Genomic DNA, 144,179 nt, shown 5'->3' with positions numbered 1-144,179 from the left:
TTTTAAAGTAAAAGAGGTGATCGCCTTTTCTTCAAAGTCCTCGAAAAAAATGTTGGCTAACACAGGAGAGAGAGGGCTTCCCATAGCTAATCCTTTGACCTGTTTGTATAGTTTACCTTCGAATTCAAAATAGCCAGAGTTTACACAGTGAGATAACAGAGAGAACATTTTATTTGAAATCTTGTTTTTTAAAATATGGAGAACGTCCTGTGTCGGAACGTTGGTAAAGAGTGCTACCACGTCAAAGCTCACCATGATATCAGAAGATTTTAGTTTTAGGTCCTTTATTTTAGAGACAAAATCTGTTGAGTTTTTAATATAAGAAGAAGATTTTCCCGCATAAGCTTTTAACGATGATGCCAAATATTTGGATAACCTGTATGTGGGTGAGTCAATGCTGTCTACTATAGGTCTCAGTGGATAGTTTTCTTTGTGTACCTTCGGGAGTCCATATAACCTTGGAATGAGGGGGTGTAAAGAGCGGATGGAGAGCCGTGTATTCCGTGGAATTTCTGTGGTCTTTTGTAGGAGATTATTTGTTCTATTGTGTATTTCTCTTGTTGGGTCTCTCTCAATTTCCAAATAACTATCTGAATTTAACAGTGCTAAGATTTTTTCTCGGTAGTCTATTTTATCCAGAACTACAGTTGCATTCCCCTTATCAGCCTTTAAGATGACAATGTCCTTGTTAATCCGTAGATTTTTAATTGCAAGTCTCTCACTACGGGATATATTATCAGAAGGAGGTTTTGCATCGTTGATTGCAAGATTTGCTTCGATCCGAAGTAAACTCGCGTCTGCGGTAGGAAGTAGCGAAGCTGCCTTCTCCATCTTAGTTAAAAGTAATTCTTTAGGGATGCATTTCGGTGCTAACACAAAATTTAGGCCTTTTTCGAGAATTTTCTCTTCATCGGGACTTAGCACGTATGACGATTTGTTAATTACAAAATTCTTAAGACTGCTATGACAATTATTTAAGGTAGAACTTTCTTGTTTTGACTTGAGAAAGTTCTTTACCAACGTTCCGACACAGGACGTTCTCCATATTTTAAAAAACAAGATTTCAAATAAAATGTTCTCTCTGTTATCTCACTGTGTAAACTCTGGCTATTTTGAATTCGAAGGTAAACTATACAAACAGGTCAAAGGATTAGCTATGGGAAGCCCTCTCTCTCCTGTGTTAGCCAACATTTTTTTCGAGGACTTTGAAGAAAAGGCGATCACCTCTTTTACTTTAAAACCAAAAATTTGGCTTAGATATGTGGACGATATATTCCTCATATGGGAGCATGGTACTGAGAATCTTAATAAGTTCCTCGACCACTTAAACAACCGCCATCAAGATATAAAATTGACTATGGAGATTGAAGAAAATAGTTCCATCTGCTTCCTAGATGTTAAACTCACCAAAACGCCTGAATCAATTAAAGTCTCTATTTTTAGAAAGCCAACACACACAGACAGATATTTGCATGCGTCCTCCCATCACCATCCAGCGCAAAAGTTGGGTATTATATCAACTCTAGCGAATCGTGCAAGATCTGTACGGTCAGATGAAGAAGAACTAAAAAAGGAACTACAGCATCTTAAATGGACCTTTAAAAACAATGGCTACTCTCTAAAAAGTATTAACAACCAATTATCCCGCCACCAACGTAACAACGTAGAGACACAGGACGACTGCAAAGGTCATATCGTCTTGCCATATATCAGCACACTATCCAAAAAGCTGAGCAGAATTCTAAAGAAGTTTAACATAAAAACGTGCTTCTCGACTCTGCCAAAAATAAGATCACGCTTCAACAATTATAAACAACCTCACAACCTTCTACAATTCCCAGGTGTATACAAGGTCACTTGTGAATGCGGAAAGCCTTACTATGGACAGACAGATAAATCTATCTTACTATGTCTCGAAGAGCATCAGAGAGACATAGCTTATAAGAGAACCAGAGCTACTGCTCCGTCGGGCCATGTCCTACTTTCAATAAACACGAACAACGAAGGCCACCAACATGAAATAGATTGGACATTGACTTCAAACCTACACATCAGCCATGATGAAATAGAGCGCCGCATTGTCGAGTCAAGGGAAATCACCTTAGACCCTTTTCATTTGAATAATAATCTTAGCTATAATTTGGCAGACTCTTTCAACTCTACTATTAGATACTGGAGATCGCCTGATTCCACACACGCACAGGTGTACAACAATAGAACTTTAACTCGGACTGTAGTTCAAGCTCATAACTGTAATTTACAGTCGAATATTATGGCTTTATAGTTGTATAGCTTTAGAGTGTGTCAATGTTAATTTAAGTGTCTTTTATTGTCTTTCTATGTTCTTATCGCCTGAAGAAGTCATTTTTGACGAAACATGTTGCGTTTTTTTCAAATAAATGTCATTGTGTTATAATTCTCGGGTTTAAGTCAGTTAATTTAAAAAAATTTATATATATATATATATATATATTATATATATATATATATATATATATATATATATATATATATATATATATATATATATATATATATAGAATAACAATTAAATTTATTCAAAACGCAACATGTTTCATTGGATTGTTCGACTTCTTCAGGCGTAGGAACATAGAAAGCAAGTAAACTCTATAAGAAACATCGTATCACTATAAAACGACTATTATAAAATCAGTTAGCTTTGAACTGTAGCTACAGTCCGTGTTGAAGTTCTATTGTTAAGTAGCTGCGTGCGTCTGATTTCTCGCGTGTGCCAATATCGGATAGCAGAGCTGAAAGAGTCCGGTAGATTATAGCTGAGGTTATTATTTATGTGATGAGAGTCCATTACAATTTCCTTAGACTCGACTATGCGTCACTCCACCTCGTCACGGCATATATGAAGGTTTCAGGTTATTGTCCAGTTTACCTCATGTTGACGGCCTTCATCATTTGTGTTTACTGAAAACAGTACATGGCTTGACAGGGCACTTGCTCTAGTTCTTTTGTAGGCAAATGTCTTTCTGGTGTTCTTCTAGACGTAGGAGGATGAATTTTTCAGTTTGGCCATAATATTGCTTCCCGCAGTCACACGTGATTTTGTTCACTCCTGGGAATTTTAGATGGTTGTGAGCTTGTTTGTATTTGCTTAAAATCGATCTCAGTTTAGGAAGAGTAGAGAAATTTTTTTCATGTTGAACTTTCTTAATATTCTTCTTAGTTTCGTGGAGAGCGAGCTGATATATGGCAAGGAGATATAACCTTTTGGATTGTCTTGTGTTTCTGAGTTGTTTTGATGGCGGTGGTATAGATGCTTATTAATAGTTTTCGACGAGTAGCCATTACTTGTGAAGGTTCTTTGTAGATGTTGTAGTTCATTTTTTAGATCTTCATCATCTGAGTATAGATCTAGCACGATGTGCTAGGGTTGAGATGATACCCACTTTCTGTGCAGGATAGTGATGTGAGGACGCATGCAGGTATCTATCTGTGTGTGTAGATTTTCTAAAGATTGATATTTTAATAGAATCAGGTGACTTAGTAAGTATTACGCCCAGGAAGGGAAGAGATCCATTTTCTTCAACCTCCATTGTTAATTTGATATCTTGGTGGAAGTTGTTTAAATGATTTAAAAAAGACTGAAGGTTATCGGTGCCATGGTCCTAGATATAAAATATGTCATCTACAAATCTTAGCCAAATTTTTGGTTTAAGAATAGCTGAGGAGATTGCCTTTTGTGCGAAATCTTAAAAAAAGATGTTAGCTAATATAGGAGACAGGGGGGCTTCCCCATTGCCAATCCTTTATTTTGTTTGTAGATTTTCTTCTCATATTGAAAGTAGCTGGAGTGAACGCAATGTGGTAGCATGGAAAACATCTTGTTTGAAATCTTGTTCTTTAAAATATCGAGAACCTCTTGAATTGGTACGTTTGTAAAGAGAGCCACCATGTCAAAGCCCACCATGATATCTGAAGGCTGAAGTTTGAAATTTTTGATTTTCGAGACGAAATCTGTTGAGTTTTTTATATATGAAGAAGAATTTCCTGTAAAACCTTTTAAAGATGAAGCCAGAATCTTAGATAAGCTGTAGGTAGGCGAGTCAATACTATCTACTATTGGTCTCAGTGGGTAGTTTTTCTTTATGTATCTTTGGGAGACCATATAACCTTGGGATGAGTGGATGTAAAGAGCGAGTGGCAAGGCGTATGTTCCGTGAAAGTTCTGTGGCATTTTGTAAGAGGTTATTTGTTTTTTTTATGTGTCTCCCTCGTTGGATCGCTCTCAATTTCCAAGTATTTATCTGACTATAATAATGCCAAGATTTTTTCATGATAATCTGTTTTATTTAGCACTACAGTTGCGTTGCCCTTGTCAGCTTGTATGATAACGATGTCTTTGTTGTTCTTAAGACTTTTTATTGCTAGCCTTTCGCCAAGGGAGATGTTATCAGATGGAGGTCTTGCATTATTAATCGCTAGTATTGCTTCCATGCGAAGTAAACTGGCATCTGCGGCAGGAAGTAGTGATGCAGCTTTCTCCATCTTAGTTAAACACATTTCCTTGGGAATAGTTTTAGGCGCAAGGACAAAATTGAGACCTTTTTTAAGAATTTGTTCTTCGTTGTGATTTAGAACATATGATGAATGGTTTACCACTAATTTTTTATTTCTTCCATGCAGATTATTAAGGGTTGGTTGTTCTTGTGTTCTCTTTAGCGAATTAAACTTTCTGATAAGCTTATGTTTGTTTAAGTTTTGAGATGTTAATGCCAGACGTGTACTTATTTCTTGAACGTGATTCCATGACACGCAGTCTAAGGAGGTCGCTAAATGGTTTTCTAAGGATGATTTTTGAGAAAAGAGAAGAGCTCAATTACGTTTGGTATCGTTAATCCTCTCTCCTAAAAGTTCTAGTTTTGCTTTTTAATAGATTCTGTGTGCTTTTTCACTGGTAATGACGTCTCTGAATTGAAAGAATTCATTCAGAGAAAGCTTATGAGAAGACGCTTAAGAGTATTGGACTCGCTATCAACAGACTAATCTTCCTGTAACGTTGTAAGTTCTCTTCTAAGAATTTAGGAAAAATTGATTTTTCCTAAATTCTTACAATTCAGAGATGATATATTTAGTGGGATTGAATGTGAGGGGTATAGTGTGTTCAGGAGTGACAGGGAGAATAAAATGGGGAGAAGAGCATTATTGATGACAGCCGATGAGCTGCAGCCAAAGAGAATAGAAGTTGAATTGTACGATAGAGAATAGAGAACATTTGAGGCCTTTTGGTGGGAGATTGAGGCTAGCAGAACAAAATATACAATTGGGTGCTGCTATAGACCAGGCAATGAAATAGATGGTGCAGATGGTATGCATAAGCAAATAGAAGAAATGAGTGGCAGGAGGGTAATTATTATGGGAGATTTCAACTATGGTAACATTGATTGGAAGAAGGAGAGGACATATGGGAGGAAGGAATTGGATTTTATGCAGTTATTAAGGGATAACTATCTGCGACAGCATGTAATGGAAAATACTAGGGGGTAAGAGAGAGTAATTGACCTAGTAATTGCATCTGAGGATTTGACTGCAACGAATATGACCACATTGCCACCAATTGGTGAGAATGATCATAGGGTCTTGTCTTGGGAGGTGGCTAAATGAGTGGAATTTTCAATTAAGACAGGGCACATATGAATTACCGGGCAGGTAAGTATGACAAGCTTAGAAGTTTGATCGGTTCAGTGCCATGGCATGTAAAACTGCAAGAGCTGGATGCTGATAATGCATGGGAGGTGGTTAAAAAGTGTTTGCAGGAGGCAATGGCTGATTGTATACCTAGAGCCCGAATAATAAATCAAGTAGGGATTAAATGGATGAATAACACCATTAAGCTTGAGCTGAAAAAAAGAAACGACTGTGGAGGGAATTTAAGGAGAAAGGTGACCAGCAAGCATATGAACGGTATAAAGCCAAGAGCAGATGGGATACAAGTGTGGTAAGAAAAGTAAAAGCTGATTATGAAAGAACATTAGCCATGCAGACTAAAGAGAATCCCAAACAGTTTTTTCGATGTGTTGCAAGCGAAAGAAAAAATGTATATGGCAGATTGATTTTAAAGAATACCGATGGTAGGTAGGTAACTGAATCAGCTAATATAGTAGAATTACTGAGTGAGCACTTTGCAAGAATATATCATCCAGATGGCGACATTGCAGAAATGGAAGAACAAATAGGGGAATTGTGGTGAATGAAGTGGAGGTGAATAGTCTATTACAAAACCTCAATGTCAATTCATCTGTGGGATTGGATGGTATACCAGCTCGTGTCGTACGAGAAGCAGCTAAAAATTGTCAGTGCCTTTGACCATTTTGTTTAATTTGAGTCTCGGGTCTGGGTTAGTCCTAAGGGGGTGGAAAGAGGGGAAAATATTTCTACTGCATAAAGGAGGTTCCAAGACTGCTGTTGAAAATTACTGGCCGATCAGCATATCAAGAATTGTTGCCAAGGTCTTGAAGAAAATAGTGAAAAGGAAAATACAAGATTGGATAGACAAAAATGGGATATTGAATGGGGGACAGCATAGTTTTGTGAAGGGTAGATCATGCCTCAGTAAATTGCTCACGTTCTATAACACAGTGACAGCTGGACTGGATAAGGGTAATATACTTATAGTGATTCTACTGGACTTTGCTAAAGCCTTTGATAGGATACAACATGAAATTCTATTCAGTAAACTGCAGCATATGAGAATGGATATAGGGTTGGTGAGATGGATAGGAGGGAAGTTGATGGAGAGATATGAGTGAGTGGTTTATTCAGGATTTGAGTCCAAATGATGGCCTGTGACAAGTGGTGTGCCACAGGGTTCTTTCCTATATTGTTCATTAACGATATAGGAAAGGATCTGAGAGGAACTGTGCATCTGTTTACGGATGATGCAAAGTTGAGTAGAGCAATAATGAATGCTCAGAATGTCAAAATTTTGCAGGATGATTTGGATAGTTTGGAGGACTGGGCTAATTAGAATGGATGTCAATTTAATGTAGAAAAATGTAAGGTTTTGCATTTTGGGGTGAAAAGATTAGCAGCACTATATCACGATAGTGGAACTGTACTCCTGGAGATTGAAGAGGCCAGGGATTTGGGAGTGTTGGCGATTAGGGAGTTGAAGTTTACAGGACAAATCGCAAAAGTGGCAAAATCAACTTCAAATCACTTGGTTGCTGAAAAACACTTTAACGAACAGAGACAAACAGGTTATTGTTCCTCTGTATCGAGCCTTGATAAGACCCCATTTAGACTATTGTACCTAGATATGGGTGCCAGAGTTTCTTCTTGATGGGAAGGAGATGGAGAGGAACCAGAGACGAGTGACCAAGATAATAGCAGGACTATGGAATGAACCTTATGAGAACAGGTTGAAGATTTATGGGCTGCAGAAATTGGTTGATAGGCGGAAAAGGGGTGATATGATTGAGACATTCAAATTACTGAAGGGTTTCTATAGGATTAATTCAGAGGACATTTTTGAGATCAGGACTGGTGGTGGGAGAACTAGGGGACACCTATGGAAGCTGGGCAAGAGTGTGGTTAGCAGGGGTGTTAGAGTTGGGTTCTTTACTTTTAAAGTGGTATATGAGTGGAATAAGCTGCCAGAGTCTGTTGTGGGTGCCATGGCTGTAAATTAGTTCAAGGTGAAGTATGATAGATACTGTGTGAATGTTGAATAGTCGACATGATGTTGGGCTCCCCTTGATGAGTCTAAGGACTCCTTGGAGTTGCCCGTAATAATAACAATAACACTATTTGGACATACATGTGAGACCATATACATGACAGAACAAGCAGTGAAAATAGCCAACAAAGTTTTGTAGACACATCCAAGATGTCACGAACGCAGACGAATGGGAGTCCTAAGGAATTCACTTCGCATCAAATTAACCAAGGCTACTCTTCAGATAGCTGAATAGGAAGAACCTTTATATATATGAGTTTTGTGTGTGTGTGTGTGTGTGTGTGTGTGTGTGTGTGTGTGTGTGTGTGTGTGTGTGTGTGTGTGTGTGTGTGTGTGTGTGTGTGTGTGTGTGTGTGTGTGTGTGTGTGTGTGTGTGTGTGTGTGTGTGTGTGTGTGTGTGTGTGTGTGTGTGTGTGTGTGTGTGTGTGTGTGTGTGTGCGCGTACGCGCGTGCATGCGTGCACGCGTGAGAGAGAGGGAACATCACTTAAGAAGACAATTTCTGGAATGCTAAATGAACTTTAAGAAATCAAAATGTGCAAGCTAACAATTAAATGGTTAATAACAGTAAAACAACGGGAATGTAACTAATGTAATTAGCATAATGTAGCTATTCACTGTTAATGACTATGAGAAGTAAATTCACAAAATGAATTATTTGCAACAAACAGGAATACCTTTAAGAAGGTTAAAACATATGTAAATATATGATGTATCTATTTATGATGCATTTATTTTTACTACTATGTATTTATTTGTTATTGGTTTATTGGTTTAATAAAATATACTCAGTGGAGATGGCATGTCAATTCCACAGCACTTAAGACGCTCTCTCTTCAGAGAGAGCATCTTAAGTTCGATTCTACTCGCCGACTAGAGGAACTTTTACTAACCCTTCTTCGACGCGGTTCCCGAATTATCGATCTCTGGCATGGGCAACCTGGCTTTTTACTCCAGAAAACTCGGGTTTTTTGTCCCATAAACTCAAGAAAACCGACTGTGCAACTCACACCATTTTCAGACAGTAAACATAGTATTGGGAATAGGGACCAGGCGATGGCGACATTTGTCAGTCGTCTCTCTTCACGGGCCCCATGCATAATTAGTGATCTTCTTGAGCCAGCTATCTATGATTGGCTACTGGTGGAGATTGAACTGCCCCTCAGGCTCCAAAAGTGATATGGGGCTAAAACGGCCTCTGCTACTACGTATATGGGAATGAAAGGCATTAGCTGATGTTGTTTTTTAATAATTCAAAGCGGGTGTTTTTCTTCTGCAAACTCTGATTTTTTGTTATTGTGTTGGTTCTAGGGTCAAGAAAATTAAACATAGAACTCACACTATTTCAGACACTATCTTTTAGGGTTAGCTACCAAGAGATTGCAGCATGTGTTTGCCAGTTATCGTCTGAATCGGTTGCCACTTATAATTATTGATAGTCTTGAGCCAGCGCTCTCAGAATGGCTTCTGGTAGAAATTGAACTGCCCATTCAGTTTCTCAAAGCTAGATAGGGTTAAAAGGCTTTGCCTACTTCTTAGAAGAGAATAAAAGGCTTTAACTGATTTGTTTATGAATAAATAAATCCCCAATGCTCCTTTTATATCCCAAAGTAAGTAGGCAAAGTTTCTTTAGCCATAATAAAGTTTTGAAGATCGGTGGGTAGCGACTATCTGTTCTTCAATCTTCATTAGTAGTAAACTCAAGCTATCAATAAGAGGCTTCTGAGAGATATAATACGACAGATACTGATCTCGTGGCCATAAATCATAATAGTCGTATTATTGTCTGTAATAGTGTGAGTTTTTTTTTTTTTGAGATGCAGGTGAAATACTTTAGAGAAAAAGAGCTATTTCTATGTGGCTAATTTTGGCACTGGCTGAAGTAAGTCTTAGAAAATATATCTTTGATTCTAATCGCCACCTAAAGAAGTTTCTTTATTTGTGGACTAGAATCAAATATATAATGTTATGTCTTCTTGTACTTATATATAATTTAAAATTGAATAAAAACATTTTCCATGCTGTTTTAATAATATATTTTAATCACTGGCAGTGAGTCCAAAAAGTAGGCTAGTTTTAAAGAAAAAGTAAATCATTGTGGAAAAATAAGCGCATCCCAAATATATTTCCAAATGTATACCTCTCAAAAATTTAGTTTGGCTGTAGATTACGCGACGCAAAGAGGGAAAAGTTCGCTGCTTTGGTGAATATATTTTTCAGCCTAAGATTATTGACATTAGTGAAAAATGGCTATTGGAGTCTGATGTAGTAATTGGAATCGAATGTAAAGAGTATAATATTTTTAGTGATATCAAATGATTTGTGTCCAGTTAGGGTAAAAGTAATGAAGGCAATAATAATGTCATGTGCAGCAGTGAGTTCGAGGCTATATGGTGTGAAGTCGAGGATAAAATAATAATAATAATAATAATATTATTATTATTATTATTATTATTATTATTATTATCCATAAAAATAAATAAATAAATAAATAAAAAAAAATAAAAATAAATTATTATTATTATTATTATTATCATAAAGAGAGACCTCCTGGGAGTCAGAGACTCATCGAGGGAGGCCACATAATACACCAGCTATCATACTTATTCTTGAATTCATTCACACCGCTTGCACTCACAACATCCAACGGCAATCCATTCCAATCATGCACAAACCATCTGAGAGAAAAATCTAGCCCTCACACTTTTCTTGGTGGCCTTCATTCTCAACTTCCAAGGATGTCCTCCCATCCTTTCCCCACCCTCCATAAATTGAAAAATTCCATCAATTGAAATCCTGTATGATCCTTTCAGAAGTTTGTAAGTCTCAATCATATTACCCCCTTTCTCCTGTTTGCTAGTGTCTGCAGTCTACAAATTCTCAATCTGTATTCAAAATCAGTATTCCACAATCCTGATATCATCTTTAACACTCTCCTATGTACTCTCTCCAATATATGAAAATCACAACAGAAACCAGGAGACTAGACCTGAGCACAATAGCCCAATTGAGATCTTATCAAGGCCTTGTAAAGAGGCAAAATAACATCCTTATCCTTATATATGTGAACGTTCATTTCAGCATTGTAATTATCTTTTGAGTTGTATTTGCAATCTTTGCTACATGGCTCCTAAACCTCAACTTCCTATCTATTAACACTCCTAGATCCCTAGCCTAATACCACCAATATAATACGACATTGGATATCTAATGATGCCGAAGTGAATGACTTTACATTTACTGACATTGAATTGACACCCATTTTCCCATGCCCACAATTCCAGCTTATTCAAATCATTCTGCAAAGAATGCATATTAGCAGCATTCCTGATTACCCTACCTATCTTTGCATCATCATCAGCAAATAACTGAACTGTATGTCACTTGTCAAATTCTTCCCAATATCGTTAATGTTCAGATTGAATAACAGTGGACCAAGCACTGATCCTTGTGGTACACTACTTGTTACCTTAAACCTTGCAGACTCAGATCCTACGGATATCATTTTTTGATATATATCATTCAGCCATCCTCTTATCCACGCTAATATTGTATAACTCAAACCCATTTTCTCCAATTTATGCAACAGTCTTCCATGCTGTATTCTGTCAAAAGCCTTACCAAAATCGAAAAGTATCATGATATATCCATTCTCATCATCTAGTTCAATGGTAACATTGTTATAGAATGTGAGCAAGTTGCTAAAACATGACCTTCCTTTAGTAAACCCATGTTGTTCATTGCAAAGTAGAGATTCACTGTCAACCCATTTCTTAATGCAGGCACTGACCAATTTTTCCAAAATCTTCAATACCATTCCTGAGATACTAATTGGTCGATAGTTGGATGTATCGGTCTTTGCACCACCCTTGTGCAATGGAATTACCATACATTCCTTCCATTCCTGCAGAATCTTTCCTGTTCTGAGACTCATAATAAATATCCTGGACAAAGGAATGGCAAGTTCAGTTGAATACTCTTTTAGCACAAGTGCTGATATTCCATCAGTCCCTATTGTTGAATTCTTATTCAGTTTGTGCAACAGCTCTAATACCTCGGCCTCACACACCTGCGTTTCTTTATCTAGTGAAGAGATAACAGTGAGATCAATGTTGCGTTCACCAGGTTGATAGCTTTTAACGAAATGGGCACTCATTAACTGAAAGACCTCTTCTGCATCTGTAAGCCTCATGCCATCTGGATTTAGAAGAGTTGTTCTTTCATTTCATTCTTTCTTTTACTTGCAGAATATCGATAGAATTCTTGTGGGTTGTCTTTAGCATGCAGAGCCAGTTTCTTTTCATAATCAGAACTTTGCTTTCCGTACAACAGTTGTGACAATTCTAGCCTGCTGCTGCTTATAATGTTCATAACGGATGTCATCCTTATGCATATGGCGGGATATTGCTAATCACCTTTTGGTTCAGTTGCAGGAGATGATGAAATTCCTTGCCAAATTCCTCTGATGTGTACTAAGTGAGTAATTATTAGGGTGAGTTAATTATCCAAATATTGATTGGTCAGAAGAAAATATCATGTAACAGCAAACGAGAATTTATTCAGTTGTTGCAAGAAAACCTTCTCAAGCAGCATGTATAAGAAGAAACTCAAGGCCAAAGAGTTATTCTTTCGTTATAGTGTTCAGAAGTGGTGTCAGTTACAAATGTGAATGGTTACCATTTGAAAACAGTGATCCTGCCATATTATTATTATTATTATTATTATTATTATTACTTGACACCTCCAGGGAGTCCAATTGCTCATTGAGGGAGGGCACCTACTCTACAAATCTCCCCCACTCAATCCACCAACGACAATGAACCGCAACTATACCACAAAGCTATCGACGCCCACCACCACGATTAGTATTTTCACAGACAATCACAAACGTCCAGCCCACGACTGGATTCGAACCCTCAGCCTTTTGGCTGGAGAGTGGATCCATTAGCCACTCTGCCAACCAGGCCGGCTGATAATGTCCTGAAAAGTAGCTAACTACAGGCATGCTCCAATTAGGAATGGTTACATGCTGTACTAGAAAACTGGAAATTATGACTCATTCAGCAGAATTCTATCTTTAGTCCAATGAGATCAATTACTGAATGGGATTGATATGAGCAATGCATAGGAAACTTTGAAAAGGTGCTTAAATGAGTCAATATCTGAATGTATGGCTAGAGTTCAAATAAAAAATAAGAAGGGATTGAAATAGTTGTGTAACTTTATTAAACAAGATATCTATAAGAAGATGATGTGGAAGGAAAATGTTGAGAAAAAGAGTGAGAAGAGTTATGAAATAAATAAAATCTACATAAGAAAAGTTGAGTATTGTACTGAAAGGTAAATCGTAGTATGAAAAGTAATTATCTGCAGGATAAAAGAAGCAACCCAAAATAATTTTATCGCTATGCTGCAAGTAAAAGGGGTTAAATGTGGAAGAATAACTTTATTGAATGCAAAGGGTGCTCTAGTGTCTGAAGCGGATCACTTTTTTGAAACAATCATTGCTCACTTCACTAAGATGTATCAACTAGTGTACTATCCTTAAGACATAGAGGTGCCTAAGAATGAGGTTCTGTAACTTTTGCATAACCTGGGTATCAGTTCGGAAAGAGCCAGGTGAGGATATCAGTCCGTGTGCTAAAGGAATGTTCAGCCAAAAATGACTTAGCACATGTTTGTATATCTTTGGTCTCAATTCAAGTTATACAATTATACCAACATGGAAAGAATGTTTGATAGTTCCATTGTGCAAAGACCAATGACTCTGACTACCGACCTGTCAGTATCTCTAGTGTAGTGATGAATATTTTAGGGAAGTTGGTAAGAACTCACATACAGAAATTATTATTATTACTATTATTATTACTATTATTATTACTATTATTATGTGACACTTCCAGAGAGTCTAAAGACTCATCGAGGGAGGATACCTACTCTGCAATTGCCTGCTCACCAACCACAATGAACCACAACTACACCAACGCCATCTACGGCCCACCACCACACAATCACCATCACTAGTATTTTCAGAATCACAGACATGCATACCCATGGCGGGATTCGAACCTGCAGCCTTTGGGCTGGAGAGTGGATACGCAAACCAGTTCGGCAAAAACGTATTCCCATGCCTGGCTTCCTTGGTGAGAGCCAGGTATCCTAACCACTAGACCAAATGGAAACATATGCAGCTGAGCAAATGGGACACAGACAAGCTATACTCTTCAAGTAACAGCATTGGTTAGTAAAGAGATTATGTTTTGAAATTATAATGGCTGTCAAGTCCATGTTAGTAAAGACAAAGTTATACACTTTTGCCTGATAACATTTGCAACACCATATTATATTGGTGAGATTGTGTTACAAGAAATTAATGAGGCTGGGGGTTCTTGGAGTTATTGTGGATAGGAAACTGAAGTTTAAAGTCACATTGAGAAAATTCGAAATATAACTTAAAGGATAATTGTGACGTCGACAATAACATTGACTTGTGTTGATTAGGAGATAATTTTGCCCTTGGACCAAATTTGGGCTATCTTTTGTGGTTAAACGGTGGAAATCTTTGCTTAGTGTTATCTACTCGCAGTTTCCGCTTCATTTTGCCATATTTGTTAAGCTTGTGGTAATTAACACAATTCGTAATTTAACCCCTCCACACTGTAATTTGAAAAACGATGAGACAAAGCGCCCTTTCATTAGAAAAGACCTGAGTTCAATTCTCTTCATGGAGCGAGAGAGAGAAAGAGAGAGAGGGAGAATCTTTATATTGGTTTTATTCAATTGAAGGCAAGCTAGTCTATCTCAGATGGAGATAGGAAGGCCTTTGCAACCAGGCAACAGGCAATTATTCAGAGAATAGACAAAAACACCTCACTGTTGAGTGGCAATTGGCGTCAGTAGCACATTTTTTTTGGCGATCTTCTACTATGAACATTTTTAGTGTAACAATTTCGATAATTGGTGAAATATCTTGCCAGTGGATCTTTAGTGGATGCTGGAAAATCACAGTGGTGTGTGTGTGTGTGTGTGTGTGTGTGTGTGTGTGTGTGTGTGTGTGTGTGTGTGTGTGTGTGTGTGTGTGTGTGTGTGTGTGTGTGTGGATGAAGGATTAACCACGCTACCGGCCAAGACATCTGTTGATGTCATGGATATCATGGATGCGAAGTGCACATTAAAATTGTAATACCATTGATATTACATTGAAATATGTGATGAATACGAAGAGTATGAGGATGCGTATTTGATCCATAATGACCAGTAAGGTGGTTAAGTAATGGAGGTGGTGGGGGTTGAGTGGAGTGAGTGCCCTTCTGCTACGAATCTTTCGACTCTTTGGGATGCCATGTATTGATTTTTTTTCTCTCAAATATTTACATATGTACAATGATCACCTATTCAGTATATTATTTTACAAGGTTCAGCACTTTGTGCTACATATAATGAGTTTTAAATAGTAACGATGATAACATAGTTTTTTTTTAAATAACAATCACAGTAATAATTTGCAATTATATTGTTCAGAGTTACATAAGTTATATAATATCACATGTTGTAGTTTACAATTTTTTTTTTTCAAAGTTTGAAAAGGTGTGATTATACAACCGTATTTACACAAATGCAATCAGAATATTATATTTCCTAATTCTCACAAACATACAGTGTAAACTCATTATTTAAAATTTTTATTACATTACATACATTTGTTACAGTTATTACATACATTACATACATTTGATTACATATGATACATTACTTACATTCGTTTACATATGATACTTATATTACATACATTTGTTTACATATAATACAAACATTACATACAGTCGTTTAAATGTGATACGTACATTACATGCATTTGGTTACATATGATACATACTTTTTTTTTTCCTTTTTTTATCTTGGATGAGATGTAATTTCTCAGCTTTCATCCTTGAAGCTTATATGTAACCTTATCTGAGGATGACACCAGTTAGTTATTATTTATTGGTTTGTTTACTGTGCTGGGAAGCTACGAAGTCTATGATTGAGAAATTCGTGCAATCTATAATTGAGAAATAAATAATAATAATAATAATAATAATAATAATAATAATAATTTTTTTTAATTTTTAATTTTTTTTATTTTTATTATATTTTTTTAAACATTGTATTATGTCTCAGTATAGATTACATACAATAATAATATTTACAATATTTACAATAAGGATTATACAAAATTTTTGAATTTACAATATACATAATAATAATAATAATAATAATAATAATAATAATAATAATAATAATAATAATAATAATAATAATAATAATAATTTATTTATTTTATTTATTTATTTTATTTATTTATTTATTATTATTATATTTTTTTTTGTCTCAGATGAATTGCATACATAGTTGCTGTAGTAATTATATATATATAATATTTATAACGCATTACAAGTGTGTATAACAGATACTTGCAAGTTAGTAATTTTCTTCCTCGAAGCTTAGCTGAGCTTATCTGAGGAAGATAATAGATGACAGAGGGTGGTGGTTTCATGGTTGTGTTCCTATACTGGTCACAAGCCAGGTGTTGATTTTACTGTTTGTTGGTACGTGCTTGGAAGACTTCGACTGCTATTACAGTTTAACTTTTTTTTTCTTTTTTTGTGCAAATAGGGTTGGATTTAGACATGGTGTGTTTGTTTCTTTGTGTTCTTGTAGTGATAGTTTTTGAGGGGGGGGGGGTCATAGGTGTGTGTGTGTGTGCATGTGTGGTGGGGGAGAGAGAAACAGGAATTGCTCTAATTTTCATTCTCGCTATAATATTTATATAGTGCCTGTTTCAGCTCTCTGTATGTTCCTAGGTTTCTGTCGAACGGCAGTTTGTTTATCATGTCAGGTACGTAGAATTTTCGGGTGGCTTTGCCGTGGTTATTGTTGTACTTATATGTTATGTAGTTTGTTGACTGTGGTCTTGTCATTTGATATGTTGTTCTGGTTACTCTATATGTTGGGCTGTAGTAGTGTTTTAACATGACTGTGTAGTGGCATAAGTGTTTCACCTTAAATATTTTGTGTTTTGTCCGTGCTTCCTGCATAAGAGTGGGTTGTTCCCAGAATATCAGTTTTATCATTTTATCTTGCAACCTTTGTAGCCTGTTAAGTCTGTAGTCTGCGCAGAATGCGTATGATGTGATTGCATATCTTAAAATGCTTTCACATAATGCTTTATAGATTAGTATTTTTATGTGGGTTGGGGCAATGTCTTTTAATCTGTATAGTTTGCTTGCTATTATCCTAAGCTTGGTATGTAGGTAGTTTGTATGGCTATTCCAACTTTGATCAGCATCGAAGTGAAGTCCAAGATAGCGTGTTGTTTTCACCTGTGTGATGGTTGTGATTTTAGGTTCTGCACTTTGTGTATAGGAGGATGAATGTTTGATAGTGAGATATTTAGTTTCTATGGGCAGGGTTTGGGGTTTTTTGAATATCATTAGCTTTGTTTTTCCAGGGTTTATATATATGCCGTTTTCGGTTAACCAGTTAGTGATTTGATTGATGTCGTGTTGCATATTTTTGTAAGCGATATTTGCATTGTTGTGAATGGATACTATGGCCATTTCGTCTGCATACTGGAAGATTTTACTTTTTAGGGGGAGTTGGCTTATGTCGTGTGTGTGTATATGTTAAATAGAATGGGAGATAGGACAGCTCCTTGCGGTACTCCACAGATTACACGTACCTCTTTGCTGTATGCTGATCCTATACGTGTGATGTGCTTTCTGTTTTTCATGTATGCTTTAAACCACTGGAGTAGACGACCTCCAATTCCGATATGGGTTAGTTTCGTTAACAAGGTTTTATGTATTAGTGTGTCAAATGCTTTTGTTAGGTCAATGAATACCACTAATGTTATTCTGTTTTTATCCAATGCAGCATTTATTAGATCTGTGAAATCTTCCAGGAGTGTTGCTGTTCCTTTATTTTTTTGAAAGCCATATTGTGATTTGGGTATGATTTGAAATTTTTCAACGTATGTGGAGAGTTTCTGATATACAATGCGCTCCATGATTTGGTTGATTTACAGGCAGCGTGGCGATAGGTCTGTAATTACTTATTATGTTTCTTTTTCCCTGTTTGTGTATGGGTGATTAATGCAGTCTTCAGTGTTTCAGGTATGTGTCCCGTTTCGAAGATTTTATTTAACAGTTTTTGTATAACTGGAAGTAGGTCGGTTGAGTGTTTCTTGATGTCTTTTGGTCTGATTCCGTCTATCCCCGGTCCTTTGTTAGGATTAATTTGTTGAATTTCCAGTGATAGTTCTTCTTTTGTTACTGTGGGGAACCACATCGACTGGGTTGCTCGTGGACCTAGTGGAGAATGTTCGTTTGTGAGGAAAAGTTGTTTCTTGTAGCTTTTGGACAGAGTTCACGAAGTGCTGATTAAAGTTGTTTGCCAACTGTTTGAGGGATTTGGGATCGCAGGTAAAGCTGTGTTTTATTGTTTCTGAGGCAGTGGTTCTGTGTATATTGTCCAGCATTTCATTAATCAGGTGCCAGGTTTCCTTTATGTCATTCTGAGCTGTTGTTAATTTGTTGCTATAATAGTTTCTTTTTGCCGTTCTAATCTGGGTTGTTAGGAGATTCCGTTTTCTTTTGTATTCAGCTTTTAAAGCGATATTGTTTGGCGACGTCTTAAGTTGTTTCCATAGGGCATCTTTTCTTTGTATGTCTGTTAGTATGTTGTCTGTTATCCATGGATTTTGTTTCGTTTGGGGGCTTATTTTTATTTTTGTTAATGCTTTGTTATATATTTTGTTAAATGCAAGTTTAAGATTATTATATACAGCTTCAGCAGAGTCTAAAGATGCTATCTGCATCCAGTCTGTTTTTCTGATTTCATCGTTCACTATTGCTTCGTTTTCAATGCTATGATACTGTTTTGTAGTCTCAGTGATTTTTATGGGTTCTGGTTCAGTGTGTAACTGCAATGCTGTGAAATAATGGTCTGCTAGTTTGCATGTTATGACGGCTGTTGTGTGGCTGTTTGGAGGGGCCCTTATATTTATATGATCAATGGGTTGAGGCTGTTGTGTTTCCGACTATCTCTTCTCGTGTATACGACTGTATGGATGGGGTTATGTTATATGCCGATAATATGTCTAGGTATTGTTCTGTGTTGTTATTTATGTTCCCAATGTTTATATTAATGTCTCCTATTATTATCAAGTATTTTGAGGTGCCTACTTTCGTGGCTGAAAGCCATCTGTTTAGTTCTTCTAGGAATTTTGGGGTGCTTAAGTTGGGTGGTCTGTATATTGCGTTTAATATCAGGGAGTTTTCTTGTTTGATGTTTTTAACTTCGATGCATATATTTTCTGCGTATTCTAATTTATAGTTTATTTCTGTTACTTCTAGTTTATGTTTGGTAAATATTATTATACTACCGCCTCGTTTTGTTTGTCTGCAGTGTTTGTGTTGTTGGAAGTGTGGCATTTGGTAGGAGGATGCCTCTTCGCTTGTCGTAGATACTTCAGTCAGTATTAAAATGTCTATTTCGTCTATATCTTCCTTCAGATAAGCTTGCAGGGTCAGCCAGTATTTTTGAATGTTTCTGATGTTGATGTGGAGAATAGAGAGTCCTTTTTTGGGGATTGTCAGTTGTTTCCATTCTGTTATTGATTTCAGAATGTGGCAATTATCATGTTCCGGGGTGATTACGTCTGCTGGATGGTCTGCATTCATGTGGTTGTTGTGCTGTTCCTTCTTTACGAGTTGTCAATATTCCTTTCAACGTGACAGCTTGTTGAGGTCATCTACGGATTTTATTTCGATTGGTTTTGCGTCTTGTGTCTTTCTCAGGAATATTTTGCTGTCTCTTATCCATATAAACTGGTAATTGTTTTCTGTTTTTACTTTCCTTGCTTGGTAGAATATTTTCTGATAATATGGCGTAAGGTATTCACACAAGTATATTGGGGTATTGTCGTGGTCTCCTTTCAGATCCTTTACTACTGGATTTTTAATCCTGCTAGCTTTTATAAGTGTAGTTTTTGTTAGGCTGTTGGCGAGTCGCACTACAACGGAAGAAGGACGGATATTATTTTCTCTTTTCCTTTTTTGTGGTAATCGATGCACTGACTGGATGTCTCTTGATTCAATGGGAGAGCCGATTTTTTGGCTTAGTTGTATTACAGTGTCTCTTAGATGTTCCGTAGCTATTTCTGGGAGACCATTTATGAAGAGGTCATTTTTGTGCTGCTGTTGGTTTGAGAGCTTGTACTGTTGCTTTAAAGAGTTTAGTTCTTGCCGTAGGTCCGTTGTCTCTTTAATTAAATTATGCTGTCTTTCAGTTAGCTCTTTGACGCAGTTTTTAATTTCTCTAACGATCTGTAACATACCTTCTACCGAGTTATTATTAAATTTAATAAACTTAATAAATTTAATAATTTGTGCGGTATGTTTTTGAAATAGTTCTCCAACAAAATCGATTAAACAGTCTTTTAGGTTTTGTAATCTATTTTCAAGTAATGCATTTAAAGTTGGCTCACCTGGGTTTCCATTGTTGTTTTCTTTGTTTTTAATTCCCTCTGTTGTTGATAGCTGTTTAATGCCTGCGGTTGTTTTCTGCATTGGCTGTTTTCCGTCTGCGGTCGAAGGCGACGTTCCTTTGTTGTCTCTGTAATGGGGACACTTCCACTCGTCACGATTCTTGTTTGATTTTCGCTGCCAAGTAGTCTCAGACAATTCTGAATATAAAAAATGCATGTTTCTTTGGCAGTTCCTACATGTTATGTGGTTTTCTTCCCCCGTTAGGTCTTCTTGGCATTTGTAGCACTTCATATTTCTTGTTTGACGATCTTGCTGTATTTTCTAATATGGCGTCTTCCTTTGTTCTCTTCTCGTATAGTTGACCAACGTATACTTCGAACTTTGAATACTTATATTTTACTTATTACTTAACAGATACTTACAGTTTTTACATCAATATGTTCGTCTTGAAGAACGGAGTTCACTGATGTACTTTAAATTTTAATTCACTATAATAATAATAATAATAATAATAATAATAATAATAATAATAATAATAATAATAATAATAATAATTATTATTATTATTATTATTATTATTATTATTATTATTATCATTTTACGATGATATCTAGTCGATTCCTAGGCCTTTGGATAAGGCCCGAATTTGGAGACATTTTCCAGTCGAAAAGTCTATTATGCTGTTTCATGTTTCTTGTTGATCTTTAACTGTGACCCCTGTTAACTGAATAGAGAAATAATAATATTGGATAGCGAAAGGTTTTTAGTATATCAACAGTACTGGAGGAGAAACAATGAATTGCGTGTTGTATTTAAATCTCTCTCTCTCTCTGTGCTGAGATCTTGAGATCCGTCCGTCCTACCCACAGTTACAATTAGGAGATCAACTTTCTTCAAGGATTACGGACAATTTTCAATTGTTTCACACACGCACATATGCAAGATACAAATGCAAGCCAAAAGATTATTAATTGCATGAAAAAGTTGATGAAATAATTTATCAGGAAAGATAATTTATCACGATGCATTTAAATATAAAATTATTGTCCTTATAAGGATAAGGACTGGCTTAAAGAGACGAAGCAAGAATGCTTTTCGTCTTCCCCGTTATCGGTAGAGGACAGTGTAGGGATAAGGTGTTATTGAGCTATTAAAGCTCTGGTCATGGCAGGAGGGTAAGAACAATAGCCGAGCCTCAGTTAAAACTTCATTGACTACAGTTTCGCCATCCATTACCCTCCAAGGGTATTAATTCGACCACTGACTTGATGCAATTGATCAGCCATATGAAATTATCCATTGACCATTGACGTTACTGACAGGATGGGCAAAGCACTAGTGCTTTTCATATTCCCCTTTATCTGTAATGAGAGTTATTTGGGAATGAGAGATTTGTGAGCAATTAAGCTCACCCTGTGAGGGCAGTAGTGTTAGCTATGATCGGTTGAGAGAAGAATAGCCTTCGGTCTTTTGTGTTTGTAGTAATCAGTCTCATTGTAATTGACAGCTTGCACGATTAGTGGTTTTGAATGTGAACTTGACTTCACGAAGAATTTTTCTGCAAGATCACGAAGAAGGGAGGAGATGTATGGAGTGCCGGTTTCTCGGTGAATTTGTGAATTTCTGATGAACCACGGTGCATCCAGGATCATCCTAAGGCATTTGTTTTGGATTCTCTGTAATTTTGAAATGTTTGATCTTGAAGTGTGACTCCATGCTGGTGAGGCGTAGGTGATGACTGGACGTATTACTATCCGGTAAAGAAGCAATTTATTATGTAGGTTCAATTTGCTCTTGCGGTTGATCAATGGGTAGAGCTGAGCTATGACTTTAGAAGATTTGGAGCAAATGAGATTGATGTGTTTGTTGAAAAGGAGTTTCTTGTCCATCAATACTCCAAGATATTTGGTCTCTGAATGCCATGGGATCTTTTGACCAGAGAGCAGGATGTCTTCTTTGTTGCAGATCTTTCTTCTTGAAAACATCATGGCTGAGCTTTTGAGGTGGTTTACTTGAATTCTCCAGTTGGTGAACCAGTTTGCTAGCTCATTGATACTTCCTTGGAGTCTAGTGATTGCTAGATGAGGACTGAGCGATCTAGCTAGAATAGCGGTGTCGTCGGCATAAAGAGCCGTAGTAGTTGTTTTTGGGTTGAGAGGAATATCTGCCATGTAAGTTGTGAAAAGTATTGGGGCCAGAAGAGAACCTTGAGATACTCCCGCCAGGATTTTGCGCTTTGAAGAAACAATTCCGTTGAGTTTTACTTGCATGTATCTTTCATTGATATATGAATATATGAGTTTCACTAGTTTAATTGGGATATTGTTTTCAATTAGTTTGAAGATAAGGCCTTGATGCCAGACCTTATCAAAGGCCTTGGCAACATCCAAAAATACAGCAGAAATATGAAGGTGCCAGTTAAAGCCATGAGTGATATGTTCTGTTAGTCGGTGAATTTGTTGCACCGTGTTGTGAGCTTTGCGAAACCCAAATTGCTCATTTGGGATTATTTTCTGTTGGTCCACTGCTGATAGTTGTCTTGATAGGATGACCTTTTCTATTACTTTGCCAAGACAGGAAAGAAGACTGATGGGCCTGTAGATATTTTCTGTTGGTCCACTGCTGATTGTAGTCTTGATAGGATGACCTTTTCTATTACTTTGCCAAGACAGGAAAGAAGACTGATGGGCCTGTAGCTTTGGGGAAGTTGTGGGTTATTACCAGGTTTTTTCAGAGGTATCATGTCCGCGATTTTCCAATCAGAGGGAAAGTATTGGAATCTTAAAATGGAATTGGTAATATTAACTAGATGAATTATTTCTTTCCGTGGGAGTAGCTTTATTATTCTATTGGTAATGCCGTCCGGGCCGGGGGCCTTTTTATTCTTCAGATGGGAAATGATATTTATTATTTCTGTTGGAGATGTGGGGGTGATGGTTTCTGACTCATCCTTAGGCTGACTTAGTGCATATCTAACTTTACGATGAACTTTGTAAATAATATTGATATTTAAGTTTGCATAAGATGGGCTGCATTGATTTTCCAGATTGTCAATTAGGGCTTCTACTTTTTCTTCATCTGTGTGTGCAACTCCAAGATTGGTCTTTAAAGGGGGAAGTGGTTGTCTTTTGGTACGAAGAGATTTTACAAACTTCCACATGGAGTTATCTTCTGGGTTGATTTCCTTCAGTTTGGTTTCCCATTTGGAGTTCCTGTGGACCTGGAGGGCTTCTCGAACCTGTCTGTTCAAAGTGTTTAAGGTTGCTTTGTCCTGCGAGGCTCTGGTGTTGTGATATCGCTTTCTGGCCTTGTTTTTGGCTCTAATCAGGTCCATTATCTCTTCTGGGCATATGAAATTATCAGGTTATAGATTTATTTATATATTTTAAACTACTAAGATAATAATTGGTGTCTTATATAGATATCGTTTTTTTAAAAAAATACCTAAAAATAATCACAATTTTTTGTAATTTAATAAATTATTATAATTATTTTTAAAAGATATGTAATACATTTTGATTTTTTAAACACTTTCCCTATGAACATGTTTCCATCTGTGTCACCTTTTAACAATATTTAGGTTCTGTCTTAGATGTATGCAAAAATTTTTTTTTTTTTCCTGTCTGAAACGATGTTAATCTTCACTAATTTTTTGACATGAAGATATTACAACTTCTTATGTATCTAAACATTTATGTTTTAACTTTATCCATCAATATATCTCCTAAACATATGCAGATCATGTGTAGGTTAAAAAAAAAAAAAAAAAAACCGTGGTTTCTGCACCATACTTAAAATTCACTAAAAGATTTGGCAGCCGTCCACTATAGATAATTGTTTTTATTTTCCCATATTTTATTTCTCCCTGTATCATTTTATTATATAATTACATATCCATTAATTCAATAAATTTATAATTTATTACGCACACACTAATTGCAGTTTTTATTCCTCATTTCATTCTACAGTCCAAATCATTATTTCCGTTGAGTTTTTCTACACACTAACTGAAATATATTTTATGTTCGAGCGAGTGTATGTATACTTTATTTAGTGTACTTCAAGCGAAAGAATAGACAGAAGAAATATTAGGTCTCCTTATAAGTGAGAAAAAGTTGCACAAACTTTAAGGTGAGTCGAGAACATGTCACAGTTGTTATATTTTTTAAGTCGTTCCGCCATATTTCTTTGAACCTTTCGTCGGAGTGTAATCTATCTTTGTGATTGCACATTCAGTGAGCCATGAGTACAAGGGTATTAAGCAGCGTTCTGCCAAACAGCAACCACTTAAAAAGCCCTGGAATGTGAGATTGGTTCTGTCTTGTGAAGGCAACATCGCCATTTGTCAGATGATACAGAACAGCGGCAAGATTTGTCAAGGAATGGAAACCGATGCAGTTATCTAAGACGGATGAAGAACAGAAAAAGGCCTTAGAAAAGTCGGATTGTCAATGTCTTCGTTTCCGTTGCTTGAGAAATTTTTTTTGTAGAGCGACTGGTAATGCAAATGGAAAAATAATGCCTCTAAAACAGAATTAATAAGATAAACTTGTGAACATAGATTTATGGAAGGATGTGATAATTTTCATTAAATGGTGTACAATATAATATGAAAATTGTATTTTAAATTTTCAAATAAAAGGTTATTTCTTCCCTTTTTTAAATATTCTTCTCTTAATACAATATGATTTTAAAGAAATTAGTAGATATATTATCAGCAGAAAAGGATTACACCTCGTTATTCTCTTACATCTGTCTATATTGTTACATAGTAATAACAACCAATCAGTTCTTGTCAAGTTTCTAAAATTGGTTCAGATTATGCAATCGAATTTTATTTCTATAAAAACTTAATATAAAAGCGAGCATGCATCATGCTTATCTAAACGATGTATATTATCAATTATTTTCATTTATATTATATGTAATATTTCAATGGCACAACCTCAGCCTGTCTTCTTGGATATTGCTTATAAGAAGTAGATACTTTGGCCATTTTCGCATTTCAATTTTTCATCCATTATTATAAGTGGCTAACGAGAAATAAATGGAATTCTATATGCATTTCTCACAAGTATGCTTGGATTACATTATCCAGAAATCATGATTTAGATACCATATGATACTTTTTTTTCAAATCATTTCAAGATTCCAATAAGCAGAGCGATTAAAATAATGTACCGATATTTCAACCTCATATTATAGTGATCTAACAGTGGTCTCTCTGTTAATAGGTATGTTTATATATAATATATCTACTAATTTATTTAAAAGCATATTATATTAAAATAAAAATATTTGAAAAAGGGAAATAATAACCTTTCGTTTGCAAATCTAAAATAAAACTTTCATATTACACTGGACACCATTTGGTGAAAATTACCATATCCTTTCATAAGTTTTACTATATAATACAAGTGGATGTGGATTTATTCAATCCAATACCCTTGGAGGGTACTGGATGGCAATGCTGTAGCTAATGAAGTTCTAACTGAGGCTCGGCTATTGCTGTTACCCTCCTGCCATGATCAGAGCTTTAATTGCTCAATAATACCTTATCCCTACACTGTCCTCTACAGATAACGGGGAAGATGAAAAGCATTCTTGCTTCTCCCCTTTAAGCCAGTCCTTATAAGGACAAGTGGATATAAGAACTATAAGGACAAGTGGATGTATATCTCCACAGATTAACGGAAAACAGATTCTGTTATCCTTTTGTCATTTGTTGCAAGTCATAACCGAGACAAATGTGAGGCAGCTTGCCTGAAATGTGGTGCCATTGACCACAAAGTGGACACCCGCCCATCCAGAACCCTTGCAGAGAGGATGGGCTGTGCTGTCACGTCAGCAACTACACCAAGCAATGGAAATGGCACAGCACAGGAAGCTTCTCCACCTCTAAAGGCAATTCCTGATGCTACAGAAAGCCATATACTGCCATAACTAAATCAAAACAAAATATCTCGCAAGGAAAAAAAACCGGCAGAAACAAGCAGCAAAGTCCAAACAGAAGAAGAAACCATCAATGTTGACACCATCATGGAAACTCCAGCAGAAGAACGAGAAACTACCAATGCTAATTTAAATATAGATAATAATATAGACAAGGAAGAAGAAAATGAAGTAGAGGAGATGGAGGCGAACTCCAACACTTCCAAACGGCCATTACTCCCACAGGAAGAGGAGTTGACAACAGCCAAAGCAGCAAAAGTATCTGAGACCGCCCACCCAGAAGTCCCTTACGCAAAAGGAGGAGACAATCTAAGCCATCTCCTTAAAGGTATCCCAGGGGTGGCGGAAAAATTCAAAGAAGCGATGGAAAAAGTAGGAGAACCTGAACTTCTCCTCACAGGGAAACATGGACCTGACATCGTCAGTGCAAAATGGGGGTGACCTCTTCGTGGATGACATCAGCAAAATCGCCCCTGAGCAAGTAGAGGTAGCCGTGGATATAGATGAGGAGGCAGCTTCGGCGTTCTTCATCTCTCTGCAAACTAGACATGGCCAAGGGAAGTGAGGTGGCCAGAAGAATAATAACAGCCCACAACAAAAGAAAGACACAGTAACCACCTTGTGTGTTTTCTGTACTCGGCTTCACTGGTTTTTTAGCTCCCACAGGTGTGGGAGGACCTGAGAACCCGAGCGGCGAAGGCTTACAGCGAGGCGGTGCAGCTCTTTGTGAGCTGCATCACTCGAGCCAGATCCTTCCCCCACCTCTAAGTTTACCTTTCCATTCCTCTTCCAGATATTTTTTGCTTTTCTCTGTACTTCACTTTTTGTTTTGTTACATGTTTCCTTTTTAGGATTTTTCCTTTTTTAAAGTGAAAAATCCGTTTTAGAAACGCCCCTGGGGGCAAACAGGTCAACAGAGGCCTCTTTTACCTACTTTACCACTATGCACTCTATCTTTATTTCCTCTCCTACCATCTGCTGACTCTCAGCCTATCTTACTCTACAGGTCAATGATGTAGATTTGTTGAACTCACAAATTATCATTGTAAGTTCATTCAAACCTAATGAGACGGATTTGCAAAACAATCACAGAGTAGTTACAAAAACAAAGATAGCATTCAAAACAAGACTTGTTTCAGTAGTCTACACAGTTACATTACATAATGGTCAGTATCTACGATGATCTTCGGTACCGATAACAGAGGTTCTTTTGCTGAATACATAATCACTGACTAGGATCCTCGTATTGTTATTATTGCTATTGTTTGACTATAAGTATAAATATTACTACAATTATTAGACGAAACCACAAGAAGTATGGACTACAACATTTCACCTACAGATGTTCAAAGGATGGTTTCGTCAAAGGATATGACACTTTTACCATCCCTTTTTTGTTAAGGCTTTTCATGGTATGAAAAGGAGGGGGGGGGGGATATACATGCGAATTTTAGAGCTTTTCTGACATCACATCTCGGAAATCACTGCGATGTATTACTTGATTGTAGGTAAGATTAAGAGGTGTGCGTGTATTCAAAGCTGGACTTGGTGTCTAATCGTTTTAGGTTTGGCTTCCTCTGATGCTGCGAATTCCATTGAGATCACGACCTTCTTCTACTACCACTAATAATAACACATGTACACTGTGTGTCATAAGCATTCTATAAAAGAAAAAGACCATAAAAATAACTTAAATCTCTTGCCTACTTAGACATGTTGTGTGTATGTGTGTGTTCGCGCGCTCGAGGGATAGAAAATTTCAATTCCAATATGTCTGTTTTCGATTCAGACTTCAAGAAGTATTCGTTTAAACAAACCGAGGAGATAAAAAAAAAACGTGTTTTTCAATTCACCTGATCAAATTCGCAATTTCTCGAAGGCAGCTTCAGTTGCCTTTTTTAAAAGGTTTGTATGTTTCGCCTTCTCCAAAAAGAAGCAGCAGATGTAGTAGACAATTTCGCATCCTTGACGAGAAGTGAACTTTCTTTGCCAAATCATTCAAAGTGTTTTGTTTGGCTTCGTATTGTTTTTTCATCAGCAGTCTCGCTGCATTCTGAGCAGTAAAACAACCTCCGAAATCAGAGGTCTTGGTGGAATAAAATAGTCAGAGCTTGTTTTACGACCTCTGGAGGGATGCCTAATGAAGATAGATTGTCATCATCCTGTCGATGCTGCCATGAAAGAGAGAGGGGGAGGGGAATTGGAGGAGAGAGAGAGAGAGAAAGAGAGAGAGAGAGAAAGAGAGAGAGAGAGAGAGAGAGAGAGAGAGAGAGAGAGAGAGAGAGAGAGAGAGAGATGTATCTTTTCTGTCTGAGTGAAAACAGGATGAAATCTGGGAAGCAAACAAAATTCAGCTTCTGCAGAAGGATCGATCACGTTAGCTCATAACATTCCTTGATCCGTAGAGATATTGCTGTCGTAGTTAACCTGTTATTAATGCAAAATATTATAATAAAATGAATAGTTTATTAAAAGTCAGAATATGCATTTTGTTTACATTAATCTGGTTCTTAAAAAGGAACATTTATGGCAAATATTTCCTGTTTATCAGCTTATTTATCATTTCAGTCGAATTTTTACATTCATATAAAAACAGAATAATAAATTTAGAAAACTTATACTTAAATTTTAAGTCTTAAAATTTCAAATAATAAAATTTAACTTAATTCTTTGAAATAAAAATATCAGCGATCCAATACTTGAAAGAATGAACGGATAAGTAAAAATCATTTAGATTTAAATGACGTAAGAATCTTTTGGCAGCAAATAACTATTTCCTAAATCAATTAAAACTTTGTAACTAATTCTAGTAACCCCTTAGTACACTTTCCCCGTTAGAAATGATAGTTGTATGCATTTATTCCCCACTTACGAGAATCAAGTCAGAACTGTTATAGAGACTTGTACTGTGCTCGGACAAAGTTCTTTTTGTGATTTATATTCATGATTTCAGGGACTACAGTCATCATGGAAAACAAATACCCCTGCAGGTGAAACTACGTTGATCTGCAATACAGATTCTGTAAATAAAAATGCAAAATATCGTGAGATCTAAAAACAGTAACAAACTGATTCCATTCTAATAAGCTCACTCTCACAGTTGAAAACGAAAATTATAATTTGTAAAGTGAAAAAAGACATTAGTAAAAGTAATTTGCTCAACTAAATAGATGAGAAATTAGTTTTACTAACGGTTGTATATATTGCTACATAATTAAAATTGTAAAAGTAACTTAAAAAATGCAAATGCATGGAGATCGATGACGTGAATACCATAAAATATTTAAGAATAAAATTTGACTGGAACATAAGCTAGAAACTACATTTAGGTAATGTACAGCTTTCTCTTTAAAAATGTTAATTCTGACAAAACGTTTACATTAATACAAGTACACCACCGATTTTTCGACACTCTTAATTCATTAAATGAAATAATTCGTTTCAATAATGCATTGTTCATCCACTCAGCCAGAACGAGACTTTTGCAATGTCTGGTAGGCCTATGGATGTATAGTGTGATAGGACTTCATGTTTTTCGAACCATTCTAACGTCATTTCGGCGGTCATCTGGCCATTTTTAGTTTTCCTGTAACCAGCGGCTTACATCTGTGTCTGCCTACTATGTTTGAGCACCCTAGGACAGTAACTCTCTCTCTCCTTAGATTGCCTGAATCCTGTGGACCTTTCATCTTCTGCTGTTAATGTCCTTCGAGGTGCGCATCCCCAATATAATGCAGTTTCATCAGCATTTAGCAACATTCATCCTTCACCACAGTCATATCACACCAATTAACAAGCATATGCTTAATTATTTAAGGCCAACTTGGGTGGCCTAGTGAACTAGTCGAGTGTTTGCAGGAATTTCAAGTGCTTTCCCGTAATTTTGTCAGGACTAAAAGAGGTGTAAGATCATCCGTTACTGGAAAGTCGGTGGTATACCATCAGCAGCCATTAGCAGGACAGAAAGAAAATTAAATACTTAAATAACGAAAGAGAGGGAAATAATTCATAATACAATACAAACCTATATAAGAAGAAAATGCATTATCATAATAGGATCGTGGATCCTATTATAATTTTTTCCCCTTCCGAGCACCTTAACGACTTTGGTCCTGAGCAACCATTTCGAATTTAGCAAAACGTGCAATAATCAGAAACGAAGCAACTACTGAATATGCTGTTGTTGAACAGCATGCTATCATTGGCTTTTTTCTTGACTGCAAATTTAGCAACTGGTTTGTCCAAAGTAAAGCTCACTACACAATGCTAGGATACAGTGTTACGCATGCACGTAGCAGGCTGGTGTTCCCGTCTGAATGAGAGTGATTATAATGTGATTCTATGTAGTGAATTTTAACTCTCCAGATACGTTTCATAGTTGAACGAGTGGAATATTCCTTTAATTTTGTATTAAAGGCTATGTTGAACATTTATTACTCTATTTTTTGTGTGTGCAATAAATCAGTAACTGTTGAGAATCGAATTCATGTTCGCTGCCAAACCTTGAATTTCGCGAAAAAAATTCTTGAAGTTTTGGCATAAACTCACCGAATATCAGTATGAAAGATATAACGTATTTGAAAAAATACATCTTTTCTTTGTTAGTACCATTTGTAGTTCCCCATTTGCAATCCTACTTACTATATGTAACGTATAGTAAGTAGTATTTGCAATCTTTGACATTTTTTACTGTCTGGTGTTGATTTTGGAGCTTAAAAACTTTTATTTTTGAGTATCAGTAATATTTAAAAAAATAGTGCATGCTTAATTACATTATTTTAATTAAATTATATTCTTAATGATAAACTATCTTAATTAAATTTGATTTTTAATTATAAATTATACCTTAATTAAGTTTTAATATTAATTAAGAATATTCGCAAATTTTTGTTTTATTAATTATTTTTGAACTATTTTGTCTCACACCTTTTAATAGAAACCATATCCAATCTATACAGTTAGTATTGGATTTTGATCATTGACCCAGACTTATCCAAAGCATTTGACAAAATCTGGCATTTTGGACTCCTGCACAAGCTTATCTCAGCCGGCATCTCACCTAAAATGGTTCATTTAATCCACTCATATCTTCAAAATAGATCAATGCAAGTAAAAATCAACGGTTCTACATCCTCCCAGCGCCACATCTTTGCTGGAGTGCCGCAGGGATCTCTGCTGGCTCCATTGCTGTTCTCTGTATACATGTCAGACATCCCACACAATCCGATGACTTCCATTTTGGCCCTATATGCAGACGATACGGCAATACTAACCAGATCTCTCAGACCTCTTTTCATTACCAGAAAGCTTCAAGAAAACATTCTAAAGCTGGAGGGTTGGTTCTCTAAATGGAGATTGGAAGTCAACCCCCAGAAAAGCTCAGCCGTTCTTTTCTCAAAAAGGCCAATGTCTCCTGTAGGAGATTTGTTACTATTCAATATTAAAATTCCCTGGCAGTCAGAAACAAATTACCTGGGTGTAATTCTCGACAAAAAGCTATCTTTCAATCAACACACCAAGTCTGCATGCACAAAGGCATCTAAAGCCATAGCACAGATCTATCCGCTAATTAATAGAAATAGCAAGCTCAGCAACAGAATCAAATTGCAGCTATATCAGTTGACGATTCGTCCTATAATCACCTATGCCTCTCCGGCCTGGAGCCACACCTCTAATGCTAACATCATCAAAATACAGCGAGTGCAGAACAAGTGCCTGAGAATGATTTTGAATGCCCCGTGGTATGTTAGAAACATTCAACTCCACAGAGACACAAATATTCCCTATATCTTCTCTTTTCTACGATCCTTAGCCACCAAGTTTTTCTTAAAGACGTCCACACATCCCAACGATTTGGTTCAACAAGCTACAGCATACGATCCAACCGACATATTCAAATACAGAAGACCAAAAGCTATATTGGCCTCCTTTAGTGATGCATAATCTCCATGCCCAATCAGGGCGAGCATTCTGCTCATAAATTTTACCTTCACTGCAACCACAACAGATAGCGGGGAATATGAAAAGCATCTTGCTTCACCCCTAAAGACATAAATGTCAATTGTCAATTGTCAATCATTGACCCGGTCAGTTGAATGGAAGGGTGTGGAATCAATCGGCCGTGAGATGCGGTGATTGATTCATTCAATCCAATTCCCTTGGAGGGTAATGGATGGCAATGCTGTAGCCAATGAAGTTCTAACTGAGGCTCGGCTATTGCTGTTACCCTCCTGCCATGATCAGTTCTAACTGAGGCTCGGCTATTGCTGTTACCCTCCTGCCATGATCAGTGCTTTAATTGCTCAATAACACCTTATCCCTACACTGTCCTCTACAGATACAGATAACGGGGAATATGAAAAGCATTCTTGCTTCGCCCCTTTAAGCCAGTCCTTATAAGGACTGAGAATCATTGACCCAGACACCATACTCTTGGAGGGTAATGGATGGCAATGCTGTAGATAATGAAGTTCTAACTGAGACCCGGCTATTGCTGTTACCCTCCGGCCATGATCAGAACTTTAATAGCTCAATAACACCTTATCCCTACACTTTCCTCTACAGATAATGGGGAAGATGAAAAGCATTCTTGTTTCGTCCCTTTAAATATTCCTTTCAAATAGGACGTCTTTTTTTATGTCGAGGTGGAGTCAATGGAAGCGATTGAATGAAGTATCCGAAACGATTCCCTGATGGGCGATGGAAAATGTCAAAGGTATGGAAATAATTCGCAATTTGTCATCTCAGTTTGTAAGGGCAGACACCTTGATAAAGAAGAGATTCACCTGGACTGATAGATTGCTAATGGACTAATCAATCCATTGCTAATGGATTAATTATAACTATCGCTAAAAGGATATTAAAAAAAAGTTACTTCATATTCGGTTAAAGTGAAAAATGTCCTAACGTATCAAAATTAGTTCTCTCTCTCTATGAGAACACACTAAACTAGAACTAAAGTTGCATTTTAAATTAAAGCAAGTAAGTAATGATTAAATTAATTATAAAAACAACTAACATACAGCCACTGCTCAAATTGCTAAATAAAGTACATTAAGTATTTTAAAAGAATTCTTTAATAACATCAGCAAAGCCTACTAAACGAAAGGCTATTATAAATCCATCATTCTTTTAAAGCCAAATATTTGAAACTTAATTAAAAAACATTCGAAATCGACCGGGGAAATTATGTGAATATTTTCTTCTTCATCGACGTTTCCTTGGAATGGCACTACTAAAAAGACACGAGCTCTACCCAAAAGCAGTATTCAGGACAAATGGCTTTTAAATAGTAATTCAGAGGCAATCCCAATGCCGACAGCTGTATTTTTCATAAACTATCTTCTCTAATCACCAAGCTTTTAAGTTTCAAATATTTGGCTTTGAAATAATGATGGCTTTATAATAAATAGCCTTTCAGTGAATAGCTTTAATCCTTAAAATGAAACTTTCTAGGCTCTTCCTTCAACTACAACTAAAATCATTAAAATTAAGGGAATAAAATGAATTAATAAAATTATAGCTAACTAAATTATTTTAAAAATAATGGAATATGTTTGCTAAGTGTGAGTAATTCCAGATCTATTTATTTTCTTTTAAACTAAGAAGACCGCGTTTAAACTATGTCACACGCAATATTATGAAGAAGATAGAGAAAATTTCGCTATAATTTTTATACCTGGAACGAATAATCAACAAGATAAAAAGAGATTACGATAACGAAAAGAAGAAAATAAAGAAGTTAATGTATAACTTTGAATTTATTAATTTGATTTAATTATTATTATTATTATTATTATTATTATTATTATTATTATTATTATTATTATTATTATTATTATACTCTCCATGCAAAAAATCTAGTCCTCACACCCTCTACTAACGACACCTTTATTCATCTTCCAGGGATGAACCCTTATTCTGGTTCCTCTAGATAAGTACTGAAATATTTCCCATGCATCTATCCTATAAAACCCATTAAACAACTTAAATGTTTTTATCATATCCCCTCTTTTTTTCCTATCAACCAACTTCTGCAATCCACACTCCTTCAATCTATCCTCATAGGACACATTCCACAGGACATTCACCATCTTGGTCACTCCCCCTCTGAATCCTCTCCACTGCTTCCTCATCCCCAAAAAACCCAGTGGACCTGGATTACTTGCCTTCCTATGCTCACATCTGGATTACTGTGCTCATGTAACGTAATCCAGATGGGGTATAGGAAGGCCTTATAAAGAGGAATTACAACTTCCTTATTTCTACTAGTTAATGTGTTCTTCGCTAACCAAGTAATCTTATGGGCTACCTTAGCAACCTTAGAAATATGTCCTCTTAACTTTAACCCTATGTCTTCCTCTCCCCCCCCCAATCTCTAGCTTCATCTATTTCCTGGAGTGCCATTAATGTGATACACGGCTTGTAATCTATTTATCCTAAAGTGCATAACTTTACATTTCTCGACATTAAACTGAGCCCATTAACTTTTGCCCATAGTGACAACCTACTTAAATCGTCCTGCAAGCTCTCCACATCACCTTGATTAACTATTACTCTACCTAATTTGGCATCATCAGCAAACAATTGAATATTTCCTTTCAAATTATTTCTTATATATCATTCATGTATAAATTAAACAGCAATAGTCACAGCACTGAACCTTGTGGCACACACCTAATCACCTGTCTCCGCCTCGATTCTGCTTCTCTGTTTACCACTTTTTGATATCTTCACAGTAGCTACCCGCTTATCCACTTAACCAGTATCATATCCGTCCCCATTAGTTCTAATTTGCGTAAGAATGTTCCATGTGGTATTCTGGGAAATCCAGCAAAATCATCATGTAGCCATTTTCTTTACCCAACTCGGCTGTTACTCTATTATAAAAAGTTAGTAAATTACTAAGGAATGACCGACCCTTCACAAAGCCATGTGGGCCCGCATAGAGTATCATATTTTTATCTACCCATTCTTAAATTCTCTTTTTTTACCAATTTTTCTCGTACTTTTACCACCACTCCCGAGATACTGATTGGTCTATAATTTGCTAATATCTAGACCAATTAAAAAAATAAATTATAGACCAATTTCCTTTCAAATTATTGCATTAGGGAGGTTCTAAGACTATAGTCTTAGAACCTCCCTAATGCAAAGGAATTATTTTTTGCACTCTTTCCACTCTTTTGGAACTCTACCAGAGCTGAGACTTAAATTAAACAGCATAGTCAAAGGCATCGCCAGTTCCCTTGCACATTCTCGTAAAACCCTAGCTGATATCCCATCTAATCCCACAGCTGAATTTACATTGGGATTCTGCAGTATCCTAAGAACCTCCAATTCATCCACCTCTGTTCCCACATTAATGTCTGTCACAGAGGTTAAAGCAGTAACCTCACCAGGAAGATATATGTTTGCAAAGTGGTCACTCAGTAACATCAACCATTTTATCTGCTTCTGTCTCCTCGTGACCATCATCACTCATTAAGATTAATCTTCCAAAGTTATTCTTCCTCTTACTTGCCACATAACGAAAGAACTCTTTGGGATTTCCTTTGGCCTGCTCGGCTAAATTCTTCTCATAATCTGATTTTGCCTTCCTTGCCATGGTAGTCATTTTTCTTGCCCGAGCCCTTGTACTATTCATGAGTTTACTGGTCATCTTTCTTTTTATACCCTCCACAGTATTTTCTCCTTCTGCAGTTCGTTCATCTAACTCCTACCTGATTATCCCTCCTTACCCTAGGTATACAATTCAATACTGCTTCCTCTAGATTATCCCATTTACTACTTACCCTGCAGTATTTTATTATACGAGCACTTCCATGGAGTCCGAAGACTCATCGCAGGAGACCCAGTCTATCCACACAATCCCTCATACCTCTCTTTGAACCCATTAACAGACAAAGCACTCACAACTGACTCTGGCAACACATTCCACTCATTTACCACTCTCCAAGCAAAAAATCTAGTCCTCACACCGTACTAACGACACCTTTATTCATCTTTCAGGGATGAACCCTTATGCTGGACAAGTGCTGAAATATTTCCCCTGCATTTATCTATAAAACCCTTTAAACAACTTAAATATTTCTGTCATATCCCCTTTCATATCCTCTATCATAACTCCTCTCTCTTGTTTCTGATACGTCTGGCATTAGTATATTGAAGCGGCAACATCTCTTCACCCCCCCCCCCATCTTTACTTTCTGAACTGGTTGTCCTATTCAATATTTTTCCTTGAGAGACTAGATTCCTCGCTTGGTCATTCTGACACTCACTCGCTTCGTGGGTGCCTTCAAACAAAGGCGGCTCGTGCATAGGCACTGCAGCATCCTCACTTTTTCTCGATACATAAATAAATTTTATTAATTTATTTATATTTGCTTGTAGTATTTAATTTTATCATCAACAATCCTATACAATTCTCTTATTTTATATAAAAAATAGTAAAATTCCATCTTGTAGCACTTAGGAGGGAGAAGAACGCTAGCAGCATTGTGTTTACCACAGTGTCATATTGCTACGCGCGCAAGCATATGCACGTCATAGTGAGATGCGAGCTATTAGCGTAATGCGGCACTGTCCGTCGCGCAGTTCCACTGTTGTTCGTATGCAGTTTGAGCCAGTAGTAGAGTGTTCGTAGTGCTTATCGTGTTTACTCCGTCTCTTTAAATATTTGGACATTACAATTAAATACGTAATATCTGTTATAGTTTTTATTTTAGAAAATTATTGGGGTTATTGACAATATTATCGATATTTTATCGATAATAAACAAAATATTATTGACAATTTTATTAATAAATATTTTATTTAATATTATTAAATAAATATTATTGACAATTTTATCGATAATAAACAATATTTTTTCATGTTTAATTTAATTATTTAATTTTTACCACAATTTTGATATTTTATCCAAACACGTATACACTGTACTTACAGTGTGTATGTATATTTCGAAAGTTGCAGTCCCCCCCCCCCTCCCCCAACGATTTCAAGCCACGAGCCGCCACTGGGTACCAACTAAGACAATCATTCCCTTCGACTTACGTTTTTGCATCCGGGGGTGGCTTGGCTTATGTTGTGAATGTTTGCACCCCAGAAACACGATTTTGTCACACTTTCGTTAAGTACTCCCCTGATTATTGACTTTCCATTACATAATTTTCTCCTTTATTTGTTTTTCTTGTTTGTTCGGTCGGTCTTTATTATTCTTTCGGATCACCTGCTTCTTTCTTTTTTTCAGCAGTTTTTCAATTTCTCGCTTTGTCCTATGAAGGATAACATTTAAGCTCGCTATTTCTTTATTGATATCTATTTTATTTTCTATTTCCACAGCCGCACGTGCGACATTATTGACATCGTTTTCCATCTCATCTTCGGTATGTGTTGCGTTCTCGTCACCTAACAGACACTCGCTTTTGAAACACTTCATGCATATTCCCTGTCCGGTTTCAATTTCCTTCCATATATTCTTTAATTTTCTGGACACATACATTTTAACATAGATTGCACAATTTCAAAACCCCCAAAACGTGGTCTTTGCGATCATTGTTCATTACCTTGATGCCATGGCGACAATATCATAATAAAAGTGTTATAAATATACTAATACTCTAAAAATCGATAATCTACACTTATACACTATAAATATTCTAATTTTCGGATGAAAAAAACACTACAAAACTGATAAAAATCGTTAATTTCACACGAGCGCTAAATTACACGACCACGCGCAATATAACCTCGAACCCAATTAATTAATTAGTTTAAATGTATATATTTTATTGTCAGTTTAATTAAAATTAATAAATTTTAAAGTATTTAAATTTAAATAAATTATTAGAAGATTATTTAATGCCTCTTTCATTCCACAAAAGGTATAGACACCACTTCTTTTTGCCGCTATCTTTCGTAGAAGTTGTACACAGCCGGTCTCCATCTTTCAGATCCTCTGGATCAGGGATCAATCGACCGTGAGATGCGGTGATTGATTCATTAATGCCCTTGGGGGTGATGGATAGCAACGCAAAGCTGTACCAATGAAGTTTAACTGAGGTTCGGCTGTTGCTCTTATCCCCTTGGGCGATGAGTTTTTGAGTTCGCTCTCTTAAGGTTTTTGCCTTAAGGGAGCACTTTGAGTCTCCGGGGAAGGTGTTCTCCGGCACGGCCCGCTGAGGGGCTTTGTCGGTGAATTATTTTCCTCGGAATATGAGCGGTTCTGCTCGGTACTCGAGTTTCACTGAGTAGAACCAACGCTGAGATTTGGACGGTCTTTCGCCCACGAATGAGTGGCCTAGAGATCGTCCGATATTTTTGAGATATCACCTTTACTTACACATTCGGTGATTGATTCATTAATGCCCTTGGAGGTAATGGATGGCAATGCAATGCTGTACCAATGAAATTTAACTGAGGTTCGGCTGTTGCTGTTACCCCTTGGGCGATGAGTTTTTGAGTTCGCTCTCTTAAGGTTTTTGCCTTAAGGGAGCACATTGAGTCTCCGGGGCAGGTGTTCTCCGGCACGGCCCGCTGAGGGGCTTTGTTGGTGAATTATTTTCTTCGGAATTTGAGCGGTTCTGCTCGGTAGTCGGGGAGCCCGTCACTGAGTGGAACCAACGCTGAGATTAGGACGGTCTTTCGCCCACTATGGAGTGGCCTAGAGATCGTCCGATTTTTTGAGATGTCACCTTTACTTACATAGTCGGTGATTGATTCATCCAATCCAATACCCTTGGAGGGTAATGGATGGCAATGGTGTAGCCAATGAAGTTTTAACTGAGGCTCGGCTATTGCTGTTACTCTCCTGTCATGATCAGAGCTTTAATAGCTCAATAACACCTTATCCCTACACTGTACTCTACAGATAACGGGGAATATGAAAAGCATCCTTGCTTCGCCCCTTCAAGCCAGTCCTTATAAGGACCTTTCAGAGGAGATGTTCCTAAAAAATTAACGATTGATAATTTTGACGAGTTGTAGGATTAGAGATTCCAGTTTCTACCGGAAGAGGTAAAAAAAAAAAATACTTGATTGCAACAAAAATTCACTAACTGTAGAATTCTGTTTAAAAAAAATGCCTTTAAGATGTTGTTGCTTATAGACTATGTTCGAACCTACAGTAGTATTTTTTCTATTGATCTGACGTATTGAATCTACTACGAAGTTACACAGGCATCTGAATTATTAAATTACTTATAATAAGAATAATTAAATAAAGTTATAATTAATAATTATTAACAATTTAGTATTTAATTTTCCTTTAAAATAAATATAATTAAAATGAATTGTGAAAATGTGAATATTTTGAAAAAGTAATAATTTTTAAGAAGCTGAAATAAACTGGAGGCGTGAAGTGATTGAAAAAGTTCTATGTTTGGTTTCTAAAGGGATAAAAATGAATAAAATTACAAAAAAATAATAATAATAAAATAAACATAGAGAGAAAATATCCTTAACCTACATAAAAAATCAATAAAAAGTGCGTTTCCAGCTGTAAATGGACGCGCATGAGTACTCAAAACTGTACTCTCCTCTATGCGCATGCGTACTCAAAATAGTTGACGTTATTTGAAAAAAAAATGGATTGATGAAACTATAAAAAATGTATTTCTATCATGTAGTTTGTCCCAGATTTATATAACAATTTTTGGAATTTCTATTACATTTTGAAAAAAAAAACATCGTTTTTGGCACACCGTATTTAATACTGAAGCAAAATTCTCTGAGCGCGTGTCTGATTTTTAAGTTATCATTGACTTGGATGCAGGGGAAAGTCACGCCTCAATTTCTGGGTGTCACAATTAAATAAATTATCTTTGCAGGTCTTCGAGGTTAGTTCTTGAACCGTAATTGCATTAGAGCGGTGTGTTAGTGACACGTCTGGACAAGATAATTGAAATTATTAGCAAAACATGGCTTGCAGAAAACTAATGGATCATAATAGATAGTCATCCTTTCGATCGGGACACACTTAAAGGGTGTTCCTATTAATATCGAACTGACATTGTCATCAATAACGAATGTCGTAGATGGGGTCGTTTACGCTAAACTTTATTAAAGCTCGTTGAATTCACTGAATTCGAATCATTGATCACTTCCGAGCAATTTCTCGAGAGGATTAATAGGGCCACATAAAACCTTTCGCTGCGAAGAAGACACAGACGCTGACACTTCCCGAGGGCTGCTCTGCAATGAGATTAAAGGACAAAGCTGTTTCGTGTATTAAAGAATGGACGAGGTCACTGCAGTTCTGTAGTTATTTTAAGTTTTTTTTTTTTCCTGTGGCGTGAAAGACAAATAGAAATCACAGAATTAAGACAGCTTATCAAGGATAGACGCGAACAATCGGTAATTAGCTAGTACCTACTGGGTGAATTCCGGCACATTTTTCTTTATTAAAAAAAAAAAAAAAAAAAAAAAAACTTGTACGAAGTTACTTAGCTGCACCACTGAGATCATAATACGAGGGCGGTCTGAAAAGTTCTCGGCCTCGACCATAGATGGCAACACTATCGGCAAGGTTTTTTTTTAAGTTGGTGCATCTGTCATAAGCATCAATATGAAACTGCAAGTCATTCTATCAAGTAGTTTGTTTTATAGAGCTGTCTGAAGCAAAAATGTTGTCTGTATCCCTTGAAATGGATAAAATTGAGGATCGTGCAGTTAAAAAATTCTTTGTAAAAGAAGGTTTAACGCCAAACGAAATTTATTCCAAGTTCGTAAAAGTTTACGGTACTCTTCTCCTTCGTTTTAGACATTTACGAAATAGGCTGTCTAGTTTACACGTGGTCGTATCAGCCTTGACGTTGATCCACGTGAGTAGTAGGGGTGTCGGTTTGAACAAGATCAAGATCAAGATAAGATAAGGAATCGTGACGTGATTGGTTGACGTCATTATGGGCGTGGCTTCATGGGATTGGAATGTTAGGAATTTCCCTGTGGGCATATGTGTCAATGGCTTCAGTTGTTGTGTGGTTCGCGTATGGAATTTTCTATAGAAAAAAAAAACACACCAACAGTATATCCAACAGCATGTGAAAACATGTCGTTGAGTCATCTGCACAAAAGGTTCATTTTTGAAGGAACGGTCAGGGTAGGGCATGGTAAGTGTAAACAGTACTATAAGAAAATACCATAGAGTCAAGTGACTTTGGACTTAAGGTAATCGTTCATCCACTACAGCTGCTGTTTTGTGATTTGTGTTTGGTAATTCAAAAATAATGGATGAGCCACAAATTCTTTGAAAGTTTCTTGGTGAAAAGTTCTAATTGTTTAGAATTTTGTAAACGAAAGTTACCATAAAGTATACGATCAGAGCTAATAATCAGTGAAATAATAATAAATAACTATTTATTTGTGGTGCCATATGAAGTAATCGAAGAAGAAGAATGAAGGAAAACGATTATGAAAAATCGACAGTGGGTGAAAAATACGAATTTTCAGTTATCATTGGGATAATTGATGTACAATTTTTTTTGAATAAGAGTTCAAATTTATTTCCTAAAGAAATTTGTATTTCTGATGGAATTAGTGTAAGATATGCAGTGACAAAATCACCTTGTAGTTGGAAAGAATTACCTGAAAGAGTTAAAAAACAGAATTCTTGGTTAATAAAATATAACCATCAGCTTGAAGTGGGAAATTGGTTCACTCGCTTTGGACAAACTAAGAGATTGGATGATAGAATCAACATGCAAATATCATATATTACTTGCCAAAGGAAGAGAAAAATCAAAAACATTAACGATGTTAATAGGGAGGCCTGTTCTTGATTTAAATGAAATTGGATGCCCGAAACGTGAAAACATAACATGTACTTTTAAATGCTTTTGGAAACATAACGAAAGATTCTGTGCTTTTAATAATTCTCTGAAGTATACGTATTGGATTCGAAATCAGCTTCTGATGCTTTGTTTATAAAGGCTCGACGTACAGGTACCCCTTCCAATACATCTCCTATCATATGCTGACTGGCTTTTAAGGCTTGACGACCGACAAATTGAGCTGCAGGTTTTAAAAGTGGACTTAGAAAGGAGAAGGCACTTCTGAAAATGCTACCTAATCCGTACCCACGCTGTATTGGGGGGCCCGTAAACATTTGAGCCCCACCTGCCTGCAATGTGTAATATCTGAGATAATCAGTCATCCTTCACTTGTCGGAACTGTAATTTAACTATTGTCTTGCCACCACGAAAGTGGAACAATTCGCCACTGTCAGAACGAATTTCAATACTAATTGACTGAAATGTTTGTTTTCGTAACGGATAATAATCAGGTTGAGAAAAAACGAAGGAACACTTAGTGCTGCACTGAACAACTCGTAACAATGGTGCACATGTATCACCAACTATCTGTTCTTGTATTAAATCAAAATAAACAAAATATGCGGCTACACCCCTCTTTATATCAACTGGATATTTCCCTGTGATTGTACCTTTCAGTTTAACACCAATCTGATTAAAACCCAGTAGAAGGCCCAAACCTGCGGCCTCCTTGGGAAACAAAAGGTTGTAATCTTTTGGGACTGTCAGAGAAATAGTGTTGTTTGGATTCTTTTTTCCAGTAATCACAGAACTCACATCAAACATTGCTTGAAGAAGTTCAGAGGGTGAATTGTAACTGCCTTGGGGAATCTTGTACACTTTGTAAAATCCTTCTTTAGACTTTTCGAAAACTTTATTTCCTGCGATGTTGTTGTTCTCGATATTGTTGACACCTCCCCCAATTGCACGTATCATATAAAACTCATCGTAACCGGAATCGATGTTATTAAATTCTCCCGGAAGATGAATTTCGGCAAGAGCAACTTCCCATTTACCTTTAAGTCTGGTCTCGTGTGGTAATTCCACTTGAAATTTCGTTTGCGTGTTTGTAGGAAACATTTTCATACTGGCATTACTGGGAAGGGTTAAGTAAAACATCTTCGCTACGAACCCAAGAATTATACGATGAGGGATAACCGAGCCACTTAACAAAATACTGAACCTTTCCTTTCTGTTTGCGCTGCTTAAGTACTTGTTCGATTAGATACACGTCTTCCGGAAGTTCATTGGGTATATTAGCCTTTTGTAGTTGAGGTTCATAGAAAGTTCCCTCCACTATCTCTCCGTCCCGACTGCGAACTCTATATACTACAGGGTTTCTATTAATAACCTGAGCAATAGTGAACAATTCTCGTGTCCAGTTACCCCAATACCCTTTTCTAAATTTGTGGGTATCATCACTTAAAACCACACTATCACCTACTTGAAATTCTGGTTTGGTGGTCTCCTCTTGGATTCCGCACAAATATTTCCAAACACGATCCTCGTTGTGAAGGTTAACTTGGGAAGGAGCCATACCGATAGTGCGGTGTGGTGTGAGGTTATAAGTATGTACAAGGGTCGGCAATACATTTGTATAACTTTTACTTTGAGTATACGTCATCCACTTGTAGATCTTTGTTTTCAATGTTCTGATAAATCTTTCTGCAATGGGTGCTTTCATTTCGCTCCTGGTCGTGTAGAAATGAATATTATGGTTCTTAAACAATGCACGAACGTTCTTGTTGCAAAACTCTTTTCCTTGATCAGTGTTTATGTAACATGGCACTTCCTCTTTAAAAATAGACTCGAAAGCATTAACAACATCGTCTGCTGATTTCTTCTTCAGTGTTCGAACCCACGCAAATCGGGAAAAACAATCAATGCATACAAGAAGGAAACACACACCCCCATTCTCTTTTGCAATGGATGACATATCTGCCAAATCACATTGAAAAGTGTGTAAAAGTGTCGGGACTTTGATTTGATTGCGTTTAAACTTTCTTCTAATGGGTTTATGTCTCACATAAGTAGGTTGTGTTGCTAACCAACTTTTCACGGTTTCATGTGACAAATTTGTATGTTTCTGTAAAGCTTTGATACTTCCAAAACTAACTACTGTATTAGGATTATAGTAATCTGCTAACTTTTCCATTACTATCAATGATTTTTTTTTTCTTTACAGGTGAAAATCAAGAAACATCGCAAAAGTGGCAGTTACTTGGTTTTATAGCAGTACTGCTAATATTAGTGACTGGAGAAATAGCCATAATCATTTGGGAAGTGGTATCAAAATCAGGCAATCAAACTTGCCTCATTAAAGAAATGTTACGCCAAGAAAAACACCATTTGCATTGGTGATATATGTAAATTCCTATTTCTGCATATTGCATTGTAAATAATATCTGTGAAATAAATACAGGGTGTTCGGGATAAATTTGACAGTTTCGTAAGGAAAAAGAAAATCTTCTTTGTATCTATTAAATTTAATGAATTGACAAAAAAACATTACAGGCAGAGTTAATTACAATACTATCAACAAGATTTACTCAAAATAACCACCATTAGCATCGATCACAGCTTCAATTCTGCTTCGGAACCTCGAACAAGCTGATGCTACAGTCTCCCTGGGAAGGGCCGCAAAAACTGTTTTAATTTTATCCATTAACTGGGCTTTTGTATTACTGGAAGTGCGATTGGTGTCTTTTTCAACTGCGCCCCATACAAAATAATCCATGGGGTTAAGGTCTGGGGAGTTTGGAGGCCAAACATTTGGACTGGTGAAGTCGTAGAAATTTTCAGACAACCATTTTTGACTTTTCCCAGAGGTGTGGCAAGGGGCCGAATCCTGCTGCCATACATACGGCCTACCATTGGCTACCCTTGTTATCCAGGGCTTGACTACAGTTAGCAACTCCACGAACAAAGCCCGAATTCCAATGCCAGGGTTCTTCAACACCTGTTCCTGCAGATTTGCGAGGAATTCTGCTGTACGAACGCAATCAGATCGTCTGCTAGGGATCTTTCTTCTTGCTACATCCTCGTAGTCACCATTGCAAGTCTCTAGTTCATGCCTGATTGTTTTTACTGTATTCAGGGAGCATTGGGCAGCAGTCGTAATATCCTTATTTTGATGGCGGGCACGAAACATCATGATACAAGTTATTCTCTTCCATGATTCAGGTGGGTTCCAGCTATCCATCCTTTCTGACATCTTGTATATGAATGAAGAAGGGTCCAAACTTTTAAATGAAGAGAAGTGTGTGTTAATACATGTAACTTACGGAAAAATATAATTAATTATAAATATGTCAAATTTATCCCGAACACCCTGTATGTTTAAGTAAGAACACTTTTGAAATAACTGTGAATACACACACGATTTGTTTATTTATTTATTTATTGAACTTTAAGATATTAATATAGACAAATCAAAATATTCGGATGAACTATGAATAAAATATGAACTTGATTAGAATATGAATATAGAAGAAGAAAATACAGATGAACTATGGGAAAAAAAGTGTGTGTGTGTGTGTGTGTGTGTTTGAGTGACACCAGTATATAATTAATTATTCAGAAAAGTTCGAAAGACTGTCGCCATCACGACTTACTCTAAGAATTCCCACCCTTTAACAGGAAAGAAATACCCCATGATGTATTGGAAATTAGTACATCCATCCTTAGACAACCAAACAAAACATAACGACAATGACGGATGTGTGTCACCCTGGGAAAATTCCAAGATATCTTATCTCAAAAACATCGCCCACAATTCTATAGCCAAACCAAAACAACACGTGATGTTTCTGACAGAAGGGGGGGCCCAGTGAAATTCCAAACATTCCAAAATCAATAACAACAAACATTCACGTCACGATTCCTTATCTTATCTTGATCTTGATCTGGTCAGAAGTGTCCACCAATCACGACACGATTCCTTATCTCTACCATCACCCATAATTCCATACGCGAACCAAAACACAAGAACTGAAGCCATTACCAATCACGACACGATTTCTTATCTCTACCATCACCCATAATTCCATACGCGAACCAAAACACAAGAACTGAAGCCAGTGACACATATGCCCACAGGGAAATTCCAAACATTCCAAACCCATGAAGCCACGCACACCGGAAGCATTTGGTTTAAAGTGTCCCACCAATCACAACACGAATCCTTATCTCAACCATCACCCATAATTCTATACGCGAACCAAAACAGAACTGAAGCCATTGACACATATGCCCACAGGGAAATTCCAACACATTCCAAACTCATGACGTCACTCACAATGACGTCAGGAAGCCACGCCCACCGGAAGCATTTGGTCAGAAGAGGCTCCCATACTACTCCAGTCTGTAGAGAGCTATGTAGAACGCCAAAGCTGCCTCCTCGTCTAAACCCAGGGCTACCTCTACTTGCGCAGGGGTGATTTTGCTAATGTCATCAACAAAGAAGTCACCCCATTTTGCACTGACGATGTCGGGTCCATATTTCCCTGTGAAGAGGAGTTCTGGTTCTTCTATTTTATCTATCGCTACTTTGAACTTTTCTGCTACCCCGGGCATACCTATAAGGAGATGTCTTAGAGTCTCCCCTGCTTTTGCATGAGGGATTCGGTTTCAGATACTTTTTCTGTTTTGAGAATTTTCAGCTCTTCTTCCTGCGGACTTAATGGCCGTTTGAAGGTGTTGGTGTTCGCCTCCATCTATACTTCAGCTCCTTCTATGTTATCTGAGTTGGCGATGTCTATATTTATTGGCAGTAGTAGCTCTGTTTTTGTCCGTGGGAGTTGCTATAATGGTTTCTGCATTGTCAGTCTCTTCTGTTGGGATCGTATTGCTGGTTTCTGCAATTCTGGTAGGTTCCCCTCCCTTACAGGACCTTTTTGTTGTTTTAGACATGGCGGTATGATCAGGAGTGGCCGCAAGAGGCGGAAACTCTTCCTGTGTTGTTACCTTTTTGTTGCTGATGTGATTGCACCACCCATCCTCTCTGCGAGGATACTGGATGGGCAGTTGTCGACTTTGAGGTCAATGACCCCACATTTCAGGCAAGCAGCCTCGCATTTTTCTTGGTTGTGGCCTATTTTTAGGCAATTTTTGCACCTTATTCTAGGGCAGTCTGCCCCAAGATGATTGAAGGCGCCACATCTAACGCATTGCTTTTTGACGCCTGGGTAGTTTACCATTACCCGGGCAGATCCTATGAGGACAAAGTTAGGAACTTCGGTCCTCATTTCAAGAGAGATGGTTACCTCCTCTGACTTCCACTCAGGATTGTCGACGTCATTGTGAACCTGGATTTCCAGCACAACTCCCCACTTAGAGAATACGCTGTACGCTGCGGATGATGTCGTTGTTCTCCGCATATTCTAGTTCTAGGTGAAATCTTGGGATCTTAAGGGTTCTCAGGATGCTCCCAACCATCAAGGGAGAAATGTTTGTTTTCCCACAGTCAAAGCCTTGGAGTTGGGTATCCCGGAGAGTTCATCAAAAAACAGTTTACCGAAAGACAATTCATCGAAGGCAATTCATCGAAAAAGCAATTCACCAAATAAACAATTCATCGAATATCAGTTTATCGAACAACAATTAATCGAAAAAGCAATTCATCGAAAGACAATTCCCCGAAAAAGCAATTCACCGATGAGCAGTTAATCGAAAAGACAATTCATCGCAACACAATTGATCGAAAGACAACAATTCATCGAAAAATCAAAATTCGTCGAAAATACTATGACCCAGAGAACAAACAACAGTCAATGGAGTGGAGACATAAAGGTTCTCCATGGCCAAAGAAGTTTCGAACCAAACAGTCAGCAGGGAAAGTTCTTACCATTGTCTTTTAGGATATGGATGGTGAAATCCTTACCTTACCTTACCTCAAGAAAGGTGAAACTGTTACAGCAGCTCTGAAGGAATTGAAGGAGGTACTGAAGGAAAATCGTTTCGAGAAACTAAGCAGAGGCGTGTTGCTTTTGCAGGACAATGCACCTGCTTATGAAATCCAACAGACAATATACGACTTGGGATTTCAAATACCATATTCACCAGGACTGGCCCCAGGGACAGCCCTAGAAATTTTGTCGCCACGTGCAGTAGCATATTTTTCCGCCCCTTCTCCTTAAAAAAACTCTTTTAATGACGTCTTAAAAGCCATGATATTAATCTAGGCCTCAACATCTCTGATCATAAATTCTAAATAGCAGCATTAGCTAATAAAAATTCATACATTAATGAAAAAGGATCATGAACTATATTTTTTACAGAGAGAGAGAGAAAGAGAGAGAGAGAGATTTCCTCTTAATGTGCAGTATAATAAAATGATTCGTAACGTGTTATTGTACTTCGGGATCTTTTAATTTTTAATGGAAGAGGGGGCACAAAAACTTTGCACTCAGGCGGCGCAAACCCACGGAACGGCCCTGAAAATCAGTCACTGAGTTGTGTAGATTCTAGTTAATTGTTAAGAAAAGTTAAATGGCTCTCCACATGTTTACTTGTGGCACCAAATAATGAATGAATGATTCCTTGAATATATATATATATATATATATATATATATATATATATATGTATTCAAGATACTAAGTAATTTTATATTAACTTTATATATATATATATATATATATATATATATATATATATATATATATATATATATATATATATATATATATATATATATATATATATATATATATATATATATATATATATATATATATATATATATATATATATATATATATATATATATGTATGTATTCAAGATACTAAGTAATTTTATATTAACTTGGTTTTAATCCAGAAACAGAAAAATCAACTTTAGAAACATCTCATCTCTGGAAAATGGAAGACTACAAAAAAACGTGGCGTGAATGTATAAAAAAAGTCCTCCATCCTAAACTTATTTTATACAAAACTGCAGAAACCGAGAAGAGAAAAATTCTACAGCTCATTTAATGAAACTGCTGAAAAGGACTTCAGCATCCTACGTTTATCAAGGATGTCAAGCGCCTTTATCAGGGCGTTTAACCTGAAGTTGAGTTAGCCTGTCTCATACGAGAATGGAAGGTTTTCCTCTCTGAAACTTGGTTTTTTCGTGCCGAAAAACAAGCGAACCGAATTGGAAAAACACGCAGGGATTTAAGGCTAGTTGCTTCTTCCTTAATTCAAAAGAACTCAACCCAATTCCAATTTCCTTTAGCACTGTGCTTTCTAACTGTGATCTGCCGACCACTGGCGTCCTTCAAAAGTCGAATAAGACTTCCAACAGCTAAATATAACACCAGATGAGTATGTTTCTAAAAGATTTACAGGTTTGTTTTTTAAGACTCTTTATTCGTCATTAATTATTTTATCATTTTCCTTTCCTAGAGAATATTTTAATATTTTATTTATTTTTAACAAACTGCACCGATCACCTCCTCAAAACCCAGAAATATACCCACACATATACTCATTAGTATTCTTAGTCTATTCCTTCCCTTATTAACTGCAATTACTTGCTTTCGAGGTTATTCGGGAGATAAATGCATGTGGCACTCCTGTCCTTGAGGATAACAGAAACAGGAGTAAATAAGTGAAACATGATTGAAATCTTCAGGAATGAATTTTTTCAAGTTTTCCAATATTTTTACTCTGAATTCCTGTATATTTTATTATTATATTGTGAAAAATATTTACATCAAAGAATCAATTTTTTATTATTATTATTAGTAGTAGTAATATTAATGATTAATACTATTTTTCCTCATCCTCCTCAATATAATGATTGTTGGTATAGCAATGCTGCTTTACTAAGGAATAATTACAGAACAATATGGATTCTTATTGTCTTTCTTGTCCGATTTGCCTATTTCCAGGCGGAAAAGCCTAGTAATCTCAGTATTAGACTTACTATCTTACGTTCAGTAAATTTATTTATTTATTACATTTATTAATGAAAACATTTTATTTGGATTCCGTATTTGAAACTTTTACAAAAATTATGTTGAACGTAAGTTAGTAGGTCTAATACTGAGATTACTAGGCTTTTCCGCCTGGAAATAATTTTGGTAGAACGAATTTCATAGCCTATTCCTCCACTTATTAACTGCAATTACATGTTTTCGAGGTTATTCGGGAGATAAATGCATGTGGTACTCTTGTCTTCCCTACAGATAAATCGCTAACTGTACAATGAAGCAGGATGTACACTTGCATTAAATGCTCAAAAATGCAAGAAAATAATTATTACGCTTCAATAACCGCTTCCATATGTTGTCTGTATCATGAGTAACATTCCGCATTGTTACTGAACATTTTCTAAACAATAGTTTGCAAGAAAAATGACTTTTCGATGAATTGTCTTTTCGACGAATTGCCATTCGTTAAATTGTCGTTCGGCGAATTGCTTTTTCGATGAATTTGCCTGTAACCTTGGAGTAGCTTTTCTCTGCTCTGCATGTTTTTGGTAACCACCTGGTATCTTCCTCCCCCGTAGGGGATAAATCTAAATCCAAAGATGTTTCCTGCACCGACGCAATCTATCTATCTATATAATTTCTATAATAATTGCTTTCGCCATCCCCCTTGCCGGTATTGTGGCGTCAACCTCAATTCCGAGGGTACGCACACACGGCAGAATGGAGAGCATGATCAGATGGGGAGGGGGGGCTAACTATTCCCACCACCAAGCCCCAGTCCGGGGTTTACTCTTATCTGCATCTGCACTGGTCTGTTAATATCGCGAATTCCTGGTGGAACTCGTGTTCGATGTTAACTTTGCAGCCAGATATATACTATACTACAATTTGCTCTTAGCCTGTTAAGTAGGTAAGAACAGATACTATACTACACTTTGATCTCAGCCAAAAGGCAGAGAAGCAAACTGTAAACACATGGATCCCCGAGCCAAGGGAATGATAGAATGGGAGTTCATATCTCTCATCATTGACCTCTTTAGAGAAACAAAGTTGTGCTGAGAGCCAGCTTGATAGTCAGAGAGGAGGAGGAAAGGTAGAGATGATAGTAGTAGTTAGTTAAAAGGGGCATCAGTCGATCTACTTGGCCTTACTTAATAGTAGGAAACCAAGCAGATCTCTGACATTTCCTCCCTCCATCCGTTCTTTTTCAGCTTTCCCTGGCCAGTCCCCTCTTCAGGTGGCTGTCCAAGGAAAGTGGGTGAAAAAATAAATGAAAGAGGACTCATACATACATATACACACAGACAGATTGGGAACTGAAGGAGAGGGGCAAAGAGCCGGGCCCGAGTGATGCAGCCCACAAGGAGCTGTACCGCCTCGATGTAGGCCTTCGCCGCCCGGGTTCTCAGGCCTTCCCCTTCCTATGTGAACTAAAAGAAAAGCGAACTTTAGAAAATCATTGCCCCTGTTTTTTTTTTTTTTTGGGCTATGTTGGAGCTAGTTGCTGCTTGAGTCCTCTTCTTTGGGGGGGGGGGGGGTGGGGGGGGGGGGGGGTGGGGGGGGGGGGGGGTGGGGGGGGGGGGGGGTGGGGGGGGGGGGGGGTGGGGGGGGGGGGGGGTGGGGGGGGGGGGGGGTGGGGGGGGGGGGGGGTGGGGGGGGGGGGGGGTGGGGGGGGGGGGGGGTGGGGGGGGGGGGGGGTGGGGGGGGGGGGGGGTGGGGGGGGGGGGGGGTGGGGGGGGGGGGGGGTGGGGGGGGGGGGGGGTGGGGGGGGGGGGGGGTGGGGGGGGGGGGGGGTGGGGGGGGGGGGGGGTGGGGGGGGGGGGGGGTGGGGGGGGGGGGGGGTGGGGGGGGGGGGGGGTGGGGGGGGGGGGGGGTGGGGGGGGGGGGGGGTGGGGGGGGGGGGGGGTGGGGGGGGGGGGGGGTGGGGGGGGGGGGGGGTGGGGGGGGGGGGGGGTGGGGGGGGGGGGGGGTGGGGGGGGGGGGGGGTGGGGGGGGGGGGGGGTGGGGGGGGGGGGGGGTGGGGGAAAATCTGAATGGGTTCGTAATAACATCACACAACGGTAACTGCAGGCCTAATGAGATGTTGAAATGCATGTTCTTGAAGCTAGGAAGTATCAGAAATAAAGGAGAGGAATCTCTTGTAGTGGTCAGCTCAAACTTGGCCAAAAATTATTGGCACCAGCAAGACCTGGTTGACAGAAAATGATATAGTAGCAAGGATAGAATGTAAGGGATACTGTATTTTCAGAGGGAATAAAGGTAATAGGACAAGAGGAGAAGCATTTGAAAATTTTCAACCAACAAAAATAGAAGTTGAAGAGAATTTTAGATCTGAGGTAAATGGTTCATTTGAGGCTATCAGGTGTGAGATGGAGGCTACTAGGATAAAATATATTGTTGGTTGTTGCTATAGACCTGGAAATTCAGAGGAAGATGTAGATGCCATGCATTGGGGACGAGACCTCAATAAAGGCCGAAACCGGTATGGGTAGTGACCATTACCTTAATGCATAGCATCATTCATCTCCGCAAGGAAATGTGCTTTGCATTAGAGGAAAATTCTAAGGAAAGTGATCAGAGCTTACTCCACAATGAGTTGCCTAGTGTTGCACTACGTGCAGCTGCAAACTTGACTTACTTGTCTGTTTGCTTACTTGGGAAAAAGGATTAAAATACTAGCTTATAAAATTGCTTGGTATCTTTAACATATATATATATAGTATTTTATAGGAGAGACATCTCCTATAAAAGATCACATGCATCTGCGCTATCCAGTCATGTTCTTTTCTCAAACAATCCTCATGATGATCTACAAAGTCACTCAGTTTGCTGGGATAAATCCGAAAACATTTGTCACTGCAGTGATGAGTTTGAAAGGAAAATCGTGGAATTCAGGGAAATCCTCCTTAATCCTGAAAATCTGAACAGCAATTTAAGTTACAACATCCCTGATAGCCATGCTGCAGTTGTTCAATACTGGTGTTCACGAGAACTTACAAGCACACACGCAACAGATAATGGCACGTTGGATAGAACAACTTAAAAAATGCAACGTTTTTTATGTCAATTATGTATTGCATTTTTGCCTATAATTCTCAGTTTTTTGTAACTTCAATTTTTATTGTGTTCTACCTTTAGCGGATACCTGATGAAGGCTGTAAAAGGCTGAAACTAGTTGTATCATATTCATTAAAACTTAATATTTTATCTCGGTTTAAAGTCGTTAAGTATCTATTTTTAAAATGTACCATAACAACCGAGTAGAAGCTCAGGAATACACACACACACACACACATATATATAATGACTCCTACATTAATTTAACCTTGGTATCTTCCTGGGTCTAGCTCCCACTGATGAGACCTCAGCAAAGGTGAAACCTGGTCTGAGTTACCGTTCCTATATTGTTTCTGCAATATGGGATACTGAGGCAAACTTGCCTATCATACCACTCTTTACCCTCATTGGAACAATGGTTAACAAATCCAGTACCATCAATATGATAATGGATTGCAAGAAACTGATGAGGTTAAGGATTTGGGATTAATGGCAGACAGAGATTTACAGTTCAGAGGATATATTGCAAAAGTTGGCAAAATAGCTCCAAGGATTACTTGGATATTAAAGTTGTAATAGGTTTCACGGTATAATAAGAACACAGATGATTAAGAAAATAACTATTTATTAACTTAAAAGCTAATATTTCGCTGGTATTATATCCAGCATCTTCAGAGCATACAACAAAGGTTGTTACAAAGGCAAGACAACCACAATCCGGTGTAACAGTGGGGCTAGTAAAAGTGATTGCAGCGTGCAACACAAGACTAAAGTCCTAATATGGTGCCATCTAGGTTATTAAAAAAAAAAAAAATTCAAAGTTTTGAAATAGTAGTCCAAATGATAGTCTTAAAAAGTCTGAAAAGTATAAATTAAAAAATAAAAGTAATAAATATTAATTTGGTCTTAGGATGACTGTCTCCCAAATCTTTGGTAGATTTATACAGCCATACTTGTTAAGGTTTGGAGTATGTTTTAAGGCTTCTGTTGATTCCAGGAATAACCTCTCTGACTTGTAGAAGCTTCTGTGCATTACTTTTGTTTCTTTCCAATTGATCCTGTGTGCAGGGGTATCCAAAGCATGGTCTGCCAGACCCGACTTACCATAGCGAAAGTGTTGGATATATTTTTTGTGTTCACTGAGGCGGATGTCCACATTTCTTCCTGTCTGTCCATAGTAGGCTTGATGGCAGGAACAGGGCACTTCATAGACACCTGGATGTGATAAAGGAGTGCATTTGTCCTTAGGTGAACGGATGAGAGTTGCTAATTTTATATAAGGTTTAAATACTGTGCGTAGTTGGTGTTTGTTAAGCACCCTAGATATCTTTTCAGATGTGCCTTTAACGTATGGGATGGTAATGGTTTTGTTGTATTCTTCTGTGGTAGATGGAGGGGATTTATGGGTAGCATTTAGTATGTTATCTATTTTACGGGGATTATAACCATTGATTAAGAAGGTTTGACGTAGGTGAGAAAGTTCAGCAGTGAGAGCAATGTCATTGGAACAGATTGCTCTAGCTCTATGGGTTAGTGTTTTTAAGATACCATATTGTTGAGAAGGGTGATGGTGTGATTGTTTGTGTAAGTATCTCCCTGTATGTGTGGGTTTTCTGTAAACCGAAAATGATAAGGAACCTTCTGGAAGACGTGTGATCAGTGTGTCCAAGAAGGGCAGGCAGTCATTGGCTTCTAGATCCATTGTAAAGTGGATTTTAGGGTGCTGGCTATTTAGATGCACTAAAAATGTATTCAATGTATCTGGGCCATGTGGCCAAATAGCAAACACATTGTCAACATAGCGTAGCCAGAGACCAGGTTTGAGACTGGCTGTGTTGATAGCTAATTTTTCCAGATGTTCTATGTAGAAGTTGGCTAGGGGGGGAGAAAGGGGTGAACCCATAGCTGTCCCATCTAATTGTTTGTATATTTTCCCTTTCCATTAAAATAACCTGCCTGTACTGTGAATTTAAATAGCTGGAATATATCTTTGGGAAATTGTGAATTTAGTAAGTTAAGTGTTTCAATCAGTGGTACATTAGTGAATAATGAGGTGATATCAAAACTCACCATTAGGTCTGAACTATTTAAGGTGTGGTTTTCTAAAATACTTTTTTAGGTGGGTAGAATTTTTAACAAAAGAGGGAGAATTGTTTGTGTAAGTGGTTAGTAATTTTGCTAAATGTTTAGCTAGTTTATATGTAGGACTGTTTATACTACCTACAATAGGACGAAAAGGTGTACCTTATTTGTGTATTTTAGGAGCACCATATATTCTGGGTGCTTTAACGTGCATGGGTTTGAGTTTTTCGACAATTTCTTTAGGCCAGGAAGTGATTTTGTTCAGTAACTTGCACACCTTATTCTTTTGTGAGTTGGTGGGATCTCGATCTATGATTTGATATGCAGACCGGTCTTGTAGCAGTGCATGCATTTTGCTTTCATATTCTGTTGTATCCATTACTATAGTGGCGTTTCCTTTGTCTGATTTGGTTATTGTAATGTGGTTATTATTGCGTAGTTCTTTTAGAGCTATTATTTCTTTATGTGGGATATTATTTTTGGGAGGCTTAGAATGGATAAGGCCACGTCTAACCTAATATTATTGGCTATGGCTGGAGGCAAGTGGTAAATCCCACGTTCAACGGAAGCCATTATTTTGGTTTTAGGCACATCTTTTGGAGTAACGGCAAAATCGTGTCCAAGACTTAATGCGCTCGCAGCCTCTTTGGATAAGGTTGTCGATGATAGGTTCACAACGACGCCATCTTGATGAAATTGCGGCCGCTGTGTAACATTGCAATCTGTTCCAATGACATTGCGCTCACTGCTGAACTTTCTCACCTACGTCGAACCTTCTTAATCAATGGTTATAATCCCCGTAAAATAGATAACATACTAAATGCTACCCATAAATCCCCTCCATCTACCACAGAAGAATACAACAAAACCATTACCATCCCATACATTAAAGGCACATCTGAAAAGATATCTCATCCGTTCACCTAAGGACAAATGCACTCCTTTATCACATCCAGGTGTCTATGAAGTGCCCTGTACTTGCCATCAAGCCTACTACGGACAGACAGGAAGAAATGTGGACATCCGCCTCAGTGAACACAAAAAATATATCCGACACTTTCGCTATGGTAAGTCGGGTCTGGCAGACCATGCTTTGGATACCCCTGCACACAGGATCAATTGGAAAGAAACAAAAGTAATGCACAGAAGCTTCTACAAGTCGGAGAGGTTATTTCTGGAATCAACAGAAGCCTTAAAACATACTCCAAACCTTAATAAGTATGGCTGTAAAAATCTACCAAAGATTTGGGAGATAGTCATCCTAAGACCAAATTAATATTTATTACTTTTATTTTTTAATTTATACTTTTCAAACTTTTTAAGACTATCATTTGGACTACTATTTCAAAACTTCGAATTTTTTTTTTTTTTTTTTTTTTTTTTTTTTTTTATAACCTAGATGGCGCCATATTAGGACTTTAGTCTTGTGTTGCAAGCTGCAATCACTTTTACTAGCCCCATTGTTACACCGGATTGTGGTTGTCTTACCTTTGTAACAAACTTTGTGTTGTGTGCTCTGAAGATGCTGGATATAATACCAGCGAAATATTAGCTTTTAAGTTAATAAATAGTTATTTTCTTAACCATCTGTGTTCTTATTATACCGTGAAACCTATTACAACATGTCTGACGAACACATAAGCCTATCCACGCGTATGGATATTAAAGAATACATTGAGAAGTAAATATGGAGAAGTTATCACTCTTTATAAAGCTATTATTCAGCAGAATCTTGAATAGTGTGCACAGAATTTGGTTCACCTGAGTTTTTTGGGATCAGGAGGTAGTGTCGGGGGAGGGATTTTACAGACAAGTGATAAAGCTGGTGACTTGTCTGTGGAATGCTTCCTGTGAAGGTGTGTGAGTCGGAGAATTTTGCTGACAGACAGAGGAGAGGGGTAATGATAGACACTTATAAGTTACTAAAGGGATTCTATAAGACTGATACAAAAGAAATTTCTCAATATATGACAAGTAGGGAAAGAAAAAAGGAGTCACCCCTGGAGTTGTGTAAAAGTGTGGTTAGTAAGATTGTGCAGACTAAATTTTTGCTTGGAGAGAGAGAGAGAGCAGTGAATTAGTTGACTAGATTGCCAGAGGTGGTTGTGAATGATGAACAGTGAATGAGTTTAAAGAGAGGTATGATAGGCAAGTTTGCCTCAGTATCCCATATTGCAAAAACAATATAGGAAGGGTAACCCAGTTTTCACCTTTACTGAGGTCTCATCAGTGGGAGCTAGACCCAGGAAGATACCAAGGTTAAATTAAAGTAGAAGTCATATTTTATATATATATATAGTTTTTTTTTTTTTTTTTTTTTGTATATATACAAATACAGGTGTGACTTGGTTTACACTGGGGTTAGGTTCTTGAGATTTCCAGTATGAAATGATGTGCCGTAAATTGAAGCAAAAATATAATGGGAACATATGCAAATACATTAGGTTTCGTTCCAAGATCTTCAGTAATCCACACAAAATACTTGAAAAATATTTTATTTTATGAAATTTATATATTGAAAATTTTATAATGTTTAAGAAGAAGAAAAAAAAATTACTGCTTTAAAAGCAATACAATATAAATGTCTTTTTGGCTTTGTTGATGGTGCTTAGTTGAAGGCATGAAATATATCTGACCAAGTTTCGCCTTTCTCCATTCACCGAATAATTTCCATTTTTTCTGTGATTGTCAATGATTTATATTTTTTTTTTGTCTCTTTCCAGAAGCACTTCATAACACACGTTTTGTGGAGAATGATGGTAGATATTTGAAAATATTAATTAAAAAGAAGAGTGTAAGATGGACCACAAACACAAACACCTAGAAAAACTGGGAGCAACTAGGAGGGTAAAAGAAGGCACTTGTTAAAGGGAGACTGGAGAGTCAGAGTAGCCATCAAGGGTGGAAGCAGACTAAAAAACAATGTACATTGTTTTTTTTAGTCTGATTATAGCTTAATTTCATGCATTTATAGTATTTAATATACTACCTGATATTTTGCTGGAATAGTAATATTAAGGTAGTACTGTAAAATGGCACCAAAATCTCATTGTTACAGAACATAATAGAAGCAAAGAGGAATGCTCGTGAAATTGTTAATAAGGTAGTTTGTCCCAATGAAGACAATCATGCCATTTCAAAAATATATGAGGATATCCATTAAAATAATATTATGCAGACAACTTTTTCATTGAATTAAATTGAAGCTATTAGTCTAGTTATCTCATAATTTTATTATAATGAATGCTAATTACCATGTAACTAAGAAAGTAATGAGGATATCAACAATGAATTAATTTTGGAACTATCTAGACTAAAGCAAATTATTAGATGAATGATGAGGGAACTAGAAAAAGTTTAAAAGTGACACATAATAGCCTAAAGAGGGGATACCCATAGAGGGTACCCCTCCTTAGACTTTAGGGTCTAACTTCTTCCACTTACTGTTCTGGGTTTTTTTTGTGTGTGTGCTTTTACAATTTTAAGGACCGTATCCCTGTCGATGTCTCTGTGATAGACAAAATATAGGGTCTATTAAACTTGTGTTTAAATATTTCTCTGTGCTACATTCATTCAGTCAAGATCTCTTCCTGGGTTGACTTTCACACCTGGATTACCAAGGCACATACACACCATGTCCATAGTTTTCTCAGTTTCTAAAAGACATGGTGAAACTCCAAACACTCAATAACTCCCAAATTCTCTCAATCTTAGAATACTGTTCTCACATTTGGAACACTCAAAACCTCTATAAGAATGTTCATGTGTATCTAGAAGAGGACAATCCATTTAATAATAATATCTCTCTCTCTCATGGACTCTGTTTCTCTATTTCTACATTATGCCTTTTTAGTATTTTCATGGGTACTCCAATGAACTGGCCACTACTGTACCTCTGCTTTCTTTCTTCTAATCCTAAAATAACATGAGCAGCTGCAGGTCAATGTCCATACACAGTTCTGGCTATAAACTTATCATTTTCCTCATTAATTTAGTCCCTTTCTCTTCCAGAAAGAGCTTAGCAAATTCTATCTTCTCCCTGCCACACATGCCAGTGTTGTGTTATAAGTTTTATGATCTCCTGTAAAAATAGAACTGATGAAAATTTTAAAATATTAAAAAATATTTTTATAGCATACTAATGTACATCATTCTGAATTATTAATAATGCATTCAACTCTTGCCATAGCAAACTTGTAGGGTCCACAGGAATAGTGGATAGTTTGTTACAGTGATTTTTTTTTTTTTTTTGCACAATATTATATCTACAGAGCTTTGGTTGGGATTATTTGGCAGTTTGCTATAGAGTTGACTATAATGTATATAAATTACAAAATGTTAATGATGAAATGATGGTCAATATGATAGCAATAATGAAAAATCTTACCAGTAAGATGACCACATCCGCCAGTAGGTATGATAAACTCCAAAGTGTCATTCATAAGAGGACATAACTTAAAGTAGATATAGAAGAAGTGTGTGATCTGAATCATAATACGACCCCAGTTGATAGAATTTGAGCAGCACAAATTATGTTCAGATACAAAGTCTTCATTAGTAAAGCATTTTGAAATAATGTCATCAATATCATCGGAACATCCTTCAACTATTCGAAAAATACAATAAAATAATAATAATAATTTATATATTACATATTGATTCATGTAATTTACATGCACACGCACACATAAATGCAAACTAAGCAATACTATGTATAGTAATGAACTGGAGATACAACTGAGCATGATCCCAATGACAGTGAACTCATGCAGAAATTGAGCTAGGTTAATTTGAATAATGGCCAATGCAATTCAGACTAAGACTAGAGTACTATGGTTCTTTCAGCTATTACAGTTTTCCTATTTTGTAGAATAAGAAATCTGAATTTCTGGGAAGAACCCCCTCACCCCCGGTCAACTTCATATGAGACAAGTTAACTCACTTTTAGATGAAAAGCCCTTATAAAAGTTCCTTTGGATCCCAGATGGGATATTCCAACCCAGGTCTTTCCTTCATACAGAAGTTCCTTCTGAAAATAGATGCTGTTATATCTTTATAGTATCTGTTGTCTGAAGTTAATATGCAAAAATTAGCTGCAATCAGCCTGCATTTTGAATTTATTTTTATAGTGCAGAAAGAAAACGACTATAATTGGTGCAATGACTACAGAATATGGTTTACAATGCAGAAATCAAAGCATTACAACTACTTTTGGAAAATAAAATGCTAAGCATGTTACTTCTATTAATTTTGAATAAGAACTAAATAAATTGAAGTTTATGGCATAATTTCTTTATAATGCAATTTTTACACATTATAATGAAATGCATAGAAAAAATTATAATTGACAAGGAGAGGGGAAAAAATATTGATAATCTTAAAATTTATTCAATACATGATCTTTATTTAATGCATATTTAAAAGATTAATGTGATTTGAATTGTACATACATAAAAATTGTATTATACAGAATTGCATTGTAAGCATCAGTTTATTTGATAAATGTATTGAATATTTTGATATTTAATCTATATATTTATAATTTAATTATTCAATTATGTAAATCGAAGAAACATCTGCAGCTACTATTCAAGGGAAATACTTGCCAGGCAGTACACAAAGCTGATATAAGAAGAAATCTCCATGCTAAGATGTGTTGGATCCTACTTCTTCTAAATCTTTACCTTGGATCTGACATTTAGTTATTACGATGTTCTTGGCCTAAAAAATAGTTGCTAGTTGATTTCTAATTCAAATATAAAGAAAATTTATATTTAAAGACTGCGCCACTTTATATCTGAATTAGTTCAAGAATTGAAGATAAACCAACTCACAACTATCTCTCCTTTTAGGTGTTAATATTATATATACTGGCAGAGTATATTTAACTTATTTATCACTCCCGCTTTGGTTCGAATATTTTATGAATGGTGCAGTAAGAGAGATTCAGGCAAAATACAACTTTTGATTAACAAAAACAAACATTTAATTTTAGAATCATAGATTTTACACTTAAATTCAAATCAGTAATTAAGATATCACACACATTTTAACTTCTGATAAATTCAATCATACAACTCAGACAATGATAAATCTGTTATCTCTATAATACAGTCTTCTCACAGTTCCTTAAGTTCGAAATACAATAAAAATTGCAGTAATACCTCTTCACAAACAAACATTTTTAAATTTACACTTTAGCTAACTTCTGCAATAGTTACTGTAAACACAAGGAAATTCTAAGATGAAACAAACTCACATGTCTGCATAGGAATATTAATGGTTGGAATAATCTTACCGATAATCTTCTATCTTCATCTACTTATACATTTACACCTTTTACAACTGTAAACACTTTAAACAGTAAACGGCACTCATTAAATAAATACTTCTAAGCAATAACTGAATTAATCATCCGTCACAATACACATAAACAAACGTTGTTGCATAAAGTACTACTGATCACTCATGAAATAATTCATGAATACACAATAATTCCTTAACTTTAGGTTTAATATGCACAGTTGTTCATTCCTCCGGCATTTGATTAATTCTTTAGGCACTATAATTCTAAGCACAGCTAACGGTAAACTTCAATTTTACAGCCTCTTCTATTCTAGTAACTCCGTGCTTTATTTCAAGATTCTGTGTATCCTTGACAGGTCGGCCCTGAAATTAAATCTCAACTCAAATATCGCTAGTCTATTTAGTAGTCACTCAGCTGTCTTCCGTAGTTATAATTGTTATTCTACAATTTATTAGCTAACCGCCTCTCGATTAGTAGACTTTATTAGCTGCTTGAGTGATTGCTGATTCGCTATTATCGCACTGTGATTCCCGAATGCTTCGATTCCAACCTAATGCCAATCCTCTCCTTTTTCTCTCTTAATAATCTATCTATTAATTCCTCAATAATTTCAGCGTTCATCGCTTATATATCTCCATTCTTCCCGCCTAAATTGTTCACGTGATTTCTTTCTAAAACTCTTTTCGATAAACCTCACGTGATGTTTCAAAACGTGCTCGCTCACTTACATACGTTTCCATGACAACAAAACAAAATATAATAAAATTGAGCTATTGCATAATGTTAAACTTTACAAACAGGAATAAATAGATAATATTTACATTTCAAATAATGTGCAGTTAAATTATCAAATACAAGTTCTTATAATATTAACATAGTAATAATTAAAATAGCTTAATATTTAATACAGTCTTTTCATTATTAATACATATATCTTGATTAAATAATTAAATATTAGACAAAATTAAGGTAGTTTTATGAATATTAAATTGTAAAATAAGTTGTTTACATTAAATAATATTTACAAGTCTAGCCTTTGTGATGGAAGATCATGTTGGATTCTGAAGCAAATAATAATTACTCTAATCTCTACATAATCAGAATCCAACAGATGGTTATTATACAAAATATCAATGTGTGCAATTCTATAGACAGCCTTGACTTATGGATGAGTTACTCCCAAAGCTGATGGTATCTGACAGAAGTTTACCATATAAGCTATAATGCAATGCTAAGTGCTAAAAAAGGGGAAATTTAAAATCAACTGTTTGGTCATGACAAATAAATAAAGAAAATCATAAATTTAAAATATAATTCTAAAACAATTTAAAACACTTATATCAGTGGATTTCAATGATTCAGATTACTTAAAATGTTCTTTAATGCAAACTCATCCTTTGATTTATCTTTTTCTATACACTTCAAAAACAGTCGATTTAGCCAGTTTAAAGTCAAGTGATAAGCTTGCTATGCCTTGATCACCTTCTTAATTCTTAACGATATTCAATTTCATCTCAAGATCAATCTTATTATAATTACAAGTGGTGCACTGCTCATATCACTTGATCTTTTACTTTCATTATTTAACCCTGTAAAACAGAATGGGGGGGGGGGAATATATATATACATATATCTACTCTATAATATAAAATGATAAGCCTTTTTTTTGTAACATTTTTGTGTCACATTTTTTGTAAAGTTATTTGAAAAGTTTTGAAACTCAGGGGCTACCCTGAGTGTCGAGTCTTCAAAATTCGAGTCATCAGAATTCAAGGAGAACCGGCCTACCAGAACTCGGGGGTTGGGCGCTGTAGGTGCCAAGGGGCAGAACCCCCCTTTTGAATTTTAAAAATTCGAGTCATCAGAATTCAAGGAGAACCGGACTACCAGTCCGGAACTAGGGGGGTTGGGCACCGTTGGCACCGGGGGGGGGGGGGGGAACTCCTTTCGAGTCTTCAAAATTCAATTCAGAATTCAAGGAGAACCGGAACTCGGGGGGGGGGGGGGTGCCATAGGTGTCAGGGAGGGATGGAGCCTTCCTAGTATATATATATATATATATATATATATATATATATATATATATATATATATATATATGAGAATACCACAACTCTCTGTTCAGTAGAGACCAACGTAACTCCAGACTGGCATAAGTCAGGGACTGCCTGTATTATAAAAGATACTGGGATTTTTGCTCAGCTCTGTGAACTACAAAAAAATAGCCTAGTTAGAGTTTGGCTGAAATTTGCTCTTTTCCAGAAAGTCATCACAATATCCTCATCTTATATTCAAAGTGCTTATCTTTGAAAATTGGTATTTTCTCTTACTGCTGCACATTTTGTGACTTCAACAAGAAACTTTCAAAAAGGCATTTGACTTGGTTGTTTTGACATGGTTAATTCAAGGGAGAATTCAAGTCAGTAGTATTAAATTATAGTCCAGTTTGTAACGGGTGTGGTAGCAAAAGTGTTAGACAGGCCAAATAAAAATGGAATACAAACTTAAACTGATGAGAATGGAAATGTTTCCAGAGAGCAGTTTATTAAGAGGCAGTCTGCTTCAGTTATCTAGTAGTAGCCAGGTGATAAATATATTAGACAGAAGAGATGCTTATACAGCAATGTTTCTGGATTTTGATAGCATATATAATAGCAAACTACTGCTCAAACTGAGGAGGATAGGAGAGGACAGTTGGCTGAAAGGAGTTAGTGAGTTATACTGGGTGAAATGTCTTGAAAGTGAAAGGTAATAACAGGGTACCACAGGATTCTGTCTGTTTTCAAGGTGCTTTCGCTTAATTAATGTATCAACAATATATAATTTGAGACAAGATATTCAACTGTCTACTGATGATGCTGAACTTGATTGTTAGGAAGTCCTGATGTTGTGTTGTTACAAGAGGATCTGAAAAGGTGCTGTTTTGGGTAGATGATTGCCAACTGAAATCAGGAACTTTTATAGAGAACACACAGAATGAGGCATGGTGTATTGGTGTATTGAAGGAACTTCACTCCAGAAGGTGGATGGGACAAGAGATCTGTATTTGTGGATAGTGAATTTAAGTTCAGGAGATATAATACAAAAGCTATAAATGTTACTTAGAAAACTGCTGCAACTTGAAAGACACTGATGAATAATGATAAGGAGGTGATAATTCCTGTGTATAATCCACTAATCAGACCTCATCTGAATTTCTATGCCTAAATCTGCTCACCTAGATATCTGGATAAGGGAAAATTAGATAATACAGAGGTGAGTGACTAAGAATATCTCAGGACTCTTGAATGTTGAGTATATGAACAGATTAACTTCTTTGTATTCTTTAGAATTTGGCAAGTAGGAGAAGTAGGGGGGGGGGGGAGATATGATTTGAGACATAAGTTAGTGAGAGGGAATCTATCATATTAATCTCCCACCCACAACATATGTGGGTGGGAGAATAAAATCATCCCTGGAAACTGTATAAGGTTCATGAGTCTTCTGACTTGATGGAGATACCAATATAATTATTATTATTCAGGCCTCCATGAAGTCAAAAGACTCATCGTGGGAGGTCCTTCCTAAGAACATAAAGTCTGTCAAGACTCATCGAGGGGAGGTCCCCCCCCCCTAAGAAACACAAAGTCTATCATACCACTCCTTAAACTCATTGACCATTCTCGCTCTCACCACTCCATCAGGCAATGCATTCCACGGTTCAACCACCCTCCACACAAAGAAACCACTCCTCACCCTCTTGCTCACAGTTTCGTTTCATAACTTCCAGGGATGGCCTCTTGTCATCACTCCTTCTCGCTGTTCAACCAAGCGAAAGAACTCCCCAGTGTCAACCCTGTAACCACCTCTCAACAGTTTAAAAGTCTCAATCATATCACCTCTCCTTCTTCTATCCACCAAACTCTGCAGTCCACATTCCCTCAGCCAATCCTCATAACCAAAATTGTACAGTCCTGAAACCATCTTTGTCGTCCATCTTTGTATCCTTTCCACAGTTAATTTATCCCCTTCAAATCCTGGGGACCAAATCTGAGAACAATAGTCTAAGTGTGGTCTGATCAGAGACTTATACAATGGAATGATAACCCTTTTATCTCTGCAGGTCAGTGTCCTTCTCATAATTGCAACAATCCTCTGTGTTACCTTCACCACCTTTGCAATAGGTTCCCTAAATTTCAGGTTTCTATCAATCATCAACCCCAGATCTCTTGTCTCCCCTACTTCCTCCAGTATAACTCCTCCCATAGAGGATGCAGCATCCCATCGATGTTTCCCAAACCTCAAGAACATTTTGCTGCATTAAACTGACACCCCCATTCATTTGCCCATCTATCTAGCTTATTCAAATCCTCTTGCAGGGCTACCACAGCTGCACTATTACTAATAATCCTTCCCAGCTTCGCATCATCCGCAAACAACTGAATATCCCCTTGCAATGTCATTGATATAAAGGTTAAACAATATAGGTCCTAGTACTGAGCTCTGTGGGACCCCACTTGTAACCCTCTGCCTCCGTGAAACTGCTCCACCATATACACAACTCTCTGATACCTATCAGACAGCCAATCTTGAAGTTGCAGCACATGGGTCTGACATCCAGACCCATGTGCTGCAACTTAAATATCAGCTTATCATGTGGCACCCTGTCAAATGCCTTCGCTAAGTCTAAGAAAATTTGCAGTATATGCCTTTCCCTCATCTAATGTTCTTATAACTTTATTATAAAAGGCTTGCATATTGCTAAAACAAAAGCACCCCTTCACAAATCCATGTTGACTCTCACAGATAACATTACCCTCATCTGCCCAATGCTGTATATGGTCTCTCACTACTTTCTCCAAGATCTTAACTATTGATGACACACAAACTGGCCTATAATTAGACACTTCCAGTCTGTTACCACCCTTATGCAATGGCACTATCTTACCTTCCTTCCATTCCCTGGGCACCTTTCCTGCAGCCAGACTTTCATTGAAAAGCCAAGCTAAAGGCACTGTCAGTTCCCTAGCACATCTCTCTCAAAACTCGTGGTGAAATACCATCCAGTCCCAAAGCTTTACTGACATCCAGAGTACTCAGTACCTGAAAAACACTCTCCTCCTGTACCTCTAAACCTCGAACTTGCCCTATCCCTCTAGCATTAAAACTGACTCCTCTAGGATGAAATACTCCAATAAAGTGTTCATTGAACAATTCCACTATGTCCTCTGCATCAGTCACTCTATTCCCATTTTTATCCCACAATATCATTCTTTCACAGTCATTTCTCCTCTTACTGGCCACATAGCTAAAAAATTCCCTAGGATTTTCTTTGGATCTTAGGGCCAATCTCCTCTCATATTCCAGTTTCACTTTCCTTACCACACTAGTCACTCTTCTGGCCTGTGTCTTATATTCTTCATGCATCTTCTCTTCACCCGTCTCCTTATATCTCTTTCATAGCCTCCTTTTCGCATGCAATTCCTGTTTAATATTGTTTGTCATCCACTTTACTCCAAATTGTGTCCTCTTCTTCACTCGTGGTATACAACTTACCATTGTTGCTAACAAATATTCTTTCACAATTTCCCACGCACTAATGACTGCAGGTTTCTGACCGATTGAGGGCCGTGCAACGATGTCGGACAGTGAGCCTTTTCCCGTGGACGCTTGATAGACTCTGGGTGGTACTATATGTAAGATGTCGGCACTTTCAGTTTCATTCTTTTGCTAAGAATCTCTTCGAAATAAATCAGCGCAACGCCTCCTTAGAACTGGCAAAACTGATGAGAGTATCCGGCTGCAGACCCAGAAGGACATAGACACAGCGCCAGATGCAGAGTAAAGCGTAATCAGATGACTACCGTAACCCTCCAGGTGGACATGACCTGATGAAAGTACTAGTCGTGTTTAACAAAGAAAGAGAGATCTGGAGGACCTAGTAAATCGGCATAGAAATGGTAAAGTACAGAAATTTATTATATATTCCCTAGTCATATTAGAGGAATGAGAACTTGTTTTGTGTTGATCGAATGTGGACAGTTATTTAGAGAACTTTAGGTGATTATCTTTATTAGTAGTGGCTGATTTCCATTAGACTAGTTGTCTGGAAAAAGATTGTAGATGGATGTGACAGAATTTAATGTGTGAAAATAATGTTGTAGATAGAATTTAATTAGAAGTTCATAGTGTGTATGTCATGTATATTGATGCTTAATTTAAGGAAAGAGGTTACTGCTCATATATTAGAGTGTTTACTTGTTTTCACCTAATTTGATTTTAGTATGACATTGCATTAATTAAGAGTGTGATATAATCAAATTGTATGTGTTTTAGAATCCCAATAAACATGTTTTGCTCCTTGTATATGAGTTTTGCCTGAATATGAAATCAAACTACCACCCATAAATCTGAACCTAAGCGGGAGGGAAAGAAAAGCATAATATGTTAAATTAGAGGTCATGACTGCAAAGCTGAAATTTATATAACCATAGCAGAGTGTTGGTTAATGAGCATGTGCATAAATCTTCTGGGAAGGTCTCTCTGAATAAGAGTTCCTTCTATCCTAGGTTATTGGCTGGTGCAGCTTTAAAAAATAAATTCATCAATATCTGAAAAGGGGACAGCCCCAGATAGAAATTTTAAAGGATTCTTTCTTATTTTAGGAATCATCTTTAACAGTTAGAGTAATAAATGTGACAATAAAAAAATAAAATCAGCCAGAGATATAGATTAGACTTCCTTGTTAGAATAAATACTTAGGAAGTAAGTTGGAAGTCAAAGTTAGTTGGATATTAGGAGATTTAGATTCTATTGTAGGGAGGAAACCTTACAAACAAAAAGAGTAGAATAAATTATAGAAAGAAACAACGACGTAACAATATGTTCATGTAAATAAAAAATATGACAATTTTAATAGAACAAAATTTGAAATAGGTTCCTCTTCATTTCCTGTCCATGAAAATCCACATTTCAAGTAATTCATGTCATACTTACAAAGATTTCTCATCTTCTTCTTTCTGGTTGGTTCTCTAGAGATGCCAGATGACACACCCTTATCAATTTCATTTGATCCAGATACAATATCAATGTTTCTTGTTGCTTACGGCTACTTGTATTTGCTATATTGCTCTCTTTTGTACGTTTTATAAATCCAGTCTTTAACCAATGATCCATACTTAAGAATTTGAAAGCTAAAAAAATTACCGTATTTACTCTAATATAACTTGCACTTTTTTCCCAAAATTAAAGCTACAAAATCGTGGTGCGAGATATATGCGGGGATTTTCAGAAATTAAAGTTTTCAGAAAAAAACTGAAAATGGTGTGCCTTACCAAGAGGCTCCTATTCGCTATCGCTACTTTTGGCATCGAGAACAGTTTCCTTGTGTGCATCGTCAAAGTCATCTACCCAAATAGCTTCATCTTCTTTCAAATTATTTCAAGCAAAAATTACCAGTGATTTACAAGACTTGAGATGTGTAATGAACAATCTTTCACGAATGACTAATGAGAAGTAAAAGCAGAGCATGAAACAGACAACAATAGTAGGCCAGTAGAGATAGAACAGCAATGAAAAAGTGAATATGATTGGTGCTGTATTAACAAAAGATCACGCGAACCAAAGACAAAGGCAAGCCGACAGTTGAGTTGAAATGCCAATTCTCTTCAAGCGAATTCCATAATATCTGAAAAAACATATTCACTATATATTTCTTAGCTTTAACACGTTCACAATGGGGTGGTGACAAGCAAAACCATATGTTGCAATGGCAACATAGTTTTGCTTGAGTCTATACAGCAGTTTCTGTTGGAGGGAGATGTGATCCATTAGTTAGTACCGTTTATATTCCCAGTTTTCTCTAATTCCACTATTTGTTGAGAAATATATTGCACAGACTGCAAATGTCTCTGTACCTTATTCAGTAATGCAATAAAACTACTGTACTTGTTTTTCAGCATCTTCAGTATAGTGACGCTGTTGGGGAAGGCGTGTTGTTTATTGCACAGAGCGAGTTACTATCGCCAGGACGTGAATGTCGTGGCAATAATAACTCGCAATTTGAGTAGGACAATTCATACATAACATATAATTTATGGAGAAATATATATGTTTAAAATAATCCTTTTTTTCTTAATAATGATTTTGGCTATGCATCATGCATTATTGATGCATAGCCGAAAATTGTCACGTACCCCTGAAGATCTTTCGCGAACCCCAGGAGTACGCATCCCACACACTGAGAAACACTGCTCTAGGAAATAAAAGAAAAGGAAGACAGCACCAAAATTTCAGCAGTAGAGAAATGAATGAAGAATAAAATTTTGTTCTGTGAGTTTGGAGTTGAACTAAGGAGAGGGAATGAAATATATTTAGCCACTCTCCAATCCTGCCGTGGTCATGGATATTTATGGATGTTTTTAGTTGGGAGATGAATTTAATTAGCTGGTGTGAGACCACTACTCCTGCTTACTGGAAGCCTGAAGTGGCTTGGAAAAGTCCAATGTCTGGCCTCTAGAGTAGGGTTTCTGAACTGCATAAAAATAAATAAAAATAAAAAATGCTTAACCTTTTATACTTGATAAATTATATTCTTGCTTAATCCATTATCCAAGTGTAAGCAAACAAAGTTTGCACATAAAGTGAATGAACAGGCGACTTGAACATAGAGACTGTTAACTTCTTAATTGCTTTAGCATCTCACAGAGGCGTAATGAGGCTATGGCCAATGTGGCCCTGGCCATAGGCACTAATTTTACATAAGTGCAAAAATTTAGATTTTTAAAATTTTTTTTTTAGAATGGTGCAATTTTCTTTCTTGGCCATAGTCACCAAAATTCCTCACGACGTCTCTGGTATCTCAAAATGCAAAGTGCATTCCTTTTGGATGTGTATAATGCTATGCATTATAGGAGGAGCCAGCTTCATTCTTTACTAAGATCTCATCAGTGGGAAGATACCAAAGTTGAAATAATGCAGACATTATATATTTCTCAATACAAGTGGTAAAAAGGTGGTGTTGTTTAGTCCATTGAAGAGCCTCTAGATATGACCGTGAGTCTGTTGAACTTTGAAGGGGTAGAGTTTTTTTATAGGGTTATTATCAATTTTTTGTAGAGCAGCGGCAATTTCTGGACAAGAATAAATATGGGTAGCTTGATTCCTGGACAGTTCTTGCATATTTCACAGCTTCTAGTACCATCTGGGTGAATTTTCATGCCTTTAAAATGTTCCATCCTTAGTCTGATGATGATGCTGGTTATTTCTCTATTTACATTATTTTCAATGATTTCATTCTTCTTCTTCTTGATAGTTTGTTTTACCGCTCTTATTTTTGTGACAGAGTTAGCATCAGTTAGTGATAGTGGGTGCAATTTTACCGCTCTTATTTTTGTGACAGAGTTAGCATCAGTTAGTGATAGTGGGTGCAATTTTTGAGGTAAGTATCTTGCTTCTTTGGCTACTCTGCCTGCTCTCTCTCATTGCCTTCAATATTTACATTGGCTGGTATCCATTACAGTGTACAGTTCTTATTTTTCAAATTTAAAGTAGTTGTTCATGAATTTCCTGTGTGGGTTTTGTTTTTCCATTTTTTAATGCTTCAAGTGAAGATGTTGAGTCATTGTAGATGGTTATTCATTCTGTAATATTTATTACTGGATTACAGAGATAGAACTTGCGAACTGCTTGTATGGCTGTTAATTCACAAGTGAAGTTTGAAGCTATTTTTCCAGCTGTGGTTTCAAAGGTGTATCATCACCTTATTATTAAAACAGTCTGGATCACAGATAGTTGTGGAAAGTTTTTTTTTTTTTCACTTCATTACAAAGCAAATTATACTTGACAAGAAATCATATTCTTGTCTAGTTATTTATCAAAGAGCAGGCAAACAAGATTTGTATCTGAACATCTTCATGGTATTTACACCACACCACACCAGGAGGAAATAAATAATTTATTGAATTACTGATGTGTTGCCATAATGCGTAGCAATATGCATGTCCAAAAGAATGAGTGATTTGCATTATAGTATACTAAGGCAATCGAACTCTCTCTAATCCAGAGTATTTTAATAGTAAGGTAATATACATTTTTTATTATTGTATATGGGAAATATATGATTTCTGCATTAATTCAACCTTGGTATTCCTGAGTCTGGCTACCACTAACAAGACCTTAATAAAGGTCGAAACTAGTTTGGACATAGCAACATACATGTCCAAAAGGACGTTTTTCATACTAAGACAACTGATGTGAGGTCAACAACCTCTATATACAAGTAGTGTATTTGTGAAGATACTTCACAAAATAAACAAGGATATAACTTCTGGTCAAGTATAATTTTCATTATTATTAATATGAGTTACTCCACGGAGTCCTTAGACTCATCGAGAGCGGTCCTAAGCATCATGCCAAGCACTATCCATCATTTGCACAGTATCTATCATACTTTTCTTTGAGCTCATTCACAGTCATGGTATCCAAAACAGACTCTGACAGTACCATTCTACTCATTCACTACTCTCCAAGCAAAAAATCTAGTTCTAACACCCTTGCTAATGCCATACTCCTGTTCAATTTCTAAGGATGGCCCCTAGTTCTCCCACCACCAAACCTGTTCTGAAGAATTTCTTCTGTATTAATCTTGTAAAAACCTTCAGTAATTTGTATGCCTCAATCATATCACCCCTTTTCCACCTGTCAATCAATTTCTGTAACCCACAAATCTTCAACCTGTTCTCATGAGGTTCATTCCATAGACCTGCTACCATCTTGGTCACTTGCCTCTGGATCCTCTATCATCATCACCAAGAAATCCATGTGACCAGATCTAGATCTAGTAGTCAAAATGGGGTCTTACCAAGGTTTGATAAAGAGGTATAAAACCCTGCTTGTCTGCTTGCAGAATATTCTTCAGTAACCAAGTAATCCAATGAGCTGCTTCAGCGACTTTTGTGATGTGCCCTCTAAACTTTAATTTCCTACATAGTTCTATCAATGTGGTATACAGCTGGCAATCTTTTCATCCCAAAATGCATAACCTTACACTTTGCCACATTAAACTATTCAGTGGTGAATGAGTGGAATAAGCTGCCAGAATCTGTTGTGGGTGCCATGACTGTGAATGAGTTCAAAGCAAAGTATGATAGAATCTAAGGACTCATTGGAGTTTCCCGTAATAATAATTAAAATAATAAGCTGACATCCATTTTCCTCTGCCCAAATTGCCAGTCTATAAAAATCAGTAATCATATCAAGGTTTTGTGATATGCTATATACCTCCATTTCATTTACCTCAGTTTCCATATAAGCCTTCGCCTCTCTCATTAATGGAATATCTCTACCTGGTGGATGATATAGTCTTGCAAAGCATTCACTTAGTAATTCTACTATTTTGCTTGATTCAGTTACCTACCTACCATCAGCATTCATTAATATCATTCTGCCATATACATTATTCCTTTTACTTGCAACATAACCAAAAGAACCCTTTGTGATTATCATTGGCTTGCAGTGCTAATTTCCTTTCATACTCTGCATAATGAACTCTTTCATAATTTACTTTGTAACCAAGTGAAAAAAAACTTTCTACTATGCTTAGCCCTCCAAAGGTGACTATATACTGTAAGTTTACAAAAAAACTTTGATTGGGAGGTACATAAAAAAAAATAATAAAGTAAAATAAAAACAACAGATTTAGAGGAGATTGTGCGAGTGTGTGTGGAGGGTGGGGGGGGATATAATGATGCAAATCCTGGTAAACAGTAATCATGGAAAAATTGCGACTAGCAGCATCTAAATGCTTGGGTGAAAGAGAGCTTATTGAACTTGTGAAAGACTACAAATGTAATATACTGAGTCAAGGATTTTTAGAAAGTTATGAAGAATACAGTGCATTTGAAGGCAGAATTTAATGGTTGGACAGATTTGTGATTTACATAGAGTTAACGTATATTAAGATGTAGAGTAACACCTTTAGTGAAAGAGAAACTTCATTTACATACAAACAGGCATAGGTGTTTGAGGATTAATCATAATATGCTTCATGGTATTTATGACATACCAAGAGAAACTAAACAAATAATTTATTGAATTAATAATGCTTTGCTGGATTTCTAGCTGGCATCTTCAGAGCACAAATTATAACTGTGGTAAAACATACAGTGTTAAATTAGAATATAGCAGAAACAATTCAAATTGTAACTGAACAGAAACTAATTTCCTATCTAGGCACTCTCTAAGAGACAAATAAAAATGCAGTTAATTCAATGAAGTCATGCTAAATGTGGCCTTAGAAAGATTTTCTACTAGATCTTTGACAAATTAATTTTTCAACCATACTTATTGAGGTTAGGAGAGTATTTCATAGCAGATGCTGATTCCAAAAATAGTCTCAGCTGTGTAGTGACTTCTATATATAGCATAGCTGTCTTCTCCCATTTAATCCTGTGACGGCATATTCAAAGCATAGTCTGCCAGTCCTGACTTGCCATACATATGATGAATATAGTTTATATGTTCTTCGTGGCAGACAATAGTAGATCTATTAGTCAAAAGCAACCTCAATTGCAGACATGAGGAACATTATACACTCTAATACACATAGGATGAAGCTGATCGTCAAGTTCAAGCTGATGGCCTAGAAAATATTCCTAATTAGCAGCTAGAATCAAACCTGTAAGTCTTTCTTCTGGCAGTGTAGCATTATGGAAGTGCCACCTACAAGGTAACACAGATAACTCATAAAATAATATAAATATTATAATGCTACCAACATAAAAAAAAAAAAAAGTTATGCTGACTTTGTATTTGCTATAGTGAGGTTCAACAGCATTTTTAACTTAAAAAGCTAACTTTGCTTTGACTTTTATTTTAACTTTGCCAAGATGCTAAATCAATGAAATTTCAAAACTATTTTATCATGCTATTTGCTAAAGCAAATGTGAATTTGAATTTAATTGTTTGCAAGAGAAAAATGGGTAAAACACACAATCATTTTATAATGCTACAACATTATAGAATAATTGTGTGTCACACTAATAGGTTGTAGAAAAATTTACAAGTTCTGAGTTACTATTTACCTGCTATACAGTGCACATTGGGTTCAATAACAGTAGTCATTTGCAACTCTTGTAAAGGATAACAGTAACCTTTTGGATACAATGCAAAAATATCAATCCACTCTGATCCTCGTACACTTTCTATTGAAGCGCTTCCAGTGTCTCCAGATGTTGCTTATAAAGAAAAACATTGTATAATGAATAAAAAAAATAACAATTATATTTTTATAACAGCTGACACATGTATGGAAAAATTATTATTATTATTATGTGGGACCTCCAGGGAGTCCAAAGACTCATCGAGGGAGGGCACTTACTCTACAACTCTCAGTCTTCACCAACTTCACCAATTCCAATGAACAGCAACTACACCAATGCCATCTACCGAACACCACCACTAGTGTTTTCACAGTCAATCACAAACATCCATGCTCACAGTGGGATTCAAACCTGCAGCCTTTTGGCTGGAGAGCAGATACACTAACCACTCAGCCAACAAGGCCAGCACTTTTAACTTAATTTATTATAATTTATTAAGCTCCAATATATTTCATCCTATGTTACAAGGACATCATTGAGAAGAAAAGAAAGAGAGGAGATCAGTTAACATTCAAAACATGAATCATAAGACAGAGTCACTCAGCATATGCTTTCCTCTCAGTCACACCCAAGTTACCAGGAAAATGCACTTTTAGAGTTGAAAGGGAACAATGGACAGTTTCGTAATCATAAGTTACAAAACTTATTCATAATTTTACAGAGTAAAGATAATATGCATCCTTGTCTTACCCCTTATTTTACATCAAACCATCTTCCTGTGTTACCTTCAATTCTAACTGCTGACTTATCCTTGTTATATTCCCATGATTTCTCAACCATTTGTTGTAAAGTAAAAATTTGATTTTGATAATCTTTATTTGGTACTGCACTTCAACACTCTCAGGCAGTACAATCCAACAATCACCACTCTTCAAACAAAAATCCTACTCTCCCCCAGCTCATGCTTTCATTTAAAGGAAAGATTCCTATTAACCAACTCTGCAAACTGCATTCATTCAATCTGTCCACATACTCAACATTCCAAAGACCAGCAACCACCTTAGTCAATCATCTCTGGTGTTTCCAAATATCTCTTCATCCTTTTACAAACCAGGTGACCAAAAGGACCTAAAATTTAAGGACACATTACTAAAATTGTGACTATACCATAGTTGATTATGGTAGTGATGCAGAGGTGTAGAAGTAAGATTGTTCTCATGTCATTGTATAAGGCTTTGATCAGGCCATGTATAAAATAGTTCATACATGGCCTGATCAAAGCCTTATACAATGACATGAGAACAATCTTACTTCTACACCTCTGCATCACTACCATAATCAACTATGGTATAGTCACAATTTTAGTAATGTGTCCCTAAATTTTAGGTCCTTATCACCATAAACCACAGATCCCTCATCTCCTCTGCTTCCTCTAGATCTCACCACTAATTCATGCCCAATTCATATTCTGCATATAAGCTTCCTGAATCTTAAAACCTTACACTTCGCAGCACTGAACTGTAAGCCCAACTCATTTTCCATTTGGCCAGTCTATTCAAGTCCTCTTGTGAAACAATGACATCTGCTCTACTCTTTATAGTTCTTTCCAACTTTGCATAATTTACAAACAACTGCATATCACCAATCACATCTTTCCCCAATATCATTAACATACAAGTTAAACTGCAATCGCCCACAAAACAGACCCTTTGGGCACATTGCTAGTAACTTTCCTTTACAGGGATATTATTCCCCACCCTCCCTTCCTACACAACTTGCTGATACCTTATCAGATAACTAATATCCAATCCAGTGCATTAATCTACTTTCCAACCTTGTCCTTTCCTTTACAATTTAATCACTAACCTGTCATGCAGTAATTCATGAAAGGCTTTGAAAAATATAAATATGCCACTGTGTACGAATCTCCCTTCTTCATATATTTGGCACCTTGTTGGCAAGTAGACTGAAATAACCATCTTTCTTTAGAAACCCATGCTATTCATTAAGAGAATGTTGCTGTTTTCTGCCCTGCATCTGCATGACTAACTTCTCTAACATTTTAACCAGAACTCCAGACTCACAGATTGGTGTATAATTCAAAGCCTTCCTTATGAAGGAGAACAATTTTGCCCTCTTTCACTGCTTTGGAACATGGCCCAGTCTAAGACTCATGTTAAAAAGGTACATCAATGCTGTTGTTAACTCCTTGGACCATTCCCTCAAAACATACAGTGATATATTATAAACTCCTGCAGCCTTATTCCAATCCAGTTCATTCACTGTTGGTGACTCCTCTCCCCTCCAGTACACTCAAAGTTCTGCATGATTTCACATGCACAAAGATGAAATGTTCATTTAATATCTCAAATATATCCTCCATAGTAGTCATCACTCTACTATTTTCACCAATCAGTATTATCTGTATATAACCATTCTTTCTTCTGCTGGCCACATATCAAAAAAACTCTCTTGGATTTCATTTGGCCTCAGCTAACTGCTACTTATACTATACTTTTGCTACCCTTATCAAGCAAGTCACCTTTCTTTCCTGCTTTTTTTTATTCCTCATGAAACTAATTATTGCGTCTCCCCTTGTACTGCCTCCATAATGCCTTTTCTTCCAGACTGCATGCCTAAACTCTTCAGTCATCCATTTTACACTTAGCTTTTTTAACCTCCTGATGTTTGAAATACATTCAGACATTGCCCCTTTGCCAGAGACAGTTCCTGAGCAGGGGCCATGCAGCATTATGAGGGGAGGGGGGTGAAAAGTTCTGATAAACGCCTAGAACAAAAATGACATTAAAGCAAATGATATAACCACAAGAAAGAACATATTTTAAAACCCTTTAACCCTCATGTTTCATCAAATTGTAATAATTTGTTCTTTTTCTTTTAGGATATATATGAAGACATGTCAGAGGTTTTGAAGAAATTCAAAGCGCAGAGGTAGGGGCCATCAAGTTTTTCGTGCTGCAAGAAAAGTCCAGAACTGAGATTCACCAAACTTTATGTGAGACTTTAGAGGACAGTGCCCCAGCATATCCAACAGTTGGCAGATGGGTGGCCAAATTTAAAACTGGGCATCCTGTGAGAACAGATGTCGCCAAATCAGGAAAATCTTCCACAGTGATCACACCTGAAAACATCAATGCAGTGCATGCCATAATTCTTAGTGATAGACAAATACCAGCCAAAAACATTGCAAAGATTCTCAGGATATCCAGGGAACGAGTTGGGGTCATCATTCACCAACATCTGAACATGCAGAAGCTCTCACTGAAGTGGGTCCCCAAATGTTTGAATACCGACAAAAAGAGAGAACATGTGCTGTCATCTCAAAGGATCTTGGATGATTTTGAGAAATCAGGTGCAACTTTTTTTTTTTAGCTCATATTGTGACTGTTGATGAAATATAGTTTCATCACTCTGACCCAGGGATCAAACAACAGTCAATGGAGTGGAGACAAAAAAAGGTTCTCCATGACCAAAGAAGTTCCAAACCCAAAAGTCATTAGGGAAGGTTCTTGACATTGTCTTTTGGGATATGGATGGTGTAATCCTTACCAAATGCCTCAAAAAAAAGGTGAAACTGTTATAGCAACAGTTTATTCAATAGCTCTGAAGGAATTGAAGGTGGTACTAAAGGAAAAACACCATGGGAAACTGAACAGAGACATGTTGTTTTTGCTGGACAATGCACCTGCTCACGAAACCCAACAGACAATACACAACTTGGGCTTGAATGCCTGCCTCACTCACCCTATTTGCAGACCTGGTCTCGTATGACTATTTCCTATTCCCAAATTAAAGAAACACTTGAAAGGAACAAAATTTATTACAGATGAAGAAGTCATATCTGCAGCTGAGGACTGGATTGTGCAACAAGGGAAAGACTTTTTTCTCAGAGGATTGCAAATGATGCAGCAACATTGTAACACGTATATAACATTTCATGGGGAATATATACAATAATGTGTAAGTCACATGGTTCTATCTCAATTCCTTCAGGGTGATTATCACAACTTTCAGCACATCCTCATAATCTCCTTCTCACCTAATTTCTCATTCCATGATACAGCTGCAGGCCATCTCATGACTTCAATTTGTCATAATCAACAGCTTTATAACTACAATATGTACATACTTTTCTTACAGAAGCCCAAATATGTCCCAAGTGATCATTTACTAACTGGAAGAAGATTTGACATCTCATTTATAATAAAATCTTCTGATGAAGTGATCAAGTCCAAGATCATTGATTCTTGTGTGCCCTCTTACATACTGCCTAAGGTAGCTGTCTGTCAAAAACTCCAGAAATTCATTCTTTTTACCCATGGGTGATCTCTTCATTTTAATATATTACCATAATTAAAGTCACCCATAATGATCACCCTTTTTTTATTTGCCAGACTAATGTGCCCACACATTTCCCTCTACATTACCAAGCCTATAGCAACACCTAACTAAATATTTTATACTCTCCACCTCTACCTCACACCATACTGCCTCAAAACCACTGCCACTGTTTCATCCTTGCATCTCCATCTTGAATGGGCATAACTTCTCACCATCAATAGCACTCCTCCTTTTCTGGCCCTATTAACAAATTGCCCATTTACAGTACTAGCTTACCATAAGTTGACCAACCTCTCATGGATGGATTTTCCATAAAAAAAGTTTTTAAGTATTTATGCTTATGTACTGGTTTATGCTCATAATCAGGTTTAATGCAATGAATACAGCACAGAAAAATAATTAAAAATGCTTAATAGATCCTATATTTCATCTCAGTCACAGAGACATCAGGGATACTCTTAAAATTGTAAAAGCACCCACAAAATAAGTGGAAAAAGACTGGAAGCCTAAAGTCCTATGAGGGGTTATCTTCTATGGGTGCTGTTGGGTGGGAGGCCTAAGAATTACATACAGTTCTGTGAAATCTTACAAATTTAACACAACCATATTTATATAGATTAGCTCATCTCAACTTCCTTTTACCCTCTTTTACCTTGTGGTGCCGAGGGTTTTGTTAATCATAGGACCTCAAACTGTTCACAGGATAAGGTGGTCAGCGCTACGCCCTGGTGTATCCTATATCCTGTAGTGTTGAGTTCAAGGCTGGTTTGCCTACTTTGCAGGATGAAAAACCCCAGGATAATGGGGAAAAAACCCTACTGTCCATGCCCAAGACTGGCTAACTTGGCTATAGCTGAGGAAGATCCTTCAGCTCCTCACGTGGGAATCGAACCCAGGACACTCCTTCCCGAGTCATATGGTTGTGAAGTGCACAGGCACTAGGCTAACCGCGTGAACATGTAGATTAGCTTGGTTTTTTAAATCTGCTGCTGATTCTAAAAAAAAAAAAATGTCTTTCAAACCTATACTTGTTGAGGTGAGGCATGGTAGTTCTCCCCCCCTCCCCCATTTCATTCCGTACAAGATACCTTAAGAAGCTAGAAATAGGAAATACTGTACATCTGGTACCATAGTTATGGCAGCTGATGTACAGTATTTCCTGTATTCTTAAAGGCAAATGTTAACAGATCTCCTGGTTTGAATATAATACAATATAATAAGTTGTAAGAACAAGAAACTTTGTAAACACTTGGAACACAGATGGTGGGGAGTAGATCTTTAGGAGATAATAAGAGCAGCTAGCTCAAGATGTGGTTTGAAATAGCATATTTCTTTAAAGTTCTGGCGATGTTTTGAAATTACTACAGAACATAATAGTGTTACTGTAATCTATATGTTGAGAGGGATGTGAGGAGATGGGATGAAAAAGTATTTGTTGATCTTTTTTTGGCAGCATAGCTATTGGAAAGGAAGGTCTGGTGAATAAAAGCAAGTTCAGCTGTAAGGGAAGCTTAGTTGAAACATAGGTTGGAGGCTCTGTTGACAAAGGTTTTAATAATAGCCTATATGTAGGGATGGGGGGGGAAATGATTGGAAAATGTGCCTATATATCTACCTGTGTGGGTGGACTTTCTATAAACTGAGAAAGACAGGATGCCATTGGTAAGATGTGATTAGTGTACCTAGAAAAGTCAAGCTATTGTTTTCTTTTTCTGAAGTGAAGTGAACTGGATTCTAAGGTGCTGGCTGTGATGGAGGAGGAAAGAGACTAATATGTCTAAGTCATTCAGCCAAAATAGAGAATATGTCATCAATATATCTTAGCCAGATAGAAGGTTTGAGAATGACATGTTTTTCAAAATGTTTCATATAGAAATTGGCTAGAGGAGGAAGAGAGGGGAGAGTCCATGGCTGTACCCTCTATCTGTTTATATATGGTATCCTTCCAAGTGAAGTAACCAGTATGGATGACAAAACTGAAAAGATCAATGATGTTAAGAGAATTTTTCGTTAAAGTGTCAGAAAGGGGGGATATTGGTAAATACATCAAAACTCATCATCGTTATTTTTTAAACTAAATTTTAGATTAAAGATTGGAAATGATTTGAATTTTTTATATAAGAGATGATGTGTGTTCAGTAAATCGAGTTAAAGATTTAACTAACTGTCTGATTAGATTAAAAGAGGAAGAGTTAGTAGCGTCCACTATGTTTCTGCAGAGAAGGTTATTGGATTCACGAATTATAGGCAATCCATATATCAGGGTAGGGGACTAAAAGGTACGTTTCAGTTTTTTTTTAATTACTTCATGAGACTAAGATATGACTGAACATACTATTTCTAATAAGCACAGAGTCCTGTGTAATAAGACAAAAATACCACAAAAGCAGATTCCTTATAGAATACGTTTATAAGAAAACATATGTTCCTACAGTGTCCAAACTTAAATAGATCTGATGACCTATGTTTAATGCCTTTATGAGGCGTATGAGTACTTTTTTAATCTGAAACATTTCTTATAATTTTAAAATTAGAAATTGGTTGACCATTTGTTACTTCGCTAAAGCTATCTATTCTGTTAATTGTACAGAGTGGTCCATAAGTCACAGAACATGTCATAGAAAGGGCCAATCTTTGTGAAGCAAAGCATAATTTTTTTTTTTATTAGTTATGTAAAACCACATCACGTAAATGCTTTCCATTTTGGCTTCCCAAAGACGTGTCCTTTCTACAGAATGTTTCATGCTTTATGGACCACCCTGTATATTACATTGTTCCTTTCTTTCTTTCTTTTTTTTTAAAAGACGTGTCCTTTCTACAGAATGTTTCATGCTTTATGGACCACCCTGTATATTACATTGTTCCTTTCTTTCTTTCTTTTTTTTAATTGTTGGTGTACTGAAGATGCCTTAAATACAGGGGTGAAAATTCTATGACTTAAATTATTTTATTTACATAAGTTATCCAATCTTTAATTTCTATTATTATTATTATTATTAAACATCTGACCTCCATGGAGTCAGAGACTCATTGTGGGATGAGACTCCTCATTATGCCTACTTACATTCTGCCAATTCTAAAACTAATGGATAAGCATCTTTTAGCTTATTTTACATGATTTCAAATATATGTTCATTACCTGACCCATCATCATACTTTCTCCAGAGCCACTTTTCTTCTACAGCTCCTACTTAAGGTTCATTCATCCATTTCACTCCTACTCTATTTATCCCCTCTATCCTCAGAAATAAGCCCAAACATTTTTCTTAACTATTTCACAAACTTTTAATTTCCTTCTCTCCCATGATATTTCCAAAAGGTATCATCTAAGACTGTCACATTCTCTTAGCTTATAATTCCATATACATCCCTTTCTGACTGGACCAATGAGAATACACAGGAACCAATGTGAGAATAGAGGCAGATGGTGTAGAGTACTTACAATATTAAAAAAAAAGAAAAAAAAACTTGATGCAAATATGGCTGAGAGATTAGATGGAATACCTTACCATATATCATGAGAAAGTGAAAGAATACTGGTAGTGTCACCAATTTAATGAGTTCAACACTGGAAGCATTTCAGGAAAGTGATTGATGGGCAAGATCGTTCTAGTAAAGGAGGATCCAAGACAGAAGCTGCAAATTACATACCTATCAGTATCTCAGAAATGGTAGTTAAGATTCTGGAATTCAAGAATGAGTAAATAGGAATATGATGCCATATATGATATTCCTATCTACTCTATAGCATATTCTTATGACTCATTCGCTTTCTAATAACAGAGTGGGTATTGAGTTAGATAAGGAAATGGCCATACTAAATATTTATGGGCTCTGCAAAGGCATAACAGGATACTGCACAGAAAAAAGATATGTATAATATAAGGTAACAAAAGATATGTTGGGTTTGAGGCTTTATTGAGTAAGGATAGATTGTTTATCACTCCTGTAAGATAGGTGATTTTTGTTTTATTGAATGTTTTATTATTATTTTATCAGAGACCATCCAGGGGGTCAGGGACTCATTGAGGAAGGCTACATGTAACCCATACCATCTCTCTCTCTCTCTCTCTCTCTCTCTCAGCTATTCTTTTCTTAAGTTCCCCACTGCTAGTCAAACAGATGCTGCATGACATCATATGGGTTGTGTCGGTCATATACAGGTTCTTTACTTCTATGCTTGCTGATACTGATACCAAACATGTGCCTTTATCAAGAGATAAATAACTTCTTATAACTTCACAAAAACATATTACACACAATTTTCTTCAATATTTTCTTGTGCCATCCATCTAAAAATCCTCCACACATCAAAGAAATTAATTTCTAAATTGCTCTGCTATAATGTTAATAAAGATATCTTTATTAACATTATAGTAACTTTATTAAGTTACACCAATTCTTGATTATTTTCATATTATTAATATTTCAGAATACAATATCTAATTTAATCCGGTGGCCTCCTCTTTAAGAGGGTTGCAGCTGATGAACAGTCCACTTCCATGCCTCTCTATCTCTTGCTTCTGTAAGACTCTTGCCCGTCCAATCTTTGATGTTGTCTTTCCATTGCAGTAGGGGTCTTCCTCTCCTTCCCTCCACTATCTCCTGCAATACTACTCTGGAAAGTTCTCCAGAAGAACCCCTCATCAAATGTCCTGCAAATGCTATTTTTCTTCTTTGGATACTGGCCATATAGTCTCTTTTCATTTTGAATCTTTTAAGAACATCTTCATTGCTCATTCTTTCAGTCCAGCTGATACAATCCATTTTTCTCAAGCACCACATTTCAAATGTTCAGTCGGTCACTCCTGGACAATCAATCCTTATTGATTGTCCAGGACTCGATTCCATATGTCCTCATGCTCCAGATAATTGTCTTGAGGATTCTTACTTTCAACTGTTTGTTCAAATTTCAGAATACAATATATATTTCAAAAATATTCCATAAATAATTAGAGTAATGTGTATTTAACTTGATAAATGTTCAAGAAATGTATTGTCTTTTCTATAGCTATTTCCATAGGCTATGCTTCACTACACTGACCATACAACACCACAATTCCTATTCTTTCCTGTAATCATGAACAAATACAGATGGCTGCTGGTTAACATTTACAATTTCACTTTTTATCTTTAACTTAAGGGGTGCTTAAGGGTCAAAGCTGTATAACTGAGAGGAGACATCCACATAGCCTTTAAAGGAATGCGGAGAACCGACCAAGGCTTCTGACCTAATGTCCAATCCTCACCTTCTCATGGTGCACCCTGTTGGGTATCTACTTTGATACTGAACGAACGAGGATGGGCTGGCAATTTGGGATTTAGATGACCAAATTGTATTCTTATTGGTTAAACCAAAATACAAAATGATGGTACAACATGACAAAATTTCATGCTGGCTGGGGCATTGCCTGGTTAAACAAGGCTCCCGTTGTTTTCGCCTGGGAACCAGGGCAAACAGCAAAAAGTCAGCTACTGGAACAAATCTGAAAACACACCCCAGCTCAACATCACCAGAGTTAAAGATCGGTACTATCAACATAAGAAGCCTGAATAGCAAAGAAATGGAGCTAGCTGAGGAATTAGATAAGCCGGATCGACATAATAGGGGGTGACTGAAACAAAAAAGACAAAAACTGGTGAGATCTTTTTGAGCAATAAATACAAAATGTTATATTCAGGTAATGACAATCAAGGAAAAGAAGGAGTAGCTATAGTATTCAACACAAAATACGAGACTCATCTTCTTGAATGGCAGGCAGTGTCAAGTAGAGTGATTTGGGCAAATATCAGAATGGGAAATTGGACAATGAAACTTATTTGTGCCTATGGTCCCACAGAAGGTTCTACTAAGATAGAAGTGGAGGAATTTTTTGAGGTTCTAGAGAAAGCTACTGACACAATGAAAAAGGAAAAGTTGTTTCTTGTTGGGGATCTAAATAGCAGAGTAGGAAGTGATTGTCAGACATACAAAAATGTTTTGGGAAAATTTGGAGAAAAGAGCAAAGCTAATAATAATGACAAATACTTGTTGGATTTCTGCTCAGGACAACATGAACTGGTTATTACTAACACCATGATCCAACATAAAAATGTGCACAAATTCACATGCAGAGAAGAGGCAAGAATACGAAAAGTCTCATTGACTATGTTATTGATGATAGTGATGTTTTTCCCCTGGTGCAGAACACCACAGTGTACAGATGATTTGAAACTGGAAGTGATCACTATTTAGTCTTGAGCAGGATAAAATTGAATTTCATAATGAAAAGAATAACATGTAAGAAAGTTTTAAAGCGAATAAAAGTTGAGCAGCTCTCAGATGTGAACTGTAGACTAAAATACACAAATATTATTGAAGGAAAAATGAAAGAGGTTGAGAACAGGAACCAAACCTTGGAGATTCAGTGGCAAGCCTTGAAGAAAACCCTGATTGATTCAGCTAGAGAGGCATGTGGTGAAGTTGTCTGCAGTGATAGAAAAATTAGAACTCCATGGTGGAAACGGGAAGTTAAAGAGGAAGTGAAGGAAAAGAAGAAAGCATATCAAAAGTTCCTGGCAAATAAGTCAGCTTGTGCTCTAAGAGAATACACAGACAAATGTAAGAAAGCTAAACAGTGTGTAAAACTAGCTAAACAAAAGTCATGGGAGGATATTGGCAAGAACATAGAAAAATAAATATCAAGAAGGTGGCAAAATATTCTGGAGGTTGTTGAAGAAGATTAGGAATGGAGGAAAGAGTGCTGTAAAAGGAGTTAGAGATGATAAAGGTGACATGAAAATGGGAGAAAAAGATATCCTTGAAGTATGGAGTAATTACTTTGAAAAACTGCTAAATGAAACAAGCAGTGATGACAGCACAGTGATAAAAAACACTGACCAGGCATGCAGTCAGGAATACATATCCATACTTGAAGTAGAAAAAGCCATCAAAGGCTTGAAATGTGGAAAGGCAGCAGGAGTAGATGATATTCGACCAGAAATGCAGAAGTATGGTGGTATAAAAGTCTTACAGTGGCTGCACTGCATAGTTCAAAATGCCTGGGCAGAGGGACGAATTCCACGTGATTGGAGTAGAGCTCTCATAGTACCCGTATATAAAAAGGGAAATAAAACTGAATGTGAGAATTACAGAAGTCTATCCCGACTGAGTGTTCCTGGTAAGATATATGCAAGTATACTTGAGAAACGTTTGAGAAGAATTGTGGAAGAAAGCTTGGTGAAGAAAAAGCTGGATTCAGGTCAAATAGAGGCTGTCAGGATCAGATCTTCATTTTACGATAAATAGTGGAGAAATCATGGGAATATAAGAAAGATCTGTATTTAAGTTTGTCGATTTGGAAAAGGCATATGACAAGGTGCCAAGAGAGAAGCTATTCAATACGCAACAGTTATGGTGTCAATGGAGCATTATATCAAGCAATACTTAGTCTTTATTTAAGTTGTAAATCAGCAGTTAGAATTGAAGGAAGTACAGGAAGATGGTTTAATGTTAAATCTGGTGTGAGACAAGGATGTACATTATCCCCTCTGTTATTCATTATCTATATGGATCACATTATGAAGAAAAGTGGTATTAAACATGATATCAGAATTGGAGATGTTAATGTCAGCTCTTTGCTTTATGCAGACGATGTTATACTTCTAAATAAATCCGCTACAAGTCTGCAAGATTCTCTGACTAAATTGAATAACTGTTGTAATAGATATGGTATGAAGGTAAGCAATAAAAAGACAAAGACAATGAAAATAGGCAGAATCATTGAAAATGTCAAGTGTGTTGTGAATGGAGAACCTGTGGAACAAGTAAAACATTTCAGCTACTTAGGCACGATTTTTAGTGAAGGTGGTAAATTAAATATGGAAACAGACAACAGAATCAACAAAGCTGGTATGGTAGGAAGTCAATTGAATAAATTCATATGGAATAAGAGAGAAATTAATCAGAACACTAAATTAGCTATATATATACAAGACAGTGTTCAAACCAGTTTTAACTTGAAAGTTTATTTTTTACTTGGTGAGAATATAATAAATTCAGTTTAATCCTTTATCCAAGGTGCAAACTTTGTTTGCTCACACTTGGATAAAGGATTAAACTAAATTTATTATATTGTAACCAAGTGAAAAATAAACTTTCAACATATTTCTCTAAATCCAGAGTAATTTATTAAAAAGGTGGCACATCCTTTGGCAACTCCTATAGGTAGAGATGACCTTGCTAATGCTTCTGGCTGGTATCTCCACTTGGGCCTGGCTCCCACTAAAGAGACCTCAATAAAGGTCGAAACTAGTCTGGGCAGTGGCCCTTCCCTTAATGCATAACATTAGACATATCTGCAAGGAGATGTGTTTTGCATTATGGGAGATACTGAGATAGGAGTGATAGTAGCTTGCTCCACCCTTTGCAAGGAGTCGCCCTGGTGTTGCACCACCTTACCCCAGTCCTGAAGATACTTTCAGGCACAAACTTTGTTTGCTCACACTTGGATAAAGGATTAAACAGTTTTAACTTATGGATCTGAGAGCTGGGTCCAAAGACTAGAGCCTACAGCTATGAGAGTCCTGAGAAAGATCAGAGGCGTGAACAAGTGACATCAATGGCAATATCATATTAAAAACAAGAATATTAGGAAAGAACTTGATATTGTCAGCATCCAGGAATGCATTAGCAGAGCTAATCTCAGGTGGTATGGTCATTTATACAGAATGGGCAAGGAAAGATTAGCAAAACAAGTGTTCTCTGCCAAGTTGGCAGGAAAAAGATCCAGAGGAAGACCAAGATATAGGTGGATTGATAGGGTACAGAGTGCCTTAGACCAGTGCTTCCCAAACTTCTGGATGTCAGGGCCCCCTTTGCAAAAATTAAAATATTTCACGGCTCCCCCTCGAAAAAAAATCGTAATAGAGAGATATATTATTATAATATTTATTCTATTTATATTCAATAGAAAACATACACAGCGAATATTGCAAAAATCAAATGCATATATTACATTTTTTTTGCCTCTTACCGTTTGGTTCTGAAGACGATGCGGGCTGTTCTGGTAAAATATGAAATACTCCTTTTTTTTGAGTCTGTTTCTGCTTCTGATTGTTCGCGGGAATTTTTTTTTATTTTTTATCAGCCACTTATTTATCTCAGGGTTAAATTTTTTAACATAGAATAGATCAAATAATATCACCACTTACCGATACTGGCACACCACAGACTGATAACATGAAATTAGTGAATATTACCTGAATAAGGGAATCCCTGGACCAGGAACATTTTTCTCTTTTGTGACTTTTCTCCCTTTAAGGTAATTAAGCCTAATGCGAAACAAACAGCAAAGGCAAGTTATTAAAACGTGCATATGATTGGTGCGGTATTAACAAAAGATCGCGCAACTGAAAGATAAAAGCATAGCTAACAATTGAAATTCTAACTCTCTTCAACTGAATTCCATATGTGAAACTGCCATAACATTCATTTTATATATATATATATATATATATTACTTAGTTTTAACACTTACGAATTTTAACACGTTCGGTTGAATTTTATTGCTGCCTTGGGAAATCGAACTCACACATCTAATTAATAACAATAGTTTTTAGTTAGATACTGTGTTTGCCCATGCAACATATGGTTTTGTTTCAGTCCATACAGCATAGTTTCTGTATGAGGGGACATGTGATTCATTAATTAGTGTGTTTTTATCCCAGTTGTCTCTAATTGCACTATTTGTTGAGAAATATATTACACAGACTCCTCATACCTTATTCACTGGCATAATAAAAGTACTTGTTTTTATTGCCTCTGCAGTATAGTGGCTGTTAGGGAGGGCTTATTGTTTACCACTGCAAGCGAGTTACTATCTCCCCACATGAACTTGTTTAAGCTTTTTTTCATGTGTGAAGTATATGCGAAACTTTTATCGGTAACAGAAAACTAGCTCGGATGACAGTGATAATATAAAACGAGTTTTGATATGTATATAAAGTCAATATCAACAGTCCCTGATTACAAACACATGATGAAAGGGACAGGAAGATTTGGAGCTTCCCTGGAGAGCATTCGAAGTAAATACAATTAACCACTGCTTTGAAATGAAACATATGAATAAGCAATATTTATTAACATTCATTAAGTGCCGAAATACGTAGAAGCAAAGTTTGTGAACCAACACCAATGTGTGAATTTTTCCATTAAAATATAAAAAATAACAAAAAAAGAAATAATAAATAATAAAAGTTAAATACGTTTCTTTTAAAATAAAAAAAAAAATCTACTTAGTTTTAAAACATTTTAAATTTGTTTTCATTATTTCACGCCCCCCCCCTCAACAAAACCTACGGCCCCAAGGGGGCCGCGGCCCACAGTTTGGGAAGCACTGCCTTAGACGATAGAAATATAAGATCTGGTAATGTTGGAGTCTTGACAAGTAACAGACTGATTTGGAGGAAAATTGTAAATAGGAAGTTAGTAATGATGTAAATTTTTCACGTAGTACTATCATATCCTGTACACCCCTTGAGGGTACATGGCAGGAATTTGATGATGACGATGATCATTCAATCATCACCCTTCTTTCATACTTGTACACTCTCAATCTCATCTATTCTTACAGTGTATGGTTTATTTGCATTTCTGGATGAATACATATAGCAATTGTTGCAGCATAGAAACTGGAAAAAATATGGTATTACTTAGATACAGATCCAAGACCAAAAACAGTTCTCTTTAATCCCTATTTTATTTATCCATATGTATAAAATTTTTATATTTTATATATCCCTATTAAATACCAATTCTTTTTCATCCCCATTTCTTTAATCCCTATTAGGTTAGTGTACCAGATTGCAGAATGGCTGTTGCTATGAATCAGAAAGCTGTGTAATGGGGAACAATATCCCAAACCAAGAAAGTCACTAGAGGTATACCCCAAGAGTCTGTTTTGGGACCCACTGTTATTTAGCTTGTATTAATCATATTGGGAAAGGTCTGAATTGGGATGGACAAGTAGTTAATGACTTAAATAGCTTGGATAAGTGGAAAAGTGAGTTAGTTTAGGTTGCCAGTTCAATGTAGCAAAGTATAAGGTTTTCAAATTTGGGAAGCAAAGATGGGATGCAGGTATACAACTGGTGAGGATATCTTACAGGAGGTGAAGAGATAAAAAATCTGGATGTGATAGTGGATAAAGACTTAATATTTAGGGACACACTGCTAAAATTGTGAGGACAGCAAAATGGATTATGGCAATAATGCAAGACAGTTATGTGCAGATGTAAGGAGATTATGGTTCCGCTGTATAAGATCCTGATCAGGCGACTCAGAGCTGTGCACAGATATGGTCACCTGGTTCTCAAAAGGAAGAAGAGATATTGCAAAGAGTCCAGAGACTAAGGTGGTTTCTGGTCTGTGGAATGCTGAGTATGAAGAAAGATTGACAAAATGCAATTTGTAGTCTAGTGGATAGGAAGAGAAAAGGGGAGATTTGACTGAGACATTCTTATTATTATTTTATGGCATCTCCATGGAGTCCAGAGACTCATCTTGGGAGACCCAAATTAACCAGTATATACACAAATTCTATCATAACTTTCCTTGAATCCATTCACCATCAAGGAACTCACAACCAATTCTGGCAATCCATTCTAACTACTAACCACACTCTTACACAACTTCCACGAATGGCCTCTAGTTCTATGACTATTTGTCATATATATATTGAAAAATTTCACTTGCATCAATTTTATAAAACTCCTTGAATATCTTAAAAGTTTCTATCATTTTCCCTCTTTTCCTCCTATAAACTAAACTTTGTAACCCACAAGCCTTCAACCTATCCTTGTAGGTTGAAGGTTTGTGAAGGCGAGTATTTTGCAGATCTGTCACCATCTTGGTCACTCATCTCTAAATCTTTTTGACCACCTCCAGGTCCCCAAGAAACCCAGGTTACTAAATCTGTGCACAGTAGTCACGATGTGACTGAATCATAGGCTTATAAAGTTATAAGGTACTTACCAAATTAATGTGTTTAAAATTTTTCATAGAATATGGGAAGAGAACAATGTTTTCATAGAAATAGGGGAATACAACAAGAGGCCATTCCTGGAAGTTGTATAAGGAGGGTATGAACAAGGAAGAATGAGGAGTAATGTTTGCATGAAGAGTTCAGTGATTGGAATGCAATGCCTGAGAGGGTGGTGAGTGCAGAGATGGTTGAATGCATTTAAAGCATGGTATGGTATATATGTGACAGTGGGACTTCCTATGATGAGTCTTTTGACTCCATGGATAGCTGATGGTGATGATAATGATTAACAGTAATCGTCCATTAAATTTAACTAGCTTAATTAAGCATTCTTAAGAAGGTAAGAGAAAGCCACATTAAATCAACACAATATAATGATGTACTACACTGAAAGTGATTCCAGTACTGGCATTGAAACATTGAAATTACAGTTATTTTATCTTCATATTGTAACTGTCTCTACAAATACTACATGCTGTATATATAACTTACCAACTAAGAGGGTCAGATGAGTCTGTTTTTTGTTCAAAAAGTAATTGAACAGCTGTCCCACAACCGAAAGAGAGAAATCCTTGAAACTCTTTGTTGGTCCATGAAACAGTTCTGAAATATGTAATCCTTCATCGAACTGTATAATGGGTAAAATTTCTTCATCAAACCTTTTGAATGATGAATTAACTATATCTGCAGGAATACAAATATTCTTAATGAGATAATATTATTTAATACAAGTTTTACACAAGTATTGCCAATTTCCCATAAACAAATTATTGCAGATTTTTTTAGAGTAAATATGATATTACCTTCTACAGAGTATAACATAAGATTATATGAATTAATTTGCAAATGTAAAGTCAATGCTAAAATTTTTAATATATATTTTTATAGAACATATGAAAATCAGCTTAATTGCCGAAAGTTTGTCTTAGAAGCATATAATAACGTGATGTGAAAATATGACATAGCATTTAAGAAATATATTTTTTATGCAGTTATGAGGAATGATGCTGGTGTCAAGTCTCTTTGGAAAGATTTAAATTGACTTCTAGTTTGGAGATGAGTCAGGTGACTCATCTCCAAAGAATATGAGATTTTCTGCATGGTATTGGGAGAACTGTGCTACAGGGGACGGATGAAATCTGGGATATGATGGCAGTGCCGATGATAGTGAACAGAAGTCTGAAGTTATAAAAGGAAACAGTGCTGCTGATGAATAACACTCACAAGTAGAGATAAAAGAGGTGGTAACATTGTATAAAGCCTTGATCAGACCACACACATGGGGTGTTGTTCACAAATTTGGTCAACTGATTTTTCATTGTATATAAGAAAACTCTACAGGAGATCTAGATAAGTAATAGCCAGAATGCTCATTATGGGAAATGATTGAGGAAATGTATATTGCAATGTTTAGTGGATTGATGAAAAGAGGTGACATGATTGAGAGGTTAAGGTTAAGGAAGGGATTTTAAAGGATTAATATGGAGGGTTTTATAGATTGAGCTAACAATGAGAGAGAGAGAGAGAGAGGAAAAAAAAGACCATTCCTGGAATTTGTATGAGAGCAAAGAGGCAAAGATTAGCTCTTCTTAGAGAGTACAACTGAGTGGGATATGTTGGTAGAGTGTGTTGTGAATGATGAGAGTGTGAATGAGTTTAAGATTCAATGTGATAAATACTAGTTGCTAGTTGAGTATTATCTTCCACAGTTAACCTGTTGACTCCATAGAAGTTTGTTAAAAAGAATGAAAAATAGTTATATTATCTAGTAATGTTATGATAGACAATGAAAGTTTAAAATTGTTACATTTGAGAATTATCAACATATGTTACATTTCTCAGTCACTAAAAATCATGTAGCTTTATTAATGATATTGGAGAGAGAGAATATTATAAAGAAAAAATTTGACAAATTTTCTTGATAACATTTGATAAGGGACAGTGGAAACAATTTAAATCTTCCTAAAGGGACTAGACACCAGCATCATTCCTCATAAAAATTTCTGCATCATCAGCAAAGCAATTGAATATCCACAGTCAACAGTAATGGCCAAAGAGGAGACCTGTGTGGCACACCACTGGTTATCTTCCTTTTGGGGGATCCCCCCCCCCCAAAAAAAAGCATGCAGATATGCATATGCACATATAACCTGCAGGTATCTTTTAGACAACCAACCAAATGAATCTATTATCCATCACTGTCTTTCTCTGCCTATACACCAACTTGCTATGCAATATTATTATTATTAATAATTTGTCCTCTTTACACTCCTTTGGTAAATGTTCTATAACAAAACCACAATTAAAAAATTAGGTCAACAGCTTGATATAAATAAGCAAATGCATGAAGTTCAAAAATATCCACATAAGAGTCCCTTCTTACCCAATGAATTTATTACTTTTTTTTTTAATGTAGAGACATCTAAGGCAGGACCCATCCTTTATTTCAAAAACACATTAATCATCAAAGAGAATCCTATGTCTAGCAAACCAATCCTGTATTCTGTTCATGACCAATCTTTTTACTACTTTAACTATGACCATAGATATATTACCAGTCTATAATTGGAAACATTTGTTGTGGCACCAGTTTTGTGCAGTAGCACTATTTTGTCCTCTTTCCACTCCTTTGGTAAATGTTCTATAACAAAGCCACAATTAAAAAATTAGGTCAACAGCTTGATTGTTAAATCATGCATTATCAATTCAAGCATACTCATCATTATTTTTTAAGAATGAATATGGAAATATCTATACAGAAAGATGCATATAACAACTCATGGAATTAAAAGTCTATTAAATGATAGTGAGCCAAGCTGCTCTGTTATGTTGATGAATCTCATTTTAAAAAAGTCTGTTTATGTATTGCCAAAACTGTTTTCTTGGTTCTTCTCTGTGTCCATTATTCTGTAGAAAGAAAGAGCACTGAATGTGGGTGAAAGCAGATGTCTAAGTTGGTGTCAACCACCTCAGTTGACTTTTCTGAATTGTTACTATTAGGGATCTTTGTTGACTTTCTTCAAGAATGACAGTATTAGGAATGTGATCATTCCATGAGTATCCTGGTGCTGAAGGAAGGCATGTTGTCCAAAGCTGTTGATGATATTAACTGCTTGATGAGTAATAATGTTCCATTTCATTAGATTTCCAGATATTAGTTAGATTTTTATGGAACCCAGAGGGTTTTTTTTCTCACCAATGTCAGTTAGAGTATCAATCTAGGAACCAAGGCGTTAGAAATCTTTCTTCAAGAGTGTGATCATTTAAGCTTAATATTTCCTTCTATTCTGTTCCTTAGAACTTTAGTTTTCCTGCTGTTGACTGTCAACCTTGCTGTCAAATGTTTCAGTATCTCTGCATGCTTGGTCTGTACAACTGAAGGAGAAGGAAAGCCAGTTAGTGTTGTGGACATCAAAATCTCCTAGGAGGATCATTTTACTGTTATAGAAGCAGGACTGGAAAAGATCAATGTTTAAGGAGAGAAAGTAAAAGAGCTCAGAGTGGCACTGAGGGAGCAATAGAGATAGCAAATGAATCTGACTATTGAGGCATTGAGATTTTCAACCAAAGATGGTCAAAGTCAGACGATTCTAGGTTGGGTGCTCTTTGACATGGTATGGATGCTTAGGTGGAAAAGAATCAAATAGTGTGTAGTTGGGAACGCTGAGATGAGTAGTGCTTGAGGGAGTGAGATTCAGGATTCAGCCAAGAGGAGTAGGTGGGGTTTGGTAGACTAGAGATGGTAGTGGATACTATTAAGGTTGGAACTGAGGTTGTGGGGCATATATTTGACTGTAAGGGTCGTGAACATTTTCCTATTCAGTCTCTACATATTGGTCTCCACAGTGCCTAACAGCATTGCTTGCTTTCTGCACCAGCTTTCATTGTTTGTAGTCGATGATTCAACTGACATCTATATTTTATCATTTTTCTATGTTGTTTTTGTGTTGACATCCTTGTTCTCTCTGTGCAGAATTTAGGTCTGGCTGAACTTGTACGTGTGATTTGGGGTAAGTATCTTTGAACTTGTTAATCACTGTTATTAGTTTTGATGTGCTTGTCAGTGTGTCAAAAGTTACTTTTTAGAAGTTCATTCCGTCCTTTCTTTTATTTGTGGGTCTGAAAGAATGGCACCTGATGATATTTCTGGGATCAAAGATGCATTCTCCTGCTAACTTACAGATGTCATCTTTTAGCGAGTCACCAATTTCTGGTGAATTTCTTGTTTTCAGCCTCAAATGAATCATGTATCATTGATGCAATGAGGTTACAAAGTTCATAAGCATTGTTGGTGGAGGCTACACTGGTGCTGATCATCAAGCAGTTTGAGCTTAGCTTCTAGTGTTCAGATTTTGGAGAAAAAAATTTTGTCCATAGTGTTAAGGGTGGTTCGAGGTTTTTTCCTTCTGAACTTGTTTTCCTAAGTTCAGAAGCTGCTTTACAAAAAGATAGCACAACAAAGAGAAGTCAACGAGTAGTTTGTGTGCTGATTCCTCTATTTGTGCGTAGGAAGCATGCAGCAAGTGGCAACAGAAATCACACAGTTAGACCTTTTTTTCTTGTTGGTAATATCTATTTTGCAACTGCGGTACTTTGTATTATCATTGATTTTGTCAGTGTTTAACAGTGTTGTGCTGGTGAGATCCAATTTGCTGTGCAGTCATTGGCCTTTGTTGCTGCTATTTTTGCTTAGCACTGTAGGCATAACTAGCACTTGCACTTGCTGATATTTAATTAAGCAAATAAAACTGACTCAATGCTCTCTAGTACTTACAGGTTGCATAGAAGTAATTGGCTCCTCAGCATCATGTATTGCATATTTTGGAAGGAAAACACTTCTAATATTGATAAAATATAGGCACACAGGTTTATCATTTAGAGCTTATTCCCAGGTTGGGAGTGGAAGATGAGAGGTAGTGGTAGATGTGCAGGGTCTGTTGTTCAGGAAGGAACATGAGCAGGGTGATAGGTGCTTTGGATATGAAAGTAAGCATGCAAGGGAGTTTAGTGACAGTGGTAGTGTAAACAAATTATTTGGTTGGTCATATGGAGAATGTGAGAATGGATATCGGAGATTATTGAAAACAGTGAAAGGCAATAGTACACCATCTGTCCAAAAAGAAACCGAACTTTTCGAAAATAGAACTAGTGGCACCACCTGTTGTATCTTTTTGTTGTCGAAAGCAGCAACCTTCATTAGTGTTATGTCAACTGCTTATGACATTCATTTCATTAGAAGCCAAGTTATAGTGCCAAGAGTGACAGTGTGTTTTGAAGAACGGTCGGAAAATGAGTTTCAAACAGAGCTGCGATTGACTTTTGTGTTAAACTTGGTAAACATTTTACCAAAATGCATCAAATGCTTCAAAAAGCATACGGTGATGAATGCTTATCCCATACTCAAATTTATGAGTAGTTTAAGCGATTTCAAAGTGGTCGTGAGATGCTTGAGGACGACGAAAAGCCAGGCCATCCAAAAACTAGACTCAGTGAAGTTAACATCCAAAAAGTGCATGATTTCATCAAAGAAGACCCGAAATCGTCTGTGAATTGATTGAAGATGAATTGTGGATTCCAAAATCAACTGTGCACAACATTTTGACCGAGAGTTTGGGCCTTTGTAAATTGAATCCGCGATTTGTTCCCCACAAGTTGATCGATGAAAAAAATGTATCGCATTGAACACTGCAAGGACCTCATTAAAACCGCTTGTAAGGACTCAAACTCCTTGAAACGATTGTTACTGGTGACGAAACATGGTATTTTGAGTATGAGTCTGAAACAAAGCACCAGAGTGTTGAGTGGAGACCACCAGAAGAGGGGTATCCGAAAAAAAGTCGTTTGGAGAAGTCAAAAGTAAAGACAATGCTCATTTATTTCTACAATTCCTATATCTACAAAAAAATTCATTCTGCCTGGCCAAACGGTCAATGGTGAGTAATATCGCGAAGCTTTGAAGCGATTGAAGTCAAAAGTAAAGACAATGCTCATTTGTTTCTACAATTCCTATATTTACAAAAAATTCATTCTGCCTGGCCAAACGGTCAATGGTGAGTTTTATCTCGAAGCTTTGAAGCGACTGATAGTGAGAATTTGTTGCGTACACCATGAATATTGTGATGCACGCAACTAGTCACTTTTGCACGATAATGCACCATCTCATTGTTCGAACATTGCGAGACAGTTTTTGAGCAAAAACCAAGTTTGTGTGTTGAATGACACGCCATATTCACCTGATTTAGCACCCTGTGACTTCTTTCGCTTCCCCCGACTTCATTTGCTGATGAAAGGAAAGCAATGACACCACTGAAAACGTTCAAGTGGCAGTAACCACGACCCCCAACAGTATCCCAAAAACTCATTTAACGAATTAATTGACTATACCAAATGCTGTATCGAAGCTGAGAGAGAGAGTATATATTGATTGAAATAAATTATTTGAATAATTATAATTGGCCTATGTTTTATTTTCTATTAAAAGTTTGGTTTCTTTTTTGGACAGAGGGGTGTATGTTAATAAGACAGTATGACTTGAAGACATATCACCATATATCTTGAAGGCATGCTCCAGGAAATTAAAAGTACTCTCACTTGTTTAACATAAGTCTTACAGCAGGGTGGCGAAAAGAAGTGAAAATTATTCCACTTCACAAGGAAGGGGGGGTAAGACTGACGCTACAAATTATAGGCCAATATGTGTATCTGGGGGGTTGTTGTTAAGTGTTTGAGAGGTTGGTGAAGACTAGGATTCAGAATTGGGTTGAGAATAACAGTACTCTATGATAATTGGTATGGGTTTGGAAAGGGGAGGTCATGTTTTTAGCAATCTGTTTATGTACTGCAACAAGTTGATGAATTCACTGGTTAAGCAAAATGCATATGAGTGGTATATTTGGCATTTGCACAGTGATAGATTGCATTACTGGGATAACTGAGTAGCCATCAAACTGGTATCAGAAAGTTGTGTATAGGGAAGTAGTATCCCAAAAGGGGAGGGCCACTAGTAGAGCGCTGCTGGGATCTGTTTTGGGGCCATTATTGTTTAACTTACATGTTAGCGATATTCAGACAGGTTTAGCTGGATATATACAGCTGTTTGCAGAGGATGTAAAGTTGGAAAGAACTATGAGGGGCAGAGCAGATGTTATGGCCTTACAGGAGGATCTCAAACTGTGAGTGAGCAAGTGAGTGGAGATATCAATTTAATGTTGCAGAGTGTAAGGTCTTGAAATCTGATAGGCAAGAATGGGATGCAGAGTATATAATTAATAGGGAAATTTGAAAGGAGGTGGAAAAAATGAGATATCTGGGAGTGATGGCAAGACTTGAAACTGCAAGAATGGCATTACTGATTATTATCACAATGATGAGGAGGACCATGACATGCAAAAACAAACAGGTTATGGTTCAATTGTATAAGACCTTGATCTAGTTGCTTATGACCTGCTGTGCACATACCTGGTCTTCTCTTTTTCAAAGTGATATCTTACAGCAGTTCCAAAAAAGATTCAGTAAGTCAGTTTCAGGTCTATGGAATATAAAGACAGACCAAAGGAATGCAATTTGCCCAGCCTTGTTAATGGAAGAAGAAGAAGAAAGGGATATGATTGAGTAGTATAAGTTTGGTGAGGGCGATTTTACCAGATTAACATGGATAATATTTTTCATATAGCATAGAGGAAGGAAAGGGTACTTGAGGCCATCCCTGGAAGCTGTATGAGGAGAGAGTGAGATGTTATCTTAAACTAAGGAGTGAGAAGTAGGTTCTTTGCATGGAAAACAGTTGATGAGTGGAATGAACTGCCTGGGAGTTTTTTTTTTTTTTTTTTTTGAGTGCAGAAACTGTGAATGAATTTAAAGGAATGATCTTTAAAGCCATTTTTTTGTATGGGAGTGTACATCTCCCCTAATGAGTCTTCTGACACCTTGGAGGTCTGATGTTAATAATAATAATAATAATGTTGGGGGAGTACTTAAAAAATTTCTTCTCAGAACTGGAAAGTCAGACTGTCATTCTTATTTATATTAGGCAGATGAATAATGGTTTACAACTGTTCTCTTTATAGAATCTTTCTCACAAAAATATAGCTTTTAAGTAGCACTGGAATTTTTCTCCAGAGATTCTCTCTGTACCTGCTAATATAGCATGGTCTGCAAGACTTGGTTTGTCCATTCATGAAACGCGATTAATGATTATATGAAGTTTCTGCATTATAATAAGTAAATGTTATCAGGCCACAATATGCACACTAACCATGAGATCAACAAGTAGCATTGGGCTGCTTGTCATTTTTGTGGTTATGGCAAGAACAGCATAAGAAAGAAGCTTTGAAGAAGAAAGCAAAGTCTTAATACATCAACCAAATATTAACAAAAATGACTACTTACATTATCAGGAATTTAGGAATACACAACTCTGATAAAAACTAATTAAAACTAGGACCTCTTGTTTCACCTGTGGGCAAAGAAAATACGAAACACAACTGGAAACAGGGTCTATGGCAAACTACAATGTTTTTAGCTATTTAATGTTAGAACTATAGACTTCTTATGATTATTAGCAGCATGAGTACTGAAATATCCACCTGCAACAGACACAAGAATTCGTACTTTGTACATAACAATGTAACATTGCTACTTCACTTGAATAACCTTACGTTCTTTTTTAAAAGCACAAATGCATACTGTCCTAATGGATATGCAGGGAGTGTATATAGAAATTGAATAACTTTAGTCATATATAACTTTTTTTTTGTTGTTGTTGTTACAAAATACAAAAAATAGAACTATTTACAGGGATCCCAATATGCTTGAGTTTCATATGAGATAGGAATGTTAGCTGGCCTGGTTGGCCAAGTGGTTAGCATATCTGCTATTCAACCAACAAGATGCGAGTTCAAATCCTCCTCTGGGTATGAGTGTTTGCGCGTGTTTTCGGGTAGGAAATGAATTTTGTTGCCTGGTGTAAGACTACCCTGCTTAATGGAGGTGTAAAGTGGCCTGAATAATTCCATGCTTGGTCTCTACAGCAAGGTTTCCAGATTATATAAAAAAAAATAAATAAAAATATAATAAGACATATCCGGGAAAATAAAAAATGTACCATCATTTTTTATTTTGGTTTAACCAATAAGAATACAATTTGGTCGGCTAAATCCCAAATTGCCAGCCCATCCTCATTCGTTCAGTATCAAAGTAGATACCCAACAGGGTGCACCACAAGAAGGTGAGGATTGGACATTAGGTCAGAAGCCCTTTAAAGGAATGCGGAGAACCAACCAAGGCTTCTGACCTAATGTCCAATCCTCACCTTCTTGTGGTGCACCCTGTTGGGTATCTACTTTGATACTGAACGAATGAGGATGGGCTGGCAATTTGGGATTTAGCCAACCAAATTGTATTCTTATTGGTTAAACCAAAATAAAAAATGATGGTACAACATGACAAAATTTCATGCCGGCTGGGATATCGCCCGGTTAAACAAGGCCCCCGTTGTTTTCGCCAGGGAACCAGGGCGAACAGCGAAAAGTCAGCTACTGGAACAAATCTGAAAACAAACCCCAACTCAACATCACCAGAGTTAAAGATCGGTACTATCAACATAAGAAGCCTGAATAGCAAAGAAATGGAGCTAGCTGAGGAATTAGATAAGTACCAGATCGACATAATAGGGGTGACTGAAACAAAAAAGACCAAAACTGGTGAGATCTTTCTAAGCAATAAATACAAAATGTTATATTCAGGCAATGACAATCAAGGAAAAGAAGGAATAGCCATTCAACACAAAATACAAGGCTAATCTTCTTGAATGGCAGTCAGTCTCAAGTAGAGTAATGTGGGCAAATATGAGAATGGGTAACTGGTCAATGAGACTTATTTGTGCCTATGGTCCCACAGAAGGTTCTACTAAGGTAGAAGTGGAGGAATTTTTTGAGGCTTTAGAAAAAGCAACTGACACAATGAAAAAGGAAAAGTTGGTCCTTGTGGGATCTAAATAGCAGAGTGGGAAATGATTGTGAGACATACAAAAATATTTTGGGAAAATTTGGAGAAAAGAGCAAAGCTAATAATAATGGCAAATATCTGTTGGATTTCTGCTCAGGACATGGACTGGTTATTACTAACACCCTGTTCCAACATAAAAATGTGCACAAATTCACATGGAGAGAAGAGGCTAGGAATAAGAAAAGTCTCATTGACTATGTTATTGTTGATAGTGATGTTTTCTCCCTGGTGCAGGACAGCAGAGTGTACAGAGGATTTGAAATTGTAAGTGATCACTATTTAGTCTTGAGCAGGATAAAAGTGAATTTCATATTGAAAAGAATAACATGTAAGAAAGTTTTAAAGCGAATAAAAGTTGAACAGCTGTCAGATGTGAACTGTAGACTAAAATACACAAAGATTATTGAAAAGAAAATGAAAGAGTTTGAGAACAGGAATCAAACCTTGGAGATTCAGTGGCAAACTCTGAAGAAAACATTGATTGATTCTGCCAGAGAGGCATGTGGTGAGGTTGTGTGCAAGGATAAAAAAATCAGAACTCCCTGGTGGACACAGGAAGTTAAAGAGGCAGTGAAGGAAAAGAAGAAAGCATATCAAAAGTTCCTGACAAATAAGTAAGCTTTTACTCTTACAAAATACAGAGACAAATGTAAGAAAGCTAAACAGTGTGTAAAACTAGCTAAACAAAAGTCATGGGAGGACTTTGGCAAGAATATAGAAAATAAATATCAAGAAGGTGGCAAAATATTCTGGAGGTTGTTGAAGCTTAGGAATGGAGGAAAGAATGCTGTAAAAGGAGTTAGAGATGATAAAGGTGACATGAAAACAGGAGAAAAAGATATCCTTGAAGTATGGAGTAATTACTTTGAAAAACTGCTAAATAAAACAAGCAGTGATGACAGCGCAGTGATAAAAAACACTGACCAGGCATGCAGTCAGGAATACATATTACTTGAAATAGAAAAAGCCATCAAAGGCTTGAAATGTGGAAAGGCAGCAGGAGTAGATGATATTCGACCAGAAATGCTGAAGTATGGTGGTATAAAAGTCTTACAGTGGCTGCACTGCATAGTTCAGAAAGCCTGGACAGAGGGACGAATTCCCGATGATTGGAGTAGAGCTCTCATAGTACCCATATATAAAAAGGGAAATAAAACTGAATGTGAGAATTACAGAGGTATTTCCCTACTGAGTGTTCCTGGCAAGATCTATGCAAGTATACTTGAGAAACGGTTGAGAAGAATTGTGGAAGAAAAGCTTGGTGAAGAACAAGCTGGATTCAGGCCAAATAGAGGCTGTCAGGATCAGATCTTCACTTTACGACAAATAGTCGAGAAAGCATGGGAATATAACAAAGATCTGTATTTAAGTTTTGTCGATTTGGAAAAGGCATATGACAGGATGCCAAGAGAGAAGCTATTCAATACGCTGCAGTTATATGGTGTCAATGGGGCATTATATCAAGCAATACTTAGTCTTTATTTGAGTTGTAAGTCAGCAGTTAGAATTGAAAGAAGTACAGGAAGATGGTTTAATGTTAAATCTGGTGTGAGACAAGGATGTACATTATCCCCTCTGTTATTCATTATCTATATGGATCACATTATGAAGGAATGTGGTATTAAACCTGATATCAAAATTGGAGATGTTAATGTCAGCTCTTTGCTTTATGCGGATGATGTTATACTTCTAAATAAATCCGCTACAAGTCTGCAAGATTCTCTGACTAAATTGAATAGCTGTTGTAATAGATATGGTATGAAGGTCAGCAATAAAAAGACAAAGACAATGAAAATAGGCAGAATCATTGAAAATGTCAACTGTGTTGTGAATGGAGAACCTGTGGAACAAGTAAAACATTCCAGCTACTTAGGCACGATTTTTACTGAAGATGGTAAATTAAATATAGAAATAGACAACAGAATCAGCAAAGCTGGTATGGTGGGAAGTCAATTGAATAAATTCATATGGAATAAGAAAGAAATTAGTCTGAACACTAAATCAGCTGTATACAAGACAGTGTTCAAACCAGTTTTAACTTATGGATCTGAGAGCTGGGTCAGAAGTAAAACACTTGACCAAAGACTAGAGACTGCAGATATGAGAGTCCTGAGAAAGATTAGAGGCGTGAACAGATGGCATCAATGGCAATATCATATTAAAAACGAGGATATTAGGAAAGAACTTGACATTGTCAGCATCCAGGAATGCGTTAGCAGAGCTAATCTCAGGTGGTATGGTCACTTAAATAGAATGGGAGAGGAAAGATTAGCAAAACAAGTGTTCTCTGCCAGGTTGGTAGGAAAATGACCCAGAGGAAGACCAAGATATAGGTGGATTGATACAGTACAAAATGCCTTAGACGATAGAAATATAAGATCTGATAATGTTGGAGTTTTGACAAGTAACAGACTGATTTGGAGGAAAATTGTAGATAGGAAGTTAGTAATGATGTAATTTTTTCATGTAGTACTGTCATATTCTGTACACCCCTTGAGGGTACATGGCAGGAATTTGATGATGATGATAAGACATATCCTTATCTCATCCATGGTACTGATGTACTAAAAGTTTAAAACCATTGATAGGTGAGAGTCGCACAACAATTAAAAATAAAATACAGAAAAAAAATGTAAGAAACTAAGTTATTTGTAAAGGCAACAAAATGTTCTGAAAAGCTTTGAAATGAAGGAAATATTGCTGTACAAGAATTCTGAGATGATAAAAGTACTATAAAACTGAAAATATGGAGATTCTGGATGTACAGATTAATTACTCTGAGACATTATGAAATAACATAACCAAGACAGCTATCGTCAGATATTGGAAATCCCATCTGTTTCCATGACAATTCATGGAAAAATCCCATTATGAAGTGACAGCCATCTTGACACTGTATTTATATCACATACAAACAAGTGGTGTTGTCAGTGGTACTCATTTCTATACAATACACAATACTCAATATTTGTATGCATTATGTGGCTCACTGGCTATGGTAAATGAGTCACAGCATAAAAGCAGATGTTTTCTGGAGTGGTTTTTCCATTTTATTTCTGGAGTGAAAACAAGACATTTTGTGATAGCAAAATTCATGGATATGGTTGCAGACATTATTTAACCAATTGTGAGTCATTGTAAGATTAAACGTCTGCCAAAGTCAGCCTGATGGTTGTGTGAGAGTCATTCTGTGACATACACACTATGGAACCATTTCAACATCCTCCCAAACAGCATCCTACAGATACAGTGAAGGAAAGCCACAGGATAAAGCTGTGGCGAGTGATAGATATCTCCAATTATTTACTTGCCAAAACAGGAATGTCACCCTGAATTAGCTATGATCTGACCTTGCATCAGCTACACAGGAACACTAGTACCTTCTTCCACTGTATGCAGGAGGCTTCATGAAGGTGGATTGTATGCTAGGTGACTGGTAGTCTGCATGATGCTATCCCCTCACAATAGAAAAGAATGTTTAAAATCAGCCCAGCTCCACGTCAACTGAACCAAAACCGATGGGGGTTGGTATTATTTACAGACGAGTCCTTTTTAGCTCTACAAAGTGATGACAGGCATTCTGTGATCTGGAGAGAATCAGGGACATGTTATCACCTCCAACGTCAGTGAAAGAGAGCCATATGGTAGATGCAGTGTGATGGTTTGGGGAGGCATCTCATTGAGTGGATACCCTGACCTGTGTGTACTTCCTAGCAGAATCATCAATGCTGTAACTTATTGAGAAGACGTCCTGGACCCTTATTTTGTCTGCATGCGAGTGATAGGTGAGACATTTTTCCACACACACTGAGTAAAGCACATGGACCAACATTCTCAAGAAGTCTAGTGATTTCTTTCAATGATAGAATACCATGAGTTGACAAAACAATTTAACATACAGTGAAAGTTTTAAAACCATTGAATATTTCTGTTGCCTTCTGCCCCCCTCCCCAAAATTTTTTTCCCTTTCTTGCTTCTCCTAAGGACAAGATTCCTTGCTCTTGTGGGTTATCCTATTTTTGACAAACCAGAAGATCTGCTTTTATTCATCCTAGAAGAATAAAAGTCTTATGTTAAATACCATGGGCCTGAACAGTCTGGACTGGCTCTCAACACTAAACATAGTTTATTATAAAACAAGAGTCCTTCAAAAGAGTCGTTTCCTCATAAATGTCTTTATAAAGAATATGAAACTTTACTTCGCATGTGTCCAGCTCTACGTCAAGACTTAAATAAGAGAGACTTATGGTAGATGCAGTGTGATGATTTGGGAGAGGCATCTCATATAGCCCAAATTACTCATCCACTTGTCCTAATTTAAACAGATCAGATGGTCTATGTTGATCCACTTTATGGCAGATAAATTTTAAAATCTGCTAATCTTTCCTAACTATATTTATGTATATATTCCTAACTTTATTTATATATATGTGTCTGTGTATCCTTTTTTTTAAGTTAGGAAATTATTGACTTTTTTTTTTTTTTTTTAGTTCTTACATTAGCTACTTAGGTGGTGCTTTTTACAATTGTCTATTATTGTTTAATTGCTATTCTATGATCCTATGTAAGATATCTACATCACCTTTATCAACTATTGCCCTTCCTAGTTTTACATCATCAGCAAACAACTGAATGTCTCCCTTCAAATCTTCTGCTATATCATTAATATACAAATTAAAGATTAGTGGTCCTGTAGGAGGAGCATTGAGGCAGTCCACTAATTACCCTCATTCGCCTTGATTCCACTCCATCATACACTCCCCTCTGATGCCTATTAGCCGACCCCCCTAACCATGCCACCAGTCTCATGTCCATTCCCCTTTGCTCCAACTTATGTAATAGTTTTCCATGCAGTATTTTGTGATATGCCTTTGCAAAGTTCAGCAGTATCATAATGTAGCCATTTTCTTTATTCAATTCTGCTGACACCTTATTACAAAATGTGAACAAATTACTGAGGCAGGACCTACCTTTTACAAAGCCATGATGTTGTTCCCCTATAAAATATCATATTCCTATCCACCCATTCCTGTATTTTATTTGTAATAAACTTTTCCAATACTTTAACCACTACTCCAAAAATACTAATTGATCTGTAATTTGCTACTTCTGTCTTGGAGTCACCTTTATGTAGTGGAATTATCTTACCCTGTTTTCACTCCCTCAGAACCTTGTCAGAGCTGACACTTAGATTAAACAACTTCGTCAGAGGCACTGCCAGTTCACTTGCACATTCTCGTAGCATATGAGCAGACATACCATCCAGGCCGGCTGCTGCATTCACACTGATATTTTTCAATATATTGAGTACCTCTAGTTCATTTACCTCAATGCTCACATCAGTCTTTGTCACCTTAATAACTGCAAAGTCACTAACCTGGATGATATACCCTTGCAGAGTGATCACTTAGTAACTGAACTATTTCTTCTACTTCTGTCACTTTCCTACCATCAGCAATAAGTAAAGTTGTCTTTCCATAATCATTCTTTCTCTTACCTGCTATGTAGTGAAAAAACTCTTTTGAATTTACTTTGATCCACTTAGCTAATTTTCTCTTGAAATTTGATTTAGCCTTCTTGCTTGTTCTTTATAGTGCTCATGATCATGATCACTTGTTGTTTATTTTCCTTCCACAATGCGTTCTTTTTTTGCGGCTCCTGCTTTATACTGCAAGTCATATATTTATTATTATTATCAACATTTAACCTCCATAGAGACAGAGACTCATTATGGGAAGTACTCACTATTGCATAGTGCTCATCCAACCACATCTTAAACTGATTCAGTGTGTCCACAACACACTCAGGCAATGCATTCCACTCACCGACCACCCTCCATGCAAAGAACCTGCTTCTCACTCCTTTGCTCACACCCTCCTTATACAGTTTCCAGCAATGGCCTCTTGTTCTACTCCCCTCCCCCTTCTATGAAAAATCTCTTCCATGTCTACCTGATAACAACCCCTGACCAGCTTATATGTCTCAATCATATCCCCCCCCTCTTCCTCCTATTCACAAGGCTCTGAAACTTACATTCTCTCAATCTGTCCTCATACTCCACATTCCAAAGACCACTGACTACCTTTGCGAATCTTCTCTGTACCTTTTCTAACATATCCTCATCACCATGAAAACGTGGCGACCAAATCTGTGCACAATAATCCATATGAGGCCTGATCAAGGCCTTACAATGGAATCTAACCTCTCTATTTCTGCATGTCAGGGTTCTTCGCATCACTGCCATTATTCGATGTGATGTCTTCACAACTTGTGCAATGTGGCCCCATGAATTTCAAGTCCTTGTCCACCATCACTCCAAGATCTCTCATCTCCTCTACTTCTGTTAAAGTTTCCCCACCAAGTGTATACTTTGCATCCCATTGCTGCTTACCAAATCTCGAAACCTTATGCTTGGCAACATTGAACTGACAGTTCCACTTACCTACCTATTCATGCAATCTATTCAAGTCCTCTTGTAAGGCATTAACATCAGCCTGACTGTGCATTGCTCTCCCCAGTTTTGCATCATCTGCAAATTAGCTGAATATCACTAGTTAAACCAGATCCAATATCATTAACATACAAATTGAACAACAATGGCCCCAAAACTGACCCCTACGGCACACCTTTCTCTTTTGAGATACTGCACCCTCATATACAACTTTCTGATACCTATCTGATCCAAGACAGAAGTCTGTTATCCAATCCAATCTGTTTCAATTTATTTAAGAGCTTGTCATGTGGCAGTCTATCAAAAGCCTTTGCAAAATCCAAGTACACCACTTTATATGCATCTCTCTGTCCAAGGTATTTGTCACCTTGTTATAGTACATAAGTTAGTGAAACATGATCTCTCCTTAACAAACCCATGCTGATAACCACAGAGAATACTGCTGTTATCAACCCATTTCTGTATCCTACTTCTCATCAATCTCTGCAGGACCTTCACCACAACTCCAGATATACAGACCAGCCTATAATTTGAAGCTACAGCCTTATCACTACCTTTATGTAGTAGAACAATTTTACCCTCCTTCCACTCTCTTGGAACCTGTGCTGTTGCCAAACTCTTATTAAACAGGCATGCCAATGCTACTGCCAGTTCCCTGGGACATTCCCTTAAAATGCAGGGTGATATGTCATCAAATCTTATCACCTTATTAACATCAAGGTTATTTAATTCCTCAAATACCTCCTGTTCACTCACAATTAAGCTATCCTCTCCTATGCCCTCTACACTTAAATTCCTCATGATTTTCACACACATATAAATTGATCACTGAATACCTCAACAATGTCTTCTGCAGCAGTTACCATTCTACCACTTTCATCCCTTAACTTCATCTTTCAATGATCATTCTTCCTTCTACTTGCCACATATCTAAAAAAACTCGCTAGGGTTTTTCTTAGCCTGATTTGCCAATTTCTGCTCATACTCTACTTTTGTTTTCCTTACTGAGTCACTCTCCTGGCTTGTTCTTCATGTGACTGATTACCATTATTCATCTTGTTCTTCCTCCAAAGTACTTTCTTTTTCCAGATTTCATGCTTAAGTTCCACATTCATTCATTTTACACCTACCTTATTCAGCCTTTTGGCCCTTGGGATACATTCATACATTGATGCTGTTATGTATTTCTTTGTACCATGCAGCATTTATTTCCTTACTGCTCAACTCCTCATTCCATGTTACAGCTCGAAGTTGTCTCCTAAGCTTGTCAATAATCACCAGCCTTATAATTCCACATATATCCTTTCCTCGCAAAAGCCTGCATATAACTAGCCACAACACAGGTGATTACTTCATGATCACTTTCACCAACTGGAGGAAAATGTGAATCTCTACTCAGTTTCTGCTCCTTACTCTGGGTATGCACTCTGATACTGCCTCTCTCAAACAATCCTTGACCTCTTCCCTATGCACTAATAACATTCATTCCATGTAGTTTCTTATGCCGTGGCACTGCTCCAAGTCACCTCCTAAGTTTGTCATAATCTCCAGCTTTGTAGTTCTGCATAAAACCTCTCAGGACAAGACTTCATGGTCACTTTTCTTGATATCAAAGGTTAAGTTATACTGCAGTTATCAAACTTCTGATGCTATTACCAGATCTAACACTCTCAAACCGCTGGTCTCTTCCATTATGTGCTGTTTCAAATAATTATCCCTTAGTGACTGTATAAATTCCATTTCACCATGTGCCCTTTCCTCCTTCCAATCTACGAGAGTAGTTCCATAAGTTTCTGGCTTGACTAACTTTTATAGGTGAAAGAAAGAAAACAACTATGTCATTTTTCAACATAATCTCCCTTTACTTCAACACACTTTTGACATTTTTGAATTAACATTTCCATGCACTTGAAAACATATTCTGTACTTTTGTCTGGAAAATGACCTAAAACTGCATCTTTCACATTACTGTTATCTGCAAATTTTCTTCCTTGAAGGTCTTTCTTCAGTTTCGAGAAGAGGTAATAGTCACTGGGTGCTAGATCTGGGCTGTAGGATAAGTGTTTAATCTCTTGGAAGCCACAGTTCTTCACTGCAGCCTTCACAACAATAGTCATATGGACTGGAGCATTGTTGTGAAGCAGGCAAACACCATGACTCAGCATTCCTTGTCTCTTCTCCTTCACGGCATCACACAGGTTGTACAGGAGTGAAGCATAATATTCTGCATTCACAGTGGTATTCCTTTCCTTGAGGTCAATTAAGTGAATTCTCTGGCGAACCCAAAGATCATTGCCATGTCTTCTTGGTGGACTGAGTGACCTTGGATTTTCTAGGCAGTGCTTTGCCTAGTTAGCACCACTCTATGGATTCCCTTTTGGAGAACAGATCATAATAAAGAATCACTGTTTCATCCCTGGTGACAATGGATCCCAGCACTTCTGATTCCCTTGACAAATCTCTAAAAATTTGCATGAGCAGGTCACATGATGCTCCTTCTGAATTGAAGAGAGAGATGGGGGCACCCACCTTGCACTGACCTTTGTCATGTGAAGCTTCTCATGAATGATGCAAAATACAGTTGTTATAGAACACCCAAACCTTGCTGAGATTTCTTTGAGCTTCAGCTGTTTGTCATTAAGCAGTTCCTCCTCAACAAGAGCAAGATTTTCCTCAGTCATCACTTTCACAGGCTGACCATCATGAGGATCATCTTCAATGCTCTCTCTTCCTAGGTGAAACTTTTTAGTCCATTCCTTCACAATGGAATATGAAGGAGAAGCTTCCCCATAAACACCATCCAATCACTATTTGACAGCACTTGGAGAAATCTCTTCTTTGGTGAAAAACTTTATCACAGCACGGTACCCAATTTTTAACATTACAGTCAATAGCATGCCATGTGATAGTCAAATCAGTACCTCCAACTGAATGATGCAGGTAGAGAGTTGAAACTGGTACACTAACCTCCCCATAGATGGTGCTATCTGTCATGCACAGCATTTTAAAATTGGTGCAAATTTGTATGACAGGCTGGAAACTTTTGTAGCTTACGTCGTATATTACCATAGTTGAAATCTTCCATGATAACTGCTTGGCCTGTGCTCATTGTGCTAATCTGCTGATGCATTTCATCCACATTTTATAAGTATAAAACACTATTGTGAGTGCTGTATTGCTGTGAGGGAATTGGCCACATTCCTTATTGAGGCACTTTGACAATCTCATTCTGACATCTTGTCTTTGACAATTGTCTTTATGTACTCATTTCTTATTGAATTAAGTTATTTATTTACACTTTTTGTGTTTCTTTCATGTCTCATATCATACTATATAATTTAAGTCTCAGGATAGGGAAGATTTTGCAGGAATGGAAAGAATGTATGGTAATCCCATTGCACAAGGGTGGTGCAAAGGCAGTTGTATCCAACTATTGACCAATCAGTATCTCAGGAGTGATGGTGAAGATTTTGGAAAAGTTAGTTAGGGCATGCATCAGAAATGAGTTGACAGAAAATCTCTATTTTGCAATGAACAGCTGAGTTTACTAAGTGAAGGTCATGTTTTAGCAACTTGCTCACATTCTATAATAATGTTACCACTGAGCCACATAAGGGGAATGGGTACACCATGATACTTCTGGACTCTGCTAAGGCTTTGACAGAATACAGCACAGAAGACTGTTGCATAAATTGGAGAGTATGGGTGTGGATTATAAAATATTAGTGTGAATAAGAGGATGGATGACTGACAGATATCAAAAAGTGGTATATGGGGGATGTAAGTCAACAAGATTTAAGGCACCTAGTGGTGTACCACAAGGATCAGTCCTTGGTCCGCTGTTATTCAATCTGTACATTAATGATATTGGGAAGGATTTGACAAGCGACATAGTTATATGCTGATGCAAAGATAGGCAGGGTAATCAAGAATGCAACTAATGTGCAGTATTGTAGAATGATTTGAACAGACTGGAATTGTGGGCATGGAAAAATGGATGTCAGTTCAATGTCAATAAATGTAAAGTCATTCACATTGGATATCTAATCACAATGTAAAGTGATTAGATATCCAATGTCATATTATATTGGTGGAATTATGCTAGAAGAAACTGATGAGGCTAGGGATCTTGGAGTGTTAGTAAAAGGTAGTTGAAGTTCAGGGCCATGTAGCAAAGATTGCAACTACAACACAAAAGATAATTGCAATGCTGAAACGAACTTTCCCATGTAAAGATAATGATGTCATTTTGCCTCTTTACAAGGCCTTGGTAAGACCTCACTTGGACTATTTTGCGCAGATCTGGTGTTCTGGTTTCCATTGTGATTCAGAAATAATGGAGAGAGTGCAAAGGACAGTGTTAAAATGATATTAGGATTATGGAAGACTGATTATGAAAACATATTGAGAATTTGTAAACTGCAGACACTAAGAAACAGGATAAAGAGGGGGGGTGATATGATTGAGACCTACAAACTTCTGAAAGGATCATACAGGATTTCAGTTGATGGAATTTTTCATTTTACGGAAGGTGGGGAAAGGACAAGAGAGCATCCTTAGAAGCTGTGAATGAATGCCACTAAGAAGGCCTGAGGACTAGATTTTTCTCATAGGGTGGTGTGTGTGATTAGAATGGACTGCCATTGGATGTTGTGTGCAAGCAGTGTGAATTAATTCAAGAATAAGTATGATAGCTGGTGAGTGTAGTATGTGGCCTCCCTCGATGAGACTGACTCCCTGGATGTCTCTCTTAATAATAATAATAATAAATACTGCTTTTCACCAAACTGCATAAAAATTTATGATACAGTTTTTGAGTTATACTAATTTTTCTCTCTGTTCCTTAATTTATGGAAGCTACCATATTCCATAAGGACTACAATGCAAAACCATATAGATAACAGAAGAAGCAAACTTGTATGGAGTAAGTTAAATAAACTGTCATGAAATAAATAAGAAATTAGCCAAAACACCAAACTAGCAGTATAAATGACAATAACTAATTTTAACTTATGGATATCTGAGAGCTGTCTTAGAAATCTATATCAGATGATCAAGGATTAAAGAACACATATCATACAAAGGCAGCACCTTCTTTAATAATCAAGAAATCAACAAAACCATGATTGGTGTTAAAGCAACTAACATCACCAAAAATGGCATCACCGAGCACATAAAAATATCATGCTTAAAAAAAATAATAAAATAAAATAAATAAATAACTGTGAAAAACAGATAAAAAGCAATATAAGCAATAACTGCAACTGTTATTATGAGATACCTCCAAAATGTTCAAGGAATCATCATGGAAAGGGCATTCCACACTGTATTCCACCACCACCAACACACACCTATCTACACACCAGGCTACTATCCATCTTCATCACATGATGCAATCAAGCACCTACCAATGGTACTTTTTGTCTGCAAACTGAGTGTGCACTCCAATTTGTTTGTTACGCAAGATGAAATATCTGCTACCTCACTTTCAACTGAAAAAGCCCATATAAAGATTCCTCTCTCACCATGATGAGAATCAAACTCAAGTCTTTTCCAATCGAAGGACGCAATTATGCTATGGATGCACTTAATACTACACGAATGCACAAAAGAAAAGCACAAATCTAAAAATGCAAATATGAGAAAAATCCAGTTATTAAAAAAAAAGAAAGAAAGAAAGAAAAGGAAAATAATTATAATAAAATATAATAAACAATAAGCAAAGATATCTTTTTGTTTTGACCTTCAGCTTGCTGTTTCAAAGATTTCAATGCAGGCAAATCTATCCTTTGAAATTATTATTATTCCTGATACCTCCAAGGAGTCCAAAGACTCATTGCAGGAGGACACCTACAACTGTTCATTCTATTCATGTGTTTATACTATTCTCTCTCTTCTTTTTCCATTCATGTGTGTGTTTTAACTGGCATTCTTAATAAAGCTTTTATTTATTTTTTTTATTCTATCAAATTTTACTTTATTACCTATTTCTCTTAATGTATTTCATTTTATTTATTTGTTTATTTTTGCTAGTTCTTTATCTTTAAATCAAAAAAAATCAGCTAACACCTATTTCTTCCCGTATAGGGAGTAGGCGGGGCCGTTTACCCTATCTAACTTTCGTATTTTTTTTTTATTATAATTATATTTTAATTTAAATATTCTGATATTTTATTAGCTTTTGCATCATTCTGTGTTAATTTAATTTTCAGTGTTAGCAGTTAGGTGTTTAATTTCATTACTTGCTTCAATATTTTCTCATTTAGCTCCTATTTATATCTTATTATTAATTCTTTTGCACCTTTGTTTTTGATTTCTCAGTTAATATTTCCATGTTAAAATTGCTGCATATCTCTTTCTTTCTCAAAATGCCTATGTAAATTTTGGTATGAACATCAAAACACATACATAAACATAACGACAAGCAACAAATAACTTCACTACAAGTGATGCAAACACGTGAATATATGATGTACTCACATGATTTTGTAAGTCTCTCAGATAGAGATAAATAGTTGTCTTATGCTAATTCCCCATTTACCACCTATTAGTATAAATTGCATGCTTTGTGCATAGTGAAATATGCTTGGAAAGAAGTCAACAAACATCCCCATGGGCAAGATATATTGTGGCATATAACGAGTCATGTTTGTAGCCAGCATAAACTGAAAGAATATGATGCTCCCAAGTCAATGTGTTTGGGTGAAATCGTTGCGAGAAGGGAACTGACGGAGTTAGAAAGAGGCATTGTGATAGGATGCCACATTGCAGGACTATATGTTCATCTGTTGACAAATTGGGCCATTCCAGGTCAACAATCAGTGATACCATACTGGGAGAGTGAGGCACAGGGAGTCAAGTGCAAATGCTACCCACAGTGGATGACTTGCTACACTCACAGAACATGAGTGTAGGGTACTACAAAAAATAACATGCAAAAACCACACTTCATCAGTCAACACATACAGAGTTCCAGGCATTGACTGAGCACAAATTTTCACATAAACATTCGGAACACAGGCTCACAATGAGTTCCTATGGTAAGACCAAAATATGCAACCCCCACATTACCTTACCCCAACCAACATGCAGAGATGTCTTTGATGGTGCAAAGAGCATGTACAGTGGGATGTGGAAGCTTGGAGAGCTGTATTATGGAGTGACAAATCACACTACACCCTCCATCAAGCAGATGGATTGGTGTGGGTGTGGTGGATGCTTGGTAGTCTCTTGCCAGTGTGCATAACCCCAACTATGAAATCCAGGTTGCCATGTAATAGTATGGGCCTGTTTTTCCTGGTATGTCCGACAATTGTTCAGATAGACAATGCGCTATGTCATAAGGCTGTTGCCGCAAGTGCATGGTTTGTGGACATGAATGTCAGCACAAAACCCTGATCACAATCATATTGAACACTGCGGGATTAACTGGAGTGTCCGGTGAGGTCAAGGGACATCCACCTGCACAGGTCTAGGACGTATTACATGTCTATAGGAAGAATGGTCCAAAATTCCAATTGATTGCTAACGTACACTTGGGGAAAGTATGCCCCGTATCATTGCTGTAGTCATCACAGCAAAAAGTGGTCCTACATCTTATTAAGGTAGGCGCCATGACTGTTTGTTCTACACACTATGGTGTCTGTTGACTTCTTTCCAAGCAGTGTACATACCACACTGATCCCATTGCTCCTGCCTTAATAAAGTTTCCGGCTATCAGCTGAGGATAAGTAAAAACACACTGTTTGAGTAATTATTTAGAGCAATACCGTTTCCCATAATGCATAGTGTTATGCACGTCCCAAAGGATGAGGTGCTTTGCATTATGGGATACAAACAATTATTGTTAAGTCATTTAGCCTCTTTATACAAGTAGCCAAGTCGTGAATGCATTTGACGCACAAATTTGTTTGCTTACACTTGGTAAAAGGATAAAACAATAATATAATTTCTTGGCAAGTTTAATCTAATTTTATGATGTTAAATAATGCATGAAAATAGACTGTGCTGTAAAATACGAACCATGAATATCTTTTTTTGGTATCTCATATTCAGAAATAAACAGTTTCAAAATCTCTTCTAGAATCCTTGGATAAGGAAGCAGCGCCCATTGTTTCAGTATGTGCAATGGTACACTGGGTATATATTCCGGAACAGCTAACCCACCATCTAACATATATCCACCAAACAAAACTTCCTGAAAAGTTTTCTCTTTTACGGTTCCTCTGGTACTCTTGTACTTCATATTTCTAAACGAACTAAAATATGCAGTATGGATTACTTAAGTATAAAGAGCTAATAAGCTTCATTTCCTTGGATGGGATTTAACGTGGGATTTAATATCCCCTTAATTTAAGTAATGCAGTACGGATACCTTTAAGAGAGAATACTGAATATTCAAAACAAACCGAGGAAATACAAACTCCTAAATGAAATTCATGTCTAAATCAGTCAACAAGTGCAACCGACTTACACTTGGTCAAAGGTTACTTTGTAACAGCTATTTTCTATTTCAAAGTTCACACCGGATATCACATTTTAATTAACCAAATCGCAGGAGTAACTTCAATACGCCCCCTGTTTTCGATAAATTTGTTTAATCAATAATCATCGCAAGAGATATTTGATTAATCTAATACGTGTAAATAAATTTAGTTATTATTATTATGTGACACCTCCATGGAGTCCAAAGACTCATCAAGGGAGAGTGTGCGAACAGCATCGAACGATTAACTCCTTCCAACTACCAACCGAGCTCAAACTTGCTTAACTTTTTGCGAGCTATTAGTAGAAGATGCTCGACCATTAGTAGCATACCAATCGACCAACCTTTGCTGGCTAATTTATAATGCTAATAAAATTAATATATTTTACAACGAAGTAATTAGAAATAGTATAAATATAAATTATCTTCTCCCTTTTATTTTCCAAATAAAAAGGAGAAGGGAACTTCGGTGGAATCAGTTGAAGGACTGTGTCCAATTTTGTCATTGACTGAAGATCAGAACCATCTCTCTCTCTCTCTCCAATATAGAATGAAGAACTGCACTACCTCAGACAGAACCTCGTACTTAATGGTTTTGAACACAAGATGATCAGAAAAATTCTTAATACATCTCCTGCAACTCCCTTACTAAAACAATATTTCAAGAATGTAATCACGTTACATCAAATACTTGATGTAAGGTAATCACGTTACCTTACATCAAGAATATCGCAGACAAAGTGACTACATTGCTTAGCGAGTACAACGTAAAAGTGGCTTTTTTACTTTACAAAATATATCAAGATTCCTACATCCACAGAAACCTCCACATCACCCCCATGAAAAAAACCATGCGTCTATGAGAATCTTATTGCTCTTGTGGCATTTGTTATGTAAGCCAGACAGGAAGGTCGGAGGTTAAAAGACTTCTGGAAAAAAAAAAAGATAGCGTAAATCAGTCCTGGCATTCCACTACTGGCCATCAAGTACTTTGGCAACAAACAAAAATGTCATATATTCATTGTAACTGTTTTACAAGAAAATTTAAAGAAGCCTCTCAGATGCTTAGGATCCCTATACAATGCAACAAAAATCATGGCTTAATTTTACATCAAGTATGGTCTGCTTTCATAAAAATTTAACTGCCACGAACCCAGGATATAACACGCGTGATACCACAGAACTTCATAGCAACAACTAGCAATGTTCCAACACGCATGCAGCAACGAATTTACCGTTTGTATTCTGGTTCATCAATTATGTTACAGTTGTGAAGTTATCAAAAACATCTAATATATGTAATTAATTATTAATAGGCTTTTGTTGCATAAAACTTTTATGTACCAGCACCCCTGATGATGTAAGTCTAACGACTTACGAAACTTGTGGATTTTAATAGCTTAGTTATCATGGGCTCTTAAGTGCCTGGTAGGATCACTGATGAAAATGATAATGAATATCTAAGGACACTACGTAATAGTTTTTATCAAAATTTGTTTCGTAGAATTAAATTTTATATATATTTTTAAATTACATTTTTTATTTTGTTCATTTAAAAAAAAAGTGTGATAAAAGCAATTAAACTATTGCCCTAATGCTTTCATTTCTATTCTTTCAATAAATGTCAATAGTCAGTTTTTCACATCCAGAAGTTCATCAATTCATAAATGACAATTCTTATAGATTCCATCACCCTTGATCCACAGCTGATCTCCTAGACTTCACTTCCCACTTTCGAGAAAACCATAGAAGGTTTAAAAAAAATAACATAGTGCTCTTGGTATGTCAAGAGAATTTGATTGATACTTCATAATAGCAGTTCACAGAGCGGAGAAGGTAATCACATAATTTGCAGTGCCGTTGTATACGATGTCTCTTACAGTTCAGATTGATGATGATGTACATACTGGCAGCAATTCGTTGCTAATTATTCATAAATATCATTCAGAATTTAAATATATATATATATATATATATATATATATATATATATATATATATATTAAAACTTGAATGTATTTAGATTTAAATTTCTGTTTACTTAAGAATATGCAAGAGGGAATGTTAAAATTCCCCAAGCTAGAATTTACAGCTAAATAAATTATCCTTTGTTTTCATATGGGATTTGTCTAAATTATACATTTTTGGTCGTTTTATAATAGAAATACAATTTTATTAATACAGACCAGTTTACATTAAAACATTTATTAAAACCTACCAGTTTCGCCAGCAAACTGTCTGGCTTTTTCAAGGCATTATGGAGATATGAAAGTTAGTAAAGGCATTTACTAACTTTCATATCTCCTAGATATGAAAGTTAGTAAAGACTAACTTTCTAGACTGCCCAGATCCACGTTGCTTGAGAGAGGAGTTTCCCGCTTCCAGAAAGGAGTCTCTCGGTTCGAGACGTCGCTCGATAGAAACTACTTCTAGGCCGGAGAAAGGTTTCCAGGCCAGGTTAATGTCAAACATTCACCAGTATGTTGCGTTTTCATTACAATTTGATGAATCAAACGACTACACTAATATTGCTCAGTTAATGGTATTTATTCGCATGGTATTTTAAGATTATTCAAGTAAAGAAGAACTTTTGAAAATTATACCATTATTGGGAAGGACTAGGGGATAAGACAATTTTTTGGCATTTGATGAATTTGTGAAACAACACAAACTTCCGTTTTTTAAACTTGTGTCTATTACTACTGATGGTGCTCCTGCAATGACAGATAATAAACCACACTTCATTTCATTATGTAAAAACGATGACAAATATCCAGAATTTTTTTAAACGTCCCACTGTATTATTCACCAAGTCCTGTGTAGTAAAAGATTAAACACAAAAGATGTTTTGGATATTACATTTAAAATTGTAAATTCTGTTCGAGGAAAAGCCCTGCAACGGCGGTTATTTAAATTACAGGCAGATGATGATAGGAAACTTGTATTATATTATTGTTGTACAATAATGTTCGCTGGCTCAGCAGAAGTCAATTTTTAGAAAGATTTCTTGTATTAATTACTACTATCTTCACTGGGCATCTAAAGATGACGTATGGTCACTCCAATGCTCGGTGATATGCCACACCAGTCCTCGCCATGTAGTTCTATTGTTTGCTTTTCTGGCGGCCTCAACTCTCTAAAGATTAGTCACTCCACACATGCCATCCATCCATCTCATTGATGGTCTACCACTGCCTCTTTTTCCAGGAACGTTACCTTCTATTACTGTTCTGAGACGTCCCCTTTTCATCCTTTCTATGTGTCCAAAATATCTTAACTTTCTTCTGTCAATATCCTTAAGAAGCCTTAAAGTTCTCCTGATCTTTTCTAACAGCCATTCATTTGTACGCCTTTCAGTATATGATATCATCAACAGCCTTCTGTAACATCGCATCTCAAAAGCAGATATCCGTTTCTTATCTGACTTCTTTAGGTTCCAAGTCTCACATCCATAAGTCGCTGTTGGAAAAACGACTGCATCCAAAATTCTCAACTTTGTTTCCATGGAGATAGATCCATCTTTCCAGATTTTAGACAGGTCTCTGACTGTTGTTTTAGCCATTCCTAACCTTTTTCTGACGTCTTCTGAACAGTAATTCTTCACATTAATAATGGATCCCGGGTACTCAAACTTGCTGACTTCCTCAATTCTTTCTCCATTACGGTACTCTTGTTTCTCAAGAGCTTCTCTGTTTGTATTTCCTTTGAGAACCATAATCTTTGTCTTGCTAGGATTGAGTTGAAGTCCTCTGTTATTAATGATCTTGTTAACTTTGTCAAGAATTAGTCCTAGTTCTTCCATGTCATTACAAAGGAGTACTGTATCATCAGCATACCTCAGATTACTGATCAATCTACCTCCTATCCTAATTCCTGTCCTGAGCTCATCCAATGCTTCACGCATGATGTCCTCCGCATATATACTAAACAAATGAAGGGAAAGTAAACATCCTTGCCTAACTCCTTTTCCAACTTGAAGCCAGTCAGTCAATCCAACACCTGTTCTTACCATGGCTGGTTGCTCCTTGTACAAGTTGGCGATCAAACTGATAGTGTGTTGAGGAAAATCCATTATTTTCATCCCTTACCTTTCTTAAAACCAGCTTGTTCCTCGGACATCTCTGCCTTAACTTTGGCCCCAATCCTATTTAGCATGCTCTTCAATAAAAGTTTGCTTGCATGAGATATCAAACTAATAGCTCTATAATTCTTGCATGCCTTCATATCACCTTTCTTATGTAGTGGTACGAAAACTGACTTCTTCCAGTCTCTAGGCCATGATCCTCTCTCCCATATCCTTGTAATCAATCTATGAAACACTCTTATCCCTCCGACCCTGTGGCCTTAATTAACTCTGGTGGGATTTCATCTGCACCGGGGGCCTTATTGCTATTGAACTGCTTAACTACTCTTTCAACTTCATGCCTAAGTGGAGGAGATTCCAAATCAAAATTTTCCTGGTGTGAGGGCTCCACATTTTCTTTATCCACTCTGCTGTACAGTTCCTCACAGCATTCTTTCCATCTGTTTTTGATTTCCAACTCTTCTGTTAGTAATGATCCATTCCTCTCTTTGATGACATTCAATTTAGGCTTAAAATTGTGCTTTAAGTCACGAACTAAACGAAACATCCTCTAATAATTGTGCCTTATTATCTGGAAATCTATTTCTTCACCTTTGTAAGTATAGAACTTTTCCTTGTTCTGCTTGATGGCTCTTCTGACTTCTTTGTGTAATCCCTTGTATTCTTCAGTCCATGTGTCTCTTTGTTTTTTTCAATCGCCTTCTTTTGATTAGTTCCCATGTTGAATCTGATATCCATGGGTCTCTTGGTCTTCTTTTTGGGCTGAGATACTTCTTCACTGTATCCTGTATTATCACCTTGACTCCTTCGCAAACATGTCTAGTGAGTTCTCCTCATTGATCTCCAAAAATTCATCCAACCGAGTTGATGTTTATTCTGTGAATCCACTAGGAATTACTGTAACATCCAGTCTAGTGGGATAGGCCTGACCTGGAAGTTTTCGGAGTCTTATTCTTACTTTGGCTCTTACTAGCTGATGGTCTGTACCACAATCTGCTCACGGACAAGTATGCACATCATAGATGCTTGTCTTCCACCGCTGGAGAGCCAGGATGTAATCAATCTGGTGCCTTGACCTATCAATGTTAGATGTCCAAGTATAGGTCCGTCGTGGATGTTTCTGGAAGCAGGTATTGGTAATAAGTAATCTGTTAGCACGGGCAAATTCCAACAGTCTTTCGCCACGGGTGTTATATACACCCAGACCAAACATGCCACACTCCGGCCTGACTCTCCTACTCTTTCCCAGTTTTGCATTTAAGTTCCCTAAGATGTACAGTATGTTAGGTGGTCCAAAACAGTTTGTAAGTTTTCATAGAATTCCTTACTCTCTTCTTCAGGCCTATCTGTGTGGGGTGCATAATCTAATACAATTGATACATTGGTAGGCTGAGCCTTAAGTCTAATAGAGAGTATCCTATCATTAATGGGGTTATAACCAATAAGGCTTCTTACCTGAGCTGTCTTCAGTATTACAGCTACCCCATGATGTTTTGAGTCACTACCTGAGTAAATAACTAGCTTACCGTCCTGTCTTTTCAAGTGACAGTCTCCATTCCATCTGGTCTCTGTAATTCCCAGGATGTCAATTTTATACCTATCCATCTCTTTACAGACAATCTCAAGAGTACCCATCTGTAGACCCCGGACATTCCATGTATTAATTAACGACATAAAAATAAAAAATCTTCTTGATGAAAAAGGAGATGTTTATCCACAATTGAGTGATAAATGATGGTTGTTACACATATCATTTTTAGTAGATTTCTCTACGAAATTAAGCAATTTAAATTTAGAGTAATGAGGTTGAGATAAAAATTTAATTGACATGTTAAGTTCAATAAAAACTTTCCAACAATAGTTACTTTTATTAAAGAAAAATATAAATGACCGCGAATTTAGACATCTCCCATATTTATTAAAAATTTTTGAACAAAATCAAGAAATGTTTCGCTATGATTTAAAAGAATTTATTCGTGAAATAGAATTAGTTGAGGAAGAAATAAATTCAAGATTTAAAGATTTTAATAAAACTGAAATGATTGTATCTTTTATCAATAATCTATTTCAAGAAAACTTGAACATCACAGAAATTTCAAATAAAATTAGTGGGCTGTTTGATATAAACCAAGCTGAAGTAGAACTTCAGATAATAAACATTCAGAATAGTTTACATTTAAAATCAATAAACAATGAAGTTATTTGGAAGTATGCACATGAAAAATTCCCAGTATTAACTGATATTGCGCGAAAAATTCTGCCCTGTTTCGGATCGACATACCTGTCAGAATCCGCTTTTTCAAATATGACCGTCGTAAAAAATCAATTAAGAAACAAAATTACAAATGATCATTTGGATGATCGTCTGCGATTGGCCACTTCTTCATATCAACTTGACTATGAAAATATCGCGTCCAAACAATGCCAAATTTCACGTTAACTTTTTTTTTTAATCAACCAGCATTTCCTGTAACTTGTGAGTTTGTAATCAATCTGTTGTTTTTTTTTAACTTTGGTTTTCCAAAATAGAGAAATAAATATTTTATTCTAATATATTTGTTTTTTTGTTGTTGTTGTATTAAAATATTTGTTGTATTAAAATAATTAAAAGTGATAAATAAATTTTTAAATACACAAAGTTTTTAGTTGTGTATTTTTTAGTTGTTTATTTTTAGTTGTTTATTTGTGGTTAATCAGATATCAGGTTGGGGGAACGTGATCTATATAAGAGAGTAGATCACTAAATAACTTTTTTTTAAAAAAAAGTAGCTCGCGTAGTAATAAATAGTTGAACACCACTACTATACGATATCATCTCCACTAATAGTTTTTACAGAACTTTATAACTTTCCATATGTATTCTATAGATCAAACATTGCAATCGATTGGTTTAAATTTAATACTGCATCATCATTGTTCCATTAATCCTATATGTGTTGTATTGAATTAAAATATTTACTGATAATTTATCTTGCTTGCAAGATTTTTAGGACTAAAAGATAAGAAATCAACAAAGTGCTGATAATATTAAAAGCATGATGGTCAATCTTATGTATAAGGTATGAAAGAATTTTGTTTTGAGTAATAAAACCATTTTATAAATTGTCGTTTTTGAGCACTTTCTTCGGACTGCCTAGCGCTATCAAAGCACACGCCATTTCCACTGAGCAACTCCAGTTCTAAGCTCGATTCTACTACTGAAGAGAGGAACTTTTTCTGCCCCTTTGTTCGACCAGTCACAAGATTGTCGATTTCTCTCACGGGCAATCGATAATAATTACCGCGGAGATTGAACTATCCTCTCAGTCTCCAAAAGTTAGATAGAGCTAAATTGGCCTCGCCCACTCCCTATAGGGAAATAAAAGATATTAGCCTATTATTAATTTATTTATTCATTCATTCATTTTTAAACTAAAAATATTGGATTCCATACAATTTTCCCTCCTCTATATGTTATCATTTTAGAATTTCTTCGATTGTCCTAGAACTCTCATCATCTATACTTGGCTGAGAAATATTACATTTGTTCACTTTCATTCCCTTGAGTAAGAATGTGCACTAGTAATGTGATTTACATCAATATGAGTGGAAATCATTATGACATTATGCACTCCTTAAGCTAAACCGCCTGAAAAAAGAGCGTCATTAATTCGATTCTAGTTGCTGACTAGAGGAACTTTTTCTAAGCATTTTTTGACCGCTTCCCGAGCTAGTCGATCTCTGGCACGGTCAAGCGGGTTATTTCTCCAGGAAACTCGGGTTTGGCGTCCCGCAAACTCAATAAAAGAAAATTTAACGTATGACCCACATTCAGACATTAAAAATGTTGTGTTAGGGTTAGGAACCGCGAGATGGCGGCACTTGCTGAGCCGTCACTTCACTTCTGGTTGCTTAAATTACTGATAGCCTTCAATAACCTTCATATAGGTTATTGAAGTTAAGAAGTTAATATAGCGCCACTATTAGGGACGTAAATATATAACAGGAACTTCCTCACCATCATCATCCCCCCCCCACTAGCACCTAGCTAGCAAAATAAGCCTAATTCATGTTGTTGCAGTAATACGAGTACACTAGCTTAGCGAAACAACTAAAACTGATATTCCTTGGATTACGTGATCTTTTCCATCTCTGAAGTGTCCATTGTTAATGTTGTTGCTCCAACTTGCTCACTGTTGCTTATTTTTTACCGACAGTATTAAAAACTGGTGAGATCGTCTCTTACTATATATAGTCTGTTGGATTATTAGATTGTGTCATATATGGTGGTATAGCAGCTCCTTTGCAAACTGCTGTTCCATTGACAGCTACTTTACTGATTGTGACCCATTTGTTAGTACATATACCGGCCACTGAATTGGAAACTTTTATGCAGATACACATAAACGTCACTTACGCAACGTATATGCAAAATACTTGGTCACGTGCCTCATTATGTGTTATAGGAAACGATTTAAGAATGCTGCTGGTCAATTCTCGTCAACAATGTTGATTTAAATGGGAAAATCAAAGGATCTTCTGGAGATCGATAAACGGCTTATTGTAGGTGCCCATCTGGCTTGAGCCACGATTTTGAAAACTGAGAGCTGATTGGTTTCTCAAAAGGTGAGATATCTCGGTGTATAATCAGTGAAAAAATAATAAACCACATTGCTTGTCTCAGAGGCATAAGTATCAACCATAGAGAAGCTTTTATTTATTTATTTATTTTTATTTTTTGTCAAGTGGAATGGTTAATAATACAATGCAGTACAATTCTACTATTAAATCATAAGTTGATTGTCCGACTGTTTTAAAGAGTCTGACAATCAACAACATAAGCAAATATAATAACATTTCTTTATAAATATCAGTCCTAATGCTTTTTTTTTTTTTTTGTAGATTCACTGTCCAAATGTCTTTTTTGCAGAATGTTTCCTAATGGATTTTTACGATTCGGTAGCCTAATGCTTTTTTGCAGATATATTCTTATTCTGATATGTTAAGCACTAATAAATAATTAAATATGCAATTTTGCTGATTTCTAATAAACAAAAAAAAGATAACTGCTGTTAAAAATTCCACTTAGCTAGCCATTACACTGACGATCACTAACAACTTTTATCTATTCAAAAGTCTAACTTAACTATTATTATATATAATATAACTTAACTACTCTCTTTCTCTCTCTCTCTCTCTCTCTCTCACACACACACACACACACACACACACACACACACACACACACACACTGTTTATCCAATTCCAAGAAGTTGTTACTTCTGAATACCTTCTGAAAACGATTGATAAATGTATTTTTAAATTATTCCTATTGTACCGATTCAGGCAAGTTAAAATATACTTTCATGAGATCTCCCGTAATCTTGTAAATAACAATAGTTTTTGAATCATATCTTATTCCGGACATCGGCCTAAATCGTATAACTCTTCCTTTTATCGATGATTATTTACTGCTTATTGCTTATAGCCATTATCAATAGGAATACATACTTTGAAATTTTATGTGGATCAATGATTACTCATGGAATATAACAAAGATTCTCTTATCAGTTATCGATCCTTTAGGCAACAGCACCACAAACTGCTTTGCGAATATTCCAGGGATAACATTTTTTTTTTTTTTGCTATGTAGTACAGATAATAAAGTTAGTATACATTGAAATAAATGGGTAAAATTATTGAAACAAGCACAACCATAAGCAACAGACCACCTCTTAACTCTTCAATTACCAGTCACCAAAAGCATAATTTCTTAACGACCTTTTGACTTACATCAAGATTTTCATTGCTCACCAGGTGCTAAAAAAAGAGAGCCAGGATATCAGCTTTTAACCGAAGACTTAAAAAAAAAAAAAAAAAAAAAAAAAAAAAAAAATAATAATAATAATAATAATAATAAATAAAATCTAATAAAGGCTTGTGTAGCTCAGTGGAAGTGACGCGTGTATTCTCTGTTCTAGGCCGCCCCGCAGATAGACTTAAGTTCAATTGTTGTCGCCAACTTTTTCTGAGCCTTTCTTCGACCGGTTCCGGAGATATCCAATCTCTGGTACCGGCAAGAGGATTTTTTCCTCCGGAAACTTTCCGGAGGAATAAATCCTCCCATAAACTCAAGAAAATCGACCCTGGAAACCCGTATTATTTCAGACCGTAACGCATCCTTTAAAGGTTAGGTACCAAGAGATGGCAGCCCCTGTTTGCCCGTCTCTTCGTCGGTTGCAACTTATAATTAATGATAGTCATGGGTTCTCTCTGATTGACTACCGGTGGAGATTGAACTATCCACTCAGTCTTCAAACGCTAGATAGGGTTAAAAGCCCTCGCCTACTCCCTATACGGGAATAAAAGGAGTCAGCTGATATTTTTATTTTTTTATAAATAATAAAGCGAAATAAATAAAGTAACAGCATTAGCACAAGAAAATGCATTGTTCTACGTAAAACGAGCATCATAACAGACGTATCATCATTTTCAAGATGGAAACTAATAATACCGGTCTGCTGGAAACATGTTTCTATGTAGAAGTGATGAATACAGTATGACTGGATTTCTGCATGTTAAGGATGTTTAGCCAAACTAGCACAAGTTCAATACCAATTGGAGATGGGTATATAGCAAATGCCTTCCATCTCACAAAAAGAAAAGCAATCAAAGTAACACCATTACAGATCAGAGTGACAATGAGCATGACAGTTATAAATGAAATGTATGACAATATTACAAATGTTGTATGCTTTTGTAACAAGTTACATCAGTTATGGCCATTTGTCTCAAATCCCAGGCTGTTGTGTAGAGAAAGCAGTGCCAACCCTTCCAACCGCTTCAGAAAGAGAGAGAGAGAGAGAGAGAGAGAGAGAGAGAGAGAGAGAGAGAGAGAGAGAGAGAGAGAGAGAGAGAGTAGCTATAGCCAACTGGAAAATTATGGATCCTGCACTCTCTTGTGCTGCAAACAGCGATTTCCATTTCTTTGGATCACTGATTACTGAAAGAGAAAAACTAGCTGCGCAGTGATTTGCAAAGGGATTGTCCGGCAAGTTTTATTGATAAAGACATTCATCATTGATTTCTGTGCAGAGACAGATGCCTAAGTGAGGCAGTAGATAAAGCATAAGCTCTTTTGTTAATTGGTAAAAGTGATTCGTACGAAATTCGACTTACATGTCGTACATGCATCTTCATGAGAATAAAGTCCATCTTATAAGAAAAAAAATGTTACTTTATTTGTGAAACACTCTAATATTCTGATTTAATAAGAGGGGCTAAGTTCATATTAGAGTATTAGTGAGGGAGACAATTGGAGCATGGTCAGATAGAGAAACAAGGTTCGAAAGAGATTGCAATATGGTATTGTAAAAAGTAGGTCATTATTGAAAAATGTACTCATTCATTTATTTAATTAATAAATACTGATATAATTAATCTAATTAATTAATTAATATAAAATATAATATATTAATGTTCGTCTATTAATATTGTGGAGCTAAGAGACCTAAATCCTAGAAAGATAGGCAAATTTTTCTTTTATTGAGGATAAATGCAGTCAAAAAATAATCAAAGGTCAACTCACAACTGTCAAAATTTGTGTGTAAAAGCTTTGTTGAATCACATCTGGTATTGCATCGTATACTGATCTCATTGACTCTCTGATTGCTGGTTGCACTGAACGTGTATTGAATTGTATTATATTGATCTTACTGACTGATTGTTTATTGTATTGATCTCACTGGTTGATTGTTATTGTTTTCATTTTATTGATTGCTGTTTATTATTTTCATTTCAACTGATTGTTCATAAGGTTTGTGTGTCCCTGTGGAAGTAGATGTTGCACCCATAGTGCTAGGCTACCGAAAGAAGGCTTTTCAGTTCGAATCTAGTCCCGACTAGACGAACTTTTCCCAAACACTTTCGTCGACTGGTTCTCGAGTAAGTCGATCTCTATGGGCAAGCGGTATTTTTTTTCTTGATACTCGAGGTTTTCTTCCCATAAACTCAAGAAAACTGACCTTAGAACCCACTCTATATCAGACAATGAGTATATTATGTTAGGGTTAGGGACCATGAAATAACGGCACTTGTCAAATTGAAGATTGCTATTGATGAACGGATTTCAATGTTGTGCAGAAAGGGAAAATGAATTGCAAACAAATGCGTCATTTTCTGCGATGTTAATAGATATCAAAGAATTCTGACACAAGATTTCATTTCATTAAAGGCTATAACAACATTATTTATTTATGAGAGAAATTTCTGGCCAAAAATAGAATAATTGCATTCAAATTTTTTACTCTACAGATCTGGCTTCCGGAATCCTAATTGCTAATTTGTTACTTCAGAATAAAAAGATGTATTGTTTTGAAATGGTGTAAGTTCTATAGTGGTTTTGATGAGCCTTGTGTTAGAAATCTGAATTTCTGTAGAGAGAGATATTTTTATAGGATAAATACATATATATTGTAGACTGTATATTCTATAACTCCTTTTATTCCCCAAAAGGAAGTGCGACTGATTTAGCTTTATCTAAGTTTTTCTTTTTTTTAAAAAATCGATAAAGATCCAACCTTCACTGCTAATCACTACACCAGAAAGTAAGACAGTAGATTTACTCTGAAATAGTGTGAGTCTCTCGCAAAAGCAAAGCAAAAAAAAAAAAAAAAAGTGCTATTCCTTGTGGCGGTCTAGCGCTATAGAAGCAAATGCCATTTTCCACCACTACGTATTCTTGCTGCTATTGCAATTACTTCAATCGGAGAACTGTAATGCAATATTTATTAGGTCTATCGCGCGTATGATATTTCTTTTTTTTTTGTTTTATTAATATAAGTTAAAAAAAAATGCGTGTCCTAACTAAAAATTGAAACCTGTTTTTCTGCTGACTAGTGTCATGGAACTTACCATGTGACTACTCAACAGTTTCAAACTATTACAGTAATAGTTTGAGAGCTCTCCCTTATCACCGAACTTAGCCAACCTTTTTCTGGAACACCTAGAAGATAGAATTTTCGCTCTCGAACCAAAACCAAAAATATGGCTATGATATGTGGATGACGTCTTTGCAGTCTGGAGTCACTCTGAACAAAAACTATACTCATTTCTAGATAAGATCAACAACTTTTATCCTCGCATCAAATTCACTCTAGAAAAAGAATCATCGCAAGGTATCTCCTTTCTTGATATACACATCCAACGAAAACAAGATAATTCCATTTCCACTTCTGTCCACAATCCGTCGGTTCGCCATCCATCTAAAAAATATGGCATAATAAAATCTTCGGTATCCAGAGCACACAAATTTTGTTCCTCTGAAAAATCTTTAAAACAAGAATTGGAAATTATTACAGATGCAGACTTATTAAATCATCAGCCACTTTCCTACACATCGACCGAGACAAGAAGAAGCCGTAGGACTCCTATACCATATATCAAAGGCACCTCGGAACATCTGTCAAAAATAATGAAGAAATATAAATTCGCTGCTACCTATAAACCAATCAACCAGATCCACAATTTGCTACCTTCTCCAAAAGATAAACTCTCACCTCTAATACTACCTGGGGTATACGAAGTTTCGTGTTCTTGTATTATATCTTACCACTGACAAACAGGAAGATCTGTAAATAGACGCATCTCTGAACATCAAGACCACATCCGTCTTATCAAACCGCACAAATCTGGCTTCGCACACCATGGAGTTGAAAACCCTAACCATAGGATCCAATGGAAAAACACCAAGCTGCTGCATAGATCCTTATATAAACATGAGCGTTTATATAATGTTCTGAAGCCTTACGTCACAGACCCAATCTGAACCGCAATGACTGCTTCACTTTCTCAAAAGTCTGGGAAATTATTTTTCAATTGTATAAAATAAATTTATCAGATATATTTTAATTTAATTTAATTACAGCCGAATTATTATTATTATTTTTTTTTTTGGGTCCTCAAACACGCTACTGTATGCATAGAGGGATTCCAATGTAAACATGCGCATTAACTGTGCCTTTGAATGTAATTCCTAGTATTGTTTGAATAACTGTACTGGTGATGTCTTAAGATACTTAAGACGAAATATCTATATATTATTACATTTTAAATTACTGTGATATACTTGTGAAGTTATAGTGACAAATTAAATATTCTGATTATTAAAATTATTATTATGTGACACCTATAGGGAGTCCAAGAACTTATCTTGAGAGGGCACTTTACTCCATTACACCCAGCTCACCATCGCCACCTCTTCTTAAACCACCAACCACAAAGAGACTGTTACGATTAATACACAACGCCATCTACCGCCACCACCACAAATAGTATTTTTGTCTGTAAATTACAAAAACGATATAAAGATTCCTCTCTTCACGAAGAGAATCGAAGTCAGGTATTTTCCAATCTTAGGGCGCAATGTCACGTTGTTCTTCAAATTGCGCTACAAAGGCAATGTAAGGGAAAACACTATTTAAATTGAACGCTATTTAAGCATTGCCAAAAATTTAGATACGATATGAAAAATTCGTATTATTTTAACGATTTTCCATGTGAAGTATCCGGATGTGATAGCAAATTTGAATAATTCCACAATCAGATGGATTTTTTTTGAGTTAACAATTCTCTCTTCACGAATATTCCTCACAAGGAGACAATAGAATTATTGACTCAAAAATTTCCATCTGATATTGTGGAATTCGTCATTAACAACATCACCACATCCGTCTTATCAAACCGTACAAATGTGGCCTCGCACAACACGGAGTTGAAAACCCTAACCATAGGATCCAATGGAAAAACACCAAGCTGCTGCATTGTTGTTATGTTCCATCGAGTCGTTTTCCACTCCTGGTGATTCTATGAACATACACTCTCCATTCAGATCTGTCCCTGGCCATATCTTTCAGAATTTCCAGGCGAATTCCAATTGCTTCTTTAACTCCATCCACCCATCTAATTCTTGGTCTTCCTCTTCCTCCATCAACTTTAGAAAGCATCATCATCTTCTCCAGACTGTCATTTGCTCGTATAATATGTCAAAAGTATAACAATTTTTTCTTGATGATCATAGCTTAGAGGGAGCAATCTGGCTTTATTCTGTCTATCACTGATTTATTGGTTTGCTTTGCAGTCCATGGTATTCTTAGTAAGCGTCTCCAAACTCATAATTCAAATGCATCTATCTTTCTTCTTTCAATTTTTCTCAGGGTCCGACTTTCACATCCATACAGTATCACAGGGAATATCATTGCTTTCACGATTCTGAATTTTGTTGCGAGGCTAATATCTTTATCTTTAAAGATCTTGTTTAAATTTGTCATTGCTTTCTTTCCGAATAATAATCTTCTTCTAACTTCTTCAGTACAATACCCATCTTTATCAATTAGGGATCCTAAGAGCACAAAATTCTTAACTACTTCCATTTTCTCCCACATCTACTTCAAAATCATTAAGTTCACATGTTGCCATAACTTTTGTCTTTTTGAGGTCAAGTTTAAGGACATATTTAGCACTTTCTTCTTTAACTTTCATAATAGGTTCTTCCAAATCTTTTTTGCATTCTGAAGCAAGGTGGTATCATCTGCATACCTCAAATTATTAATATTTCTTCCATTAATTTTAATTCCAACTGAAGACTCCTCCAGCCCTGCCATTCTTAAAATGTATTCGCTGTACAAGTTAAACAGGTATGGAGATAAAAATATATCCTTATCATACCCCTTTACCTATTGTGAAATATTCAGTTTCTCCAAGATCTGTTCGGACAGTAGCTTCTTGTTCATAATAAAGATTCCTCAGAAGGATAATGAAATGTTCTGGTATCCCCATTGTTCTTAACACATTCCACAGTTTCACATGATCTACAGAGTTAAAAGCCTTACTATAGTCAAGGAAACAATCTGCTACATAGATCCTTATATAAACATGAGCTTATATAAGGCTCATGTTTATATAAAGCTGAAGCCTTACGTCCCAGACTCAATCTGAATCGTAATGATTGTCTCACTGTCCCAAAAGTCTGGGAAATCATTATCAGTTGTATAAAATAAATTTATCAGATATATTTTAATTTAATTTTAATTACAGCCGAAATAATTTTTTGGGGGTCGTCAAACATGCTACTGTACGCATATAGGAGTTCCAATGTAAGCATGCGCACTAACTGTTCCTTTGCATACTTCCATTCTTCATTCTTCATAACTGTACTGATCATGTCTTAAGATACTTAAGACGAAATATCTTCATATTATTAAAATTTAAATTATTGTGGTATATGTGTGAATTTATAATTATGAATACTCCACAGGTTTCATTATATAATAGAATTTAATTTATCACATCTATATTTAATATATTTACACATCTACACATTTACACATTTACACATCTATAATTAATATATTATTGGTCTCGTGGGGTGTAGCTTGGCATCACTAAGCACATTATAAAACGTAGAATTTATTTTAAAATGTTTTAAAAAAAATAATGCGTTTTAAAAACAATATTTCAAATTTTAAACGAGAAGATGGCGAAAATATAGTCCCTATTTCTCCCGGTAGATGGCAGTATACAAAAGCAGCAATTTTCTGGGCTTAGTAATGCAGGCAATTCGATAACCTGTTAATTATTTGGTTCCTGAAAAACTGGTGACGTGCTGAGCTTCTCTTCGATATTTTTAATTTTAGAAATTGCCGATGTAGGTTTGAATTAATTATTTTCAGGGTGGAAATACTTCAGTGTTTAAAAGTCTGATTAAGACTGCGTGCTTCTTTCTACAGTGAATCTTTGTGTTGCTTACACGATGTCAAGAACAAGCAGATTGTGTTTTATCCCGCATTTTAAACACTGAAGAACTTAGTTGTGGAGATTATAGAATTGTTGTTTCATAGTGAAGATTGTGATTCAATCTAGCTTATGTATAATGGTTCCAAATTACAGGGGAAAAAGAAGAATAAAAAAAAAAAAAGAAATAACAGCAACAACTCAATCTTTAGCGTTAATGACCTAGTCATTTTAATCCATTAGGCAGAAAAGCAATGGGGGGAGCGTTTTGTTATACATAAAGAGATCTTCAGTAAATAACGAATCTATCATTTAGTTTACAATTATAACCAGTGAAGAGTTCTTGCTTGACATCTCGTAAAACATACTCGAAACATTAATTAATTAATCAGTCAATTTTTTCCTTACATTAAAAAGATCGTTTTTTTTTTTTTTTTTTTTAAGGAAAGTTTAGAAGGTCGGGTAATCACACCTGTCTAAACAATTTCAAGGAAGCATACTTCCATTCTTCATTTAATTTTTTCATTATCATTTAGAGATTCCATACCTCAGTTGGTATCAACGATACCCTTTGATTCAAAAGGCCTGTATTCGAACTTCATCTAGAATGAAAAGAACGTTGATCAGGACTTTTCAATTGAAAGTGAGTTAGTCGACCCTCATATGGAGGTGGCAGGGTTTTTCTTCTCAGAAATTCGGTTTATTTAACTTTTACTTTTTCTCTCACATAGCAAGCATACTCATACTACCTAGAGAAACACACGCAGTTTACACATAGCATGCTTCAGATATGATTAGTAAGCAGTAACTATGTTTCTAAGAAGCCAAATTACTTAGATGGAGCAGATCATTTAACCTTATGAAGAGAAAATAGAACTATCATTTAGGACAGGTATATCAAACATGCGACCTACATTATAACTCGAAAACTGAAAATTCTCAACCTGTCATGAGATGCTGGTGTTAAACGGTAATGCATTTCTTTCCATTTTTCCTTACATGTTGTGTTCCTTGGCCTGTCATTACTAAGTAACTTGGCTTTTTGAAACCTCATTAATGCACTCATAGGATGGTCAGTCTTATCCCCATAGTGTATTATTGTGGCTGTCAATTACGTGTGTTCCTCTGGCAGATTTTCCAGATGAAAAGCCTTAGTTTCCGGGAGTAAAATTCTGCCACCTCCGTATGACGACTAACTCGCCTTCGACTGAAAAGCTCTTATAAATATTCTTCACGTCCTGAAAAGGATTCGAACCCAAGTCTTTCCAGCCAAAATACATCGTCGAGACAGATGTAATGCTATCATTTAATTAGCTTATTCTGGTTTTTATTGCTTTTTTTTTTCGTATTTCATTTCATTCTATAGTGCTGACAATAACAGACCGTTCAGTCATAGTGAGAAACCAAGCAAACATTTGTTCCACTATTTAAGATGATACGATGGGGGGATCAGATGAGTATAACCAACAGTTGGAAGTGGCGAGTCTTTCAGAAAATCTTAAAACTAATAACTAAAGATGTTTTAATACTTTTAAAACTAATTCGAAGCTCTGGTGTTAGTTTTTAAACCCTTAGTCGAATAGCTTAAAAAGGATCAGTTTCTTAATTTCGAAAATGTCATTCCAAAAGAAAAAAGTTGAGAACTTATAGAAAGTTGCAGGCATTTTTAACGGTCTTTGAAAAAGAATGTTTAAAACTTGTAATCGAGAAATGTTCGTGTACATTTAATTTTTTAGCACCAAAAGACATCAAGCCATAGTGTACTTGCTTTGCCATAATACTAAACAACATACAGCATGGCAGACACAGAACCAGAATTTAAATATAGAATTTTAATTTTGAATAGTATGGCATAGGAAAGAAGAATTTTAACGCAGATTTACTCAATGTATTATTACCAGAAAACATTTGCAAAACTCCATTGAGTAAATCTGTGTTAAAATTCTTCTTTACTATGCTATTCTATATTATAGTACGTTATAATATCATCATCATCATCATCATCATCATCATCATGCATATCAAGGATTTAGGCCTAGCATGGCCTAAATCCTTGATATGCATGATGATTATGATGTTCCGGCCTTAGAAGTCATCGTTGAATCGTTTAAGAGGATGTCCTGGTTTTCTTTTCCCTAATGGCTTGTATTTTAAGGCTTGTTTTGGTAATCTTTCTGTTTCCATTCTTTGCACGTGTTCCATCCATTTATGTTTATATTTTTTAATTTTTTCAATTACTGGTTCTTGGTTTAATTCTTTCATAATTTCTTCATTTCTTTTGTGATCAAATAGGGTATACTTTGCAGTTTTTCCTCATAAACTTCATTTCTGCTGTTGTTAATCTGTTGTTAATACGTTATAATAATGTAGCATAAATCTTCACTATCTCTTCTTCTTCTTCTTCTTAAGCTTCACGAACGCTTAAGGTTCTTAGCTGCAAGCACCCCAGTTCTCCATTTTTTTCTATTCTTAGCCAACTCCTTCCACTTTCACCGGTTCAGCTCTTTCATGTACATTTTGATGTGATCCATCCATCTTCTGCGGGGGCCTTTCTCTAGAACATCTTCCATTTGGTTGATGTAAAAAGATTCTTCTCACTAGCCTATTATTCTCTATTCTTTCCAGGTGACCTAACCATCTGATGCGACTGGCTCTGATTGTATTTATTATTAGTGGCTTCTTATAAGGTTCATAGAGTTCTTTATTTGTTCGCCTTTCCATTCACTGCCACAAGATCTTTAATCAGGCCAAATATTTTTCTTAAGATTGTGTTTTCGAAGCGTTGTGATTGGTCTTCATCAGCTTTTTTGTTATATTCCATATCTCTGCATCATATAATACAACTGGTTTTATTAGCATTCTGTAAATATTTATTTTAGGTTCATACGACAGATTTCTAAATGCGAGGAGGTGCTGAAGTTAAAAATATGATTCATTACTTGCTTGAATTCTCATCTTTATTTCTGTTTGAATATTATCTTTAGTTATTATAGAGCCTAGGTATTTAAATTGTATCGAGTTTTTCAATATCATGTCAGCAAACTGAATAGTTGATGGCTTACTGAGATTATTATCTCTATATATACTTTTAAATATACTGTTTCATTTTGGTTATTATTAAGACCTATTTTTTCGGAAGAGGTTTAATGTTTATAAAAGTTTCAGTTATATCATTTGCACTTTCTCCTATGATATCAATATCGTCTGATACCCTAAGAATGATACAAAGCATGATACAGTACTTTTAGTTGTTTCTCATATTACTTTTTCCATAGCCATGTTGAATAATATACGTGATATCGCGTCTCCTTGTTTTAAACCTGTGGAGATGTTGAATGGCTCTGACAATATGTTGTTAACGAGGACTCTACATTATTTTCCTGTATACACATTTTAACCAGTCTGATTAATTTTTCTGGTATTCCAAATCCCTTTAAGATTTTCCATAGACTTTCATGATGTATGTTATCTTATGCTTTTTGGAAGTTAATGAAAATATTATAACTTTCTTTATTTATTCCCAATTTTTCCCTTGAATTTGTCTCAAAGTAAAATGGTGATCAATGGTTGAGCGACTTCTTTTGAATCCTGCCTGATATTCTCCAAGAATCTCTTCTGTATACGGAATAATTCTTTTTAGAATAATATATGACAGGATTTTGTACCTAGAATTTAAAAGTGAGATGCGTGTGTAGTTTTCGCATTTTCTTTTATCTCATTTTTTTGTGGACAGGGATTATTATCGATTCTTTCTAATCTTCTGGCAGTTTTTCTTTTTCCCACATGAGTTTAATTAGTGTAAACAGTTTGTTAGTGAATTCTTTTCTTCCATATTTAATTTTTTCAGATGTGATTTTATCAAATCATATAGCTATATTATTTTTAAGAGTTTTAATGCTTGTTTCTGTTTCACTAAATGATGGCTTTTTGACTTCTGGTTCACAAGTAGAATAAATTCTGGGTAGGAATGTTACTTTGGGATTTTGACAGTTTAGTAGCTGTTTGAAATATTCCCTCCACCATTCCGCCATCTGTTTGTCATTTGCAATAATTTGTCCTTTATTATCATTAATTATTGCCGTTCTTGATTGATAACCTGTCTTTAGTTTATTTATATCTTGGAAAAAAAAAAGTTCCTTGAATTTTATATGTATTCTCTTTTTCAGTTTTATCAATTAATTCTTTTAACTAGCGTCTTTTTTCTTGCCTAATAATTTTGTTCGATTTACTACTAGCAAATATATAGTTTTGGTAATTATTGTTATCCTGTTGGTTCTGAAACTATTTAAGCTTAGCTTCTTTTTTCATTTCTATACTTACTTAACAATAGAAAATGCTTAACAATAGATGCTTCTTTGCATCTATTGTTAAGTATTTTCGAATCCTAAAACTTTTTCAGATGTTCTGTTTATACAACACTTAATTCCGTTCCATAGAGTATCAATATTTTCAGTATCTTCAATGTTATTAAGCTCTGCTTCTATTTCATTAGAGTAATTTAATGTGATGTTATTTTTTTTCAGAGATTATCGATGTTGAGTTTAGGATGTTTTTTATTTTTATTGAAATAGTTTTTGTTAAGTTTTATTTTCATTACTGATCCTGCCAAATAATGATCTGAATCACAGTTAGAACCTCTATAACTTCTAATAGTTTGAATGCAGCTTCTAAATCTTCTTTCTATTAACATGTGATCATCTTGGTTGAAATTATTCAATCAGGTGATGTCCATGTTTGCTTATGGATATCTTTCCTCACAAATATTGTACTACTTATTACCAGGTTCTTGGATATTGCTAAATTTATTAACCTTATGCCATTATCATTTGAAGTTTCATGTAGGCTATTATTTCCGATTGTTTTTCTACAGATTTCTTCTCTTCCTAATTTTGCATTAAGATCTCCTGGAAGTATAGTTATGTCATTATTTGGTGTTTCATCAGTTATTCCTTCCAGAGTTTCATAAAATTTATCATTGTTATCTTGATCAGTTTCCTCTGTGTGTGTGAAAGTGCATTAATTAAGGTGATTTTGAAGTTTTTGTTAGCATTACTGAGTCTTTCATTAATGGCCTCAAATCTTATGAGTGAGTCCCATAGCCTTCTTTGTATTATAAATCCTGTTGCTAGTCATGTCTTTCTGTGATATTTCGACCATATAATAACAAATACTTTCCTAATTTATGTTCACCACTATCCATCCATCTAGTTTCTTGAACTGCGATTATATTTATTTTATATTTCTGAAGTTCATTACTTAGGTTTCGCAGTGTACTTTCTCTATATAAACTTCTGACATTCCACGTTCCAAATCGTAATCCTTTATTCCAAGTCACAGGTCGAGTTCCATCTTGTAGAGCCCGATATTGAGGCTTATTTGGTACTTGGGTCTTAACAAGTAGGGTTTTTACAAGATGAGGTTGTCGGTCTCATGCTCAATCCCCAACCTGGAGAACCAGGGTGTCTCTCTTAGTAGTCTGGACCCTCATCTTTCACCAGTCCGGATTCGAGGAGACACAACTGGTAGCGTAGCTACCGCGGACATTGCTTTCAGGGTCATTGGGACACGCAAGCCTCCACACCAAGATAAGGTGAAAACACCAGCAGGGAAATTTCAAATTCTCGATCGCGAGTTTTTTTTTTTTTCGATCACACACACACACACACACACACACACACACACACACACACACACACACACACACACACACACACACACACACACACACACACACACACACACACACACACACACACACACACACACACACACACACACACACACGAAAAGTTACAAACCTATAGCGCATCAACATGTATATGGAAGAAGACAGCATAAGGCTTCAAACTCAGTGGCACATGATATACTGTTAGTGGTAGTACTACTACTACAATCATAGGTCTCAACTTTAACTGGATTCAAGTCATCCGATATCATTAACAACACTCCATCCTCTCCTATCCTCTCTATTCCTTCCTAAATATACTGTACCATTGACACCCAATACCAGTTAGTATTGGGTGTCAATGGTAAGCAACATGTTGACTAAGGCAAAAAAACTCTATCCCTTTGTTTCTGATACTCCTATCATTCGTGTGCAGACAATAATTTACCTGCTTATTCTTTTGTATTGTCTTGTCTGCCCGACACAGTTAAACAACTTGCAGATTTCTATTAACTAATGCCTTACACATGTAGACATCTTTGAACACATTTGATGGGTCCGAACGGACGAACACAAACCTGAAATCGTTCTCTACTCGTCAACATCTCCATGACAAAGCTCGCCATTAACACAGTTATATAACACTGTTACTCTTACACTCGCATTCACACCATTCCCCCCATTATAATTTTGTTTCTCTGACTCTCTGTGTTAGGTCTCATACCAGTTATTAGTTTTTCCAGACTTCTGATACCAAACGTTTTCAGGGGTTTTTTGCCGTCCCTCTTATACAAATCCAGTCTTCCCTCAAATTCACCCCACACATCCAAAAACTCGCATCCATTCTTTCTACACAGCCTACCCTCGAATGGTTGGTTTGCCATCATAGCCCTTCTTCTTAATTCATTTTTATCATAGCGAGGTAAAATACTAACGATTTTCACTTTCTCACTCTTCACTCTCACCTCTTCCAGCAACCCTTTCATGTCCTCTCTCATACTGAACTTATAGCCAGTTAAATCGTTCGTACCTACTACAACTACGATTTCATTTACTTTTTTTTTTCTGTTTTTGAATTGCTCGTGTTATATTTTTAATTTTCGCTCCAGGAAAACTCGATGTTATAACTCTCTCATCTATAGCATGTTTTATTATAGTCACCATACCAAATAACTGCTTTATTTTTACTGACAACGAAACTTACTTGATTTCCGTTATTTCCTGGTTTATCTGTTCCCTTGCTTTGTTGTTTCTTATTTTCCTGTTCATTTTTCTTTTTCTCCCTATATTATTTTTCTCCCTACAATTGATCTCCGATTGTCCAAGAGTAAACATTTGTCTCCAAATTTTGGAGAAAATTATTTGGAAAACGAATGTTTCATTAATTAATGTTTACTTTACGATATACATGATGATTATAATTAAAGATCGCATTTTGAAAGGTTATAACTGGGTAACTACTCAGGGGAACGATTTAATATTTACACGATAATGTGTGCGGCAATGAAATTTTATTTTGCGCAAAAACCAACGTTAGTTCTAAAAGTTGCCACTATGGCGATACATGGAGCTGCAATACCGTAGTGGATAATTCAAAGCGTCACAAAATGTAGGGTGCACACGGCGCGTGTTGTGGTTACGCAACAACATGTTCGATATGCTGTTCCCCGTTGTCAGCAACGTGCTGAAATGCCAAAATCGCATGCTCAACCACAGAATGTCGAGTTTCACTCGAAATGTGGTGGATGTCGCATGTAATACTGGTCTTGAGGTCTAGTAAGTTGGCTATATGTTTGAGATGTCTCCCACAGCCAAAAGTCGCAAGGAGCCGGCGAACACGCTGGTCACGTTATACGAAAATGGCGACTGATGATTCTGTCCTCGGTAACATGTGTCTGAAGCAACCGCATGACAGAGGTAGCAGTGTAACGAGGGGAGCCATTCTGCATAAAAACTGTTGAATCCAGGCACTAATGCTGTTGAAGTGTTGGAATCGCCTGACAGGGTAAGAGAGAGATGCATATCGCTGACCATTAACGACACCAGCAGGACCAAATTCCTCGAAAAAGAAGGGTCCAATAATGAATTCCACTGTAAAACCACACTAAAGGGTGACCTTCAGGAAATGAAGCGGAATCTATCGCACGACATGTGGGTTTGCGGTTGCCCAAATTTCCAGTCATGTGTATTCATAGCACCGTTTAGATTGAAATGAGCTTCGTCAGTCCAGATAATATTCCATGGCCAGGGACGCGCCAGTAGTGTCCGGCGTCTGTGTGCAAAACTTTATTTGGCGTCCCTATCCTTCCCACTCCAATAAAAAAACGTTTTTTTTCTTTAAAAAAACGTTTTTTTTAAAGTATTTCCTCCTTTTTGGCGCCTTTACTAATTCCTGGGGCCTGTGTGCGTCGCATACATTGCACATATTGCCGGCGCGCCCCTGTCCATGGCCAGTCGTTGTCCAGTTCATTCCGAACAAAAATGGCAGGGCAAATGTTTCTCGTGTATCCCGGTCAATATTAAGCAATTGCTGAACGTGGGAAATCTTGTAAGATTAACAGCACAGAATTTGCCTTACAATTTTGTGAACCGTGCAGTACATCGTGCGCTGCTACTTTCTACGACATTTGCCTCCTCTCTTCCTCTAACGCTGTGGCTACTTCCTACATTGTTTGCCGTTCGATGGGCATTCGTCCTCTACTAAGCTTGACATCTAAGGAACCTGTAGCTTCAAATTTCGGGATCATATATAATAATCATCTTGTATTATTATTATTACGTCACACCTCCAAGGATTCATCGAAGGAGAGTATTGTACTCTATTGCACATAACTCATTGTCTCCACTTATTTATGCTTATGGCTACATGAAAACTGGTAAGTGAAAATTACAATAACAATTTCCAGAAACAATGATGAAAATCCTAACATATAAAAGTACATTACATAAAAGGCACAACCTGCTTTCTAAGTCTTTCCTTTTTTTAAAATATAAAGCAAAAGTAACTCGTCATAATTAAGCCAGGGACAATTATCGTCCTGCTGCACCAAGTATGACAAAGCTGCATGCTCTCACAACACTTCACAACATAAAAGTAGCTGTATCCGAGGTTTAAGTAGAGAGCAGTTGTGTCTTGTGTGAGAAAACTTGATCCATTAGAGGTGGCCCATTTCACGCTGTATCATCATCTTCTAACATGAGGAGGAGTTCTGCTGATACTATGACGAGGACTATGAGAGTAACTACGAGAATAACGTCTTCGTGCTAAGACGGGACCGTGATCTTCTGTTTCCTCCATTACCACCATCATACCAACTACAGGTCAAGGTCCAGGCTGGAAAGCCAATTCAAGGCCTCATCCGTCACCTTGTGGATGTCCTGTAGGCCACCACTGTGAAATTGGCGCCTTGGGCAGTCGTACACAATATGAGTAATCCTCTGAGCCGCGGGAGAACAATCACAATAAGGGTGATCTGACGCCCCCATTTATGTAGAAAATAGCCACATCGGCCCTGACTAGTTCTGATCCTGTTTATGGATGACCAAATCTTCTTAGAAAGATCAAAACCAGGCTGCGGAGCACAGGGATATTATACCAGGAAGCCGTTTGTTGAGAGAGTGTTGGACAAGTATTCTCTCCATATGTCAGATATTGATGGCAGCGCAGCTGAAGAGAGTTCGTCCATGGACCAGAGAGGCTTTCTAGATTTGAGGCAAAGACTAGGTAGGTTTATGAGAGTCTGGTGTAGGGGTAGGGGTGGGTTGCTCATTGCTTTATTAAATTTCTTAATCGATGCTTGTCTTCTCCGTATGTGTGGTGGAGCAATGTTAGATAGAACAGGCAGCCAGGAGAGAGGGATTCTTCTCACTGTCTCACTAATTGTGCGCATGGTAGAGTCCAGGACGACACTCTTTACTCAGCCAGATGGAACATAACCTACACCCCCAGATCTATGCATAATCACTAAAAGACTCCGAAGACCACCCTCTTCCATCAACCAGAACCATCCTTAACAGATTCCCTAATAATCAACATCTCACTATATTAATAGAGGTAGGAACACCAATCCCAGTCATCAGTGGAACATCAATCGTTAGATGGAATCTCCGCAGGTCCAACTGGTCTGCATTTCAGAAACAAATCGAGCAAACCATTAGAGAAACTCCACCCACTACTAATTACTATCCTAAATTTGTTAAACTACTCAAATCTGCAGCAAAAGCCCCTAGAGGCTACAGAAAACAATATATCCCATGTTGGAGTAGAGAAAGTGAGGAACTCCTAGCCAAATATGAGGAAACTGAAGATCCAGCTGTTGCTAAGGAGCTCATATCAACCCTGGATAAAAACAGAATGGAAAGATGGATCTCAACCATCAATGAACTCGATTTCGTCACATCTATTCGAGCAGCTGATCACTTTTGATAAAATTAGGTGAAGCAGAGCCAACGACACACAAAACAACAGAGATAATTCCTGATCAAATGGCTAACCATTTATTGAAAACCTCCAAGATTCATCCCATCTCTACCAGGAAAATTGCTGTACAAGCTTCCATCAGACAAATCCTGAAGACGGAACCCGAACTTCCTGAACTCGTACACCCAATATCTCGGGAAGAGGTACAAATAGCCTTAAAAAAACTTACCAAGAATGGCAAAGCTACAGGAGTGGATGGTATACTCCCTGCATTCCTAAAACATCTTGGTCAATATGGCCAAACATGACTGGCTGCCCTTTTCTCAGAAATCATCATGACCAAAGCTGTGGCGGGAAGCCAAAATAATTGCCGTGCCCAAACCACGGAAAGATCCAAATGAAGTGAAATATCTACGACCTATCTCCTTGCTTTGCACACCACTTTTAAGCTATTTGAAAGAATTCTCCTTAAACGAATTTCACCACTCATCGAAAGAGCACTCCCAGCTGAACAAGCTGGCTTCAGGCCAGGAAGAAGTTGCCGTGACCAGGTCCTGGCCCTGACAACTCAAATTGAAGCAGGCTTCCACGAGAAACTTAAATCTGGAGCCACTTTCATTGACCTAATATCTGCTTATGACACTGTCTGTATCAGGGGCCTCCTCCTAAAACTAGGAAATATTATAAAGTGTAAAACAACTTTACAACTTTTTGAATCTATCTCCATTAGAAAGATCCGGGTCCATATTGGCAGAAAAAAGAGCAAGCTCAGATTCCTTCACAGCGGTCTTCCTCAGGGCTCTGTGTTATCCCCTATACTTTTTCACATCTATGTGTATGATCTACCTCATACCAGATCAAGCGAGTATATGTACGCCAATGACCTAGCGATCTTACATCAATCCACCTCCTTTACCAACCTAGAATCAACCTTGAATACAGACCTGAACACCCTGGAAGAGTACTTCAAGCAGTGGTACTTGAAGCCAAATCCAACGAAAACAGTGTCCTCAGTATTTCACCTGTGCAATGCAGAGGCGAATCGACAACTCAACTTTTCCTTCTGTGGAAAAATGGTAGAACATGAGCCTCACCCAAAATACCTTGGAGTGACCCTGAACAGAAGCCTAACCTACAAAAGGCACATCATCAACCCTCCAATAAAATTAAAACCAGAAATAACATAATTTCAAGGCTTGCTGGAACAACCTGGGGTTGTGGTGCAGAAGTCCTAAGGTCGTCTGTACTAGCCCTTGCATTCTCTGCAGCAGAATATTGTGCCCCTGTCTGGGAAAGAAGTACACACGCTAACATTGTCTCCACTACTTACTACTTAATCCACCAGCTACATACAACGTCATCTACCCATCACCATCAATGTTTTTTTTTTTTTTTTTTTTGTCTAAATTGCGTCTGTTCTTCTGGAAGATTTGTTAGTGTAAGGGATGAAAAATTTTGTTACCATCTTCTG

General features: G+C 36.5%; 1 protein-coding gene across 1 annotated transcript; it reads right to left on the bottom strand.

Annotated features, from left to right (window-relative positions):
• Nucleotides 1-29,141: 29,141 nt before the first annotated feature.
• Nucleotides 29,142-115,791, bottom strand: LOC150110548 (threonine synthase-like 2). The gene is made up of 6 exons (XM_090401065.1): nt 115,309-115,791; nt 91,323-91,514; nt 88,048-88,119; nt 74,428-74,580; nt 59,447-59,665; nt 29,142-29,212 (listed from the first exon to the last, which is right to left on the bottom strand). The coding sequence occupies exons 1-6, from the start codon at nt 115,529-115,531 to the stop codon at nt 29,142-29,144; spliced, it is 930 nt and encodes a 309-aa protein (XP_090257191.1). The 5' UTR covers nt 115,532-115,791.
• Between the last annotated feature and the right edge of the window lie 28,388 nt (nt 115,792-144,179).

Source organism: Typopeltis vanoorti, chromosome 1 (genome assembly GCF_054136105.1).
Source record: "Typopeltis vanoorti isolate ZY-2024b chromosome 1, IOZ_Tvanoo_1.0, whole genome shotgun sequence".
NCBI lineage: Eukaryota > Metazoa > Arthropoda > Arachnida > Uropygi > Thelyphonidae > Typopeltis > Typopeltis vanoorti.
Note: the sequence above shows the minus strand (reverse complement) of the source record. Positions and strands in the feature narration are given on the sequence as shown.

What these genes read in the sequence shown, in the direction of transcription:
- LOC150110548 (XM_090401065.1), bottom strand. Translation starts at nt 115,531, where the DNA reads ATGAAGTACAAGAGTACCAGAGGAACCGTAAAAGAGAAAACTTTTCAG. An exon ending in CCAGGGATTCCCTTATTCAG is followed by an intron (nt 74,581 to 88,047) that starts GTAATATTCACT and finishes TTTCTTTATAAG; the next exon opens with CAACATCTGGAGACACTGGA. An exon ending in CGGATGTGGTCATCTTACTG is followed by an intron (nt 29,213 to 59,446) that starts GTAAGATTTTTC and finishes TTTTATTTACAG; the next exon opens with AATCTGTATTGCAGATCAAC.